Raw genomic sequence first — 128,452 nt, 5'->3', positions numbered from 1 at the left:
TACATATGATGTGCATATGTATTATAGACACAATCTTTAGAGCATTGTTTTTTAGAGTCAGAAGGCGCTATTATGTTGCTTTTTACATAATAGATTATCTTTGGCACTTCTGAGAAGAATTTTCTCCCTCATCTTGCTCCTGGAATCAATGGCTCTGACATAAAAACAAAAAGGGATGTTAATATTTAGCATGATGAGTATGCTCAACATTTTTGCAGTATTGCTCAACAGTATTATAAAATATGCTTTACTTTTCAGGTCTTCAAATGTAAGAAAGCTCTAAAAACAGAGAAGCAGTTTTATCTCCCCCCCGCCTGGGAACCACTAATTGTATTCACATTTTTCAAACTGTTTACATGAAAACGATTTGGTAATGATATGCAGATTTCCAGGATGTGCAAGAGCTGACACAAGTACTATCAGCAAAATCCTTCTCAGTGAACACATCCCGCGTGTGGAGCGCTTGTTATGAAACATGATTGGGGGTATGCCGCTTCGAAGGCAGGTTGTAAGGGAAGTGTGTAACATCCTATAAATTCGTTAGTAACTTCATCCCCCATATCGGTGGGTAGCAGAATATTAAAATGAGTGCTGAAAACATAAACTGAACAAGTTTGTGTAGAAACAGAGCTGAAGTCATCAAATGCACCACTAAAAATTCTTTAAAACATGAGATCTTATGAAATGGAAGACTAGGAACTTCCCACATAAAATACTAGTGGATAGTTAATGATGCTCCAGATTACTTCAGTGATTACACAGGGAAAAAACATGTAAATGCCAAATAATATTGTGGTTTTTATTCCTAACGCTAATAAATTGTATGAACATTCACGAGTACAAGAAACCGTACCAGTAGACCTGAACAAATAGTTCCAGGGCAACAAGATGGAACTGAGTTCATTTGGAGGTTAAGTAGAGGAAGTCATTACACGAACCTCCCTGAAAGGTTTTCACACCCACTGACTTTTAGCACATAGGTAAGTGTCAAGACCTACCGTCTTAGATTCAAATGTCCTGTGTAATAAGTTTCTTGATATTAATTTGCTTTTTTCCCCCTAGACATAGGACCCGATGATTGATTTTATTCACTTGAGCCCAGACCCGTGTGTGATGACAAGAGAAACCTCCCTGAGACACCTGGCGATCCGAAACTAATCCTAAAAGTAGAAATTCACTCTTAGCGTCAAAGTTGTCCTGATCTTTCATAGTTAGTCCACATGAGAAACTAATTAATATGTATCCAAGGAGACAGCATCCAACCTCATGTTTGTCAATAGAAAAGTGATGTTTCTTACTTTACTTATTTCTCCCTAACTAGATTCTAATTGAGCTCCCATAAACCCAGCCTTATCTTTGCCCTCATATACTGCCCTGGTATTCTCTGTTGTTTAGAAGCTTAAAATATATAAAATAAAATTAAAATAACCCCTTTTTCTGATAACCTCTTTTTCAGAAACTGACTTGACTACACTCTCACTGAACAATATATCTACTTGAGAATTGTCACAAAATAAAGAGACTAAACAGGAATGTTAATCCACTCTTTTCTACCAATGTAAAAGATGGGATTTAGAAATGCTCATAAAACCAAAAGTACCGAGGTGTTTCAATAAGGACTTTAATAACTTCTACCTAGGGACTGTTTCATCTGACCTGATTGGTCATTGAGCATCAAATGTAAAAAGAAAAGGATTTGTTCTTAAAGACCACGTACAACTAAACCACACAAAAATTATACACCTGCACCTGGTTCCTGCTACTGTATTCTTTTCTTTGCAAAGATTCAGCAGCAACACATTCCTTGAATGTTTCTAAATGCTGGGTCTTCTCTACATAGCACGTAACAAGGAAAGAGAAATCCCTACAATAACTGTGTCTTTCATCTGAGGTAACAGTCTAACATCTGTAGGGGAATGTTTCCTTTCCTAAATATCCTGGGCATAATACTGGTCAAAATGAGTACTTATAGTCCTGGCTGGTGTAGCTCAGTGGATTGAGCATGGGCTGCAAACCAGAGGGTCTGTGGTTCAATTCCCAGTCAGGGCACATGCCTGGGTTATGGGCCCAGTCCCCCAGTGGGGGCCATGTGAGAGGCAACCACACATTGATGTTTCTCTCCCTTTCTCCCTCCCTTCCTCTCCCTCTGTAAAAATAAATAAATAAATAAATTTTAAAAATGAATACTTATAAAATTAATAGCTTTCTACTTAGCCCCAGAAGAAGATGGAAGAATCTGACCTATATTTAGTGACTGTTTTTTTTTCTGAATATTTGCAATAGCAATGATGAAATTGTTTTTGAATACCGGTCAGTAATAGCAACTATATTCAATGTTGCACTAAAAATATGACTCTTGCAGAGTATATCACAACTTTGTTTCTTTATAAATCTTGAAGTTTTAAAAACCATGGAACACGTTAGCACCCAAAGATCCACAAGGGAAAGCTTCACTCTCCTTGTGAAAGGCTGAAGCAAATGATTTCAGAGTGCAGCATACTCATCCTATGGAGTTCTCTGCTCTGTTGGAGAGATCAAGAACCCAGTCAACCTTTTGAAATGAAGGAGGGATGCCAGGACCGCTTCTCTAAACTTAGTCTCCACCGAGAGTGACTTGGAGTTTCACCTTATCCATTAGGAGGAATTGTAACCTTCCAGCTGCATTCCTGTCCAGTGTATCCACGGTTTCTTAAGCCCCATAAAGAAGACAGTCGGCCTGTCACAGGGCATTGAGGCATTGAGGATAAGAACCCATCTATTTATATTGGAACCTACTTGCAGGGAATTAAATAAACAGAACAGAATAAACAGGATAGTGTTGATGTGGAAGTATGCTGATGAAATGCTATAAGCAATGTGGCCTTGCAAGGACACACAACAAATGTTCTCACTGGGATGCTAAGTAACTATTGCACCACAATAAGATCCTAATTTAAGACAGAGTGTTGATTAGAGTCAAAAAGGGAAAGAATTGGAAATGGAAAATATTATGTCTCAGTGTTTTCTTTGTAAAATTTCTGTATGCCTTTTTCTTTTCCACATTTTAATTTTCTTAAGCTAGGCCTTTCTTTTCCCTCTTGGTGCTAAATGATGACATTATAGTGATATTACAGTGCTAAGATTTGAAATTGCATGTGGTTCTAAGCGCCGGTAAAAAAAAAAATCTCAGGAACATAGGAAGGAAAAGACATTTCTGCCTACATCGACAATACAGCTAGTTTTGATGAAATGATGAATTGAGAACATCTACAAAAGTATTGACTAATACTCCTACAAAATATATGTGGAAAAAGGTAACCTGTTCTGCATCAAATTATTGAAACTGGCCTTCGAAGTGTTATATAGTCTTTGGAGCACTGGGATTTAGAGATTATTACTCTTCCCTTAGAAATATAACCTGTTAACCCTCCAAGTCTATGATTTTGATTGTTTGTCGATATGTCATTGCTGTTTTCCCCAGTAATAATATTTGAAGTGTCATCCTTGTTTCCTAAAATATAAATAGTTGAGATTTCTTTTTTAAGCTGGAGGAGCACTTTTAGAAGTTGCCATTCCTTCCTTTTATACATAAATGTCACAGAAATACCATGAAAATGTTGAATTCTTTATTCAAGCTAAGAGTTCAAGATTCTTTGTCTCATTTCAATTAAATCTAGGATTTCCTAAAGCATTCTGAAAGACAAAAATTCTGGGACTATATATGTATTTTTTAAATGCAGAGGGGAGATAATAATTTTTAGCTAATAATATATTCAGGAAAGATACATTCAGCATCTTTCTCAGTGCCTGCAGGTTGACTGAAACACAGAATATATCTTAAATTTCTGTCTCACTTTTACTTTGAATTCCCAACAACTATTTGCAAAAAAACATATTCAAATAGAGCATGCCAGCCCTCATGGGAATCTTCTGATTTACAGCTGGAACAAATTATAGAGCAATAGGATTAAGTAAGAATATCAGAATCACACATAAAAAGAGGGGAAGAGTAAGATTTTAAGTTGCTAAGGACTAATTTCTGGGTGTATAACCCAGCAGCTGCTTCTAAAGCAGCTTTCTTTAATTATATTAAAGAAATATAATTTATTCCCTATGAGATTTAATATAGCTACAAATGTCCCAATACTAACGTTAGGGGAAATTTTTCTAATATGTTACAGAAATAGAGTGAAGTGGAAGAGGAATCCTTCGCTAGATTACTCATAATGAGTCTTTTTCTAGATCACTCATAATAGCTATCATTTTACTTTGCTTTTCTTCTTTCAAAACGTATAAAGGTCAGATGTTTGGGTAAATGTGTATGGGTTCATGTTCAAGAGAAGAAAAATTAATAGAATTTCTTTCATATACATTTTCTCTTTCATTTAATTTCACATGTTCCTATCTTCACAACCATTATGAGCTCTGCTCCCCTTACAGAACACCTCAGTTTTAACTAAGCATACCATTTAAAGCATGTTGCCTTCATGTAGGTTTTGTCTTCCATGTAGCATTCTTGATCCTTTCATAAAACCACACTTTGAAAGAGAAAATATAGGCGTATCATGAGGCAAGGCAGGGGCAGAGTAGGAAAAGCAATTCAACACGTACTGAGAAGAAAACTGTATTAAAAAGTTAAAGTGGTGATTGTTATTTTAATTTCTTCTTTCTCAACAACTACAGCAAGGAAGGATATAATATGATTAGCTAAACCAATTCCATGTTTCAACTAATCAAGGAGAAGAATGAGAGGGATTTGATGTCCAGCCAACTGATAAGCAATTTAGGTTTTCAGATGTTACGTTGACTGTATTGAGCCAAATCATCCACTCAATAGGATGGAACACAAAATAAGAAAGGGCCCTGCCTGTGGCATGTGTCCAGGAACTGAAGCAACAGATACAAACAGAAAGAATCAGGATACAACTGCTTGCGGAGCTGTGATTGAAGCGAGGTCTTCAGAAACCTACATGGGGAAGGCATTATTTTAGGTTGCCGGTAAGAAGGCAAGGGTGATGAAAAGACTTCTGTTTTCTGCCACCCTGTCCAAATTAACCCTTTCTGTGGTAAATAGGTGAATAGAAAAATTCTTTATAAAACCACGGATTACTGCAAAAGTAGTAAGCTCTGCTCTCATTATTATTTAATGAAGTTGAATGGCTGAGCTGCCCATCCTCTGGTAGTTACCACCTGCTGAGTCAAGTGGAAACTCCTCAGTATAATATTCAAACTACCATTATCTGGCTTTAACCTGTGTTTCTAGTTTTATGCTTTACCAAGTCACATTTTATTTACTACACTCCAGGAAACTAGAATAGTATAGGCTTTTCTTTCCCTGTATATAATTTCACAGTTTCCTCTATCTGGGATCTTTTTTCTTCATTTATTTTTGTCTGTCATAATTATCAATCTCTCACTCTAAACTTAACTGAAATGCTATGTCATCTATCTTTCCATCCATTTGTGGTGGATTAAAGATGCCATAAACTTTTTGTCGTTTTAATACCAAGAGGTACGGTCTATTTACCCACCCCTAATTCTGGGTTGAGATTATGACTTTTTTCTGCAATAACATACAATAGATATAATATTGTGCCAGTTTGAGAGCTGGTCATTAAAAGAAATGGCAGCATCTGTGTCTTCCCTCCCAGTACACTTCCTCAGGGGAAGCCAGATGCCGTGTAAGAAATCCAACTACTGTGTGATGCTATGAGAAAGCCTGAGCTAGCTATGTGCAGAGGCCGCACTGAAAGACAGAGCAGGTGAGTGAAGACACTGTCTTGCACTGTTAGCCCAGCTGACTCTTTAGATGGCCACATTGCCAGTTACCACCTTCCGGTAGTCCCCGGGACAGTCCAAGCAAGAATGGCCCAGCTGAACCCAGCCAACCCACACTACAGTTAGAGATAATAACAAATGATTATGAAAAACCACCAAAAAATGGAATCATTCACAATGCAGCAGCAATTGATAATTGGAACACTATTCGAAAAGTATGTATTGCAAATCTATAAAAACAGCAAAAGATCAGGACTTGGGGAGGAGGGAGGAATCAGTAGTTGGATCACAGGGGATTTTTATGGCAGTGAAATTCTTCTGTTTGATACAATAATTGGTCTATTCGTTCCATAAATATTCATTAAGTTCCCATGATGTATCAGGCACAGTTATAGCCTTTAGGGACACATCGGTGAATGTACAGACAAAAATTCCTGCTCTTGTGGAACTTATATTCTTGTGAGGTCAGGTGGAGATAGACATTGAAACATAAACTTAATAAACATATAAATTATAGGTCAGAAGCCTAGGATTATGGAAAAATAACTAAAATAAGTGGCTACTGGGAAAATATGGGAAGGGGCAGAGTAATTTACATTAGTTGAATTAGTACAAATTTTACCATTTGTCTTTATATTATACAGTGCCAGTTTTAAGTACAAATATCAGAACACTTGCCTCAGATGTGGAATCACCAGAGGTGCACAATATATATTTCATAGCTATCTCCAGGAGGTTGCCTTGAGCTGGCAAAAAAATAAAAATTAAAATAAAAAAGTTTGCACTCTGGAAGGTTGGAAGGCACAGAGTCTGTGTAGAGAACACTCCCAGCCAAAGAGAGAGTCATGGGGTGAGTTCAGAGGTTCCTAGGGTCCCCCCTATACCATGGGGCAGGCATGTGCCCTCTCAGGCCTGACANCCAGTTTTAAGTACAAATATCAGAACACTTGCCTCAGATGTGGAATCACCAGAGGTGCACAATATATATTTCATAGCTATCTCCAGGAGGTTGCCTTGAGCTGGCAAAAAAATAAAAATTAAAATAAAAAAGTTTGCACTCTGGAAGGTTGGAAGGCACAGAGTCTGTGTAGAGAACGTTCCCAGCCAAAGAGAGAGTCATGGGGTGAGTTCAGAGGTTCCTAGGGTCCCCCCTATTCCATGGGGCAGGCATGTGCCCTCTCAGGCCTGACAGCTGCTGGGTACTCCCCCTTAGAAGTCCCTGAGCTGATACACTAAGCACAGCCTATGGGGAGTTTCCCTTCCCAAAGGCTGCCTCACCAGCCCAAATAGACAAGAGAGCCCGATGATATTTTACTGCTCACACCAGGTCGTGCTTAGTGTCTAGATTAGGGGTGAATGAGAGGCTTGTCCCCATGGAGATGAAGCCTCAAGCTGGCAGCCCACCAAATGCATTTAGGGGCAGGGAGAACAGCCAACATGCCAGGTCCAGGACGCTACAAGGCAAGCACACCAGGTCCTAACCCATCAAGTGTTCCCATCAAGGCCTCTGCTGTGAGCAGAAGGCATCACGGATCTCAGGCAAGGGCACTAACAGGTTCTCTGTGACCAGGATAACAGAGGTCCTGGAGTTGGCAGTTAAGAACTCCTTCCCAGAGAAATGGGCAGAAAGTGAGACTCAGCATGAATTAAGTCTCCAAACTCCAGTGTGCCCTCAATTGTCCCATCAGACTTTACTTACAAAACACATATTCAGTGATCTAAGTATTAACAATTTTGAGAAAACAACCATAGAGGTGACACCAAGTACAGGGCCCTTCAGTAATAGGGCCTTACATGCCTACACTGACCACAAACCCATTAAGCCTGTCCTGCTCCAGATAGAATACAATTGTACAATCATCTATAAATGGTTTCCAAATATTGGAAGAGGATCCGTTCTTGGAGAAATGGCTGATTCCAGATTTGGGCCAGGGAAAGTATAAAGTGAACATGGGTCACCTGGTGTCAGAAAGCAAGGAAGTGCTCCAAGACTGATGTGTCAAATGGACATAAGAGCCTGTGTAAAGGTGTTCCCATTGGCCACATATAAAATAATTTGGGCAACAAATTGAGTAACTATAATTGATTATTATACATTGATCAAATAAAAACCCATGAGAACAATATGGTGCTCAGGAAGAAAATGAGAGATAGAAGAGGAAAGAAGCAAAGAAGGAAGGAAGGGAGGAAGGGAGGAGGGAAGATTCGGCATAAAGCACACAGCCCAAGTGTCCATCCATTCAAAATGTCTCATGAATGATCCCAGAGGGGGGTTGTAGCTTCATATGGTCTTTTAAAATAAAAGATATGTAGTTTTAAAATCCAATTGAATAGCACTTTAATTACTAAAAAGTTTTAGATTTGGTGCAGTCTCATTTGTAAAACTGCCCAGCAAGTTTTTATTCACTTCCTATTTAAAACACGTTTCATTTTAAGAATAGCCTAAATGTATGCATTTTTAATTATGTATTGTTTAAAACATAATTAGATAGTATGAATTCTAATTAGGTACTGAGCTTTCATTTTCATTCTTTTATATGCTGTTAGGAATGTATGGCTGTTTATGATTTTACAAACCTGACTATTTCTTAATGATTTTCCACCCCTTTTGAGCTCAATCTGAAATAATAAGCTACATCATATATTGTGTACATCTAAATATGTACAATTTTGTAAGAGAAAAAGATTTTCTAAGGAACTGAATTTAGAAACAGTAAAATTGCACTTCTTTTTCTAAGTTTTTTTCCTGTGGATAAATGCTTGGATTCAAGTCCCATAGATCTAAATTATTATGAGTGTCTAAGAATTATATTTTTAAATAACCTAGTGGAATTTCTTTAGAAAATATTGTGAAACTAATTTTTATAGCCCTCTTGATACTTAATAATGCACATTTCTTGAAGAAAGATGATATATTTTAGTATCAACATGCTTTCTAAGTTGAATCATAGATTTGAATGCAAATAATCCAAGTCTCCTCATCTAGGGAGCAAAAAGTATAGTTTCTATTGGTAATTCAAGTTTAGCTGACGCTATCAATCAGCCTTTGAGAGAGGCAAATGAAGGGAGTGAAGGTAACTAACACGGACTATATGCCAGCTGCATTGCCAGGTCCTAGTATATACAGAGTCTCGTTTAATTCTCATGCCAGCTACAAGGCAGGTTTATTTTCTGCTTTTTAGAAAGTGCATGGACTACAGTTAAAATATTCATAAAACCTGTCTGATTCTAAAACATGTTATTTCTGAAATATCAACTATCATGATTAGAAATTAAAATTTGGAAAGCAAAATGAGAATATATCACATGTACAACTATCTGCATGTTTGGGTGCATATCATGTGAAGTAAATTTTATTGTTAGTAAGAAATAATAATGGGACAAATTAAAGCATCAAAACATATTTTTCAGCTTGCCTTAAATATTGAAGTGACCAGGCACTGTGAAAGTATAAAACCATGCTTTCATTCTCCCAAGCTATGAGAAACTTTAAGCACAAGTTTAAAACACAGTTTTGAGAGGAAAAGAAACTTTTTTTTTATCAAAAAATGCATCAAGGCTTCCCACTTTGCATGGTAGTACCAGCACTAGTTCAGGATAATCTTTTGGGGAGTGTGATGGGGATTATCATTGCCCATCACACTACATTACACTTCCATGAAGAGCACTGTCAATTTTTTAATAGTAGATATAATTTTTAAGCCAAAACCTGGGCCTAAGGACAATATCAAATTAGTTGTTTTCTACTAAAAGAACAAAGTTAAGTAGTCTGTACTTTAAATTTTGTAAAATTTGTATATTATTATCTTATGGACCTAGCATTAGGATTATTATTATTTTGAGAGAGAGATAGCAGATAGGGAGAGAGACATAAATTTGTTGGTCCACTTATTTGTGCATTCATTGGTTGATTCTTCTATGTGCCCTGACCAGGAATCAAACCTGAAACCTTCGTGTATTGGGGCAATGCTCTAACCAACTGAGCTACCCAGTCAAGGCAAATAAGTATAAACACACTGAGGTGTATATTTTTTTCTTCTCAAATAAAAAATTTATAATGAGAATTTGAATATATACAAAAGTAGAGAGGGTAGAACTCTTTGTAACCATCATCCAGTATTAACAGTTTTCAACACATGAAAGCTATTTTGTGGGAAGTTGTGAGATTTAGATGAGAATATAAAACACAATTTAAAAAAATAAAGTTGAAAAATATGTATGATAAGTTTCTCAATCAGTGATGGAGAAACTTAATTGTCATATGAAAAAATGTTAGGTTTATTCTGTTAGTAACAGTGAGAAAATTAAATATATTAATAAAAATCATGCAATTTTTTCTTTATGAAAAATGTTTGGTGGTTTTGATTAGAAACTTTGGTCGCTTTAATGATAAAAAACTGTTACAGTGGAGAAATCTACATATACCACCTTGGAACTCTTTTACATAATTTTATTCCTCCTTACAGCTTTCAAACCATCTAGCAGACACATGCAAAAAAATCTGTTTGAAAATGACAAGTGAAAGATGTTTTATAAACTCCAGATGGAATTTGGTCTTTACTCAGATCAAGTATGAAAAGACACCAGGCACTAGGGTGTATATATAGCAAATAAATTCTATTTGACTTTGTGAATCAAATTTCTTTTGCATTTTACTAACTAAAGTTTAGTGTGGAAGCTTAGCAGCTATGCTGCTGTGTGGAGAGGGAAGGAATAGTGGAAGGAATGGTGAAAGGTTACTATTATTTACTGAGAATTACAATGTACCAGGCACAAAGCCCGATATTTTATATCCAGTATCACATTAAACCCAACAGCCTTTTGACCTGAATATAACAAAGGTTAAGTGTCTTGCCCACGTTGTTGAATGACCAATGTCATTCAGTCACTGGATGACCAAGGTTCAAAATTCAAAGACTGACTAACTGAAAAAGTATTTGTTTTTTTATACAGGTGATATGCACTTTTTTCCTCAATCACTCACTCATTAATTCCCATTCTACCCTTAATTCTTTACTTCCAATTTACTTCATTCAACTCTTAACCAAAAGTTATCTCTCTTTTTCTATTTGTCCAGTTGTTTCTAATACCAATGTTCACTGCTTTTCTTCTCCATTTCTAAGTTATCTCACTTACTGATTTATAGTGATGTGTTATAAAATCAAGAGGTAATGCCTATTTAATGTTTATGTAATATCAACAAAATTTTAGGTGCCTTTCAGGTCATGATACCTTGTCCAGGGAACTATAATCTAAACGGAACAAAAAAGTGCGAAAATAGAGGGGAATGCTAACCCCAGTGTGTACAGAGTTGGTTGTGCCGAGTAGAAATATTCACTCTGAGCTCTTCAGTCACATTTAGGCTCTCCTTTGTCGTCTTTGGAGAATACAGAATAAATCATATTTGGATTTGAAGGAAAGTTAAATGTTAGCTATCTTAACTTAATAAATACTTTGGTATTCCCGTCGCTGAAAGCCGCAAAAAAAAAAAAAAAAAAAAAAAAAGGAAAGAATACTCACAGGTAAAGAATTTTTAAAGACTTTATAGGAAATCAATTCAAAAAGTGATTGGCTAAAATCTCTGCAGCATTGTGATTCCCCTTGAGTCATATATCAATACATACTTGAGAAAGAAAAGCAAATTGATTTCTTCCTGAGATTCTATTTCTCTTCATAGTAGTTTTCCTTGGTGGAGTTGACATTTTCAAAGGATTTCCATAATTAGATACTATTGCCAAAGAGTAGAATCCCAAAAAGGGAAAGATATCTGAAAAAAACAAATGGAATGGACAATATAATTTAAAAAACAAGAATAAAAAATATATAGAAAAGAAGGGTTAACATGTCATTCTTTTAATGAATGAAGAAAAACTGATAAAAAAACTTTAAAGGAAAAATATGTCTGGGAATCAGAATAAAAATGAAAGCATAACTAAGAATGACTAATGGGTTTACAAAGAATAATATCTAAAGATACTTTGCACACATTCCTGGGTGGCTCTGCAGCGGTTAAATCTGTGTATTTGCATCTCCTTAGCTATTCAAGCAGCCACCTTTATTTACTACAATGGCTTGAACCTCATGCTCAAGATAGAGCTGTCCCCATAGAGTACACTAAGCCAACTTCTCTATCTCAAAATCCTTTTATCCTTCTGGGAAAACATGTGCCCCCAGGCAAATACCTGGTGGATCTGAAATATTAAAGTCTGTATGAAGCAAAACAGATTAAATCACATTATGAGAAGCACTAAAGGAAATTATAAAACTTCTCATAATGGTTCTATGCAAGAATATAGAAATCCTCTTCAGAAAATGTGCTGACTCTGGCTATACTGTGTTTCTTCTCTGCATGTCTCTCAAGGAATACTGGAATAAGAGGCTATTCCCTATTGCTTAGAGCTCATTTCAAAATAACTTCACTGGGGTATATGTTACAAATCATAAAATTCACTCATTTTGACTTTACAATTCAGTGCTTCTTAATAACTTTACCAAGTGGTGCAACCATGATCATGAGTCAGTTTTAGAAATTTTCATCACCCCCAGTAAGATTTCTCATTCCCATGTAAATTCTTACCTTACCCCTGGGCCCAACCAATCACTAATATATTTTCTGCCTCTATAATTTTGCCTTTTCTGGACATGTCATATAAATGGAATCATATGAGGGAGGACCAAAAAAACTAGAATTTATTTATTGAAAACTGTGTATTTATTCTTCCATGTTTAAACTTTAGTCACCTTCAAAGTACTCTACATTTGATGCAACACACCTATCAAGACATTTTTTTCCACTGCTCAAAACAAATTTTGAACTTGCCAATTTTGATGCCTTAATAGTGCTTCTGCCTTTTTCTGTTTCACCTCTTCCACATCGGCAAGATGTTTCCATTTAAGGACTTTATTCATCCAGGGAAACAAAAGTATCTCAGGAAAAGATCAGGTGAATAGGGAGGGTGGGGCAAGGAGATAACGCTGTTTTGGGCCAAAAAGTACGGAACATTCAGCACAGTGTGGGCAGTTGCACTCCTAAATCACCCCTTGTGAAATGGGCAAACACATTGAAAGAGTCTTCAAAAAATTCACTGAAGCCAAACACAGCCTCCCATAACAACACCAGCTGGTGCACTGACACAAATGGGTTTTCAGAACACTCACCTCGCAGGGGAAGCCTGTACTCCAAGGCACCTGCCCTCCGGAGGATAACTCCAGTTTTGGGGGCGGATTTCCTCGTCACACAACATATAGTCCCTTGTAGTTGGATTCTTTCACTTTGCATAATGTTTTTGAGGTTCATTCATAAAGTAGCATATGTCAGCATTTTGTTCCCTTTTGTTGTTAAATAGTATTCCATTATACAAATCCACCACATTTTGTCCATCCATCTACAAGTTGATAGACATTAAGAGAGTTTCTAGTTTCTGGGTATAGGGATTATGCTATAAACGTTCACTTACAAGACTTTGTGTAGACATATGCTTTTGTTTTTCTTATGTAAATATGTAGAGTAGAATTTCTGGATTATAGTTTAACTTTTTAAGAAACTGCCAAACTATTTTCCAAAGTGTTTGTACTATTTTACATTCCCACCAGCAATGTATAAGGGTTCCTATTTTCCACATCCTCACTAACATTTGTTATTTATTATAGCCATTTTAGTGGGTGTGAAATGATATCTCTTTGTGGTTGGATTTGCATTTCCCTAATAACTAATGATGTTGAGCAACTCATAACATTTTGAAGTAGCAAGTTCCTTATTTTACAAATTTGAAGACTGACAGCTATACAAGTAACTAATCTAAGGTTAGTTACTCAGAAATGTTGTGGCAAAACCATAAAATACATCTTTGTCTTTTTATCTAGTGCTTATTTTTCTCTATGAAGCAAAAAATATAACCATATTATAAGGAAAACTTAGTCTCTTCCAATAGATTATAACTGCTTCTGAAGCAATAATCAAAGTTTGCATCTGTTACCACACTCAGTACATTTTTAGTGTAATCTTTGTGTTTATTTCCTCTTGCTGTGTACAAACTTTGGCATATGTTTGATGCTCCATAAATATCTAAGTGAATCATTGACTAAATGAATGAATGTTAATATATGTCAAAAGCACATGTATCTGAGGAAAAGCCAAAAATACTAGGAAGAAGTTACACAAAATAAGTATGCAAAAGTATGTTATATTCCTTCAAAGAATGGGTGAATTCCCTCTCACTCCCAAATTGAATGCGTGCTCACCCCTCCCACTTACACTTTCTGTGTGAAGTCTTCCACTGTGTCTTTACTGTATCATATCAGTAGCATTAAAACAATCTTTCCTGCCACCAGATTTTTTTCTGTAACTCCTGCTTCTTGGCAAAAGAATAAATGCATGAACTCATCCCCCACTTTAATACTGCTTTTGTCTAGCCAGTTTCCTTAAGTCCTAGTTGTTTAATGTGATGCATAAGTCTTTGTCACTTATTAAATGGACCTTAAAAATAAGTTAAGTAGATTAGAGAAAATGAGTGGGCTAGCACCACCAAGAAATTTCTTTTCTGAGTCAAGCTTTCAACCTAGCCAATAGTATTGCTTAAGCTTCCCTGAGATATAATCCTGGATTTGCGAGGCCTTTCTATCCCTGCTTTTAAAAAATTACTGTGTTTTGCCACGTATAATCCACAGTTTTTTTTTGCCTCAAAATTTTTTAGGTAAAAATAAGTATGTGCATTATACATAGATAGTACTAATTCCATATCTATATAAATGTTTTAATGCTTTTATTTATGCTTATGCATTAAAAGTGTCACTCTAGAAAGCAATAACAATATTCATATGCAAAATAATACCCTAGAATATGATCATTCATTGTGTTTCTAAATACAACTAAATTAAAAATTGGGTTAAAAATTAAAGCAAAAGATTTTTTTCTGAAAGTTTGGACCAAAAACATGGGTGTGCATTATACACAAGAGCACATTATACCTGGCAAAATACAGTAATTTTTTCTCTCTGGGCTGTTTTGATGGAAGACAAGAATACTATTGTCTGTCTGCAAAATCATCTCTATTTTTCTCTTCTCCTCTTAGAACAGAACCATCACTTTGATGAAAAAGAAGTAAGTCCTGATCTAGCATTGAATACTTGGGCAAACCCAGTTTTTTCTGAGGTTGTTAAGCTACAGTTTAATACTTCTCTGAGCTCGCATATGCAGACACACTGCAGATATTTTTGTTCTTGGGTAAGGTAATCCAGACTCTAGGATGACTCACTCACTGTGTTCACATGCATTTTCATAAATATTAACACAGATTAATGCATCAACTCTCACTTAGCATGAGTTTACAATTTGTTAAGAGCAACTACAAATTAGATCGCGACAGAAGATCTATGTAGAAGAACACTGTGGTCCTTCCAACTTCTGGAACATATAATGCTGCAGACAGGGCAAGGTAGGTTCCTACCCTGCAAGTAGGTTCCGATATAAATACCACATAAAGGAGCAGTATCATTCTACTTATTCTTAATTTTGACAGGTTTATTATGGATGCCTCAAGAACTACCTCTAAATCCTTCTTTTTACAACATGCTTAAAAAATCATTTTGAGCACTTACTACGTGCCATTTCAGTCTTCCCAGAGCCAACGGCTTTTTCATGCCTTAAGATGATCTGAAGATTTTGTGAAATATCTAATAACAGAAATTTGGTGAAAGTTTTTAACAATACTTCCTGTTATGCAAACCTTATAGAAATACAATTATATGTATATTTAAATATCATGTAACCTTAAGTTATAGTTTTATATTTTTGTAGACATTCCAGATGGTAGAATACCTAAATCTTTAAATAATTTTTAAACCATGGCAATGGCATAAACAGTATTTACTGGCATTCTAGAAACTCACACTTTTTATTAGCATATGGCTCCCCTGTCATATTTTAACAGTCCCTAATAATAACCAAAACAGCTTGCACATAAATAGCATTGGTGAGCTGAGCTAAACCATAATGTGGACAAAAATTATGGTGTGGTGACAGGAGCACAAAGTGTCAGGACCTATTGTTTCTAGCCTTGGCTTTAGCACTGTGCGACCTTCAATAAGTGTTCTCATTTTTGTGAGCCTCTATTTTCCTATCTCTTGGATGAGAAGTATCACCATTAGGATGTTGAAAGCAGAAACTAGGGAACATTTTATTTGGGAAATGATCTCAGAGAGCAGAAGTGAGGGACAAGAGGAGTGAAACAGGAAAGGAGAAGAAGCCAAAGAGTGATCTGTGCAGTGTCCAGTTAGCCACTCGTGTTCGGAGCCGTTGGAAGCTACATGAAATGAGCAGTCTTACAACAGTCCACCCAGGGACAAAACAGGGAAGAAATCACTGACTCATCAACTCCACACACTATTGCATGTATTCAGAGCAGGGTCCCACAGTGGTCCATGAAAAGATGTCAGACAACCCCTGGTCGGGAAATGAGAGGTATAAAGGGAAGTCTGAAAGTGCTCTCAGGTTTCACTGAATGGGAGAAGTTCAAAGCCTCCACAGAAGTGATCACCTTAGCAGTTAGTTACTGGAGTAAAAGAGAAGTCAAGTGCATTTGAAATGGTGCAGAACAGGTGCATGATACAGACAAGTGGTCAACATGCTCTCAAAATTCTCCCAGGTCTAATTTTATTTAATACTAATATTTATAACTGCGATACAGGTAGTTTCTACTAATGGATCACTCTTCTTGCACTGCTATCTAATTTTTATTGCACAATAATCCTGTAAGTAGATACTGCTTTCTCTATTTTTTAGATGAAAAAACTAAGTATAGAAATGTGGAGTAATTTTCCTAAAACAGGCTTCCTCAACCTTGATATTTTTGACACTTTGGACAAGATCATTCTTTTCTGGGACTGGAGGAGGCTGTCCTGTGCACTGTAGGGTATTTAGCAGCACCTAGGGGTAGTATTTAACTTCTATCCACTAGGTGAATGGCACCCCTACAATTATGAGAGTCAAGGATGTCTGCTAAATGTCTCCTGGCAGGCAAAGCCACCACCAATCAAAAACCACTGACTTCTAAAACCACAATTGCACTAAGCAACATAAGAGCAATTTGACTCTAGAAATGACTGACTCTAAAATTTATTTGAAACAAAGAAGCGTCCCTTTGAATCTCAGATTAAGCCAGCCATCCACTTTAAGGGAACTGAAGCTCTATAGAAATCAAAGAATTATGAATAAATCAATTCTTAAAGATTATGTTGCAAAGTAAAAGCAAAGGTAGAGACACAGAGTTAGTGATCAGAATCCTGAAATAAGACATAGACATCCCATAACACCCCTGATGATATAGAAATGAGTGGAGTCCAACACATTTTGTAGTTGTCAGACTAGATTAGAATTACTCCCTAGGAAGCCCTAGTAACCAATTCTTATCACCTTGATGATCAAAAGGAAGTAGAGGCTGAGACCAGAAACTTTGTTCCCCATTATATTTGTATATATGTACAAAATGACTTATTAATAAAGTGAATAATCAGTATTACTGTCTGCTTTCTTCTTCCTAGGCAAGGAAAAGAATGCCAGGACAGTCATGCCTCACTACTCATCTGCTTCAGAACTTGTCAAACCCTGTACTCATGTTTCGGCACTCAGCACTTGCTAGGAACCCGTCACACTTGCTAGAACTTGTATGAGTGGCAATGCTTCCCTGCGAGCAAAATAAAATGCTTCATTGCTTGTTGCTTTGGCACCCACCTCTCGTGATGAAACACAGGTCAAAGGGAGTCCCGTAAGTCTCACGGGTAGCTCGGGAACAGTGCAGAACTGTGACGTTTTTGTCATTTGTGTCTTGTACTTTCATGCATTTCAAGTGCTAAGCATGGGTCTCGAAAAGGTTAAGAGTGACACCACTAAGCCTAAAAGGCATTTAATGAGAACCACGATCAAAAAGAAAACAGAGATTATAGCTAACTCTGAGAGTGGTATAGGTATGACTAATGTCACTCTTATGTTCAAGATGCCAGGAACAATGATCTTGAAGATAGTGAGAAATAAGGAAGCAATCCAGAAAAGCCAAGTGTTGCTAAAGGCGTAAAGTCTGTGAGTAAGCAATGTTCACAGACGTTGGAAGAAGTTGAAAATTTGCTTTACATCTGGATCAATGGAAAGCAGCAGATGACAGCATTACTGAGGCAATAATTTGTGAGAAACCTAGGCAACTGCATGCTGATCAGTTCAAAGACAAGCCTGAAACAAGTGGTGAGGGCACTGAAGTGTTTGAAGCCAGTCATGGATGGTTCAATAAGTTTAGAAAGAGACCTGGCATTCATAGTGTGGTAAGGCATGGAGATACCTTGGAGAGGTAAGGCATGGAGAGGCGGCCAGTGCCAACAAAGGAGATGCCAAAAGCTATGTTACTGAAATTAGGGAACATGTAGAGACTGAGGGTTTTGTCCTCCAACAAGTGTTTAACTGCAACAAGGCTGGTTTGCTCTGGAAGAAAATGCCCAACAGAACCTACATCACTCAAGAGGAGAAGGCATTGCCAGGCACAAGCTGATGAAGGACAGGCTAGCTCTGTTGTTCTATGGGACTGCTAGTGGGGATTTAAAACTTAAGCCTCCACTAGTTCATCACAGTGAAAACTTGTGAGTTTTCAAGAGAGGGAATATGATAAAAAGCAAGTTAATTGTGATGTAGAAGGCCAGTACTAAAGCTTAGGTGACAAAGAAGTTCTTTATAGAGTAGATGAATGAAATTTTTGGCCTCAGTGTGAAAAACTATTTGCAGAAAAACAAATTGCCTCTGAGGGCTTTGTTGATTATGGACAATGTTCCTGCTCACCCTCCAGGCTTGGAGGACAACTTCCAGGAAGAGCTGAGTTCCATAAATTGAGCTTTAAGATTAAGGCCTGAGTGATAAATAAAGATGAGAACACACACACACACACACACATTTAAGATCATGTTAAAGACTTCCCCAAAAGCTAACGGCAAGAATAGTTATGGTATTTCGTGACACAAGTTTCACTCAAGAAAAACTGAGTGGGGTACAGATCTTCCTAAGAATGTCACTATTCTGAGCATGCAATTTTTAGTGAGAAAATGATATTTAATTTATTTATATATTTACTGGGTAGCTTAAAGTACAAGACAGAATGGAAGCAGCCCTAAGATGGAAGGCATAGACTGGGACAGAGTCTGTGAAGCTGTTGAGAGCACCAAACCTGGGTGAGTTGGCCTCAAAGCTTTCTCCCAGGTCCACTCTCCCCCACCTGCATGCTCAGTTATCTCATGGTTTCCAACAGTCCCAATCAATAACCTGTTGGTATCGGTCTTCTTGTTCCTACCCATGAATCTCTTCTCAAATGTGTCAGGCTCCTGCTCAATCTTAATCTTTACCTTACTGAACTAAGGGAAAGTGGGCTCTCCTCTAAGAACGCTGCTTCCCTGCAACCTTCTCAAAAGGGGGTTGGTTTTTCTCCCCCAGCATTCCTACTACTGAGTCTGCAGTGGGGCTGATGTTCTTCATGTTTCTCATTGCAGCTCTCATGCATTCTTCCTACCTCCTTCCTAAAATCTATAGCTTTAAGTCCGGGATTACCAAGTTCACCCTCTACTCCTCTATTGTTGCTGTCCTCTGTAGGCCATCCCCTTCACTTCTCAACACTTTAGCCTGGCTCACTGTCACTCCCTAATGCTACTTTTTGTTAATTTTTATTGATTTTGATATATAGCATCCAGCAGAAGTAACGCCTGCTTGAGTGTGGTTGGTAGGGTAATAATATGGGTGTAATAATTTATAGTTTTAATTTGGACATTTCACCTAAAATGTTATATGGAGTACTTGAATGTAATATTGTTATGTTACAGAATTATATGTTTATGATTTTATAATAAAAGATGTTGTAATAAAAAGGGGTGTTGTTTGTGCCAGACATTGTATATGTAAATAATTCTTCCAGAACTTTAACCTCTCAGTCAATTTAATTTCTTGTCAATAATTATAATCTTCCCACACTACCTCAGTGACTCTTTCCCATTGTCAGTCCATAGACACAGCAACCTCTCCATGATTTCAATTTTATGCATCTCACTCTCTGCCACAATCTCCTATCTTACCAGCTCACTTTCTAGTCTCCCAAATCCAATAATCCTTTGATCCCACTGGGACTTCCAAGCCATTAATCCCACCAAGCTTCCACTCTCCCTTATCCTTATTTATGTTCTTCCTCTTCTCCTCACCGAGCTTAAATTACATAGTTAATCCTGATAATTACTCTTTGCTTATATCCTTGACTTCCTTGCCCTTCTCTCACTGTTTTAAATTTGCTTGGTGAAATTTATATCCCTGGCTATATTCATTCTCTACCTATTCTAAATCTGAACCCATGAAGCTGAACATGGCTAGAGAAAAATGCAATTCTGCACATGGCTGCTTTCATGCTAAAGTTCAAGATCATGAACCTCAAATGGGACCTTGATATTGCAATGCACATATACCATAGGTCCTGATCTCCTTTTCTCATCCCACACATTCAATGTCAGAAAATCCTTTGGTTTCTGCCTTCAAAATATATTCAGAATTAAGTCATTTCTCACCAACTCTACTATCATCTTAACCAAGCTTCTATTCCCCTTCACTTCCTAACAGGTCCTTATTGTATTCTTTCCTCTCTGACTTCTATTTTCCAACAATTAAAGTGACCTTTAAATCATAAGTGACCTTTAAATCTGAGAAATCAGATCTTTCTCATCTCCTTCAAGTCTTTGCTTTAACCTTACTTTTCAATGAGCAGTATCCAGACCACTTTATTTAATATTATAACCCCCAACAAATCACCCCTTTCCCTTAACCCTTTCTTCTTTTCCTTAACATTTTCTAATATGCTATATAATTTATTTAATTGTTATGTTTATTATTTATTGTCTCTCTGCCCCCATTGGCACAGAAGGTTCACAGGAGCAGTAAATTCTATTTTGTTTATTGATATATTCCAAGTGCCTAGCACAGTGCCTTATACATAGTAAGTACTTGATAAATACTTTTGAATTAATTAGTACATTAATTCTATTATTCTTATATTAATGAATAATAATAAGCACTTGAGCAACTGCTTCAGAACAGTGGTTAATTAAATATTAATTGGCATTGCCTTTGGAGAGCTTACAAACTTTTTAAGTTTAATAAAAACCCTGAAAGTTAGGTCTTACTATCAACAATTTGCAGATAAAGAAACAAAAAATCTGAGAGGGTATCACTAAAGGATCACCAAGGCGAGATCTCTCTATCTCCAAAAACCCATTCTCTTTCTGTTACAATATGCTGTTTCTGCTTTCAGGTTTTTTATACCCTTTTGAGAAATGCAGGTATGATGTAACTGAAGCCATAATGATGTATTCATTTTCATCTGTTTGATTTCTTTTCCACCACAAAACTGCAACCTAATCTGCTAAATATGTCTCCGTATGTCAAAAGAAAGAGATATTAGTCCATAGTTTTTATAGCACTCAAGTCAGAGGGAAATATTTAAAGAGCTCAATATTCAGTTAGAAAGAATGACATCCAGCATAAACTCTTAAACATCAGTGAAGTTGAAAAGTAGCACATATTTATTGGGAGAAAAGCTAATAGGTTCTATGTGAGGAAAAAGAAATTAGAGCCAAATATTGAAGTTAGAAAATGCAAGGTTGGGAATGGAAATTAATAAACAGAGCTCAATTTGAGATGGGTTTTAACGTGTCTGAAAACCTTGGCTTGTAATAGGATAATTTAACCAAATCACATATTTTTTATTAATTGATACATTCAGCCTTCCTTCTACCATTATATGCTTTCTGTTTTTATATTTTCTTGATGCTTTCTTCTCTCCTTAATTTTTGATAAGTAGCCCATTTTAGTTCTTTGTCTACTGTTTTGAAAAGTATTATTCTACTGACGGTTGCTCTTAAATATGTATATTCTATATTTCTCTTCTAATCTCAAGCATAAAAAGTAAGCTCCATAAGCAAGGTCTTTTGTACTCTATCATTAAGGCTAACACAGCAGTAGGATTATTAAAATATATTTGTTCTATGAGTGAACAAGTTAATAGTAGGTATTAACTACACGATCACAATTCTGCTCTGGAACCGAAAATGGACTCTGGAGGGTGAAATAGAAAATAGAAAATGAATGCAGAGAACAGTGGGAAAGAATACAACAGAAGAGATTGCTTCTATCCCAACCTGATACTTTGTGATTTTGAAAAATGTATCCAACCTCTTTCTACCTCTATTTCTTTCACTTGAAAAATAAGGGAAATGGATTAGAATAGTGATTCATTACTTTTTTCCTAGCATTATGAAAGTTTTATTTGGAAATAAACTTTCAACTATAAAAACAAATGTCAAAATATTTCTCAAAACATCATCCACAGAAACTCTTTTAATCTTTAAAATTTTTTCCACAAACATTTCCTGTATAATCCAACATACAACAAAGAAATGGTATATCTTTTTCCAATTTAATACAATGAAAAACTATATATATATATTATATATATTACAAATTTTAACTCATAAACACTAGGCAGGCTAACAGTTTAAGTCTATAAGTGAGAAATTCCCTAATAATAAGTAATCAGAATTTTTTAGCATCAGTAACTTCCATAGCAAAGTATTATTATGATCAATAAAGCTTGCTATCATCAGGCTTCCGGTAAAACTTATGCCATTACTATTACTTAATTTTCAGCACTGCTTCCCCCCTTGGTTCTTCACAACTACTAACATATAAAACTGTTGCAAAGTAGGGGCAAGGATTCACAAAAACAAACAAACAGAATCCCCAGCTTATAAGCATGGATTTCTATAACGGAAATTTTTTCCAAGCAATGGACTTTCAAAGCATCAAATCACCAGAACTGAATTTGCTAAGATATTTTTGCATAAGTCAAGAAAGAGAGGCATTTATTTACTCCAACAGAGGAGCTGAAATTCAAGCTTATTGTTTAGTTGAGAGGTAGGTGGGGAAATTCAACAGTGTGAAAAATGACTACTAAAAATAGGTTCACTAAATTTATTTTTTAAATCATAAAACATGTCTTGCAAAAGAGCATTACATTCTTCACACTGCTCTGAATAGATGCCAAGAACATGTGGACTACTGTTACTTCTTCTCCCTGTCCCAACCCTCTAAAATGTTACAGTGACCACAAAGTGTTCACAATAATTACATAGGGAGGATTTTCATTTTTAACCACCAACAGTGAACAGAAAGTAAAATTCACTCACTCTGCTGTTGTTTCAAAATTTCAGTGTTAGCTTTTGCACACTGTCTTCCCCACCCTGTTTGGAAGGAACTAAAACATTTCATCTGGGAAACAGCAAAGATTTCATTTCGCCTCAAATGCAGAACACCTATGAAGCAGAAGAATGCTGGCTTTTTAAATAGAAGCAGGTAACATTTTTGCCTTTTTAAGAGTCAGAGGTCTTTTTGAGAAAACTCTAAAGGCTACACAGATCTACTCCACAAAAGCATTATCTATTATGCACATATTATAAAAATAAGATGACATGTTTTATAAGATCACAAAAACTTTCGATGTGTATATTGTTAATGATATGAAAACATCGATAAAATATTATATAATTTTAAAGGTAATTAGATAATTCACACACACGCACACATAAAATCTTTTCCATACTTGTAATAAAGAAAGCCCCAAACCCCCAACATGGAAAAAAAACATTCATCCAAAGATAGAAACAAAAAATTAATAGTTCTCATGAAATTTTTGGAAACATTAAAGTCCAGTATCTTCTTTTAAGTCCTCACAACATATTTACTTTAGGTAGGGATGAAGTTGTTTAAGCTTAGCTTTTCTTGACAAACCAACTCTGATCGGTCGACTGCACGTCTTTAGAGGTAGTACTCTTGAAATACCATGTGAAAAATTACTACCTAAAAATATAAGACAATAAAAGCTCTTAAGAGATAAAAATTACTCATAGTTTCTAAGTTTAAATTTTTTTGATAACTTTTAATCATACTAGCAACATTTTCTGAGTCACTGAGCTAAGTGCTTTAAATGAGTTAGTTTCCTTAATCCTATCTGCATTTTTAAAATGTAGAAACCTCAGCACAAAAGTAACTTGGCCAAAATAAAATACAAACTAAATAAAATCATCATTCCGGTCCATCTCGCTTAACAACAAAAAACCTATATAGATTTTATTTTATTTTTTAAAAATATTTTATTTATTTATCTTTAGAGGGGAAGGGAAGGAGAGAGGAAGAGAAACATCAATGTATGGTTCCTTCTCTTGCATCACCTGCTGGGAACTGGCCCCTGCCGGGAACTGGCCCCTGCCGGGAACTGGCCTGCAACCCAGGCATGTGCCCTGACTGTGAATCGAACCGCGATCACCTGGTTTGCAGGCCCACGCTCAATCCACTGAGCTACACAAGCCAGGTAGATTTTAATTATTTAATTGATTTTAGAGACAGGGAGGGAGGAGAGAGAGATTTGTTGTTCCATTTATTGATGTATTCATTGATTGATTCTTGTATGTGCCCTGACTGGGGATTGAACCTGCAACACTGGTGTATTAGGATGATGTTCTAATAAACTGAGCTACCCTACTGGGACATATATAGATTTTTAAGTTAACTTAATATAGTGGCTTAAAATACCATGTCATTTGTTTATTAGAAGCTAAACAACTAAGCTATACTGTTAATGGTAATGTTTGGCTTCTAATAGAGATTATTATCAATATAGAGCACAAATGTCATTTTCAAAACATTTCATGAAGATTTATTTGTTACTAAATCAGTTAACCAGACAAATAGGATCAACTACTGCTGATAATAAAACAAAACAATACCTCTAATTTTCAGAGTGCTTTATTTTAAAAATAAACAGTAGGGTACAGATTTAAAGCTAAAAATGTATCAAGCTTTCATTTAGTTTTAATGAATTATTAGTATGACCTTAATATAAATAGCACGTTATACTAAAAATACTATAATCAACATAACTTTAAATCTGACAAAAGGTAAACAACATAATCTAGCAAGATTAACTAGATAGAATGTGTATCTATGTAAACAATAATAAAAGGAAATGCAAAAAAATAACTCTGTATATAGGGAGGAAACAGCATAATATAAATATAAATCAGCTTATGATACTTTAGTCATTAAAATTGTAGTTACTTATAAAAATTAAGAAAATTTATCACCATTTGTATATTATTTAAGCAAAAAGGGATTATCCAAATAAACCAAACTTGTTGTGTCATGTCTGATACACTGGATTTGGTTATAAATTATTATCAGCAATTTATGCTAAATGTATCTCTTCATTATGAGATTTTTTTTTCAGAATTAAACCATGATTTGCTTTTTTGATTACTTTTTCAAAGTATAGCTTTCCTCTTTCATATTCCAATATGACAGTTACTTCTGGTAATTTTATAATGGGTGGTAAACCACTAAACCAGTTTCTATCAATAGTAGGGCCTGTACAAAGCATATGCCCTTAACGAGCCATTGAGTTGTGGTTCTGAGAATGGGCTTCTCCTTTTTGTCACCCTGGATTCCCTACCTTTTTATTTAAAAAATTATGACCCCTTTTATTATTGCTATACACTGGATTAATGTATTGCTTTGTATTATTTAACAACTCTAAATATTCAAACATACTACCAGAAAATTTTCATTTTAAAAATCAATGATTAAAAATGTTATGAAATTTATTAGTTGTCTTTTAGAAATAACACTAACTCGATTGTTTTGTAAATCCTGGCAACTCAAAGCATAGTCCTCAGACCAGCACCTCCTACATTTGCTAGGTGCTTGTTAGGGTTGCAGAATCACAGGGCCTACCCCACAGCCAAATCAGAAAGAATCCTTTAACAAGATGCTCAGGTCATTCGTATATACTTTAAAGTTAGAGGAGAACTGATGCTAAATTATATTAAAGCACTTAGCACACTGGTTGGCTAGCTTATAACACCTGCTCAAAATAATTCCAAAACACTTGCCTTCTCCACAGAGAAAGGAGAGAGACACAAAGAGTGACAGGATGTTATTGGAGATGTAAATGGTTAGAAATTTTCATTGGAGGCATCGTAAGGACAAGTGGGTAAGTATCAAAAGCATGTCAGCACAATCAGGAGTTTCCCAATGCCTTTAAATTCACAGTGCATGCACATGTCTTGCCCCTGCTTGCCAGTGTCTCTCCGATCTTCCTTCACACTATGGGTTTTTAACAAGCCTCAGGAAGATTATCCTACTTCTATGCACTTTGAAAGTAAATCCAAGAAACCATCCTAACATAACATTAAATAGTTCTGGCTGACCTCACACACATTATTTTTCATATTTTATAATAACAAGGCACTTTTCCTTGTGAAGAGGCAATACAATATGGGTTCAAATATTCCCAACAAATGTAACATTTCTTTTCCAATTTGAGCACATAATTTAATCTCCCTCATACATTCATTCATTTTCACAATTATAATCATGATGACAAACATGGGTGTATGTTTCTTTCTATCTCAATATCAACCCAAGTTCTCCCTTTCTTTCTGAGCTAGAAGGAACAACTCCTATCTTTTCCAGTCTAATTCTGCCACACTTTTTTTCCTTCTTTTCTCCGAAGGAAGTCCACAAGGAATGTTTCCGCAGTCTGTGGCCCACTTCTTTTAGTCTCATAAAGTATTGCTCCATCAATTATTCCTTTTATTCAGGACAGAATAAACTACCTGAAGGCTTTTGATCTTCTAGGAGTTGGATTAATTTTTAAGATTATTTTATTATAAGCTGAGAAAAAAGAGGAAAAGATGCATTTCTGAAGTGAATGGCTAAAGGTACCAGGGACAGCATTCTACTGATGAGAAGCCAGGAAAATGTTTTAAGAAATGATGAATGCATGAAGATGTAACGGTAAATATAGTTCACCTACATTATTACTGTTTTTAGATCTGGCCTTGTGTGTAACATCAGCAGTTTCTAAGTGAAGATTTAGTCATTTAGAAAACCATTCCCTAATGTCAATCCTACCTCTGTCTCATCCCATTGGTACTGTTATAAGTTAGAGTAGATGTTAGACTTGCTGTGTTTTAGTCTGATATTGTAGACCTCTTAGGCAAATAATAAAGCTGTTTAACTTTTATTATTTTTATTTATATAATAGTAATCAAAATTTTAAACTCCATAGTCATGAATCTTGTTAATATATCTAAGTGATGCTAAAGTTTTTAATTACTAAATAAAATGTTCATATAAAGGTCCTCACAGCAGTTAAAGGATCGTCTCTATAAAGAGCCTCATAATAGTTAAAGACAGAGAATACTGATGATAATTATATAACTTGGAGTAACATGTCATCAATAGAAATCCAACTTAAATAAACACCTTTTTTGGTTTTGCTAATGAATGTTACATATATTAGATGTGTATACTAGACTTGTACAACACCTACCTTATTCCTACTGCAATGCATTCCTGCAAATACTTAAACACTTTTAAAGAGCCCATTTCCAATAATATTTAAATCTAATATTCTGAAATAGCATTTCAATTTTTAGCTGGTTTTTAACTATTAAAATTTCCTTCAATAAATTATTAATGTTTATAAAAGTACAAATCTTTGTATTTAACAATGTAAGTATATTTTCCTCATGCTAAGAATACAAGAATAAAATAATCATCTTGAAAGGTATTTTAGAAAATAACCAAAAATCTTACCTCCTTTCCTGAAATAATTAATTTTTTCTTCCTTAAATTCATCAGAGAATGTAGCAAGTCTTTTAGTTGAAGGTTCTTTATAATCTGAAAATAAAGATCAATATGTTATAGCAAAAAGTAACTTTTATATAAAATGTTCATAAGTAATTTCGAACATTTAGAAGAATATTCAAAAATATTCTTCTCATTGGCTCCTAATATTTAGGTAAATGAAGCAGGATGCTTCAAAGCTCCTTTTAGAATTTTTATCACTTGTTTTCTTCAACTTCATTATATTATTTAATGTTTGAACGGTTGTTTATAGAAAATATTGTACATTAGTAGACATTGTCTATATATACCTTATCTCCTTTTTGCCAAAATTATATATTTGGCCTACACAGAAAAGAAAAGCAGTAATTTTTTTTCTATCATAAGAGAAAACATTTTAAAACTAATTTCATACCTTTCTCAGAAGTAGAATAGAGTGATTCTTCCTCTGATGTTCTTACACAGCGATATTTATCAGGAACTTCCTGTTTTCTGTTTCTGGGTACTGTTTCCCATTTAAATAAACATTGGTGTCTTTTACGCATATCAGGACCTGCTGTAGTATCACAGATCAAAGAAGATGCACATATTTTGTTGACTGTACTCATTTCCAAATCCTTTTTTATTTCTGTTTTTACCTCTTTGAAGATGTTAATATCAGTATTTTCTCTAAAATAATTTTCTTGTGCATTATTTGTTTTTGCAGTGCTTAGAATTTCATTTTCTTTACTGATCTCATGGAACATTCGAAGTTCTTCAAGTACTAAATCAAATTGACTCTTCATCTCAAAGTCTTTGCCTATTGTCATAGTTTCTGTTGTTGATAAACACTTGTCAGCTAAGTCCTGAAAACATTCATTGTTCCTTACACTCAGATCAGTTTCAAATTGATGTTTAACACATCCTGTCTCAGAGACATTCCTTGGATGAGAATGATTTGAATTAGCTAACTCCCTCTCTTGCAAAACATTCTTATATTCATTTCTGTCAGCTAGATCATTTTGATTAACATATTTAGTTTCTTCCACATTTACTTTCTTATTTATTGCAGAAACTGGTTGCACAGAAAACATGTTATCCATCGAATAACAAATATTTTTCTCTTTTTTTTCAATCTTAATATCTTTATGAACTTGACAACTGTGCATTAAACTTTGTGTAGTGACTTTTTCTTCCTCCTTCAAAATTAAGTCACGTTCTTTTGCCTCAATTTCACTTCTTAGCAAGCTCCAAAATTTTCGCACGTAAGTTATAATTGTGGGATTGGTTTGTTCAGAATGTTTTGTGTAGTAGCTTGTCAGTATGGCTTGTGGCCTAACATTGAAGAAATCTTCAAATATGCACTTAAAATTAAAACTACTGATCTTATTATGCTCTTGTTTTCTTTTAGTATCTAAATCTTGGTTGCACATATTTAGCTCATAAATTTTTTCATTAATATATTCATGATTGTTCTGTGTGAAGTGAGGAAGAGATTTAACATATGTTTTCACAGTATTAGTACTACAGTGAGCCCAAGTTTTCACATTCATAATTTGTTCAGGACAAGTCTTACTCTTGTAACTAGTTTCTTTCATCAAATAAATTGCATCCATGTCATCAAAGTTCATTAAAACTAAAGTTTTGGCTACCACACTAAAGAAATTAATGGGGGGTTTCTTGAGCACTTTGAAAAGTTGTTCAGTTTTAAAAAGCTTTATTTGCTCTAACATAGGTTTCATATTACTTCCTAATGACTTTAAAAAAGTTAAAGTCCTTCCCAGGTATACAATATGATTTTCCACTGTAATATTTTTTGGATAATTCAAACACATTATCCAATTGAATATGCATCTCTCTTCTAATTTAGAATCATTTTCACTTCCAGTTAAAGAGTCAAAGTTATCGAGCAGAGAAGCTATGTTGGTTTTCAATATGATACATAGAGGTTTTGAAACACTGGTTTGTAAATATATGCATAAAATATTCTTTCTATTGACATTTATATTACTCATTATTAGATTTTGAACACCATCAGTTTGCTTTAGGCACTTCAAAATTTTATGCCAAGCTAAAATGCTATTATCTTCATTTTCTGAAGTACTCTTATGGAAATAAAAACTTTCTGTAATGAAATTCTCAAAAGCATTGCTTAAATAACAGTCTCTTTGTGTAGTATAATATTGCCACTGTAGTACATTATTGTTCTCTCCTTTACCATTTAACCAAAAAAGTTTTATTAAAGCTTTTTGACTACCCAGTGTTCCTATCATGAGACGCTTTGGTTGTTCTTCATGTGTAGTCACAGCTTTTGCATTATAATAACCTTTTTTGCTTAACACACCTATTTCTAATAATTGTAGCAAATTCAATTTGTCTCCAGTTCTTTTAATGTTTCCACATTTAGTTTTGTAATTACGCATAATCCGACTATTTTTCCTATTGTTTCTCAAAATGTGTCTGATACGGTAGTCCCAGCTTTTCGATTTTTCTAATCTGGTAGGCATGTAACAGTCTGGACATGTTTCTGCTTCCTCCCAATTTGCAGTTTGTAATTTTACAGTAAAATTTTTATCAGGGCCCCTTACATCAGACTTGATACTACTGTACTTATAGTAGAATACACTGGTTGAGTTTTTTGCCCTCACACAAATATTTTGGTTGCTGACTGACTTGTGGTTACTTTCATAACCCTCAGAAATAATATTTTCTGCATCCACAATTTTTTTATCACCCAGTACATTGTCCTTCTTAACATTCACTCTATTTGGGGAGCAGTAAATGTTTGTGAAATCCCCAACATATGTCTCATATTTGTCATTCATATTCTTTGCTAATTTCTTGAAATAGACAGGGGACATTTTGCTCTTTAAATCACTTGGAAACTCAAGGATGCGTATTGTGCTGCTATCTCTAAAATAGCTGCGTTTGGCAATTTTCATGCTGGGCTGGTTGTGAGATTTTGATATTTTTAGCCTAGAGGCCGAAACGTTATTTTCTTTTTTATTTGATGGCGTAACACCGTCGGCTTTGTATCTGTGCTTAATTTCATGAAACGTTGGTCTCCTTTCCTGATAGAAGGGAACGTCCAACAATACACTTCCTGTCTGTTTTCTGTAACTATCGTCTTTCTGACTATCGTCTGCGCCTTGAACCACATATTGTTTTCCGCCCTCGTTTTTAACTTCTTGCCCGTCGTCCGTCGAGCCGGCGGGCGGAGGCCGACCAACCGCAGTTTGGGGTCTGTCACTGCGGGGCAAAGCCTGCGGGTCACACGGCCCCGGTTCACACGACCTCCCGGAAGCCCTCAGGCCGGAACCCCGTTTTTGTGAGGCGGGAGTCTGCAAACCACTTCTCGTCTGGTCTTTGCTCTCCTGACACCCCAGAGGGCTTATCTGCTTCTCACTGGCGGATTCCTCCACACACACGTCCGTGGAGTCATCGAAACGCACGGCAGCTGCCACAAGCAGCGCCTGGCGGGGCCTGGGCGGCAGGTCCCACTCTTTTTCCACCTCAGACAAGCGCGGCACCAGAGGCAGTCGCCACCCCGCCTCAGCGACGCGGCCAGGCTCCTCGAGGCGGAGCCGCTTCGTACACGGGGGCTGGGAGTCGGGATCTGCAGGAGGCGGGGAAGGGGAGGCCGGGTCCCTGAGCTCCGCAACCCCGGGCGTGAGGCGCGTGAGCGACATGACAGAGAACTGAGGGTATCTGTCCCTGGTTTTCGCCAAGTTCTAGAAGCCTTTTGGCGGGAGCAAAGAAACCCCTCCTCACCCCAGGGCTACCCCGCCCACGCCCCTGACACGCCCCTCGAGGCCGGGTCTCAGCCTCAACTATATAGTCAACCTGGACGACCACGCCCCCTTACGGCCCGCTTTAGCCCCGCCTCCGCCCAGGCCACGCCCCTCCTTCGCCCCCGCCCACCCCATCCCGGTGAGCGCGGAGCCCCGGCAGCCGGCCGTTACCATGTTTATTTTTAGCGCTTTCTGCTCATGCCAGGACTGAGGCTGGTCTAAATATTTTCTTTCCCTCTGTCAGAATTAAGAAGAAAAGTCAGAATCTCTATTATTTTTCTGTTTGTGAAGGAAAACGGCTTTATTTTTTCAATTCTGAAATTGGTTATATCGCTTCATAAATTATGCAAATGTGTCACCGCTGTGCTGTACACCTGAAGCAAATATAAAACACAAGAATGTCAACTGTAATTGAAGAAACTTCTAAATTAGATTAAATTAAGAAAAAAAGTGAAAACAATCTGAATTCTGTATTTTCCTCAGCAGCGGCTTCCCCACAGGCACTACCGGCGCCCTGTCCAGTAACATCTTGCAGTTGCATGAGCACCAGACCAAGTCTCTGTGTGTCTGGAAAAACCTTTAAAAATGCTGTTAATCGTCTCGGTGGCCCTTAAAATCAGATTTCCACTTTATCAATAAAGTGTGTTTCGGGGGAAGAAGGCACTGCTCCTTAACATTCTTTCCTGAAACAATATTTCAGGAGAGAGTGTGTGACAATTATTATCCAGAAGATCATTAATCTTCCATTTAAGACCGTAGGAAAACGGTTTTCCTATCAGCTGTGGGGCTTCTTTCTCTGGTATCGTGGATAAAATTACTAAAAGATAAAATGACGTGTTTCAACTATTCCATTTCTCGTAAACGTAAATAATAACATAGTTCTGACCCACACGTAATGAATTTTGTGAATGTTATTTTTCTTTTCCTTGAACAATTTCCTAAAATAACTTATTAATAATTTCAGTTCATTCTGATTTCTGTCCGTTCCATAGTCATAAAGTGACTATCCAAATATTTAGCATTATAATATACATGGTTGATTAAGAAACATGTCGTTAGTACTCAGTAATCAAAAACCTCAGTCCCCTGGAAGGTTGTTTCGAAGTTGGTTCGTTTCATGCCCCTGGTGAAAATGAGCAAGAACTACAACAACGCGCAGCAGGAACCCTAACGTCAGGACTCGGGGGGCACGTGGGGCAAGCTGCAGCGGGCATGCTGCTTCGGCGACACGAGGTTGACCAGCCCTCCTGTCTTACAAATACCCTACGACACAATGAGATTCCAACTCCGGGCATTCGCCATGACTTCAGCTTTAAATGCCCCCGGAGAAACGTGCGCTGGCTTTTGCAGGACACAGGACATACGCAGGGGGGGTGGTTCAGAAGATCCGTTGGCCCGTTCTCAAAGGGCTGCTGCCGCAGACCCTGGACCCCACGGCTGTTTCATCTCAGATTCTCCCCAGTCCTACATTCCACCCCAGGGCAGTCACCAGCCCGGACGGACTGACTTGCCGCAGCCAAGGGACGTGGCACGGTGCCCTTGCTCGGCCTCAGCAACCAGCTTTCGGTCTGCCCCGTGAACCCTGTGGCTTTGGGAGTCTAGGTGGATTTGTAACTTAGTGTCTGAGTGTTTGGCTACAGAGTTCTTCAGGGTTCACCTCCAGACTGGTTTTTTCGGCTTCTGGGTCTATTTCCACCACACACCGTGCTTTTCCCGCAGCACTGAAATTCTCCCCATTCCTTAAATACAGAAAGTGCTTTCAGAATGTCGGTCTCCGGAACATGCGGGCTCATCCGACTAAAGTTGAGAAACAGGACCTAGGCAGCCGCAGGAGAGAGCGCCTTTGAGAAGAAAATAACAGTTGACCTTAGAGGCAGAAATATCTAGCTCCGCTTTCTCGGAGACTAAGGAAGTCGGGAGATGGCTCCGGCCTTGGGCTGAGAGGCAGATGTGAAGATGAACTAACCGAAGGCGTCATGGGCCCAAGGGGTCCAGCTACGAGGCGAGATAGCCTGTTAGGGTGTGAAACCAGTGGGGGCTGGAAGAAATTAAGTGATATTTTTTCAAACTAAATCTAAACAGAGATGATATTATAGTAAGTAACTTACAATACCTATCCCGAATGTAATATATGCCCCTGAATTTCTCTAATGGTAAAGAACTCGTAACTGAATTCAGCGTGTTCTCGACATCAGTGTGGATCTTATGATCCATCAATGGGAGAATTGATTATTACAAAAAATGTAACCAATGCCATGACCCCCTTGGGCAGTTTTTTGAAGGAGTCTTGCAGAAAGAGAGCCAAGAACATAGAAAGTGGGAAAGGAAGGCAGTAGTGGGGCCTAAGGAGAGGCCATTAGTTGCTTGTCCCTTGAAATGCTTTGTCCCACAATTCTACTAAAGAACAACTTTTCTCCTGACTTTTAAAAGTTTCTCACAGATAACTATGCCTCGTGAGAAAAAATGTAGGATGAACACACGTGTATCGTTTTGTAATGTAATCCGACACATCGTCATTACACACATGTCATTATTTGTTGTTTTACCTAGTACTTGATCACGAATAGAAAGGAAGGGAAGTTACAAAATGTCACATACTTTGCAGCTTTGCCTGGGGCCAGTCAAGCTAATCACCGACTTAACTATAGTTTCACATCAGCTTCCAAAACTTCAACCCAGATCTCTGGAGACCACTCTGAATATAGAGGTGACCTTCTCAAAAGTTATCTCGTACAGAACTTGAACAATAACCCGAATAAGAAAAGATACAGAATAGGGGCTGCTTGATTACAGTTACCATGCCATCTATAGCAAAGTATTGAAATAAGGCAGGGGGCGGGGCTTGGAATATAACGTGTAGTTAAGCAGGAACAGAACCACAGGAAGCATGGTTGAGCCAAAGATCCTGTTTTCTTACGTGAAAAACTAAAAGAGAACAAGGAGGAGGAGAGGCAGAAGCACTGTGACCATGCATTTCAGAGCTGTATGAGTTAGAATATTTAAAAGATGTGTCTTCTTCAATATAAAAATAACAAATCAAAATATTAGAAATAGAGTTTTTGTTTAATATGCTCTGTGACCATCCAACTTTTGTAATATATAAAAAAACAACAACACTATAGCTCTGGCTGGTGTAGCTCAGTGGATTGAGTACAGGCTGTGAACCAAAGGGTTGCCAGTTCAATTCCCAGTCAGGGCACATGCCTGGGCTGCTGGCCAGGCCCCTGGGGTGTGCAAGAGACAATCACACACTGATGTTTCTTTCCCTCTTTCTCCCCTTTCCCCACTCTCTAAAAGTAAATAAATAAAATCTTTTTAAAAATTAAAAACACTGTAAAGGGGCACAAAGGTTTTGTTTTTTTTTTCCTTATAAAATCTGATAAGGTGGAAAAAACACACAAAACAACTTATTTCAGTTCAAACAATATTTGGTACAGGTTATATTGTGATCAACATTGTACTGGGTGCCATGCTCTTTTGATGCACAGGCTTTGTGGTCTGCAGCACTTAAATAGATACGTGCCTCTCTGTTGAACAGGAATGGAAAGGAATAACACAATATGAATGATATATTTTTAAAAATTTATTGAATTTATTTGGCTGTCCTTGGTTAATAAAATTACATAGGTTCAGGTGTACAATTCTATAATACATCATCTGTATACAAGTATTGTGTTGTGTGTTCACCACCCCAAGTCAAATGTCATCCCATCACCGTTTATCCCCACCTTACCCTCTTCCACCTCCTCCAAACCCCCTTTCCAGGATTTGGAAAATCGATATTCTGTTGATAAAGGTGGGGTAGTGGAAAAGTTGGACTTGAGAATATATTATAAAAATAAAGGTGAGAAGATTGTATGTATATACATTGCATTCAAGAAATTGCTAGACTTTTTACAGCACTAAACCGTGAGCTGAAAAAATAAAAATGAAGCTCAATAGCGGGTAAGGACTATAAATAGATTTTATCTTAGCATGTGTATTAAAATGAATTGGTATGTTTGTGAAGGGAGGAAATATCAGAACTGCATACTCCCAGCAACTTTTTGTTGCTGTTATTATTGTCCTAAATACACATGGTTTGAGCAAAATGATATAATTTATATTCTGTGCTACTTATATTACTACCACAGGATACCCATCAATTCTGTGTGGGCATAGAAACCCACACAGAATTGAAGTTTGAATTGTCAGTGAAATCAAACTTCATCTCTTCTTATTAGCATGGTCAGCTTGGTTTAAAAAAAATGATTTCAATGTGTGATTGCTTTCATAGAGTCTGGTTTGGAGAGTATTGCAAGCTGGCAGAATTTTTTTGTGGGGGTTGTGTATCATCATCAAAATGCTTTTAAGTGGTAACACCTTGAAGATATTTTGTTTATTGCTTAGTGTAGGAAGTTTTTATTTTCTGATCTCAGAATTTCACAAAAATTAACTTGAGTTAGTGGGTTTCACTGCTACCTGGATATAGACAATCCCTCTCAAAGTACGAAAATGTTTGACTTTGCCTTAGAAAATATCAAGTGAACAGCTAGAGAAAAAGTAAAAATGAAGTCTAGTACAACCTTCCTTTGTCAGTAGCCAAAAAAAAGACAACTAAATAAAGAAATAAATAATATAAACATGTTTCTTGGCTTGCAAATGATTACTCTGGTTGCCAAAAGAAGGTTCAGTTCCAGTGTATAATGCCAATTGTAAAAACTTTTGCCATCAAATAAACCTAGAAATTCTTCCATCCGGTCTAATTTCCTCTTTCCTTCATAAATCCAGTCATATGGTCTTCATAAAAATTAACCCAAACACTAAGTCTCTTCTCGTTTTATAATATATTCCTCCATATCTGTTACAAAGTTGTATTGAATAATAAAAATATAATCACTGGCTGGAAAATGTTAAAGTTATCTTTAAAATCAGTATAAGAACATTGTTTGCCACTGTTGGGGGTTTTGTAAATGGAGAATTATTCATCACACCCACTATACCAATTTTGAAATGGTATCATTATTAAGTTATGAAAATAATCTTCCCAATTATCAGAAATCCCAACTGAATTTTAACTTTCCTAGATTGTAAAAGCATTAAAAAAATAATCCACTGGGAATAAAAACTAAAGAGAAAGGGGGAATTATCAGCCAAATAAATGCTGAGCTCTATTTTGAATCAGGAAGTTGGCATTTTGAATGATTCAAAATAGAAGTGTAAGACAGATTCTGTAGCTTTACAATATAGTTGGATATTAAAAATCTAGAAGGAGGACTGTCATGGTAATATTTCATTTATTATTCTATTCATCTTAAGCATCTTAAATCTACTGGTAATTGAAAAGAAGGAAAGACCATTCAGAAAAGTAGGAAAGGTTACAGCTATCCAAATTCAATAATGCACTGTGATCTGACTTTTGGTAAAAATCTACCAATCCACTGTAAAATTCCTCATTTGGGGGTACACATTTGGGTGGGATTCTAGGAACATTGCAGACTAGAGATCTCAGGGCCACTTTGGTCTGGAGATGCTTGTAGTGAGACAGGAGGTCTCTGAGAAGGTCTTGTCCTGCTCAGACTTGGTTAAAGAATTCTCTTCTGCTCTAACCTGAGGCCTACAATCCGGTCAGAAATTGCTGCCACAGCCTATGACTTGCCCCAACTCTAGACCCCTCCAACTTAAGAGCTTCACCATAGCCCTCGAAGAGTACAATTTTGCCCTCTCTGGAAGAAAAAGGTTTTGTCATTCAATCAGAAGAGATTTGTGTCTGGCGTCTTTCCACTCACATATACCATTTAAATAAAATGCACCACCCAAAACAACAGTATGATCCTTCCTACAAGAAGGACCAAAAAAAAAAAATTCAGAGGAGGAACTAAAAATTACACTCACCTGAGAGCACCAAGGACATTGTGTTTCATCTACCTTAACGTTTCTGGATAAGGCTTTCCTAATTAGTTTTAAAGTGACCCTACAAGTTATCTTATCAACTGCTGGAGAGGTACAGCCTCGTAAGATGAACACAGCATTTTCTAAAGATATAAATAGAATCACAATATTCTTTCCTCTAGACCAAAGTGACAAATATTTACATAGTACATGTTTTAAATAATATAATTAATAGCCATTCTCTTAGATTAATAGATGTATTAGTTCTTAAAAAAAACAGCTTCAATTTCTTTAAAAGTCTTTAGGAAGGTCTGTTTTTACAAATACATGTTGAATCCATAAAAACCAAGGAGTACATTTTAGCTCTTTCAAAACTGACCTTCATCTAGTGGATTCAAAACACTTTCAAAATGGCCAGGATCTCAAGTTTCAATTACTTATTTTCCAAGTAGTACAATGATGTATGAAGATGTTAATGTTTCCAGATAGCAGGATTTTAATAGAATGTGGACTTTATAGATTTAATCCTGGGGCTGCATCTATTTGTGAATGACCCTGAGGATATGATGACAGTAATGTGTCATTTTGCTAAAGCACAAATGTGCATCTTATAATTCTGTGAAGCTGGTGCTTGTACTTGATAACTAAATTAGTAAAAGTCTAGTCAACTGATCACCTTACTGTGTGCATTGATATTAATTTATTATCTTACTTAAAACACTATACGTAAGTAATTATGACCATACCAACAAAGCAATTTAATTCTATAGTGATGTTCATGCATATTGGAGAATCAGGAAAGTCTTAGGACACATCTCTCATGAATATTAAGAGTATACATTACGCTTAAAAATACAATTAATATGCTATCTATTCTTCTTTTTTTTATCCAGTCCACAATCAGAATCAATAAAGTCTATGGTCAATGAATGTTTTTAAAAACATTATATGTGCTGTGAACCTAAAATTGCTTTAAAAAGTAAAAGCTCATTTTAAAAAACACATTGACAGTTTAACAGTGTTATTAGTACTCACTTTCATTAGAACATCTACACACTCGCCTAGGAAATCTTAAACAGAATTTGTATTACTTCTGGCACTGGCACCGCGATCAGTGTAGCTAATCTGATTTTCATGAGCAACAATATCGAAAGTCTCTAAGGAAATTATTTTAAATGAATTCAAAACCAAAACCATGAATTTAATTTAGTTTTCAATTGGAAGAAACTGGTTTAATATCATCATACATGCAAATTGGCACTATTAACTTACTATCCAGAATTTTTGGATGCCTAATATTTTGAATTGTTGAACTACAAAACCCCCCTTTTAGGTAGAGTTTCAATCTCCCTCAGTTTGTCATGAAAAGAACTTCAATTGCCCAAGGCCACATCTAAGAAGTAGGAAAGTTGGTTCTTGAACACATTTCTCTTAATTCAAAGTCCAGCCATTTTCACGTAAAAAAAAAAAAGGAGGGGTGTATTTGTAAAAAAGAAAACTATCTATTATCTCACTACCAGAATATTCTTTATTAAAAACCTAAGTGCCAAATGCTGTATTTAAGTGCAATTATCCTCCATATTAATTTTCCTGGGCTGCTGTAACAAGATACCACAGAATGGGAGGCTGAAGACAACAGAAGATTCTTTTCCTACAGCCTGGAGGCCAGAAGTCTGAAATCAAGGTGTCACTGGGGTTGGTTCCTTTAGGAGGCTCTGAGGAACAATCTGCTCCGTGTGCTGCAGGTGGCTGCTGGAAATTTCTGACATTCTTTGGCTTGTGCAATAACTCCAGTTTTTGCCCGCATAGTCACCTGGTGTCCTCCTGTGTGTGTCTCTCTCCGTCTCTGTGTCCTTCCTCTTTCTAAGAGGAAGGGACACCAGTTGTTTTGGATAAAGGACCCATTGTAATCCATTATGGATTCTTCTTAACCTGCAAAGAACCTTTTTCCAAATAAGGTCACAGTCTCAGGTTCTAGATGAACATGAATTTTTGAGGCAATGCTATTTAACCCAGCACATCTTCTTACCTAAATAGTGATTTAAAAACAAAACAAAACAGTTAAACATTTTTTTTGTATCTTGAGTTAACTTACTCTTCTTTGACTTATAGATTTTTTAAATGTAATATTTTATGAGTCGTTTAAAAGGATTTTGAATTTCAAGTCATTACTGTTCTCTTAATCACTGACCAGTCCAAACAATTTCAAAATTATGACTTGTTTTCCTATGGATTCGAATCTTATCATGTGAGATATGATATTTAATTTTTCTGGTGCTTGATTTCCTCAATAGAAAAATTAGGCTACTAGTATTTAAATTACCTACCTCACAGGCTTATTATGGATACTAGTTGGAGAATATTATGAGTGTATTGAGTATTATAAAAATGTTGAAGAGTTTTATACCTTAAGAAAATAAAAGATGGTATTTTAAATTATAACCACTTTAGTTGTTCTAAAGAAGAGCTGCAAAGTTCTGGGTACATGACATCAACTCATTAACATTTGCACAACTAAAGCTGTAGATTGAGCTTAGTAGTCATTATCTCCTTTCATAGTCTAGGTTCATTCTTCCACAAATACTCAGTCATAACTTTGTGCCTCGAATAGGATTTAGAATTTATCAAACTGTTTTGTAATTATGTATTTGCTCATACATCTCCTGGAAATGAATGAAAGCCTTTTATAGGCAAAGCTATGTCTTATTAACCTTTGAACCTTCATTCTCTAGTATGAGATAGTCAATAAATATTTGCTGGATAAGGACAGTAGTAATGGCCTGCTATGTTCAGTTCATTTTTTTATGGTATATTACGGGAAACTTTATTATTAATTAGGTTTTTTTAAGCTCACAATAGACTGCTTCTTCCAGATTAATACAGAAACAGGGGAGCAATGATTGATATACTGTCCATCAAATTACTCATGAAAATACAAAAAAAAAGACAAAGCAATGTCACTAACATTGTAAACTAATGCTAAGGAAAGTTAATAGATAAATTTGAGGGTAATTTCAATTTGAACTATAAAATGGGTTATAATAGTACCTTTTTCACACTGATCAACCCAGTCCATTAGAAATGGGACTTAATTCCTCTCTTGTCTGGTGCTCTCCTCCTAATTGCATGGGAATTACTCCTTCATGGTCTTGCTTCTTATTACTTATTTTTTAAAAAACCACGTAGAAGGAGTACAAAATTATACAATGAAACACTTTATATGTCAGAAAACCCACTGTAATCCATGATTTATAATGTAATCCAACACTTATATTACATAGGTATATTAGGTGAATAAAAAACACAGTAATTTCTGGAAGGAAAATCATAATATTAATTGGAATGAGGTGAGGAAGAAAAATCGAGGCCAACTGAAGTAGTCATCTGGAGATATTATTAATACATACACTGCCTCAGTTTCTTCCTCATAAGTGAAGTGGGTTTTACTAGTACCTATTTTACACATAAATAGGATTGTATACTTTTTGGTACAAAGTAGTTGCTCAATAGGTATTAAATAAATGAATAATGAATGAGATCAAAGGAATTGAACCTGTATCCATTACTAAACACCACCATTAATTACTTGAGCAGCTTTTTCCTTCTTTTTAAAAAATTAGCCCTGGCTGGTATGGCTCAGTAGATTGAGTGCTGGCCTGAAACCCAAGGGCTGCCAGTTCGATTCCCAGTCAGGGCACGTGCCTGGGTTGTGGGCCAGGTTTCCAGCAGATGGTGCCCGAGAGGCAACCACACATTGATGTTTCTCTCCCTCTCTTCTATCTCTAAAGATAAATAAATAAAATCCTTTTTTAAAAAAATCAAATACAATCCACCCTCCTAGAGACATATAATAGGGGTATTAAACCTAAATTCTAAAATAAAAAATAAAAATAAATCACAGCTCATTAATGGTCACTCTTTTTATCTTCTTCAACCTCCTTAGGACAGTAAAAAGAACTTTACAAGTGGAATATGGAAAGAACACTAAAAAATGAAGAAGTCCACTATCTCTTTTTTCCTCAGGCACTAGGTAAAAATATAAACTCAATTCTGAAAATCTTTTGGTGCAGTTTGTTTTTGCTGGTTGTCACAGAGGGAATGTAGAATTCACTCTTTTAATTTACTCTTAAATTTTATGCTACGATTCTCTGTTGAGTTTGAGAGTGTATTAAAAATTCAAATGAACAATATTAAGGAAAATAGGTATTGAAGGAAGAAACAAGTCAGTAAGACCTACTTTGGGAAAGAAGGGTTTTTGAAGTTTCTTGGAGATCATGTGGTCTCTAACATACATAAACTCCAGAATTTGAATCCATGATCCTATTTGCAATGGCTAATGGCAACACAACTAAATAAGACTGCAGCCTAGCATACAGGACTACTTAAAAAGTCATTGAAGAAAGGAAATAGGCTCATACATAGTCCAATTCTGCTATCATTACTTCTGTTGTGCTGCCACTAAAAATAGTGGCAAACATTTCCAACTTCAGGGCACTGCTATGAATCTACAGTTCAAGCCCAAACACAGAAGAGAGAATGGAATAGGACATTTTCTGTTCTTAAGGCTGCAGACCATGCATTTGCTATGACTGTTTCTGAGACTCCAAGAAACTTGGACAATAAATAATTCATTCAGCAGGGACTTAAGAAACTTTTGTGGTGGATTACTGAAACTTTAAGGGAAATTGGTGGCACCGTTAAAGTGATCTTTCAAACTTAATTTAGATTCAGTCATGGATTAGAGAGATAAATCAGGAGTTGAAATGATCAACCCAGTCCATTAGAAATGGGACTTAATCCCTCTCTTGTCTGGTGCTCTCCTCCTAATTGCATGGGAATTACTCCTTCATGGTCTTGCATCTTATTACTTATTTTTTTAAAAAATACGTAGAAGGAGTGCAAAATTATACAATGAAACACTTTATGAAACACTTTATATGTCAGAAAACCCACTGTAAGATTTTATTCCAGGTGATAACTTCCTGTTTGACTTTAGGAGGTTATTTTGTTGATCTATCCATATATGTTTTAAAATAGGATTAAAATTAGGATAAACATAATTATCTTACATAATGCATCTCCTCTGTGGGTATTAGCTTTTTAAAATAAGGGTTCTTTACCCATACAAGAAAATTACTATCATTATTCTTTATGAATTTAAATGAGTATAAATCAGTTTTTCCAATTCCTGTCTCTTTCATTTTAATGATGACTTTCCAACACTTAATTTTTCTTCCAATTTCATAAATGCTCTCATGTCTTAAGTTCCACCCTTCTTGGCTCACATATTTTACACACAGCATGTCTAACATGAGCTCATAAGACAGCAAGCTTAGACCTGTTATAACCACTGGCATTTTGCACTCTTACTGGGATTCTCAGTTTTCAATTTGGCCAGGCCACAATTAAAGTGGACGGCAGTATTAAAGGAAGTCAGATACACCTAAAAAGTCATTCTTGGTTGTTGTTGTTTTGTTTTGCTTTTTTTGAATCTGGGAAGGAATGGTATGGAAGTAAAGTGGTTTCAGGTAAGAACACAGTTTGCAACCAAGGAAAGTAAATGGCTCCTTCAGTTGTTTCTGGGCAAGTGAGAATTCTACCAGGTACCCCAGAGAAACCACCCCCCTTCTCCCATAGACCTTCCTTCTCTCCCTTTCCCTTGCCCAGGCTTATCCCCTCCCCTCATAAAATCCCCAGAGTGGAAAGCTGAGGATGCAGAGATCTGCAGTGTTGGGGGCCAGGCTTTAAGTAATGGGACAACTGCTGGAGGCATTCCTCAGTGACTTGGTGCATTATTCCAGTCTCTCTACTCCAAGGCACAGCACGTTTCTGCTCTACTGTGATCACCCGTGACATCTGTAAATGCCGGAAGGGGGAAAGAAACACAGGGCTCCCTTATTTTTTAGTATCCCTACCACATTCCTCTCTTCAAGTTCACTCTACCATCCAAAAGGGGCAATGGCTTTCTGTAATTTAAAGGATAACGTTCCTTCCCTATTTTCAGAATTGGCTTCCCTACTGTGACTTCCCCTGCATACAAAACTCGACTGAAGGGCATCTCAAAAAATTTTTTAAACGAAAACAACATACTAGTGTTTAAAAAAGATAATGTTATACAATAGCTGGAGATTAAAACTTAAGATTAAGATATCACATGACCCCAAACAACTCTTCAGTGCAAACAGAACAAACAAAACCTCCCCAAATGCCTCCCCAATTTAGACAAAGGTGCTTTACCAAAGTGAACGCACCTAAATCAGATCTCCCTTACACCAGAATACAGTTTAAAAGCATCGGTGTTCATTTCTTCCTAAACACAAGTTCAAATTTATCTAAAACCGAACATTGCCACGAGAGACCTCTAGGGCGCAATAAACAGGTACAGCCCTCGGAGCAGAGAAATGGCATCGTGACCCCTACAGTCAGTCGACGCAGATTGCAGTGCGGAGACTCCTCAAAGAAACCGGAGAGCCCAGCGTAAAATGCTTTAGTAGGAGAAATCGACAAAAGACGGGAAATTACTCTGAAACCCTTGGAGGTCTCCACCGCCAACAAAAGCAATTCATCAGGGCTGACTTTTGACTCGAGTTCATGCAGAGAAACAGAATGAACTGTCCAGGCGAGCCCCGCTGCGCAGTGCGCATTGCGGCCAGGGAGCGCAGGGCTGGCGCTGCCACACTCGAAACGTGCTCGGCTGCCGCAGAGCTCCGGGCCGCGCGCCCTGTTACCCGTGACTCCGCGCGACTCCGCGCTCCGGGTTTCCGCGGTCACCAGCACCGAGCGGGAGAGCCCGACCAGGAGGGGAACCTGGGCGAGCTGTGTCTTGGAGTCCCTAGAGCGTTCTCCCCCTCTGCGCAACCTTCCCGGGCAGTCTGGCCCGAGGAAGTGCGTGCCTGGGCTCTGTGCCGGCCAGGCTGGCATTATGCGAGAGGCCACCGCTTCACCGAGGGAGGCACTCACCTAGCTGGAGCTTTTGACTGCCACAGACTCACGAAGCAGTGATTCTCCTGGTCTTCACTTAAGTAGCCATAAGTTCTTCCAAGCAGGACACTCCAGCTTGCAGCCCTCTCCTGGTAGTGATGGTTTGTCAGTCTGGAGCAGCGATTCTCAACCAATGTGCCTCAAGAATTTTTGAAACGCGCAATACATGACTATTTAGTCAGGGGTTCTGACCTCCTATTTTTTTTTTAGTTTGTCAAATTTAAAACAAAAACAACACAGCCAACACAATAACCTAGTGTAAATGAATCAAAATTATACCTGTTTTTTCTCAGATTGGTAAAATATATATATTTTTAGTACGCTGCAGAATTTTAGTAATTAGTTTATTCGTGTCATCAAGTGAAAAAGGTTGAAAACCGCTGGGCTAGAGACCATTTGCCATCGTAGTTGCTCTTGGTGTCCTCAGAGCGGAAAGGTTAATTTAGCAATTTTCCTGGAGGTGATGAGGTAGGTGTGTGAAAGCTCTTGGCGAACTGGAAAGCTCTGTTTAAGGAGAATGGAGATCTTTGATCTTCACTGTGTCTCTAGAACTTCCCTCCCTTTGAAATAGAAGTCCCGCCTGAATGTAAATCTCAGGAGGGCTTTTGTTCACTGCATTACCTCCAAAACAGAGAAGAGTAGGTAGGTGGTCCGTGAATAACATTTGAATGAATGAAAGTACAAACACATACACTTCAGGAAAATGGTCAGATCAGAAATGTATGCAAATTCATCTTGCTTTTCCGGGTAGGGAATTGACCAAACATTTACTGGGCACTACTCTTTGCCAAGTCTTCTAGGCTTTGGCAGGCCCGTGGGGAACAGAGGAGGGCTGGCAACTAGCATTGTTCAAGGACAAAAAAAGTTGGGGGCAACTTATAAGATCACTTAGTTCAAGCCCTCCACCCTGGATTCCAAGGATGATTCATTCATCCCCTCTCCTTTTCGCTTTCCGACCACCTGCACCCCCATTCAGTCTCACTAAAAGCGTATTCAATAAGTGTTTATTAAGTGCACACAGGGAGCGCTTTTAAACATTTGTTGATGGTTGGCATGATTTGCTCCAGGGCAAGTCTAGGACCCTCCAAAGCACATTTCTCCATAGCCGTTCCAGGCCTGGACCATCCTGGGCACTGGGGGACTACTTCAGGGCCTGGCTCCCAGTACTCCCAGCATCAGACCCTGGGATACAATGGCCCATTTCAAATGTCCACCGTCAGGGCTCCTTCACAGGAGCCCAGGTGATGGACTCAGCTTGCTGGGAACGTTTCCTTCAGAGAAAGGGATTTCTGCAGTTTTCTCCTCCACCTGCAGCCTGACAAAAGCTGGGCTGGGGGCCCTCTAGGGCTGAGAGTGGCGGGAAAAGCAGGATCCCTGTGCCGCATCTCTGGCCTCTGCCTTCACCACCAGCCTGAGCACCCGCAGGCATGGTGAGTCCACGTCGCCTGCCCTCGAGCTCTCCAGGTGCTGCGGCTCTGGTAGCCAGGGTATCTTCTCCCATTCAATTTCCTTTTGAGTTTCTGCTAAAATCTGGAGACGTGGAATTCACCGGTGGAAACTCCGAGCCCCTCCAACTGAGCATGCGCCAATGCCAGGCTGCTTTTGGTCACTCGCTCTCGAGTTAGTGGGAGGGGCGGGGGAGGTAAAGCGGGAGGGGTGCCTGGCGAGGTGGCGGCTGGCGCGCCTGCGCACCCAGCTCCAGCGACCCCAGGTTTTCTATGGGATTCCCAGTCTGCAGCAGAGACTTACCGGAGCGTGTTGCGGCTGCCGCTGGGTTTGGAAGGCGCGATCCAAGAGGGATTTAAGCAACCTAGAGCGCCAGAGGATAAAAAAGAGCGTGAGAAAACCACGCACAGAGACAGCTTAACTGTTTGCCCGATTTAAATATATATAAAGAACTGTTGAGTGTTGTCATTTTCGTTAGGTGGCCGTGCACAGCGCTATAACTGTAAGTAGAAAAACAATATTCGTTGCAGTCTGCATGTGTAGTGAAGCCAATTGTCTGAAAGATGCCTTGGTTAATGTCACATACTTTGCTTTGCATATAGATGCGTCTACATGCTTGGTGACAGTTGCTTGGTTAATACTGGCCGTCTGAATGTGCTGTTAGTCCATGGGGGACTTTTGGGAATAATGGGGTGGGGGAAGGGGGAGTGTTTACATACGGTATGTTTAGGGTGGGGGGGAGGTTATCTTTGGCTAGATTTAAGAAAGGTGAAACAGAGGTGATTTTGTAGTTCAAGCCTATAAATAGGAGGATTTCCTTACAGATATTTAAAACTAATCGACTGATGGTGAAGTTTTCCGGATGCTGATAAAACTACTGAGCGGTTGCAGTCAAGTCGCAACCTGTCATTCGTAGGGTTGGTGCAGCGTTTTTCTCACCGTGGAATAGCCGTGAAGGTGTTTGCTAAGTAAACCTGAGTGGACGAGATGGTGTGGAGCGCAGGGTTGATTTCCGAGCGGGATGTTAGTGTTTAGAACCACGCAGCTCGAGGCAAAATAAGCACATTTCTCTCAGTATTTAAAGACGAGTGGATGATGTTTCCTTTTTGATTTTTCGTCACGATGGTGAGTGGGCAGAAAAGGGACAGATGTTCCACCGCACAGTCAGCCGTCTATTTTGAACAGAGTCTGAGACACAGAGCGGCTGAATGGGGAGTCAGATCCAAACTAGTAACCTGCCTTTGCACCCCGTGTTCGCATTCCGGAATACGGGGTTGGGAAATGTGCACCCAGACGGGTTACATTTAGGAGTGTTTCTTTAAAGGAGGAAAGGTCGGTGTGTGTGTGTGTGTGTGTGTGTGTGTGTGCGCGCGCGCTTGCGTGTGTTTTTGAGATAGATTGCTCCTTCCCAGAAGCGGGAGAAGGGTCTTTGCAAGGTCAGCCCCCCTGTGGAAATGTGAGGTGCTGGTGAATGGGGAGGGGGGAGGCCGCCAGAGGAACCGGCGATGCTCCCTGCAAGTGCTCATCGCAGCATTGCCCATATCAGCGCCCAGGGAGATGCAAGAGTGGGAATCCATTTTTCCAGAGTTGCCCTCCTGTCCATATTTTGGAGACTAACATGAAATGGAAATGCAGTGGGTGTAGAATGCAAGTACATACTATCTGTGTTTCACATCCCACTTTAAGACAAAGAGGAGCAAGGGAGATGTATATCTGCTTATTAGAGCATCACTATTATTATTATTATTATTATTTTAATTACAAATTTTCAGGTTAAGTCAAATTAAAAAGGAAACTCTTATGAAAACACATTTTATCTCCACTACCATCAAAAGTGCCTACATGTGTGAGTGGTGGTGGTGTGTGGGGAGGGGGAGGGATTCTACATTACTGAACATGTTACCCATGAGTGCACACACATTGAGCTTGGGTGTTTAACAACCCCAGAAAATGCTGCACTGAAGCAGGTGGGCAGAATGGAACGAGGCAGGCAGACAAGGAAAGAAAGAGCATGGCCAGCGTGTGCTGGATTGCCACAAAAAAGGGCAGATCCAATTTCTGGGATAAAATAAAATAAAATTTTCCCGAAATAGGGCAGCTCATTATAGGGCTCTTTGCCCTTTTGCCAGTCCAACTATTTAGAACTTACTCAAAGGAATTTATAATTTATTTAAATGGATGAAATTTTAAATAGAAAATTTGAGAATATCTTCTCCTTGGAAAATCAAAGTATAAATTATACTGCCTTTCTGTTCTTCCCTTCCTTAGTCAGGGCAGAAGGATCAATCATTTGTCACAGTTGGTCCATATTCCTTGTCACCACTGAGAGTTGAATCAGCTCCACGAGTAGTGCAGGTGTGCACTGCACTGATCATGGGTGGGGGAAGAAGAAGGGGGAGAGTGTCTGGAATTAAAGTTCACAGACATTTGGTCTCAGATCCCCTGGTTCACAGGCTGACAGTTATAGAGGGTCACATCTGGCCTAGACCTTCAAAAGCATCCAGTCCAAATGAGGAACTGAGGCCCAGAGCCATGAGCAAGGGAAAAGTCCATTAACTTCTGGTTCATGAAATAAACAATTAGAAAGTAATGTTGAATGGAAATGGACCCTTCTCTCAGCACTTTTAGCATCCTCTGTGACATTGCTGGATTCTTGAAATACATCATTCTTTGCTCCCAAAACATCTTTTGAGAGGGTCCCAAGAGTTCCCTTTCACACCATAGCACCTCTCTGCCTCTCCTTACTTGTAGGGCCTCTTTATTTCTTTTCCATTGCCACTCACCTCTAATAGGCCCACCTCTTACATGTTTAATCTGGCCTTCCTGGCCTCTTCTGTACCTTAGTTAATTTCTTCAGCTTTTCGGAGTGTTTTGAAAGAGCAGGCAAACCAGTCTGATCGTCAGCTCCTGTCTGAGGACTGCCCAGCCCCATCTCTATCCCCTCTCTGCTGTGTTCCCAGAAGGGTTCAGGGAACCCCGCCTTCAGAGACACTGCAGGCCCCATGCCCATTCTTCTACCTTCTTGCCTCCTCCTGAACTGCTGCAGCTACAGGCACTGGGACATTGTGGAGTGAGGAAGCTGCAGTGTGAACACACCGTGGGCTCTGCCAGCTCTCCTCTGCCTCCTAGAAGGCAGAATCCAGATCCAAGATGCCTGTCTCTGGCCTTCCTGGAAATCTTCCAGATGAAGCCACCTTCAGAGAAGGGGAGGGGGAGGGGGAGAAGAAGATTGAGAGAAGGATGCTTGACTGGCTCAACCTGACCAGACCCTGTGGAGGCCAGCAGTTCAGCTTTTAAAACCCTTTAGGGCCTGCAAAGGGCTTGTGGGGCTCTTCTCATACAGCCCTATTCTCTGTCTTGCTGGAGAGGGATTGCAACGCAGACAACAATACCTGCCTGAGTTACCCTTCTCTTTGCTCCTTTTTTTCTCCCTTTCCTTCACTTGTTTTCTCTATTGTTCCCCTTTCTTCCATGAAAATTTCCTGAGTGTCTATGTCATAAAGCTCCAGACATTTTTAAAGTAACCCAGGTCTTCCTGTTCCTTCTCCAAAAATGTAATCTCTCAGATACTGAGAAAGATAATCCAAACCAACCACAAATGTCCCCTTGAGGGAAATGCCAGGAATTCTTACCTCAGAAGCCGAGGCATTAGAGGAACTAGAGGAAGACAGAGTCTGCGTGTCTGTCTCATTTGAGACAGTGGCTAAATACCCTTGGAAGATGTTGAGGAAGCAAGGTGATGAGTTTCTCAACAGGTTCACCATTTAACAAGTTAATTTAACCCCTCCCCTCATGGCAAAACTTGACTCAATTGGAAAGAGCTCTCTCTTGCGTAGTCTGTTCCTAACAACTGCTCTTGCATCACATGTCACCTGGTCTTGCTGTTCCATTCGGAAAAGAAGCATTCCAGGATTATTCTGAACACCAGGTTGCCTCTACAGACAGCAGAGACTCGTAGCTGTTACGTGCCCTGCTTTGATTTGCTAGGCTATGGATCTCATTCTGCAACAGGCTAACTTGATTAGAAATGCTGTCCTGGGGAAGCTATAGGCTTTCTGTTTGGGTTGCAAACGGCTATGGATTCCAAACATTGCTGAGAAGCTCTGAGGAGAGTTCAACGGAATGACAGTATAACATTAAGATCAAATACATGGTTTCTTAATTCACAAGGGCAATATATTTTAATGTCACTCTAAAGGCCTTTTTTTGTGTGTTGAGGGAGTTCTATATTCCTAAGACTAGTGATTATTTAGGAAGATAGGAAGGTTCTTTTTTAGAAGGAATCATGTTCAGTTAATCTAAGATTGAAATTAACAATGTCCATTTTAGTTGTATGTAGTAGATATAAATATATTACATTTGCTAAAGTATCAAATGATATAAAGATAAATTAATAAATGATTGATATTTCTATTATGCCAGTGATTAATACACATAACTAATAGAGTATATGAGCCAGAAGAGATCCATGTAAATTACTGAGACTGTCCTTCCAGTATATAAAAAAAAGTACATTAAGGAGCATTTTTATCTTAAAGATATATGTACCATATGAGAACACAGTCCACAAGAGCTGAGATTTCAATGACCTTTTTCATATTTCCCCAATATCTGTATAATCTCTTTTATAGTAAATACACTATAATATTTGTCAACTAAATATTTGTTCTAACAAGAATCAGTTGTACGTAACTTGTTAATTATATCAAGAAATTAAAAAGCACTTGAGCAATTAACGTTGCTGTAAATATCTTTGTTACTAAAAGGAAAAGCTAGACTAAAGATTATTTTATAATTTATTTTCAGTAAAGAGATAAAGCACTATGTTAATACCTTTAAGAGTACTTTTTTACCCCACTTACATGAACATCCTCCTTGTAATCTCTTACTAAGTAAAACGACAGATTATTTTTACCTCTTCTCTAGAGTCAACACTAATAATTCAAAGAGGCGATGTCAACCTAGACTATGGTCGCTATGTGTACCACTCTTTTAGATGATGGGTCTCTTGAGCCATGGAATTATTTTAACATGTTCACAATTGAAGGGATTAACCATAAAACCACATTTCTCGTTTATGGTTGGTTTCTAAAGATAACTTATGTTCCCTTAAGTGAATCAAAATAGTTTGAGTTGCTCACAGCTTGATTCACTGAGAACTTCACAAATGGGGTGCCTTAGGGAACTACTTAATGAATGAAACAGAAATGCAATCGCAAATTACTGAAGAATCCTCAAAGAGGTTTGACACTTTAATAACAAGGTGCCTGTGAATACATGAAAGAGATGTTCTATACCCTGATCAGCTACCTTAAAGCATGGAAGGCAGGTGATTTGTTATGACTCTTCGGCTTGCTCTGGGTTTCGCGACTGCCTTACTTCACTGCAGTTCCAACACAGACGACCTGCTGTGTAGCCACCAATTTTTTATTTCTTAGAAGACAATGTGCTGTATTTCTAACCATTTGTTGCATTATTTCCAGGTGAACAATCTATTTTCTTTTGTTCTAAATTACACTTAGGGCTTAGAGTGCTCTCATACACCAGTGCCTTCAAGCTCAATATATCTAACAATAATTGCTGGACTTTTTATAGAAAGTAGATCTCTCTTAATTAACAAAGACTTCATTTTTATGAAGTATTGCTCATAAAAGGCAATGTACTCACCAATCAGTTAAATTTGTGTACAATTATTATAGATCTATAGAACAAATCCTATTTTTTTATTCTTGCTCCTATAGGGACTTCCTGAAAATAGAAATTTGTCACTTTAAGGGTACTTTTTTCTCCTTTCTTTGAATTGTATTTATTATCTCTTAAGCTCTGAAAGTCTATGGACTTTTGAGGAGCTTAATGTAAACACATTTTTTTGCAAGTCATTAGCATGTTAAATGTGCTTTGGAGGCTAGATGAATTTTTTTTTCTAATTCAAACAACTAGACCTTAATATTTCTGCTGTTTCGTATTTCAGAATGTTTATAGCAATTGAAGTTTTCTCAAAATAGTAGACTCTGATTCTACAGGAATTTCTGGTGTTTTATATTTTGCACTGGTTTTATTAATTTATGATTAGTGTGCTAACTGCTGACTTCTTGAAATATAATCTTAAATTACCAGTGACATGTCCCATTGGAGGTCCGTTAAGCATTATCAATAAAGTTGACATGCTTATTAACATAATAGTTTCTTTTTAACATATCAAATAATGCTGCAGAAGTCTGACTCAATTAGCAACTTCAGTTTGTTGGAATTCTTTGACATTTGATTCTACGGGTTAATGGAAGACTATCAATTTTGTTTATTGCAGAAGTTCAAGTGTTTTTAAAATGTATACATAAGGTGCTTAGTGCTTGCTTTCTTGGCCATATGGGAAATTTTATGAAAACTGAAAAATGACTGCAAAATAAGGTTAATTTTTTAATAAAATTGTTAGTTTTCTTTTAAATGTTTCTAAAGGTATTCTTTTCTCATAGTGACATGAAAACCATCAGTTTAATCTTTCCTCATTTTTAGTTTGTGAATGGGGAAAAATTTCTCAGCCCTTACCAGTGTTTCAGCTGGCTCAAAAGAAATGAGAATAAATGTAAACTAGAGTTTTCAAGCTAGATATACTTAGATAAAAATCTCCAGTCCCAGTTTATTAGTTCTGTGACCTTGAATAAGTTGTTCACCCTCTCAGCCTCGGTTTCCATTAAAAATAGTAGTTCACAGGATTCTTGAACAGAAAATAGAAGCTATATATGTAAAGAATATAATGCCTCATGATTAAAACTGTAAAATAAATTATAGTTACTATCATTCCTTTCATGAGAAATCAGTGGTTCATAAACCACTTTTAGTCTCTGAACAGTAGTAATCCCATTCCTGATGGAACCTCCGGATAACGAATTGAGCTATTAAGAGCAATGAACAGTTAACAGTGATTAACCTACAAAGCAAATGACTTTTGCATAAATGCACCAAGCATTGTGTAGTCACTGTGGAATCAACACTAAATAAGATACAGTCCCCAATGAGGAAGACAGAGAAACACATTTCAGTGAGTCAAGGGAAGTAAAAAATTGATACAGATACACAAAGGAGAGAATTTCTAGGAGAAATACCTCCACTGAGTGCTCAAACTTCCCATTTTTCTCATTCTTTATTTAAATGAACTCCCTTTCCATCCCACCTTTTCTTCCCATCATTATTCTGCCATATACATTGTGCAAAACAGAATGTGGAACTAAGAGGACATTTTTATGTTTGTTTCCTTATTACATACATTTTTATTTTAAGATCATCTATCAATTATTTTTGAAAATTGTGTGGCCCTTGTGTCCCACCCACACCTCCAGTAGATTACTGAACTTTAATAAAAAGCATTTTAAGATCACAGCCTTTTGGTGTCAATATTATGCCACGATACTTCTGTCCTTTAATAACTCCCCCAAAAGGGATTGCTATCTGGTAGTCTCCCCCACCGCCTAGTGTTATTCCAACTAATTTTATGACTAATTTTTCAATGTGTATCTGTGGGAGGACTCTTCTGTGATCTACTCTTTCATTCTTCTTCCTGGGGCTTTCACAATAAGGAAAATAACCCTCTTTCCTACTGTACTGGAAACCTGTTCCCAGCCCCTCTACACTCACATACACTCACAGTCCAAATACACACACTTGCAGTCCAAATGGCCTTATTGTCTTTAGCTTCTCCTAAGAGCCTTTTAGCATCTCCCTTCTCCTCCTATTTCCTGCCTCATTTACTAGGGAATTTCAAGTGTGTTGCTCATCTGTGGTCAACAAGGAACATCCTCTCTCCCTTTGAAGGCTATAAAAGTTGCACCTAAATTCTGAAGTTCTTTTGTACAGTAGAAGTCTTGGGTGATTCACAGAACTGGGTAGGACTTTTGGTGGCTCTTAATTTGGGGAGCTTATTTTCTCACCTGTGAAATGGGGATAACATATTCACCTTATGGAATGTTGAAGACGTTATATAAAAATACCACCTAAAAGAGCATAATGGGTAGTAGATTGTTCTTCCTCCCACCCCAGATCCCCACCATCCCTCCTGCCCGTCTTCTTCAGTCTGCACTTCATCATTTCCCCTAGCCTCATGTTCTAAGTACTCTGCTCTTTCCAAGTATATTTGCCCTAATCTTCTGGTAGTTAAGTACTGGCTAATACACACACCTCCCAGATAGCCGGGTGAGTGTGGTGTTAGAAGAGGTATACTAACTGAATCAATGCCCTGGCTCGGACCAGTGTCACTGCATCTGTGTGGGAGCGCTCGTCCATTTATTTAAGACACGTCTCCTACTAAAGTTCTCAAAGCTTCTAAAGCCTAACATCCAGTTCATGAGCAGTTCTTCCCTACTCCACTGATTCACAAATAATCTCTGGGGACCTCTTCCAGCCTGTATTTGTCTTCTGACCTTTATCTTCTCTCTGCTTTACCTTTTCCTCTGAGGTGCCTGTGACACCTTCCAATGACACTCTTACTTCACTTCTTTGTGGACCTAGCACGATCATTTACATGCCTTTTGTCCATGATACAAATGTCAATGAAATAACACCAAATAACTGGCACAAAGGGAGCACTTGTGGTGCACACAATCCAAATGGAAGGACAGGCCCAGGTCAGGGTTTCATTTGTTGAGTGTTTGTAGGAGTGTGCGCAGGGGCAGGGCAGAGAACGGATCTCAAAGCTGGGGTGAGGGACAGATGCACATACACACTGATACACACACCACATGTATGTGCATACATGATATGTACACAATGCGTTCAGTGGGCTGGCATAGATTGTTTTACATTTTTAAGCAAAATCTCCGAGAGCAAAGAGCTTCCTAATGAATCAGTGCTTATGAGGCAGCATTAAAAAGAAGACCTGTTGAAATTTCCTCGTTCTAGATGAAGCGGCTGAGTTGAAAGAGAGGCTAGTTTCAATTTGGTGCTAAGGACATTTTAGATTTTTTTTTAAAAGAAATATTTCCAAGGTATTCATAGTTATTTCCCCTCAAAGAGTTTTGTAGAAACATTTTTGAGGGAACTAGAACTTCCTCAATCCCATTCTTAGATATTCCCTGCACACTTCTATATTAGTTATAAATCTCAGTGGTCCAGTTGTAAAGACCCCAGTATCTATATATTGAGCTTTGCTTAGCCTTATTTCTCCAATGTCTGTTCAGGGAACTTATGTTAAAAAACAGTTGTTACCATCTCATAGCTACTTTAGAAAGACAAAACCTGAACTACACCCATATAATGGGAAGTGTGTAAAACTAGGAGTCATTCTGTGTGTTTTAGGCATCACACCTGTAGTCATCACAAGTGTGAAGTCCCAGAAGAATTACTTACATTTTCTGAATTTTGATTTCCTTGTGTGAAAATAAAGATGAGACTACCAATCTTCTCTAGTTAGCAGTTATGAAATTGAGATGACATTGAATATATTCTATGGGTTATATAGTGCTATGTGATGGTAAGAAATGTATTATTATCATACAACTTTAGAATTTTAGTTTATTTTTGATAAAAGATATAATTTAAAAATCAAAGTACCTGTCTTGTGCAAATTATTGTCAAGGTTATATCTGCTTTTCCACTGCTTGGTTCAAAATTGAGCTGAAGAAGAGGAGGTTGAATTGTAGATAAGTGGAAATTTATGTTTAAATTAGACTGAGCTTTAAATTTTTTAAAAAGATTTTATTAATTTTTAAACAGAGGGGTAAGGAGGGAGAAAGAGAGAGAAACATCAATGTATGGTTTCTTCTCACATACCCCAACTGGGGACCTGGTCCACAATCCAGGCATGTGCCCTGACTGGGAATCCAACTGGCAACCCTTTGGTTTGCAGGCCTGAGCTCAATCCACTGAGCTACACCACCCAGAGCCTGGACTGAACTTTTTAATACCTAGAAACAACCACTTTTCTGATACCTGAAAGTAACCTGAAAAAACATAAATAAGCCCAATAAATCATCCTAGGATGGAAAAGGAAAACACAGTAGAGCATGTTCGAGGCAGTGATAAAAAGAATAAAGGTAAATAGTCAACCCATTCAATGAACTGGTTATAGAAAGAGCTGTACAAAGTGCCATATGATTTGTCCACAAAACAAGAGGTCTAGGCAAAGGAGAAACTGGAAAAGGATGATATTCTTCCAGAGAGGTGCTCTGTAGGCGGCCGTGTACACAGAAATTTTGGCTGTTAGCCAATATCCAATTCATCTGAATATGGGAAGTTATTTCTAGGCTGATTCATGAGAGCAAGGGAATGAAAACAGAGATCATTTATTTTTTATAATAATCACTAGCAGTGTTGTAGAAAACTTGGAATATGCAGAACACTGTGGTGGACATTTACACACAGTGCTTCATTGAGTCCACATTACAGTTCTACAAGGTAAGTGCCTGCAAGTTATGCTTCATTTTGTGACTAAGTAACTGTGTCTCAGAAAGTAGTTTATACAGGGTCACGCTGCTACTAAGTGAAACAATGTTATTTAAACCCAGGATTCTCTCTGCCAGTCTACACAGGCTTAATAAACAAAACTAAACAAAACAAAACTTTTTAAATACTATGGAAACCATACACATTTGAAGAGAATAATGTCATGAATTTTCATTTACCCATCATCCAGCTTTAAATATTATTAAGGTCACTTTTATTCCCCCTCCAGTAGGTTAGCTTGAACAAATTAAGACATTATATTCTTTCATTTATGAATAAGTATGTATCTACAAGGACTCTTTAAAATATGTCCACAATACTGTTACACACACACACACACAAAACAAATATCTCCACATATGTAGTCAGTGTTCAAATCTTGTAAGAATTGTAGTAGTTTACCTGAATCAGGATCCAAATAAGGTCCTATACATTCTGGTTGCCTAACAGACAGTAGTCTGCTTTACATAAGACACCTATACAAGCCCTGCTTCTCTCATGGCTTCAGAGATGAACGTAGCTACTTCGACAGTTACTTAACTTTTGTAAAATGGAGATTATATCCCTGAGATTGCTTGCAAGGATTAATAGCATAATGTCTATGAAAGTGCTTAGCACAGTCTCTGGCATGTATAAGGCTTTCAGCAAACGTTAATTTCCCTTCCTAAAAAAATTTTAAAAGAAAAACAATGGAATAATAGGCCAAGGAGCTTGAGGAAACTTCTTGGAGTGCTTTTGGCTGCTGATCCCTTGAGATATCTCCCATTTTGTTTCTGGATGGAAATTTGACCACAGTTGTGCAAAGTGGCCAACAGCTTAAAGCTCTGAATCCTCCCCACTGCACGTTTATGGCTCGTATGGTTTCCCACATGAAAAGGAAGCAAATTTGTGACTTTAAAATGATCTCAAAATCAGAAAAATGACAATGTTGTAAAAATGTTAAATTTCATGCCAATTAAAAATAATACCAAAATGTATGATATGTTAGTAGAGGTTGATATAATGTTGCAGAGTTCATAATTTAAAAACTATTAAATAGAGGCAATTAATTGGATTCAAATTTAAATTTGTTTTTTTGTTCGGATGAACTTGGGCAAGTCATTTCACTCCTTGTTTCTCAGTTTCTCAGGGTATAAAAGAGAAGTTCTGCATAAAATAATCAAAAGATTAGACATCAGCAACATGGGAAAATGATAATAAAAGTGGACTATAAATCAGAACCAAACCAATTCTGACTACACCACTTAATGGCAGTGTGGCCTTAGGCAAATAATTTAATCTTTCTGAGCTTCAGTGTTCTCATTTGTTGAGTGTGAATTTAACCTGTCTCACTAAATTGTTGTAAAAACTGTGGATACTACATATGAAAAGCCTAACAGAACCTTAGAATTTAACTGACCCTCAATTTTTAACAATTAAGTAGTATTTGCTGTTCTTAACAAGCTTTTCATTTAAATTGAGAAATTCAATGAATTCATAACCAAGAAGTATACAGTTGAGTACAGCTGGCATGTTAGCTCCTGTTTGGGGTACATAGAAAACCATTTGTGAAGGTAATGTATACTTTTTCTAGAACATAAATGTTTGAATTCAGAACATTGTGTTTATAAAGGCTCATAGCACAGTGACAGTAACAATGTTCTGGTACTTTGTGTGGCTGCGTATTTAGTAAATATAAAGTGAGCGGCTTCTTCTATGTTTCGTGAGAATAATTAAAATGCCAACCAGAGTACTCAGATTTTTGTGATAGGTCTAGAAGTTTATGCATCTGTGAATGAAAACTCGTGGGGCATTGTTATAACAGAAGAAAGGCTACAAATTCATACAGCATTCCAGTCAGCTTCTCTAGATTATAGCTACTGGTTCCTACGGTGGATAACCAGAAATCATGGCACATGTCTGAATTTGGAGCCAGTTTGGACCACCAATTGCTGACTGGGTGATTGGGTTTATCTCATTAAAACAGTGCAAATATTCCAGTTTTGTGGTTGTCTGGGAGTAGAGATGAGTAGAATATTTCTTTTTTTATTAGGTGAAGGAGACAGAGATTACTTTTTCCTTTCAGAAGACTTTGTATCTAGTTTTACAAACTCATTTGACAAAACCCTAAGAACTAGAACTAAAGAAGGCTGCTATTGGCGTTCTAAGAAATTCACTGAACAATACTCACTCCTTCAAGTCTCTACTCACACAAAAGCTCTTAAACAGCTTGGTGAAGAGCTGGGAATTTGCTCTTCTTAAGTGCTTAGAATACTTCCTTCTGAGTAAAAAGAATAACACCTGCTCATTGTAGAAAATTTGGAAAGAAAAACATAGAAAAAAGAATAAACTCACCTATGATCTGTTATTTATTGGCTAAATTTTCTTCCTTTGCAAATATTGTTTCTAATAGAGATGACTCATTTCTTTAAAACGTATATCCTACTTTCTTTGCTCCTTAGTATGACCCTTGCAACTAAAAGTCCTCACAGATGTCATTTTAAGATATTATATCCCATTACATATATGGACAAGATTTACCTCACTGTTCTCTTATTATGTATTTTAACTTTTTAAATGCCGCTGAAGGGAACATCTTTGTGCACATTACTCACTACCACTTTAAGAGTAGCCTGGACAATGTCCTTGGCATAAATTTCTAGGCATCATGAGTAGAATGAGTAGTTCCTTTGAGCCTAAGCCGGCTGCCTAGTGACAGAGGGTAGGATTCTAGAAACCAGTAGGCCAGAGGAGTCATAACATACAGTACTTGGTCTGAACCAAGTACTAATTTGTCTAAACTACTTAGTAATTTTCAGGGCCGACTTTATGAGCAGATGGCTGCATTCCTTCTGGAAGCTCTAAAAACTCTCTTCTGATCAAAACCTATCTGCATTTGCCTGAAATCCCATCACTTCTGTCACTTTGTTTTGGAACAGGAAGTCGGGAAGACAGCCAGATCTAGGCTGAGATCCCAGAACTCTGGTTTATACCGTTTTAATGGCATGTTTTGCTTTTATTATCATTACTCCTACTACTCCTACTACCACTATCATCATCATCCTCTTCATATCATTTCCAGTAGTGGCTTCCTAATCGGCCTGTGAATTCCTAGAAAGCAGACCCGGGGCATTATTCATCTTTGGATCTGTCGTAGATCTAAAAGGAGTGGGCCAGGTGATAAGTGACTGTTAAAATCATGGTATCTTGACCAAGCAGAATGCTTGTCTAATATCTCTGTCTTTTAAAACATGGCATCCAGCACACTGGCCAATACAAATGCATCCATGGTCCTGTGTGATACAAGGTGCGTAAATTCAACATTTCTGGTCCAAAGAATAGAAACTCTTGGATCCTGACTTGCTTTCATTTTCAGGTTAGTTTTTAAAAGATTTCTGTACCATGTGCAGGCAGTGTCCGTGTGCCAGTGAAGACACAGCACTTATCAGTTATTATTACAAGAACCACGGTTATTAAATTGCACAGTCGTATATGAGCACAGCCTAATAAAAAGAGTCAAATTCTAAAATAATGTCAAGTCGTCACTTCTTAAATCAATTGCAGCATGAAAAGGGCTTGGCTGGCAGGCATGGAACCAGAAGGAGAATTATAGCTGCAGTGTCACAGCCCTGAATTCAAACCCCAACATTACCACTCGCTCGTTGTGTGGCTAAAATTTCTTTGCCTAAACATGGAAACTGTTAGGTCTACCTTGCATGGTCCTTGCAAAGATTAACTAAGATTAGCAATCAGGCATACTTAGGACAGAGCTAGGGATAGAGTGAATATACAATACCATATAGTTATCAGTATTATTGATTACAGGGATATGAGACTAACTAAGGCCTCTAGGTCCTTTCATGGCTTAAATATAAAGAAAGAGCCCTGGCTGGCATGGCTTAGTGGGTTGAGTGTGGGCCTACCAACAAGAAGGTTGTGGGCCAGGTCCCCAGTGGGACCATGTTTCTCTGGCACATCGGTGTTTCCCTCTCTTTTGTTCTCCCTCTCTTCCCTCGCTCTAAAAAAATAAATTTTTAAAAATCTTATATATAAACCAAGCTCTTAGACTGAACTTCTATTTAATTGATCAGTGTGTTCCCAGAGCCAAGTCCAGTGTATAGCATACCACAGAGGTTCTATAAATATGCATTGAATGAACGAAAGAAAACCAAAGAGATGGAATAGGAAGATGGGAATTACTGGCCACATGAGGAGATATTTCAGGGGCAAAAGGCCCTTACATCTGCCTGGGTTTCCTCATGTAAGTAATTTCTACTCTTGACAGATATTTACACCTTATGATGTTCAGGTATTCCAAAACTGTCCACAGTTAACTAATCAAAAAAGAAAAAGAGGAAGAGGCTTTTTGGGGTGTGTAATGTTTGTAAGTGCTCATGGCGTCTCCCCGTGCTAAGGACACTACAGGTGCTTTGTTTTGCATACCTATATGTCACTCATTTTTATAATTCTTTTGATGAAGAAATTGACACCACTAACAGGGACCGAGTAATCTCCCTAAAGTCGTAAAATTTGTAAGTAATAGCTCTAAGATCAAATGTGGATCTGTGCTCTTTCTACTTACTTCCTCTTTTTGTTTTTATATTCTTTATGTTGCTTTCATATGTGGCATTATCTATCTCATCAATTCATTCATTCTTTTAACAAGCAGCTATTAAACATCTACCATTTGTCTAGTACTAGATATATAGGGTGAACTAAAACAGCCATAATCCCTGCCTTCATAGAAATCATAGTCTAGTTAGAGAAATAGATATTAAACAAATGATCATGATATAGCATAAAATTATAAACAGGATTAAGTACCATAGAAGAAACTTATACTATGCTACAAGAAAATGTTAATAGAGAGATCTATTTTGAGCTGTTTGACATAATAGGTAAATCATTAGAAGAGTGACTTTTGAGCATATTTGAATGGTAAAAAGTCAGCCTTGAAAAATCTTGGGAGAAAAGAATTCTAAGGAGAAAGGAAAACTAATGCAAACCAGCTAACATGAAAATAAACTTGATCCATTAAAAGAGAAAGCCACAAAGGGGGTATGGCTGTGGCATAGCAAGCAAGATATACTGACAGAAAGTAAAGTTGGAGAAGTACTCTCAAAGCGTGCTCTTTGAACAATCAGTTATATGATCTCCTTATTGACAGTTAAGTAGGGGCCAGAATATTTGAATACAGCTATCAAATGAATAAAAACTTTAGAAACTAGCTAGCAAATGAATTCCTTCTTGTTCTGATGGTCCTTCCTCTTTTAATCTGAATTGGAACCGAAATGTTTTTATTTTGCATTGGCCTGATGTATGCAGTAGGAAAAGCAAGGTATGTAGGTAAGTCTGGTTGCTCACAGAAAACATCCTGTGGAGAGGTTTTTAGATTTAAATCTGAAAGAGACCCCCAGTCACACATAGTAAGTGGAGCAGCCCAGGATACTTGTGCCAAAGTGATCAGTTAGCACTAAGAAAAAGAGGAAAAATGAGGAAGAGGAGGAGAGCTCCCATTTTATACAATGCAATATTCAAGACTCAATATTCTTCTACATTATCTTTTGTCTTCACAATTTACTTTAAGATGAGGAAATGGAAGCTAAGACAGGTTTTAATAGCTTGATTGAGGTCATGCAGAGAGTGAGAATTAACTCTGGAATTTGAATCTAACTTCTCTAACATTTTCCATTAGGTTATCCTTCCCACCCTCAAGTTTTCCAGCGTAGTCCATTATTCCTCAATCCCCCAGCATGCCATGCTCTTTTGCACCTCATTGTGTCTATAATTTCTGCTCACCTTGTCTTTGGTCATCTATGGCAGAAGGTAGCTTCTCCTATGCAGCTTTCCTTAATTCCTACAAATGTTTCCTCTACCTTCCCATACAGCTGTACAGATCTGTGTTGCAAAGTTTTATTCATTCGTCCAGCCATTTATTCATCTATTCAACTATTAATTATTGGACATAAAACCGTGAACAGGACAGCCATAGTACCCATTGTCATGGAACTTATGGCTAGAGAGGATTAATTTGCCAAGATGTCAGTGTCTTTAAGAAATGTCTTTATCAACTCTCCTTTATCTTACTTGTTCATTAGTTTGTCCATTCAATAAGTGCCTACTGTGCTAACAGAGACCTGATACAAAACTGAGACTCTTTCAAAACTGAAAATTTAGTGTTAATGTGAGTCTAGAAGTATGAGGTACGAATAGCAACAGATAAAACTGAAAACCGGAAAATGCACAGGCAAGGTCATGTGGCTCCTATGAAAGAACTTAGACCTTTTATTCAGGCCACGGGAAGACTAATCAGGTAGTTGTAGTTCTTGGGGAAATAAAAAGGCTGAAAGAATGCCTGAGGTAAGGTAGAATCAATGGGATAGATGGCAGAAGACGAATGCTATGGTTAGACATGACAAAATTTCTCACTAATTGGAATCAGAGAACAAGAAAAGGAGAAGTATACACTAACTCCTAAATTTCTGACTTAGGCTTGTAAATTCATCCCTCTTCCCTGAATTACTGGACCCGAATTACTTAGGTGAAGATAAGCCCACTATATTCTCTATTGCCCTATGCTTTTCTAGAAAGTGAAGGAGTCCATTTCTCCTGCCCCCTTCCTGGTGTTTGTATTGATGGCCTGTGGAGGAAAACTGCCTTGGAAGAGAACTTTGGACTTGAAATCAGGAGACGAGGCTCTGGACCTAGACCTAGAGATGCACACTACATGCCTTGTGTCTTCTATAGGTCTTCATTTCTCATCCAGAAAAGGAAAGCATTGACCTAAACTAATATCTATTTATTTACTTTTAATTGATTTGTAAGGAAGAAGAGATGAAAACAACTGACTTCATTTTTGCAGTAGTTATAATTACAATGAATATTCGATGTTGTATGTCTCTTTTTTCCACTTAAAATGTTATAAGTAATTTGCCATTTTTCCACATAGTACTCACAATTTTATATTCCATTGAGTTAATGTGTCATACTTTACTATGCAATTCTGTAATGGGGAATGGTTATTTAAAGTTCTGGAATGGTGGGTTTTTGTTTTTTTTTTAGTTCTGGAATGTTGAGCATTATTAAATGAAGCTACATTAAACAGATCTTTTTGTATAACTTTTTTCTCTGAGATCATTTCTTTAATATAGCTTCCCCCAGTATCAAAAGTGTTGATATTTAATGGTTCTTGATTTCTGTGTTTTCTAGTTTTACACCAACATACAATTTTAGTGATTTATTATTTGTAGGACTGAACTTGGCCATTGTTATTTCATCTTTTGTTCATATTTTTGTGCAGCTTTCTATAATATCCTCTTCCCATTTACTTTCAAGCATCTTCAATACTTAAAAGATATTTATACTGCATAGCTCCTCATTTACTTATTTGCTTTTTTCTGGCATTTTTAGACTCCCTAAATTTTGAATTTTTATGTAGTTATATCAGTCAATCTTATCTTTTATAGTTTCTGCCACTGCTTTTAATGTTTAGAAAGTCTAACAACCTTATTAAGTAGGTTAAACATGTTTTTCTAGGTTTGTTTATTATTTGTGTTTACTCTGGGATGAATTATCTATTTATACCCTCATCATTCATCTCTTGATTCTAATGGTTTCCTTAATAACTGTATTTTTTTATGTTTTAAGCTATGCGTATACATACACAATAGCTATTTACATTTGACTACCATACTTTCAGTTTATAATTGTTTTTTACTTAATTTTTATATTAAAGTGTTCCAATAGGTCTTTTAAAGGATGGTATGTAACATAATTCTTGCTTACTTTATTCATCAAATTGATTTCAAGTGATGATGATGACATTACTTGCAAAGTTATATTTCCTTTCTCCCTTGTTCTGAAAAATTTCCTTGATCATATGTTAAGTAATTATGTATAGCTGGATCTATTCCTAGACTCCTTGTTCCTTTATGCTGATCTATAAGTCTATTTTTGTGCCAGTAAATCTTTCACTTATTTAAGGAGAGCTCAAGTTTCCTCTCCTGTGTCTTTGCTCCTCTTGGCTTAAAATTCTCAGTTCCTTCAACTGCTGCCTTTGTGGAAGGAACTGCTGCTTTTGTTGAGTGTGGCACCCAAGCTCCTCCCCTCACTGCGAGAGATCAGAAGGTCGCATTGGTGAGGTAACTGACCAAGCTGTGGCGTGCCCTTCAGTTGCCTTCCTTGGGTAGAGAAATGCGTAGATCAGGGCAGCACCCAGTGAGAAGGAGAATGATGAACCCGTACATTAACATAGCAGTTTTTGTCCCAGAAAATACTTTCTTGTTTCCTCTCTCCTTTAATAAGGCAGAATAGCTAGGAGGAAGTAAGAGAACTTCCAGGGTTCAAATCTTAACTCTACTATTTTCTTGCCCTGTGACCTTGAGCAAGTGTCTTAAATTCTCTAAACTTTATTTTCCTTGACTGTAAAATGAAGAAATACTGGTATTTACTTCATAGAGTCATTATAAAGATGGATTATATTAATAATTATATTAATAATTCATAAACATATAGTATGTGATGAGCTATAATTATTACTGCTAAAATAGCACTTATATGCATTTATTATTTCATTTAACATTTTGAGGTGGTTATTAACATGTACAATTTAAAGCTGAATAAATGGGGTAGGAGAGGTTGAGTGACTTTCCCAAAGTCACAATATCCTAGAAGTGTGAGAGTTGGGATGTCACCTCATCTCACTCCCAGGCCCATGCTCCTTCCTGTACATAACATTTCTGCACAGCGTGATATACGGTTCATATACCTGGGCCTTCGGGTTCTGCAATGGTTACATAAGGTGCAGCTGTAAAATCTTAGGTGAAGATAAGTAGAAGGCTCAAATATATGGTTGTCTCGAGGTTTCCTTTTGGTTTCACTACGGAAATGTGTTATATTAATGGGAAGGAGAGAGATGGTTTTATTTTAATCTGCAAATTAGCTGACGAGGGAACATATCCATTCAAACTAAGTATTACTCAACATACTGCTCCATGTGACAGCGACACAGGCCCAGAAGCATTTGTTATCCCCACAGGGTGGCAGAGGAAGCAACACTTCCTCTTGTTCAGCACGTTACCTCGTGCTCTCAGAAGGCCCGTGGGTGTGAGGGAGGTGGGTGGAGGATGCCACCTTAGCAGCCGGTGCGCACCACTGCCAAATCAAACAGAACCGGAAGGTCTAATTTTAGCCCTGTCAGCCTTGGCATTGTCCCCTACAGCCAAGATATTTTTCATACACCACAATGAAGTGCTTTGTTCCAGCCTTGTTGGATACTTCACAAAGGCCCAGAAAGGACAGGGTGAGCATAACTCACAGCTAGAAACACATCAAAGACAGGAACCTCCCTGGAGAGGGTCAGCACTCCTCTGCAGCCTTTGGTAAATGTGTCCTTTCTGCCCACTCACGTCCCTCCCAAAGATCCAAGAAGGGACATGTGGTTGACTGTTCTTCCTCCAGCTTCTTCTTTGTGAAGCTCCTGTTAGCTGCTCATCAACAGGTGTCCTTGCTCCTTCCTGCCCGGTGTTTGCAATTTACTTCCTCTCTGCATCCCTGCCCAACAAAACCCACTTCTTTTCATATCCGAGTCTTGTTTTCTTGCCTAAAATGTCCTGAAAAGTGCACTCAGTTAGGAGCTACAAACAATTTTACAATTTACAGACTGCCTCCATGCTTTGTTCCCTGCAACGACCTATTGAATTAGGTAAGGTGGCAAGTTTCGTAAAACTTTTGAAGATGAGAAGCCTGAAGCTCAAAGAGGAGGTTGACTTTTTCTAAGGTCACAAAGGAAAATGCTGCTGGTTAGGACTGAAACCCAGCTTGATATTTTAAGGAAAGGTGTCCCAAGAACCTATCAAAGCAAAGAAAATCCACACTGGCCATTTAAGAGGGCCCTGGGAAAGTATTCTGAGCTTATCAGCTGGCTTCATGGCCCACAATTCTAGGTTGAAGACCCAGAATGGAGGCCCTTACCTTCAAGGTAATCAGCATTTCCTTATTTTCTGAAAAGACGGCAGGGAAGGTTGGTCTGCAGACACATCCAGAGATACTACTGTTGACAAAGAAGAAACTGTATTTTCCATCTACCCTTCTAAGTTTTGGGTTCAGCCCCACCCAATCCCATAATAATAAAAGACAGATTAACAGGAGGAAAACAAGCAGAAATTTAATAATATGTATATTTCCTGGGTACATGAGAGATACCCAGGAAAACTGAGTAACTCTTCAAAATGGCCCAAGTCACTACCTTAAATACCATCTCCAGTAAAGACAAAAGAAGGCGCGGATTGGGAAGAAAGCCCGTTATGGGAGGCTATCAGGCAAAGCACAGCAGTCAAGGTCAAGATTGTTATGCAGATTTAAGTCAGCTGCCTTCTTCATTAGTAAGAGTTTCTAGAGATTTAGTTATCTCCCTCTTCCTGGTACAAAGAGGGAGACAGCCTTACAAACAGAGTTTTCTTTATAAATGTGTCTTTCAGAAGGCTAACTTCAACTCAGTTTTCAGGGGTTCTTCTATGCCTGCTGTTTCTTAAAAATAATCAGCCTAAAATAATCCTCATGACAAAGAGGCATATTTTGGAGGAGGAAATTATGATGACAGGGATCACATCATAATTAACTGATTGAACAACACTTCCTGTGCACCTCCTCAGGGGTAGGCTCAGAACTGGGTGCTCAGGCAAACCTGACAATCACTCTGACCTTGAGAAAGCCCAGGTCTGGTGAGGTATCACATTTGTCATAGGGTGACCACCATGGCGCAGGGTGTGGTAAAAGCAATGTGTAGAAGAGTCAGGGTGCAAAAAAGGAAGTCACTAAAGATGAGTTGCCTCATTTATGTCTGGAATATGGATTGGAGTTTATAGGAAGGCCAGAGGAGAGCTAATGGGACAGCTGGTGCACAACCAAAAAGCTCTGAGATGATACAGCAAGTTGGAGCAGGGGGAGGGATGAGACTAAAAAAAAGCTCCCGGGTGCGGGGGCACAGAGCAGGCCCAGTTGAACTTCCGGAATGCAATGCTGAGGCCTGGATTCAGGAGGACAATGGAAGGCCAATAAAGGGGTTAAGCAGAGCAGTGACATGATTAGATTTTCTGCTTTAGAAAGGTCATTTTGGCTGCACTGTGGCAGGTGGGTGTTAGTAAGGCAAGACTGTCAATGGGGAAATAAGTTAGGAGATGGTGATGGCCTGGTCTAAGGTGGTGGCAACAGAGAGTGGGTGGAATTTGAGAGTTAAGAAGTACAATCTACAGACGACTTAGCTTGATGATTGATTAGATACAGGGATGTAAAGGGGAGGACAGAGTCTTGGATAACCTCAGGCTCTGGATGAGTCCCTAGGCAGGTGGTGGCGCGTTTTACCCAGGGAATAGCATGGGAAGATTACCTGTTGGGTCTGATAAGGTTATAGGATACAGAGGTGGGCATTGCTGGCAGGCAGATAAAGAGATTATCTAGTATTCAGGAAAGGCCCTCACTAAAGATGGATTTGAGAACCCTATTTACCTTTGTATTGTAATACATGATAATATTGAGTAAAAATTTGTTGAATCATGCTTTTTTTTTCAAATAGAACATTTTACTTTTATAAAGCCACCTTTACAGGAGAATTTCAAAGTTCTCTGTACTTAAGACCCGCCCACATGAATTTAAGTGTTTGTTTTAGATTACTGTACAGATAGTGATTTAAGAATCAGAAGACTTAAGTGACTCTAGATAGTTGGACAGGTCATTCACCCCCCAGGGTATCTAGGTCCTCACTCTGAAAGCACCGAGAAGACATGCACCGCTGATGCTCGAGGCTGCTCCTCACCCTGTGACTGGGGATGTGTAGGTGACGTGGGCGCTCCTGGTCTGCACTTCTCTCTCGCTGCTCCCTGCTGCTCTGAGATAAGGGCCATGGTCCTTCCCCACTGTGACTTGGCAGCACAACCTAGAACGCAATCTGTTGGACAGAAGGCTCTGATTATTCATGAAAGCATTTCCTCTGTTACCTCACAGAACTGAGTGAGGTCCTGACACTGCCAGAGACGGCCCATTCCTTTCATAGGAACTGATTCCCAGAATCACATTGGAGAGTCGCAGACGAGACGAACAGGGAAGTAAAAATAAAATGCAGAAAAGTGGGTGGATGCTTGAAACACTCCCAGAGGAAAGGTTACCAGCTATTAATCAGCTCACACTTCTGTTCAGTGGGTGAGCGAGAAATTAGATGGAAACTTCACTCAACAGTTGATGCTTAGTCAGGGCTGTGGGGTCCTCAGATGACTTTCCTGTGCCAAGTCAGAGATGAAGCACTTTCACTTGAAGGAAGTGGGATAAACAAGACCAAGAAGTAAATTCTCTGTGTCTCAGAGTTTGCATATTTCTTTTGACACATACCAGGTCTGGTATAGGTACCGAGGTTAGAATGATTCCTAGACGTCTAGATCTGAATCTTGAAATGTCCACCTGTCTTCTGGAGTGGCCCAGTTTGCTGGGTCCTGTGATCAGGATAATAATAGCTATTGTTTGTTGAACATCTGCTACATGGAAGGCACACCATAGGAAGGATTTAATGTGTTATCTAATTAATTCTTATAACAATCTGATAAGCAAGTACCGTCATGTCTACTTGACAGGTGAGAAAACTGAGGCTCCAATGGGCTAAATAACATCAAAAGTCATACACCTTGATTGCAGCAGCCGTACTACCGGACTCCAGATCTGACTCCAGCATGCTCTTGTTTTCATTAAACCAAATTTAAGTGAAAAATAAAAGACACTATGTTCTGATTGACAGAGAGGGGAACCCACAACATGGGGTGAAAGGGAAATTGAGTTTGAACAAAAACTTCCAAAGTTAGAGCCTAGCACCTGGGTGCCAGGTGTGGCATTTGTCCGAGCTGTGGTTCCCAGGCACTTGGGAACTGTTCTTTGTGCCTGAGAAAGGAGGAAGAAGGTGCCCTAGAGTCTAATTCCTCACAGGGCTGATCAGGCCCCTTAATGCATTGGAGGCAGAGTTCTTGAGGACTTGACCACCTAGTTACCAGGCCACTTTAGTTTGGAACCTCCTAGTCAGATTCAAGGGCTAAGGTCCACTGGCAGCTCCCATCCTGGGGTCAGAGCTATACCATGCAGCAGATCCCCAGGGCCCCTTCAGGCTCTCAGCCCCTGAGCTATAGAGAGATAGCCTAGGGAAGGAGACCACTCTTTGCACCCTGGTCACAAGGACATGGATTGGCTCCTCCCAGTCCTACAGGGCCTGGGACTTCCAGCCCATCCAAATACCCAAGGATCACAGGCCTCTGATTATTATTGCTGAGGCTCAGGAGCCAGGGTACTGTTGGGTTCTGTTACTCCCCCCTGTGTCCCCTGGCATCAGTCCCCTAACCTCCCTGGGGCTCCTCTAGAAAACAAGGGAGTTGGATCAGATTATTCATCCCTGGGGCTAACTTCTGCTTTCACTTTCCTGTGCTGATTACACTTTCAGGAATGAAACTCTTGTCACTTGCTCTAACACAGCCACTGCTACTGCCATCAAGGTGTTTCTCCTTGTTTATTACAGGTTAAATAAATGATTCCTCATCTTGAGTTCCGAGAGTTCGGCCCGTGCCTCCTGCCTTTTTCATGCTCGTGGGCCAGGACTTTGGCCATAATCTCATGAGGTTCAGGGTTTGAGGCAAAGTCTCCAGAGAACACCAGGAGAAAGGATTTCTCCTCTTATCTGAAGCTGCTCTGGTCCCCAGAGACAGCACAAAAGGCCAGCCTGTGATCAAGGTGTTCCCACCCTCCCACACACTCCTGTGTCCTGGGAAATGCTGCTAGGGGCTTGTGAGCACTTGGCTTTGGGAGGATGGAGAGAGGAGCAGAAAGAACCAGGGTGTCACATATTTGCCTTTGAAAAGAATACCTCCCCCATGCACTGTGCTGGGCAACTCTGAGTCTTCGTTTTCAGGGTTGTTCTAACAGTCTCTGGAAACTCGCAACCTAATGTCATTTGTTTACAGAATCCAAGAGGGGTGGTAATGGGGATTGTTTGAACATCTTGGCACAGAAATAAACATGCCTCCTGGCTCATGGGCTTTGAGTGTTTGGCCTGGAGACAGCTCTCCTAGGGGGGTGGGAGAGTGGGAACACCCAGCCAGTTTAGGAGATGGGAGTTCTCATCCCGACTCTGCCATCCATCCGTTGCCTGTGGGATCTTGGACAGCCTCAGACTCCCCACCCTAAAACAAAAGGGCATAAAACAGAGGAGCCCGGAGGCAAATCTTTTCAGGCTTTGGTCATCCTTAGTTAGATGATTTCTAAATGCTTACCACTGGAGTCTCTAATACAGGGTCTTGAAACCATATGAGAGGTGCCGCGTGGAGGCAGTGAGGAATCCAAGAGAACTTGGGTCATGTCTGCTGCTTTGGGTGTTTTCTCCTTAGACCATCTACTTTGATTTGTATTCATGTTAAATTAGTGCTTCCCCAATTGACTGAGAATCACACTCACCTGGGGTGTTTATTAAAAGTACAGAATTCCCTCACAGAATGACTCTCATGAAGGTATATTTTCAACAAGACAACCGGGGGTGATTCTTGTATATGAGCAAGTCTAGGAAACACTGTTTAGGAGTTTTTCACATGGGGACCAGTTGCCTGATTGAAGGTGAAGTTGAAGGTGAAGGTGAAGTTGCCAGATTTGGGGAAAATTTGTCCCTCTGGTACTCATGATCTTTAGCTCTGTGCCCTCAGCATTCATCTCACCATGCTGCCTATTCCAGGAGGTCTGAACATCTCCTGCATTCAGCTTGGAGCCCTTCAAGGTTAGAACTGTGTCTTCTCTGCGTATCCCACCATGCCCAACACAGGGCCTTTCTCGTAGAGAATGCCTATAAATGTATGCCAAACCTGACTTACCCAGAGTTAACGAGGCCATGGGTCATTATTGATAAAAAAAAATCATGCTGTCAAGGGAAAGACAGCATCGGGACCAAGCCTTGCATAAGGAGTAAAGTTTAGACAGGTGGTAAGGAAAAGAAAGGGCAAACTGGGTAGGAGTCTAAGCCTGAGCAAGGCTAGTCTCTTCCAGTTATTTCCCTGTTCAGGTGAGGAGCCCAGGGCCTAGAGAGCACCTGACCTGTTAAAGGCTAGACCTGTTAAAGGTGGTCTGACACTAGAGCTGGCTCAACTTCCGGTTGAGACTCCTTCTGCACCTTGCACTGTCATGTATTCCACAGGCCTCCAACCTGAGCCCTGAAGCCCTTTCTTCCTCTGCTCTGAGCCCTATTTCCAGGGCCGTTTCCCTGTTGATAGGCTCATCCTGCTGTGTGTGCACCTGTAACTGGACCACTCCACCTGAGCTCCCCAGTTTTACATGAATCTCTCCAGGCTGATAGCCAGATCACCTGGGAGAAGCTGGACCTGGCGTTCTGTGTGCCACCGCATCGCATGCAGCAGGCCCTGCTGTGCCCTGGGAAGCTGGACTTAGATATCAGTGTGGGTCAGAGATGACTCAGGGACGACACACACTCACATACACAAATGTATTCTGTTTGAGTCCTTTTTAAGAGCAAAAGGTTTTATGGAGGAAAGATGCTCTTGGGTGCATCTCAGCTCCCCTGGTGGGCCTTTCCCCTCTTTTAGAAAGTCTTCCAGCTTTCTCCTACAGGCACTCTTCTGTGCTCTGCCTCTTCTGTTTTGGAATCCTGTTGTCAAGACGGGAGGAAGTGGACGAAGCCAGTTAGGAGGTGGTTGCAAAATCCGGATGAGAGATGATAGACAGTCTGTATTAGAAACCAGTGGGGCTCCAGGGAAGTCTTGTTCATTCTATACTAAGCGTTTGACCAGCTGGTTGAGCTAGGATGAATTACTTAATCTCTCTGTCCTTCGAACTTCTCATCAGTAGAGAAGGGATGGTGATTATCTCTTTCACACTGCATTGTTACATGGGCAAATGCTGCACAAAGGCCTTTTGTAAACTACGGTATATAAAAATTTACTCTTTACTGCATTTAAGGAGGTCTGGGCTTTCACTTGAGGGCCAATCACTGGTGGGGTTCTCCTGCCCACCAGGACCCCTCCACCAGTCCTATTTTTTGCATAATACTGAGTGTCTCTCTATTGTAACTCAAACAGTGAGAAATTACTTGGTTTGCAGATGGGCTGATTTTTACCTTGTAGCTAGAACTCAAGCTTAAAGATAATGCACTCAAAAAAAAAAAAAAAAAAAAAACTCAACCAAAATCAACCACACAAACAAACAAACAAAAATGTCCCCTACTTTCTAAGGTTACAAACACTCAAACACTGACAGGTTCTCATGCAAAAAATCCACATGTACTAACTCTTTGAGACAGGCAATTTGAATTCTGTGGCTCAAATTGTCTTATTCGCAAAACATGTTGCAAATCAGTGAATTCAGCGGGGCGGGGGGTGGGGAGAGTGGTTTAGAAAGGCCTTAAAGATCGTCTGGTCCAACTCATTCACTTAACAAAGAGGGAAACTGAACAAGAGGGAAGGAAAGAATCTTACCCAAGATCACAGTATCAACTAGAGACAGAGCTGGGTTAAATCTCCCTCACACTATGTCATGAAATATTTTCACTGGGAATGTGGTGAGCTTTACTTTCACGTTATTCTTTCTGTATTCTCAAATCCAAGTGAAAGAATGCTGTTTAGCCCCAGAATAAATAGAGTACAGGTAGGGAGCATTAGCCCATGGATGCTGTTTCATTCATTTATCAAGCAGTACTAAGCAGTACCTGTATGCCAAAAACTGAGGGTACTGAGATAAAAGGCAGGGGCCCTGCCTTCAAGGTGTTCAAAATCTTATGAAGACAGACAAGGAAACAACCTCCAGGAGGACAGAATGAAACATCCTACCATGTGCTGCTTGTATTTTATATTTATACTTAGGGTTTCATTGATTCTCCTCATATATAGATTATTACGAGACTGGAAAAACCATACCAAATACCATAACTTGATAAAGATCAAGGACAAGGTCCTTGAGCACCTTCATAATGGCTCAGTCCCCCTCATTCATGCATTCCTCAAAAATATCAGTGGAGCACATAGAATAAGGTACCAAGGATGAAAATATAAATAGACAGTCCTCTCTCTCAAGAAACTAACAATGTAGTAGAGAAAGAAAGAATGATCATGGAAGTTCTTGCTAGGTAAGGGGGATGCCTAGGATGAAAGATACCTGTGTTGGCCTTGGAAAGTCTGTGGAGGTTTCAAAGAGGAGGTGGCATGTGAGCTGAAGCCACTTAAAGAAGAAACACTTTGCTGAGCAGGCAGAGGGCATGTCATTCTAAGAAAAGAGAACGGCATGTGCAAGGCATGGACCTGTGGAAGCACGTAAGCCCAGGGACCTGTAATAGCTGGCTGGCATAGGAAGCAAAAAGACAGGTACGTAGGCAGGACCTGCAGTGGTAGAGAGATGGGGTTGGATTGTGGAGACAATGAAGAACTGTTGGGGGTTTTAGGGAGATGATTAGATGGTGACGTTTGTATTTCAGAAATTCATTCAAGGAGAAGAAGGTGGGTTGGAGTCAGAGAGCCTCGTGAGGAGGCTGATCATTAATCCAGGCAAGTCCTGATGAGGGTGTTGTCAGTGGCACTTCGAGTCAGTTCAGAACTTGATTTTCTGCATGATTCACTGTTGCTACACATACCTGAGTGACGGTGCTGAGCATGAGGTATAATAAAGAAGCATGAAGTTATGCATTTGAATCTTCAGAACTGTGATTCACGGTCCTGACAGTGTTCCCTGTGTGTGCAAGAGACCAGCTTCTCCCCAGGCAGCTGGAACAGTTTAAAGAATCATAAATGATCCATGGAGAATTCAAGTTTTCTTGCCTAAGGGAGAAGCTGACCCTTTGACCTTCTAGAGGCATTTGGAGGAGGTGGTTTTAAATAACCCTGAATCCATTTTCCCATTATTAACACCAAGTCACTTCGGAGCTTGTGGTTTTGGTAAATCTAACTGCATTTTCCAAATAAGGGCCTGGCAAAGTGACTGATCTTTTGTCATTTTTTTTCATTGCCAAGAGACACTAATTCAGCCTCCCACACCTGCCTGTGGTCGCTCCTGTTCCTTCTCCTAACACACCTTCCCTTTCCGTCTGTGATTGAGCATGGGTGTCTTGTAGATCTAGGCTTAAATTTTGGTTCTGCCATGCGTTATTTGTATGATCTTGAGAGAGCTGTGCTAATCCCTATTCCTGAATTGTCATAGGGTCTTAAGCAAGTTCATGAAGTGCCCAACACTTTGCCTACCCCACAGCCTACACTCAGTATTCAGTAGCTGTTATTCTAGTTCAGTAATGAAAATTTGTAATTCTCTACTGAAGAGAACACAGTGAAGTACTGAGAGTTTTGGTAATACTTGTGTATCTTTTGACTATCAGGATAATCATTAATTACAGTTTTCTTACTCAGATTAATTAAGCATGACATCTGAGTACCTACTTGATTTCTGTATCCAGCTGTAGAATCCTATAGTAACTTATAATTAAGAGACAGTTGCTAATAAGAGACTTGGAACTTGAAATTAAGAACAAAAATTAGTAGAGAAGCTCCATGAGAAAAGGGCATAGCTGCTGATCCTCAGGTTGTTTCTCAAACAGAAGAGCCTGGAACACAAATGGCCACCTTCCTGGGATCTTTTCCTAGGGCTGTGTGTTTGGGATAGTGCCGAGGGTGAGGCCTTCCCTTGAAGTAGTGGCTTGGTTACATTTCAATGGAATAATTGTTTAATGTTAGGGCAGGTTATTGACAATGGGTGTGGAATCTGTTTGAGAACAAGGTAAAAAAAAAAAAGTATGGGATGAGATTACCTTTTCTGGGCTATTGCAAGTATAGACTTGCCTAGAGCCTTGGAGAGAATTTGTCTCAAGCACATTGAATGAAGCACTAGGTCCACTTGTTTAGGTTCTTTAAAACCTAGTTCAGTTTTCTCTAACTGGATTTTAAAGGTCTTGTAGTATTTTCCTTATTCTGGTGGTCCCTTAGATTTTCAAGTTTACTTTGACTTTTTATTTATTTATTATTTTTTAATATTTTATTTATTTATTTTTAGAGATGAGAAGGGAGGGAGAAAGTGATAGAAAGAAACATCAATGTGTAGTCGCCTCTCATGTGGCCCCCACTGGGGACCTGGCCCCCAACCCAGGCATGTGCCCTGACTGGGAATCAAACCTGCGACCCTTTGGTTCACAGCCCATGCTCAATCCACTGAGCTATGCCAGCCAGGGCTTACTTTGGCTTTTTGAATCAACCTGTGAGTAATTTGTTTTGTTTTCATTCTCTTTTTAAATTATGAAATGATGCTAAAGTGAAATTTAAAAAATTTATCTTTAATTGTCTTGTGTTAATACAACTATTTTAATTTTGGAGTTTTTTAAATCTTTGTTTACCTACCTATTTCTTAGCCATCACAGTGAATCTGAAAGAGTTTTGTTATTATATGTGCTTTATTAAGGAAGAAACTGAAGATAAGGCAGTTAATATTGCCATAAGTAACAGACTTGGTCAATGGCCAAATCAGGAGTAAAAATCAGGCATGACTTCAAACCTATACTTTGTTCATCCACACTGTACTGTGATAATGGTCACACAACCTGGGACCTAATTGATATAGGTAATGTTATTTTATGCACTATTGTTTTTACTTACTAGCAGTAATACTAAAAGAATGGAATTATATCAACTGAAATTCACCAACTAATTTTGTAAAAAGCCACCAAGAGTTGGTCATCATCGCTGAAAACAATGTAGGGAGTGTCTGAAGATGAAGAGAAATAAAGACTTGATTTGACTAATAAAAACGAGGTGTTTCCATTTGAAAAAAAGAAAAAGAAAATGAAGACTCCCCACCATTGCTAATCAAATATCCTGAGCCACTTTTTAATCATTTGGCTCTAAAGCCTTTTCATTGTTCTTGTCAGTAATCTCAATATCCCCACAAACTAAATGTAGAATTAGGTACCTGGGCAGCAAATGCTAATACACTTAATTTGTAGAAGGAAAATATAAACAGTCTCCATGTACTTTACATTAGTAGCATAAAAAGGAACAGTTGCCTTCCCGTGTGGTCATCAGTGCCAAGTGAAAGATGGCACATGATGGAGGGGGATGAGCTCTACCGCCCTTTGGACTGTGGGAAGAGTGTTTTGTGCTTATCTCTGTTCTGGAATACCAAAGAGAGGGAAGTGGACATGAAGAGACTTTGATCAGACACCCAGAAGGGTGTTCCCATCAAAGAACTGCTCGGAACTGCAGCTTGGCTCCTAACCAAGTCTAAATAACCCCAGCCATGGTGCTGATTGTGTTCATTTGCTTTTCTCCAGGCAGAATGGGGAAACAGAACAGCAAACTGGCCCCTGAAGTGATGGAGGACCTGGTGAAGAGCACGGAGTTTAACGAGCATGAGCTCAAGCAGTGGTACAAAGGGTTCCTCAAGGACTGTCCAAGCGGGAGGCTGAACCTCGAGGAATTCCAGCAGCTCTACGTGAAGGTGAGTTGTTCACCTCTTTTTCCTTTCAGTCCAGAAAACATTGTTCTCATGAAATGTAGCTCCGTGTGGAATTATAACTGAAACTAGCCGGTTTGTTTCACCCCAAAAGCAAAATAGAAACTTACTCCTACATATAGAGAACAGATGGACAGTTGTCAGAAGGGAGGGGGTTGGGGGGCTGGGTGAAAAAGGTGAAAGGATTAAACAAGCAAACAAACAAACAATACAGTCATAGACACAGACAACAGTATGATGTTACCAGAAGGAAAGGGGGTTGGGGCACGTAGAAGAGGGTCAAAGGGGGGAAAATGGTGATGGAAACAGACTTGACTTGGGGTGGTGAATACACACAGAACAATAAAGAGATGATGTGTTGTAGAATTGCACACCTGAAACCTATATAATTTTATTAAGCAATGTCACCCCAATAAATTTAATAAAAATAATAAGTGAAAAAAGAAAAATTGACAATTTAAAAATGCAAAGGGGTGTGCTTTGTTCCAGAGATAAGCAGTTCCTGAACAAGAAGAGTAATTGTTCCATCAAAACACTGACTAGAGTTTAGAGGATGACAGGCTGGCAAAAGAACAGTAAAATTTCAGATAACCGTGTTTGCTGCTGATTATTGACAAGCTGCTAATTGCACTATTGTTTGACTTGAAAAAGTATCTGTACCTATCTCAGTTCAAAAGAAAATATGTGGATTTTTTGACCAAGAAAAGTCTTTCTATTTTAAGATAAGAAAAAAATAAATTCCCACATTTAAAAGAGTTTAGGGAAGGTATGGTGTACATCCAGGCATTCGTGTCTACACATGGACTCTAACTCGGCATTTTGTACTATTTAGGAGCTAATCTTTCCATGGACATTAGATGAAATGGTTCCATGAAAGGTATAATTTCTACTGCAATGGTATTGTTTGTCTGAGTTTACCAGGCATGATTCAAGACATTCCATTTTATGCCTCCTTATATAATGTTAGGCTTGTGGAAGAAATGTGTGGTTTTTCTTTTGACTTTTTCTGGCTGAAATACCAAGTAGAAAATATTGATTTTATCACTTAAGTGTAGCAACTCTCCATTTGAGCAATCTGAAACATTCATGTGCATATATGTGTGTGGGATGATTGCATAAAACATTGTCATTGTCCCCTGAAGTTGAAAGTTTCACGTAGCCTGTGCTCCAGAATTCCATCCTTGCACGTGTACAAGAAAGGACACGTGTAATAACACTCATAGCCGCACTGTTCACAATAGCAAATCTGGGAAACAACCCAAATGCCCATCAAATGGAGAGTGGAAAATGAACTGTGGTGTATTCACACAAGCAGTCAAAAGAGTTGAATTGTAGCAACACTAAAATATTAAGTGCAAAAAATAAGTCTCAAAATATTCTAAATTAAACACAGATAACCTAAAAATACTGTATAAGACTGCAAATAAATGCCATCAAATCATATAAAAAGGAAAGGAAGGGGGGGCAGGGCAGGGAATATAAAACAGAAAACTGTACTTGAATAAGAATTAAATAAAAAAACAAATAAAAATTTAAAAGAAGGAAAGGAAGAGCGTGATGAACATAGGGTTCAGACTGAGAGTTATATCCAGTGGGGAAAAGGCAAGGGATGAGGATACAGCCATGTGGTTAGATATAAGTTGTGTCAATCATAACCATGGTTTAGGGTGGTGAGCCTGCAGGTGTTTATACCATTATTAAAAGCTCATTAACCCTGCACGAGTATCATCACTCCAAAGCTAAGCACCTGAGGGCATTAGATTTATAAAAATCTATGTCTGTAAGTGTGTGTAAAAAGGTACATGTGTACCAGCATGTATGTATGTAATAAGATTACTGTGACATTTCTAAGGAGATCTAAATAATTCATGATTATCATGTGAAGATCTTTTATATAGAAATGCTGAGAAATGCATTTATTATTCAATTGAAATAAATTGCTTTTGCAGAGAAGTGTGATGGTATGCATGTTCCTAGATTATTATACATGCATTTTCAAAGTCTCATCTTCTACTGTTTTATTACCCAAGAGTTAGCCTGAGCCTCAGAACTGTCTTCACTCTCGGCCCCAAGGAAAGTACAGACAAATGAGATTTGTCAAAGCCACTTTCATAACACTAAAGGTCATACAAGCTGTCACTCTGTGTTTAAGAGAGCTCTGTGTACCATGTTCATCACTATTTGTTTAAAATGAGAGGAGTTTTGCCTTTGAAGGCACGGTTGAAATGCAGGAAATGAGGTATTTCATTTATATACTGGAAATACTCAGCACTGAAAAAGCATGAGCCTCAAGAAGGGGGGAGAGGAGGATGTAAACATTGAACACAGATCAGAGTTTTGAGGTACAACTGACGTGTACGTGCTGACGTTATCTCCCACCCACCCTCCCCAACCCCACCCCAGAGTGGATTGTTTCATTCCAGGGAGGGAATACATCCCTTTCTGGGTGGGGTTTAGACTCTTGGCAACCTCTTAACAGCCATATGCAAACTCAGCCTGTGCCCTTGTGTCGAACAGTGAGAAAGTAGGAAAAGTATCCCTCTCCTTGCAGAGTTGTCCAAGGACATAAGACAAAGAAGAGTCACATAGGGAATGTGCCACATGCACAGAAAAAAGGAAGACAAGTCTGATAGGCTAGAAAGGAAAAGCGTGGAAAGATGTGAATTATATAATGAGGACCAGGAGAAGGACTGACGAGAAAAGAAACTTCCTTTAATGCTGCTGAAAAGTGCAAATGTTCAGCAAGATGCAATCCTTCTCCTGGGGAATAGGCACTTTTTAGTGGTTCCTTCTAGCTCAGTGTGGACGTGGAAACACCCTGGAATACAGCTGAGTGAACAAAACTGCTGGTGGCCTCTGCCCTCCTCCTGTCTGTGTGGTCAGCCTGGCGCATCTACTGTCGCTGACCTGACCTGTTTCAGGCTCCAGGAGAGTCACTTCACTGCTGTAGAACAAATTCTGGTGAGGTTGGGGAGGAGTGGGATGATGGGAGAGGCCCTTCTGCAAGGCCAGGAGACACAAACCCTCAACTTTAGAAGCCTTTGTAACCAAAATGTGAAGGGACCCTTTCACTGAGTCTGTGTTTTAAAATGTTTAAAACTGAGGTTCAGAAAAATGAGGCAATTTGCCCAGTGTCCCAAAAAGACTGAAGATAGGAGAATGGATAATAAGCACTGGTATGTAGACTTATACCAAAGCACAAAGCCTTACCTGTTGCCTGGACCCTGTGGCAGGTCCTCCTCGAGCCCTCCCTCCCGTCCACCATACTGCTGCTGGAGGGAGCTTTGAATGACACAGATCTGGGCATGGTCTGATCCAGGTTTCATTTTTTAGTGGTATTGACCACATTTACTTCATTTCCATTAACATAAGGCCCAGCGGCTTGCACAGAGCCTGCTGCAGAGTAAGCACCAGTGTTTGTCGAGTGAATTATATTAAAGACTGGCTGTGTGTCTCCTTCCCAGGAAGCCTTGTGGTGGAGACATAGAGAAGTAACCTAAGGACAGTCCTGCCAGCCCTGAGGCTTTCACAGGCTACTCAGAAGGACACAGTTAACCATGATACGAGACAGAATGACACCCTTGCTTATGGTGGGGCAAGAGTGGAAAAGAGAGGTTACTTTAAAAATGGTATAATAAAGTAAAAAGTTAATTAAAGCAGAGATGGAGGACTTCTGGCTTTTAAGAAGATAAAACATCTGTAAGGAGATATTTTTACCTTTTTGAAGTGTGGTACCTATGATGGACTGAAATGTGCCCTCCCCCACAAGTTCATCTATGGAAATCATAGACTGTATTTGGAGGCAGGGTCATTAAAGAGGTAATTTTAAGTGAAAATGAGGTCATTAGAGTGGGCCCTAATCCATTAGGACTGGTGTCATAAGAACAGGAAGTATGAGGACACAGGGAGAAGGCAGCCATCTACGAGCCAAGGAGAAAGGCCTCAGAAGAAACCAACTTTACCAACACCTGGATCTTGGGCTTCTACCCTCCTGAAGGGTGAGGAAATACACTTTTATTGTTTAAGTCACCTGATCTGTGGCACTCTGGTATGGCGGCCCCAGCAAACTAATACAGTACTCAACTCTTCTCTGTTACAACCTTCTCCCATGCAAACCCAGAGCCCCCTGTATCTGAGGTGCAGACACCACGGCACATGCAGGAGCATCTGTGTCTGGTCACGGACATTGTAGATGTTTCCTCATCCCACGATAGCACTGTTGTGAGAGGTCAGCAAAGGAGCTTTTGTACTTTGTCACAAAGACCCAGGTATTATTTTCCCCAACGAGCATTTTCTGTTTCCACAAATCATAGTGATTGCCAGGTCAAGATCACAATTAAGATGGAGGATTGGTGGTGTTAACTATACTTTCAGAGACGCAGCCACAGTTTCAAAAAGAACACCCACCCTGGGGAAGAGCAACCAATTGGGTGAAGGCATAATTGTCGCTCTCCAAGGGCCTCTTCCTTAGAAGGCTGATGCCAGTCTATTTTGTTTAGTCACTGGGACATCAAAGCTGAAAAAACTGGGTAACAAAGCTGCCAGAGTCCTGAGAAGCCCCAAATAAATTCTGGTATTTCTTTGGAGTTTGACTCCCAGAACTGTGGGCATCAGGGCCCCTTGGGTGGGTTCAGGTTGAGCTGAAAAAGCAGTCGGGGTAGTTAAAAATGATCGAGGAATTTGGAATCTGACAGAACTGAGATTCAGTCCTAGCTGTGCTGCCTTTGCCAGATCACTGCCTCTCTGAATCTCTGGGTCCTATCTCTAATATGGAAATAATAAGCCTAGACCGGTCACCTCAATGGTAGAGTCTCCAAGGAAAGTGAAAATGATTTTGCAACCTGTAAGAAGATGTTTTTCCATCGTGAATGATGATCTACTCATTTATCCCCAGAGAGGCAAGATGAAAAATAGGTTTTATTTTGTATGCCAAAGCTGATGGTCTACAGAGGAGGGTGTAAGGCTCTGTTCATGTCTACCGTGTGTTCCAACATGGGGCAGCTATCATGGCAGGAGCCACCATGAAGCTATGCTAGCCTCATTCCCATCACAGATCCTTCGGCACTGAGCTCTGTGTCCTCCCCAGCACAAAGATGTCCCCCAGTCCTCTGCTGCCATGCAGGATGAAGTGTGACATTCAGGGCCTTTATTCAGTCCCACCAGCCACTCAGTGTCCTGTACTTCACACACGTTCACCGGCTCAATCACTACGGCTAATCATTTTGTCAATGAAGACGGAAAAATTCTCAAAGGTAACTAAAAACCCAGAGGTTCTTTTTCTCGTAAGCTTCTGCTTTTCCACCAAGCAAACCCCACTGCACCAAAATTTCTTGAGTGTTAGGTATTAGACAACCTGGAGGTATGCCTGAGGCAGGTGGGATGGCGGGTCTAGGGAACAATTTGAACTCTTTGGATTTTGGTAAAATGTATTTGCGTGTAATAAAATAGTTCCTGCCAGGTCATTCTATGTCCATCCAAGTGACCATTTCCTGAAGAGCTTCTGTAGTTTGGTCATTATGTGCTTATCCACAGAAAAGTGGCTTTATTTACTAATTCATTTAAGACTCATTTCCTCTGTGCTTCCTGGAAGACAGATGCTGTCCTGGGCAACGGCATCAGTAAGCTCAGAGCTTGGTGGAGCTAGAATATCATCTTAGTTTTGTATAATGCTTTTCACTTCACAAAGCCTAGAAGAGCCTTCCTTGCTCTCCCCATTCTCAAATCCAGAAGATCTCTTCCTCCTTTGTGTTCTTAGGACTTTAACCCCCCACCCCCTTTCACAAGGACTTTATGGTTTTACTACACAACTCTGAAAGCTTTCCTCACATTCTCACTAGTTGGAGCCCCTCTCCATTCCCCTACGCCTACACTTCCGTCAGTGTTTTGTCTGAATACACATAAATATTGTGGTTTAATCAGAGGGCTGATGTATACCCGTCTCTACCATATACTAGCCCTGAGAACTTGGGAAAGTCTTATACGTAAAGGTTTGTTTCATAAATCAACAAAGTACTCCAGACCTCAATTTCCTCATCTATCAAACGAGGAGAATACTCTGAATCATGCCTAGTTCATGTGAAAGCCAACTGAAGTGCTTTGTAAACGGTGAATCGTCTTACCCAGGTAATACTGATCAGTGGCCAGATTAAGGCACCTGGGCATGGGAAGTCTTCCAGATGCCAATAGCCTGCTCTCTTGGGCTGTGGCCCTGTTATGGAGAGGGAATCCCCGCTTCTCTCCTTCTTGCATCCTTGCAGCTAGACTACTAATAAAATTTGCACAAGGCAAAATAACAGGCACGAATTCCAAAATATGATATGTATGTGGGAGAATTAAAAGAATAATTCTCTGAGAGAGAAGTGAAGCAGGCCATTTATATATCCGTTATATAAAGAAACAATAAATTAGTTGCGACTTGGACAAAAGAGAACAGGTGGTGGGGTATGTAGTTAGTAAGGAATTTGAGTAGAATGTAGGTTCAGGGCCATTATTAGTAAAATTGACAAGGGCTTGCTTGTATAAACTTCTCAGCCCTGGTTTCTCTATCTCTGGCCATAAGGTTGTCTGAGCCCTAGTCCGACTGCTCTGCGCCTTAGCCCTTTTGTAGCAGGAAGGGCACCTCTCACATGGAGATTTATTTCCTGCATTTGTGCATTTATAGAGACAGAGCAGTGCCAGGCAGCTCCTCCTGCCCCTGCTGCTTCTCAAGTGATTTCAATTCAAAATAATCTATCTGCCATTGTGGAATATTTTGTGGTGGCCTGCCCTGGGATCCAATAGCATCAAGAGCTGGCTCCCCATCAGATATTTTATCAAAAGAAAATGTGACAGAGATAGCCATTACAACCTTGCAACACCAGATTCAAATCAAATTTGAAAATAAAAGTCTCAGTTCAAAAGTGGTTTTTGGATTGGTGGTTTACAAGGATTCAGATTCTGCTCATTCATAAGAGGTAATTAGGAGTAGACTTTATTAAAAATTGCTTGGCAGAATTATATACAGAATTGTGTGAATTCTTTTGGGAAATAGACACTATATAAGGTACTAAATGTCATCCAGATTGGGCTGGTGAGGATGCTAAAACTTTTGGTGAAAACCTAGGAATTCGTTTCTCTTTGGGATGTTTCCCAACATGATTGAGGCTGCATTTCAACTTGAATTAATATAGAAAACAAGGGCTTGGGTCTGACATCTCAGGAAAGAGACGACAATAAAATTGTTCAGGGAAAACAATAAAATTCCAGTTCTGTGGGGCTCCAAAAGCACTTTACTATGGGGAGATTGTCTCAGGGAATAGCTAGCTACCAGTGAGCCTTGCATTAGTGAGAAACTTTATCCCAGAGGGGTTTAAGTGATAACCTTCTCCTGTCTCCAAGGGTGTGAAATTCTTTTGGATGACTCCCACACCTTGGGATTTTGCTTTCCTGTGATACCACAGGTGTCAGTTAGAGAGATATCAGTGGTTTTTGCAGCCATGGTATCCAAAAGAATGCCCTTAGATGATATCTTGACTTGTCTATTCTCAGGATAAAGTTGCAAAGAGCCCTTCAGAAGTCTTTCAGTCAACCCCCTTATTCCCCCCTCACCTCACCCTGAATTTACAAAGGAAGAGACAGAGGCCCTTGGGAAAGGGAGGGGCAGTCCAAGATGGAACAATTTCTTAATTGCTTCACTTAACATCCAAAAGGATGGTTCTCAACTCCATCCTGATTATGGAGTTTTTAAGCAAGAAAGACTAACTCCCCTCTTAGCTATTATCTACAGTTAATTATTAAAGGACAATCCTTTTTAAATTGGAAATAGAGCCAAAGAAGAAGAAATAGCCCATGTTTAGTACAAGATTGGACTTAAAGATACAAAATCATATCTGAATCTCTCATTGTAAAGCTGTTTTACATTATTGGATTTTTACAACCCTTTGAAATGGGTGATAAGGACATGGAGCTGGTACCATTGACCCAATTTGGCAGGAATCATTTCCTTTCTCCCATCCTTTGGCTTCTCAAGCACCTACCAGAAGAAAGCTTTCCATTGTATTAATTATTGTTCTCATGTCTCCACATGAAATATTCTTGGATCTTTGTTTCTCTCTGAGGGTTGTTACAGAGCTTATGCTCCAGTTTCTCTTCAGATTGCATAAATCTTTCACCTTTTACAGAGCTTAGCACCCCATTCTTGTGATTGCCCTGAAGTTGTGAATCATCCTTGTGTTATGTCAACTTCTCCCCTCCCAGATGAAATGCAGTCCTATCATAACTGGGGAGAAACAGGAGAGATAACTGTAAAATAGTCTAAATGCATCTACAAAATGTCCAAGGGCTTCATGTGTTCCGTCATGTGTTCCGTCAATCCCTTTGTAGACAGCAATACAGAGAAGCTACTAGCCATCATTCACTGTCAACAAACACCAGGAGGTATATATAACAAGTCTGCAGCTAGGAACTATGGGGAATGTGGAATCTGAGTCAGACCGCCTCCTTTGTGTAAAGCACTTGCAACTCAATATAAGAATCTACGTAGATAGCTGAGAGCTGATAGAGCAAGTAGTATTTTTCCCAAGACCAGTAAAGATATTCTGGTTTAGTGAATTTCTATGTAAATAGCGTCACTGAAAATTTCAAGATACCTTGAAGTATAGGTAGGAATTGCAGCTGCGAGGGTGACATTCCTAAGAGAAGGGACAAGCTAAGCAAGGACACAAGAACAGGGAGACAGAGGGGTGGTGTGGGGGACAGCAAGCAGCTATGTTGGTTGACCGAAGAGGTAATGGGGAAAGGGAGGTTGGAGATGTGAGGGGCCCAATCACAGAGTCATCCAGTGCTGAGGAAACCCGAAGTCCTAATGCGTACATGAGGCAAACAGATGGTTTCATGCCTAGAGGAGTGAGATGACCACAGAAATTCTGATGACCTGGTGTTGTATTCTTCTTAAAATAGCATGACAGTACCGGGAATGAGAGGGTTTTTTTAGTTCCCTTGTAGATGTTCACAGTGATTCAGTGAATGAAGCTGTAAGAGAGCACAGTGTGTCCTCGAGCAAATGACTTCGAGCTAGAGTAGACTGAGTTATTCGTTAAACTTTTATTGTCTGTGCCTTGTGTGCTACACCAAACTGAACTCTGCAGGGACTACAGGTGGGACACCCACGGAAGTCCTGTGCCATCTGGGGGGATAAAACCTTCCAAACAGATGAGTACAGGCAGAGCACAAGAGCTATGAGATTATGGGTTAGCAAGAGTTTTGGGAGTCCTGGAAGGGAAAGGGGAGCAGGGCACCATTTTTTGAGCTTCACCTCCTACTTTTTTTCTGGAGATATAGAAATGAATAAAATATGGCACCATGTTCCACAGACAGAAAGAGGTTCCATGTGGCTAAGCAGAGGAGAGAGGAATGAAAGATAGGTTAGGGTTGGAACAGGTAGGCTTGGACTTAGTTTATTCCTCTGTGAAATGAGGGATAGAACTATTGACCCCTTGGATTTCATTCCAATGCCAAGATTCTAGAAAGCAAATGGACCTGTCACTATATATCTGCTAGCATGTCCCTGTACCACAGATTACTTGGCATTGTGACACTTTTCCTGTCCAGCTACCTACAGGGTCAGAGACAGTGTCTTACACATCTCTGTATCCTCAATTCCTAATAACAAAACAAGTTGTTTGATAGAATACGTTGATAAAAGACTCTAACTTATACCTTAACTGAAATTCAATTTGAAAAATAAATGAAAGGAATGGAACATATTATAGTGTGTTATCCAGCATAATAAACCTACAGAGAATCATAATGAACAGTTTTGACATTGGTTATTTAAATAAGTAGGATGCAACATAACAGGATAACATAGTATCCCCATTCTCAAAAATAAGTAGCTAGCTAATTTTCTTATGTATATGTGGTTTACTTGCAAAGAGAGTAGTCAATGAACTTCCTTAAATACTACTTTTTCAAAGAGGAAATGAAAGGACAAGATGTAAAACTTGAGATGTCTAGTATAAGAAATCTATCTGGATGACTTGAAAATTAGGCTGTGTGTGTTAGAATCTGTAATGAGATTGTCAGAGGAAAATGTGAAAACTGAAAGGAATTTCTTTTAGAAGAAATGCGAGGGAGACCACAAAAGACAGGGATGGTCTGTTTTCTAAGTAAATCTCACTGCATGTCAAGATAGGACTTATTTTTATCCATGTCCTTTTAAAAAATGTGACATGTCTACCAGGAGCATGAGAAATAATGAGATCGTGTGAGAGCTAATATGTTGTGGCTTCACAGCTCAGCCCCAGTCAACTCTCTTGCGGACTCTGAATCTTGTGCCTGAAGACATCTTTCAAGATGACATAGCTGGGTTGCTGGCGTAACTCCCTGGATGAGGATCTAGGTGGCTTGGGGAGAGATTACATAAGACAAGACCAACTGCAAAGAGTCAAGGGATGTCCTGGAGTCGGGAGGTGAAACGAGCTGTATGAAATATGGCTCAGCTTTCAGGATGTGGATATGAGGAGGACATTTGAGTGAGGGTAGCATTAGACACCTGGATCAGCCACCTGAGTAGAAAAATCTTAGTGGTCAGACTGAAGGAGAAAGCTCTGGGTAACTAAGGATTCCAGTTGGTACAGAATTAATAAAAGAGTATATATCCAGTAAGGAACCATTTCCCAAAGAATCAGTCTATCTCCTTTTAAGATTTCAAATATATAGAAGGTGCTCTTTTATTTTGTGTTAGGGACTTATGTTATGTGTTTATTGTTTAAATGAACGAATGACTCCTTTGAAGGACCAAAACTCTATTGAAGTAGTAACTGTCAATAGAAGAGACATGAATATCTTTCAGGGTGTTCACACACACACACACACACACACACACACACACACAGTTTAGTTTGGATAAAAGTCCAACTGAGTGTGGCAGAAACTCCCATGGTTTCAGCGTGACTGAAGAATATTTTTCTTTCATGTAAAGTCCAAGCTGACCTGGCAGCTCTGCTCCATAAGCTCGAGGGACTTAGTCTCCTTCTCTCCTGGTGGCCCTCCTTAAGGTGTTGCCCTGATTCACCAGGCTCCCCATAGTGTCACTTTGCAGCTAGTGAGAAGGAGAAGACAGAAGGGATGGGAAAATATGCCTTTTCCCTTTAAGGGTAAGACCTAGAAATTGCATACATTGCCTTAGCCCATTTCCAGAGTTTAGTCACATGACAACACCTGGCTGCAAGGGACACTAGGAAAGTAGCCTTAATTTTGGGTGGCTATATGCCCAACTAAAAAGTCCAATACTGTGGAAGGAGAGAATTCTAGGTAATGAGGGGCTGTTAGCAGTCTGCCCAGAGGAAATGTTTTAGGGGCTCCTTCCTGTCATCACCTTCTCAAGGTCAGGTACAAGATGTATAGCTATTTGAGCTTCCCCATGGACAGGATTTGAGGCCATGACAGGGAGAAATGGACTCACTCTGTGTGTTATTCTGCTTTACCAGGGTGAATACTGCCCAGTGGGTAGTACCTGTTCTACTGCTTGGGCAGAGCCAAGCAGCATCTCCAGAGCTTTGCTCTGACTCACACTGGAGCCTGATGGAAACTTCATTCAAATAGAGTAAAACTGACCATAGAGATCCCAGTGATTGGTCGCTTTATTTGCTGCAGTCAGTGGGGTTTATTTTTTAAACACAAGAAGCTGTTGTCCATCGTTTTCGAGCATAAGACCCCTCCGTCACCTCCGCTTTCCTCTTGTGCCTACTCCTCAACTATTTATCCCCCTTAGGGCACCTCTGCTGGGTGTGCCGCTGGGCTGGTGGGCAGCCCATGATCAGTGTTTGTGTTTCTCTCCTTGTGTCAGTCTGGCAGTAGAGACATTCCTTTGCCCATAGGACTTGAAGAATATACAAAGATGAAGATGGTAGTGGCATCAGGCAAACGCAGCATCACAGGACGGATGAATACGGAACGATGTGTGAGCGATGCTGAGGCACTGCAATCACACTTATAATAAGAGCATGCAGACTACTTTTTGTATTCCATCCATCCATCCATCCATGTATATATACACGTATTTACTCATTAAACACTAGAGCATCTGCTGTCTGAGGACACTGAAATGAACCAGCAGCCACGGCTCCTTTCCTCAGGGAGGGCAGCCAGTGGGGGAGAGCGTCAAGTAATCTGGAGATGATGATACAATGAAGTAAATGTTGTGCTGGAGGTCATTTCAAATGACTAGTATTGGGAAGTGGCTCTAGGGGGGCTTTCCAGAAGAAATAAAAATTGAGCTACGTCTCAAGGGAACATAGGTGGCAATGAAAAGGAGTTCATAACAGCAGCAAGCATTTGCAATCTTTTTTTAAATTTTGCCAAGATTTATTTTTTCCTAGTCCTAGTCCACAAAATCCTCTTGCAGGGCAAGATCCTAGATATTTCTCAGCTACACTAAAAATATACCCATAATCTAATGGAAACAAACACGTTGGTGAAAGGTTCCCCTTCCTGCCCATTAGTCAGCCCTTTATCAAAACAACCCTGTCGGGGACCGAGACCATGACCATGGATCACAACGTGTCAGTGATATGGCACTGGAAGCATCCGGATGACAGAGCCTTGGCTCTCTGTCTCCTCTGTGTGTTTCCAAGGAATCTTCCTCTGAACTCGAGCCAGGCAGGGGCTACAGCTCAAGGCCTTGAACTGTGCTCGCTTTGATCCAATAGTGCCAGTGTTGGCTTCTTTTCCTGGGGAACATAAAAATCTTTGTTCCATAAAACAAGCAGTTGTGACTTTTTTTTTGGGTGTTGATGGCAGTTTCAGAAAGACAAAGGGAAGGGAAGGGAAGGGAAGGGAAGGGAAGGGAAGGGAAGGGAAGGGAAGGGAAGGGAAGGGAGCTAATATTCACTGAGTTCCTACTATGTGCAATCAGAGACACAGATGTGATAGAATTCTTGGAAACAATATTGAGTAGTAATAACAAGAATAAGAATAATAGTAAACACTTATGCCACACTATGTGCCAAGCAATATTCTATGCATTAATTCTCTTAATTAATACAACTGCCTTTTGCACAAGGTACCATTACTATCTCCATTGTGCAGAGGAGGCAACTGAGCACCAACAGAGAAAAGCAATGTGTCTAAGGTCACACAACTGATGAATGGCAGAGTGGTATATAGGATTTAACTCTTGAACTTCCAGTTCTGACCTCACTGTGCGACCTTGGACAATTGATACAAACTCTCTGAGCTGCTGTTTCCTCATCCAAATGATAGAGATAGCAATGCCTCACACACAGCTCTGTTGTGAGGTGTCCAATTGTCCTGAGCGATCAAGCCTGTAGAGAGGTCAAATGCAGGGTGGTGGTGCCATGTATCACAATTACAGTTGTCCACTCATGCACAGCTGCTTTAGGGCAGGCTTCATCCAGGAAGTAGGCCTTGAACTGAGCCAAAAGGTGCACTTGAACTGAGCCAAAAGGCCAGGAGAGGTTTGCATGGTTATTCTGATGAGGACAGTGACTGGGGTGGCTCCGAAATGAAGCAACACTGTCTCCTACAAGCCCGCTTCCATTTTCTTGCATCTCGTTGTCTTCTTCAAAGCTCCCTACCCCATGCCTACCTACTCTACTCTTGTCCTGCCTCTCACCCAAACCTGCCCTCTTGAATGTTTCTAATCAGTTTATTTATATCAACACATCAGTGATAGATTAGACTTAATGTGTATGTCATGCTCAGGGATTTATAGTTTATCAGGAAAGCCAAAGTAATAAAGATGAGATTTCAGGCCTATGGAGAGAACCTTCTTTATGTGCTGAAATTCATAGCACATCACCCAAGTGGAAAAGGCATGGCTTTGTCAGTCATTAGGGGTGAGAATTTGATAAGCTGTGTCCTTCACTCCATGTGTGTGGGGGTTATATATGTATATTAGGGATGGAGAAGGGATAGGTGTTTTGAACGTGTTTAAAAAGTTTTTGCCTTCCTTGACTTTGGCTGCTTTGGCTAAAGGATTTCTGCTAAGTGGTCCTTTGCTGGGGCCGAATCTCTCAAACCCAAGGAGGGAAGAAGAGAGTGGTCCCAGAAGGTGCTTGACACTCATGTGATCCCTGTGGCTTGTGTAGGGGGCTGACCAGCAAGGAGCTCCCAACCCAAAGTGTTCTGTAGTATAAAGGCCCCCTTCCCCCTTTACAAACATCCTATCAGTTCTTTGTCAGAGAACGTGGTACAATGGTGGAACTTCCTGAGCATGGGAAAATCCAAGGAGACATTCGGTTCCACCAAGCCCCAGTGAATGGATCACCCCAAATATGCCACCAAAGAGATTAATCTACAGGTACTGCAAGAAGAGTCCAGGGAAGCTGGATGAATCGAAAACAGTGGTTAAAGAATGCTTCCCAACCTCAGGGTTTGCACTTCCAATGTCTACATGCCTGATGGGCCCCCCTCTCCCTCTTCTGATTCAGTGTAAAGGAAGTGAGACCAACATCTACGTTTTCAAAAGCTCCACAATGACTCTAAAACACATTCCCAGGTTACTGCTGAGCTTTACTACGACACTGATGGGAACAGACCACCCTGGGCGATGGCAACTGTTTTGTCTCCAAGAAGGTGTATTCACTCCACAGAGTTCCTAAAGCTCTCCTCAAAGCCAGACCCAGGTTTAGCCCTCAGTGCCAGGGACACAGGTGAATACGATGCCCAGCCCTGACTTGGAACACTCACGTTCCCCACTCCCCATTCCTTGCCTTTCCTCCCCAGGCCACTCCCTTCTTTATCCTCACCCCAAATCCCCCACCTTCACTGTTCCCCTCTTCTCTCTTCTCTCACTTTTGGAAGCTCGGACTGCACTATAGCATCCTTCTCCCATGATCCATGGCCCACGAATGATCAGAAAGTCCACTTTAGGTGGAAAAGAGAGAGCAAGGCTGTCCGTGTAACATCATCGGCTGCAGGATGTGACCTCTTGAATCTTCAGCAGGGGGTTCTTTAGTGAACATACAGAAAATATTAACTGAAAATAGAAAGTTGGAATTGTAGAAAACAAAGAATTCAGTTGAAAAGTACAGTAAAATTATAGAAAATATGTGATGAATTATATGTTTTCTACATTCCTGAGATCATTATGGCCAAATTCAGATCATGGCCATAAGGTGGTAAACAGAAGCAGCCTGGGCATCGAGAGAGCTCTGGGCTCTGCAACATTAGCTGACAGGGTTCTAGTCTCAGGCCCCGCTGAGCCTGAGAGACCTCAGACCTAGTACTTCTCCGGGCCTGCTCTCTTGTCATGAAAGGCATCAGGACTGGATAACTTCTAGGAACTCTTCTTTTCAGGACAGTCAGCTCAATATCTCCTTCATGTGGAACACTCTTCACTCATCATACTGCCCAGATGTCTTCCCTACGCAGAGGGCAGGGCCTCATGCAGGAAGACGCTTGGCTTCCCCTGAGCTGGACAGAGCTACTGGCCCAGGGCTCATTCATTCATGTTCTCACTGTCCATCCTGTTGCCCAAAAGCAAAGCGTACATCTCTCCCCTACTTGTAATTTATTCATTTATCTTGAAGAAGCATAAATAGTGCCTGGCATCTGATAGCTCTTTGTAGGGCAATTGAGAACTAGAAATCAATCGATCCTGCCTCCAAACAGCTCCCTGTCCAGGGGTCAAGAGGTAAACAGTTAACTCTTTATGGCAAAATGAACTTAGTTCCCCTCAAAAGAGGTCATGAAAGGTTAGGAACGTTGGGTGGGAGCTGGGACACACATGGGAAGATCTGCCTAAGAGATGTAGAGAACAGCTGGGCTTTGAACTGGGGTAGATATCCCTAGGCTGCATTGGGGAGGGCATTGCACCAGGAGGTCCTTCTATATGGGCAACCCCCTCCTCCCGGGGCATAGCTGAGGACATTAGACCTGATGGCTTCCCTCACCACCTTTACCTTTGTAGCAGCATAGGAGGGAGCACTGAAACTACACTTCCTGCTGTCAGACTTCCCTACGGGGGTGGGGGGGTGGGGGGAGGGGGATGTTGGCTTAACAATGCTCAGCAAATTACATATTCACCATGAGGCCTGTTGGCAGATCTTCCCAGCCCTGGGTAGCAGAGGGTGCTTCTGACAGTCTGACAGCATAATTACCCCTCACTTTGACTTTTGCCAGTTGTCATATTCCCAAGAGCTTTGCTTAACAGCCAGCAGGGAAGCCAGCCTGATGGGCTCCACAGGACACTCTTTCTTTGTCACCTTGTCTCCCTTTTTCTCCAGGTCATGCCAGTTTGTCCCTGCCTCACCTATTCAGCTTTGGCCAATACTGAAGGGGGCACTTATGCCTCAGGATCAGGTCCAGAACATTTTACTATCCTAGCAGGACCCAGGAGGAAGAGGCTTTCTGGGTGCTCACTTTGCATTAGGTCTCCTCATCAAGGTAGTTCGAATATTTGCATTTGGCAGCTTAAAACATGAGAGCAGTATGACCCCACACAAAAATGCAAATCTGTTTGATGGTAAAACAGGAACCAGGGATTTGGGGATCAGATAGAATCAGGTTCCAGTGCTGAGGGTACCTCCATTTCCATATCTGTAAAATGAGAATAATCTTACAGAGGAGCTAGGGATAAATGAAAATACCATGCATAATGCCGGCACCTGGGAAATTGCCAAAACATCCCAGTGTCCCTTTTTCTTTCCAGAGGCAAGGAAGGTCTTATCTATTTTGTTTATGGCCTGTTTATAGATCATTGAATCATATTGACTTCATCTTCCTAAGTACAGCTGCCACAATAGCCACAGATCCACTTGGACCCATGCTACATTATTAAATGACCAAAGCCAGCTGCAAAACATTTTATAGCATAATCCTGTTTTTGCAAAACATACACACATCTCTCCCTCGCACCCCCGCAGTCTTCATAGTGTTTACCTTCACAAAGGTTTGGTGAGAGGAGGACATGTACTCCTTACTCTATATACTTCCTTATTGCCTGAAATTTTTATAGCACACATGTATAACTTTTCACTTTAAATTAATCTTTAACAACAACAAAAGTGCTCCTACTCATTGTCTGCAGGAAAAAGTTCAAATTTCATATACAGGTTTTATTTCCTGAGGCTGGACCTGTCTTAGTTACTTGACCACAAGAAGCAAAAAAAAAAAAATCTAACAAACAGTACCTTAAATAGACAAGAGTTTATTTTTCTCATATGAAAAGAAGTTTGGAGACAGAGACTTGTTTAGTATTAAATCATGACTTCTGAACATTTCTTGGCCTTTCCCTCATGGATACAAGCTGATTGCTGCTGTTCCGGGTATCACATCATTATTCAAGTCTTCCAGAGAAAAGGAAAGGGCCCCAACTGCATCTGTCTTCTTTTATGTGGAGATGAAAAGATTAAATGACTTCCAAGAAGTGGCCCCTACCTGCTCACCTTCAACAGACTTACTTTTCCCTCTCTTTGGCTTAAACTATATCACATGTCTAAAGTGTTTATATATGTATATTTATATACTTATATATTTAATTATACATGTAATTTAAAAGCAAGGAACAGGATTGTCATTATTAATTTCAGTCTCATCATCTTCTGTTACCTAGAGCTGGAAACACTGATAACTTGAGCAAAAAACCAAGTTAACAAAAAATTAGGTGAGAAGGGATAGTAGATAGTTGACTTAGATTGTCTGCCAAAGGGTCTGATAACCCTGCTTTCTCACTGTACTAATCTACTCACTAACTAACCTAGGCAGGGTACAGTCACCAAACGTTCGCCATTGTTGCACCTCCAGCTGTGGACTCAAGCTGTGCCCTTGGCCTGTGACATACTCCCTTGGGACATCATGATGAGAGGAACAAGGTGCCACATACGGTGAGCATCACAGAAGGGAGGCCAGTAAGCCACATACTGCTTCCTGATTCTGGGTGTCCCTGCAGCCAGCTCTGTGGCTCCTGTAGAGCTCTCGTGTTTAATTGATGAACTGCAATGTATTTATCATGAAGTGCTGTGAAATGGCAGAGAGGAGCCTTGCCCCCGTCCACCCTGCTGGCTCCACGAACTCTCTCTGCAGCATTGTGCAAGTCCCACAAAGATGGGGAAGGACAGAGTGGATTTGTCCAGCTACCCCATCGCTGACTGGTGGTGAAGTGGGAGGTGGCATAAGCTGGTGGAGCTGAGTAAATTTGCTTTCTAGGCAGGCTGGCTTGGCCAGGGTGAGTTCCATGGAGATGCTGGATTACATGTGTGTGTCTCAGCTTCCCTGCTGGACTATAGCTCTTGGAGGTCAGGAAAAGCTCTTCGGCATCCTTGGAAAAGTGAACTATTTAGTCAGATTGATTTGAGGAGTCCCTCCTGTCTTGTGTTATCTGGGCCTGGGTCCATCGTGGCCAGTGGCATGGCTTAAGCGCTTTGACATCATTCCTGAAGAATAGTATAAGAAGCAAGACCCTCAGAGCTCAGGAGTAGGGGGTCCTCTGATGGACAGGCTGCAGGGGTGTGGACTCTTCACTCATTCTCTTACTTCACTCACTGCACATTAGGGTATTCTGAGGAAGTCAGGCACGGTGAATAACACAAGGAACTGCTTCCTTTGCACTTGGCTGCCCTTGGGGCTTTTCCCTCCATTGAGAAAGGCTGGATTTCAGGAACATGGAGAAATAGCCATCATCCTGACCGTTCTTCAGCTTTCGCTTGTTCCCCAGTCTGTTTATCATCTCCCCTTGAACTTACTCTCACAGTTATTAGAGGGGCTTCCAGGGTCATCCAGGCCAGCCCCCGTTCATCACACCAAAGTAGAAATGGGCTCCGAAGAGGAGAAGGACCTCGATAAGGAGATCTTGAATCCAGTACTCTGCCCAGTGTAGCTTGCAGCCTCTCATTTTAGTTATCAAGCCAATTTCCTGGCTTCTAGAATCCATGCAGTTAATTTAGAAAGATGGGAAATAGCATAAGTACTCAAGGTACGCAGACCCTGCCGTGGTGTGGAGCTGCCAAGCACTGAGTGGTGACTGGACCACACAAAGGCAGAGCTGTGCTAAGGAGGCAGCCGACACAACCAAGGGATGCTGTTTCCATGGCCACTGCCATTCATCCTGGGCTTGCCAGGTTGGACATTCTGGAGTTGAACAGGGCTGGATTGCTGCCCCTGTCATGGGGCATCATTTTCAGTTTTGAAATGCCTTTATCTACATACACGCTTGTAGGCACACACACATCTCTGCAACATTTCCCTCTACCTTTTTGTCCATGGAAGAAGAGGCACATTTCAGGCATGGCAGCACCATTTCAGCCCCAGATAGCATCAGTAACCTGAGGAAGGGGTGTGGAGGAGGGGCAGACGAGGGGGGTGTCAGAGGGATCAGCCCTTGTCATGGTACCTAAAGACCAGAGGAGGAGTTTGGTGGTCATTTTTGTGGTCTGTGTTCAAAGATGTAGTCACTTGGTGAATCAGCTACTATGACAAATCCTTCTGCTGCTATAACAAATTACTACAGAATGACTTAAAACAACACAAATATATAATCTTATCGTTCTGGAGGTGAGAAATTTGACTTGGGTTTGACTGGGCTTACAGTCCTTGGTGTCAGCAGGGTTGTGTTCCTTCTGGGGACTCCAGGGGAGAATCCATCCCCTTTTCCACCTCCCAGAGGCTCATGGTCCTTCCTCCATCTTCAAATCCACCACTGTAGCATCTACAAATCTCTGTCTGCATTGGGTCCACCTGCATGAAGTAATTTTTTCATCTCAATCTTCTTGACTTAATTAATTTCATTTTACAAATTTCAGGAATTCAAAGGTAAAACACCCTTGAGCAGGCATTTTTCTGCCTATTACATTCAGGTTCTGTGAATGTGGGTCCTCCATAGCTCATTATTGTGAGAATGATCATGTTTGCCGCCTATCAAATAGCCAATGTGATAAGCGCTGATAAATTTTCATGTGTATTAGCTCATGTACTCCTCCATGAAGGTCTACACAGATGGTATAATTACCCTAATTTACACATGAGGAAATAGACATAGAAGTTCAGTGAAATGGCCCGGTATGTTTAGGTGGTAGGCAAGGGAGAAGAGCAAGGAATGGCCCCAGGTGGATGGGACTCCTTTCCATTATGTCGCCCCAGACTCTCCCATCTACTGCTTGCGGTCACTCTCCTGTGACTAGATGAGCTGGGGTGGGGTGGCTGGGGGAGGTTTGTGCAGACAGCCCGATGGTCAGAGATGAAGGAAGAGAACTAACAGTGCTCTGCGCCCTTGCTCTCCAGGTGTCTGTCCCACTGACTCCACGAGACCCTGGGGCGTTGCCATCTCCCCACTTTACAGAGTTAACCCCCGATGCCCAAAGAGGTTAATGGCACAGCTAATTAGTAGTAGAACTGGAATGGGATTCAGGCCTCTCTGAATCCAGGATCAGGGTTCTTTCTTCTTCCTTTATTATATCCAACTAGTTACCCACATGGTGGTGAGCTGGGCATAGGCAGAGGGTAACCAAGGTGCATCTCCTCGGAATGCCAATTTTATCTAAAGATTGAAGAAGGGTGGTTGAGTACAACTAACTATAACTATTATAAAGGCATTTCAGTTTTTTCAGCTTTATTGAGGTATAAATGATATACAAAAAAACTGCAAACATGTACTGTATATAATGCCTACAGTTTGATGAGTTTGGGCATGCACATACACCCACGATACCATCACCACAGTCAAGGAAATAACATATCCATCACCTTCCAAACTTTCCTCCCTCAGCTATTGTGTGTGTGTGTGTGTGTGTGTGTGTGTGGTTAAGAACATTCAGTGTAAGATCTACCCACCTTAAATATTTAAGTGTACAATATCATATTGTTAATTGTAGGCACCATATTGTAAGCACATTTCTAGAACATTCTTCTTCTATAGCTATAACTTTGTACTCATTGAAAACTCCCCATTGCTGCCCCCCTGCCCGCCACCCCCTGACAACCACCATTCTGTTTTCTGCTTCTGTAAGTTTGGCTGTTCTAGATACATCACAGAAGTGGACTCATTCAGTATTTGTTCTTCTGTGACTAACTTATTTCACTTAAGTCTTTCAGGTCCATCTGTGTTATTGCATAGGGTAGGGTAGCCATTTTTCAAGGCTGAATAATATTCCATTGTATAAATATCCTTCATCTTCTTCATCCATTCATCTGTCAATGGACACTTGGGTTACATGTTTCAGTTTTGAAAAAGAGACATTCTAGGAATTGTAATGCAAATTTTATGTAATTGTTAAATAAAATGTGAAATGTCCAACTTAGCAGCCTCCAGGCATTCTCTTCTCTTAAGGCTACGTTGGTGGAAAAGTTTGGGCATTAGACTTCAGTGTGCTCAATCAGGTAGCTTTTCAGGTAGAAAAGGTCCTTTCTGGACAGGGAAGTAGATTAACCAGGTTACAGTATTAGAACATCATGCCCTGACTCATATCCAGTGCTCCTTTTACTGCCTCCCCCCCAAAAAATGAGGGTCATTCATTCATTCACTGACTGAAGATTTATCAGGCACCTACTATGACCAGGAACTGTATTACAAACTAAATTCAAAGATGAGTTAGTGTCACTCTTAAAAAAAACTAGATGCAGCCCCTGCTCTGAAGACTTCCCAGGGATGTCACAGGGCTATGCTAAGTGGTTACCACAGTGTGGTTAGTGCCACTTTGGAGTCCTGTTTATGGTGTTAGAATTCAGGCGTGGAGGAAGGGTACCCAACCTAGCTCTGAGTTAAAGCTTCCGTTATGAGCTGAGTCCTCTTAAGAAGACGTGTAGGAAAATGCCAGGAGATGGGAAAGTATCAGAGTGGAAGCTGTCCAAGTATCTGTGCCAGAAGAAATGTTACCCTTTTCCTCCCTGGGGAAAGCATGGAGGTAAAAAACTGCCTGTCACACATTGGTAAGCACGAAAGTTCCTTTGGCTAGAGCGTGAAGTGTTAATCAAACAGGGAGGGCACTGCTGTATGAAGGAAACAAACCTGGAGAGGTCAACAGGGCCCCTCTGTAAGTAGTTCATTCTGGTTACACTGTGGACAATAGGTTGACAAAATGAGAGGGTCAAGCTGGAGGCAGCAAGGCCTTAGGTACCCACCAGGTGATCCAGGTGGGAGATGAGTATGGCCCTGCCTACTCCCCCCGGGGAAGATCAGCTGAGATCCCAGTGGATTGTTCCTCAATGATGGTTTTCAGGATGGAGGACTGTCACCCGGCCTAGGATCCCTCACCCATGGGTCAAGTTCCTAATTAAAACCAAGGGGTCACCAGAGAATGCAGTCATCTCTGCTCCCCTGGAAAAGTGGGTGGGTAAGTGAGCAATATGCTAGTCATGTTATCATCTTCTGAGGAAAAAAACCCTCACACACGCCATTGTCTTTGGTTCAGTGACATTACAAATAGATTCCAAGCCTCAGAAATCAAAGAAGGTGTATAGTAAAGTAAAACAAAAACAAAAGTGAAGATCACGTAATCTTCACTTGCTTGTATATAAAAAAGCACAGGGAGTAAGCCCTGATAAATTCAGGGGGAAAAAACAGTGAACTTCTTAATTTAAATTCACTAGGGAAGGCTTATTTGAATTTTACATTGTTTCTAAGGAATGCAGTTATAATTCCCTCACATCTAAGCATAATAAAACCATAAGAGAATATTTGTGTAATCAAATGTTAATAAGTAGAATAAGGTAAGCCAACATGAAAATTACAGTAGGTTTGTGTTATGTAATTGTGAGTCATGAGCAGTCTTGGCATTTTTATATACAAGTACAAACCTGACAATGGATGAAGGTCTATCCATCATCTCAGGGAATCTCATTGAACAGCCAGTGGCAATAAAAATCAACAGTTTCTGGGGAAACTACTGATTTTTATGTTGGATTCTTCTGGATAGCTGGGGAGACCCGGACAAGTCACAATGGGAGAAGGTGATCTGAATAAAAGTTTACCTGTCTTTATTCATTCTCCCCAAGGCCTTGGGGTCCCGCTCTTGCCTTCCTTTCCCCCATTCATCACAGAAGTCATCTTCAGAGGCACCCCAGGGCAGTCAACCTCTCTCAATTCTCTTCATCTGGCACCATTCTTACCTCTAAGCATAGAAAAGTCTCCAGTGAATCCTAGGAATCCACATTCAAAGTATATTAAAACAATCATGCACCACAATCAAGCAAGTTTCCCCCATCTTCCTCCCCAACCCCTGGAAGTTTAAGAGTAATATAGCATTAGGAAAATACAAATACTTTGTAATATAATTACATCACCATTTGTAAAAACGTAATTTGGATAGATGCATTTAAAAATGATTGAACCCTCTAAAAGAGAAAAAATTTAATATCTACTAATGGAGCAAAAATTTTAATGTGAGGAAAGTATCATAAATCCACCTTGGTATCACTGTCCTTAATAGTAAACATCTGTAAAAATGAAGACTAAAGAACCCCCCCCTTAATCTTGGACCCCTGTTATTTAATTTTTCTGTAGAACTTCTCCTCCATCCAGAAAGGTAGGAAATGAGCCCTAGTAGCAGAGATATGAGGTCTGCCAGGAAAATGTCCAGCCATTGTTAAAATAGTGAGAATAGTTTGTGAGACATCGATGTAACCTGGCAGCCAAGGAGAGTGGACTGGAATGTGTGTGTGTGTGTGTGTGTGTGTGTGTGTGTGTGTGAACAATGAGGACTTCACCATACTTGTCAGTGGGGGAGGTCAATGCTGTTGAGTGAGCATGTGTACTGTGTGGCTGTCACATTCAAAATGACTGAGTGAGCAGAGCAACGAATCTGCATCAGATTTTGCTTTAAGCTTGAACATTCCTCTGTGGCAACTATTCGGATGATTCAGAAGGCCACAGCCATGGGCAACTGGTGATTGGCAGCTTCATCACAACAACTCACCTGCTCCTGTGTTGAGTCTTGTGCAGAGTTTTTTGGTGAAACATCAAGTCACCCAGGTGACTCAGCTCCCCTTTAGCCCAGATTTGGCACCCTGCAACTTCTGGCTTTTCCCAAAACTAAAATCACCTTTGAAAGGGAAGAGATTTCAAATCATCAGTGAGATTCAGGAAAATATGACGGAGCAGCTGATGGTGATTGGGAGAACTGTGTGAGGTCCCAAGGTGCCAACTGTGAAGGGAACCGAGGTGTCATTGCTGTATGTACAATGTTTCTTGTATCTTGTATCTTCTTCAATAAATGTCTCTATTTTTCATGTTACATGGCTGGATGTCTTCTGGACAGACTTCATATATTTATCCTTATTGAGGGACCATATACTGTCCAAGATGCCATAAGAATCAACAGAAAAAAATTAGGCTAATAATGATTAATTTTAAATGACTATGTATAACTTAAATATATAAGTCAATACTTAATTAAAATAGAAAAGATAACACTTATAACAGCAATTTTTTAAAAAAACACGATGGGCCCTGGCTGGTGTGGGTCAGTGGATTGAGTCCTGGCCTGCAAACCAAAGGGTCATTGGTTGGATTCCCAGTCAGGTCACACACCTGGTTACAGGTCAGGTACCCAGCAGGGGGTATGTGAGAGGCAACACATTGATGTTTCTCTCCCTCTTTCTCTCCCTCTTTTCCTCTTTCCTTACAAATAAGTAAAATCTTTTTTAAAAACGTGGGACTTACATGAAGAAAATTTCCTTGAGGGACAGAAAAAATTTAAGTAAATGTAGAGAAATACTATTTTGCTGGATAACAAAATGACATCTTTTAAAGATGCCAGTTATTCTGTAATTACTTTTTGGTGTCATTAGATGTCAATTCTAGCTTACTCTGACATCTACTTGGAAGAGTAAATATCTGAGAGCAGCTGACTTTTAAGCAAGTGGGATACTTGTTCTGTCGGATATTGAAGCATGCTTTATAACTTCAGTAATTAAAACAGCACAGCACCGATGTCATAACAACAACAACCATGGCAACAAGACTGGCACAGTTAGGTCAGAGACAACGTCTACACTGGGTGTGTAAGGTGCAGTGTCTGATCAGATACCATCCTAGACTGAGGACTGGTGGGGCATCTGGTCGGGGTTTTGTGGGGTGAGGCTGAAAAATAAATTCAGATCCTCTCCCGCAACAGACATTAACTCAATCTCAAATAAATTAAAGAGTTGATTGTTTAACTAAAATAATGTAGAAACTCTAAGGAAAGAGGGGATTATTAGTTGATTGTCTGCTTGAGGTGACTGGTGGCTGGATGCAGGACTGGTTCTTGAATTAGCATCTTTTAATCAACGCCATCTGCAGATGTCTGGCTCCAGCTACCAGCAGCTCTCTGAAGGTCGAATGAGGGGGGCTTAGCACTTCTGATTCCCAGTGGTGGGCACTGGCCACAATTTCAGACGCCAGGAAAAATCTGTCACTGGCTAAAAGCTTCACCATGATTCTCAGAAGAGGCACTGGGAAGATTCATTCATTTATTCACACACTGAGGAGTTATGGCCACTTCGCCTGGGGTCTGACCACGGCCTGGGTCTGCTGATCCAACTTGCCTGCCACAGAGACTCAAGCTGTGGTCAGCCCCAAAGTTTTTTAACTGTTGCACTAAAAGGCTGTTTTGTCCAGGGCCTACTCCTCCTGGGCTATCCCGGGAGCTCCACCCTCATTTCAACAACACTGTATCCAAACAGCATCCCAGCTAGAGTGCAAACCCTGGCCCCTGTGACTCTCCTCTTGGCCCCTTCTGGGACACCACTGCTTGGGTGGCTGCCTCAGGGTGGCTCAGGAGCTGAGACAAGGATACCGCAAACACTCAGGTATCTTTACATGCAGACAAGCCTATAACTGCTTCTAGGACTTAGTTCATTACTCATTCTTCCAATGAGGCACCTGTCTGTACCCTGCTCTGTGCTTTCAGGGATCAAAGACAGACAAGAGGTGGCCTTGTCCCTTTGGTCATGTACCCGAGTCTAATAGGACAGACACATAAGGACCCCAAGAGAAGTCTATATAAAGGGATAGAAAAGCCCAAATCCAGGACAGAGGTTCTAGCCTGAGTGTGCAAAGGCATGACAGTGTGAGCTGTTGAGGGCCTCAGCGGCATCTTCTCTATTCATCTCAATCTAGTACCATGTCTGACACATATTGGCTACCAAGGTTGGTTAAATGAACCTAGCTTTAGAGGCACATGGAGAATTTGAATAAAAACCAACAACTCACTGTGCCTGGAGTCTCGTGTAGGGGAGGGGGGTGTGGTGAGTGATCAGTGCCTCCTTTTGAAGGCCCAGAGTCTACCCTGTTTCCTCTGGGCCAGAAGGGACAGGAAAGTTGTTGAAGAGCAAAGCGATGTTCCGAAATTGGTGTTTAAGAAAAATCGCCCTCAGTGCCCTGGATGGTGATGAAAGGCAGCGGTTGCGGGAAGTCATTTGTTCCAGAGAGAGAAGAGACTGTGGGGATGGCAGGAATCTGAGTGTTAGGATGTGGGTTCCAGTTTGTGGCAATATGTCCCTTCAGATGGTGTTAAAAGAAAAAATCCAAGTCCACAGCTCCTCGGGCAGGCTGCCCACCGCTGGGGCACCAGGGGATTTTGCTCTCTACATCAACTGTCCTTGAACTCGGAAAGGTTAGCCAGAGAAGGTGCTGAAAGCCAGCAGGCTGCACCTCAACCTGAGCAGGAGCTCTGCCTCTTGCCTGCTCTGTGGTCCCACCAGTGTCTCTGAGGAGCCTGGGCTCTCTCTGCCACCTGCTCTCGGCTGCCGGAGGGCACAGCCCTTCTCTGCCGAGGTCGCCACTTTCCCCCCTGCCCCACCTAGTTTCATCCTGCCTCTCCCACAGTCACAGAGCCTTGACTCTCCTCTTAACTTTCAAACTGCTGGCTCCCCCTGGACAAAGAGCATGTCTGCCTTCCACACAGGAAGAGCCAGGTGAGGCTTCTGGGCCCCAGTCCATGCCCTGTCTCTGTATGTCTTGGGGACTCACCTCATCTGGACCCCTCCTGGGCTCCTAGCCTGTGGCTCATGGGCTGTCTCCCTTCCATCTCCACCATCCCCCAGGCTGGGTTTTCAGGCTGATATTAGGTCCCTCGCTGCTCAGGGTGCTTTAGGGAAAGGCTTGAGCATTAGCTAATCCAAGAACATTAGCTACCTGGCCTTGGGCAGGTCAGCGAACTCTCCGCTCCTTCCCGGTTACGTGGGCAGCAACACCCACTTCTGGGTTGGTGAGGAGACGTGAGGAAAAGCTCACATAAAACACCTCCCCTCGGAGGTGCACCCAGAAACGACTCTTGGGCTGCCCCTACGAGGAGCTAGGCTGTGACAGTTTCTCTAAAGAAGGACGTATTTACTCCTGGGACAGGACTTTCCTAAATCCATTCTGTGTGTGAGCCCCTGAGTGCATTGGACTGGACTTGCCTGGCCGTGGGTGACAGCCACCACTAGGAATGGTACCAGAGTCCCGACTGGGTCGCTCCAAAGGCACGAAGCCTCCAACCAGAGCTCTGTGAGAAAGGGAGATCACTGCTCACCCTGCAGAAGCCCGGTCAGCTGGGCGGACAGGAGTGAGCTGATGGGTACTCCTCGTGCTCCGACAAGGCGACTCAGCGTTACAGAGATGTCCGCTCGCTCTCCGTGAGCTCAAGGCTTAGCGAGCTTTGTCAAAATCTCCTGCAATTTTGCTTCATCTGGTTGTTTTGTGATTGGATCTGATTAGTTTGAAGATTCTCTGGGAGGGTATATTTTCAATAATAATCAAAAGAAGAAGAGTGAAAGGGATGCTTGCCACATATTCAAATATATTCTAAGCCTGCAATAAGTGAGGCACTCTGCTATTGATGGAGGAATGGACTGGCTGACAGGAACAGAAAAAGAACAAATTTAAACATGGGCCCCCAGTACATAGCGTAAATGTGGCATTTCGAGTCACTAAGGAAAACAGTGGAGTCTTCCTGAAATCAGCACAGTTTTCTAGCCATTAAATTTATAAAATACATGTGAAGAGTCAAAGGTGTTTCTCTGTATGTGTATGTGTGTGTAAGAGAGAGAGACAGGGAGACAGAGAAAGACAGGAAAGTAGAGGGAAATATTTTGAATCTCAGTGCAGTAGGCCCTTTCAAATTATGACACCAAAATCAGAAGCCATTTGGGAAAGTACTGATGGACTTTACTAAAAATTTAAACCTCTGTACAGGAAAAAAAAAACAAACTGTAATCAAGCTTTCTTATGATCTCCCATACCCCCCAAAATACAAAAGATATTTGACCTCACTAGAAACCAGAGGCATGCAGACATGCTCAGATAATAATACGGTTCCATTTTTCTCCTCTGNGCCTGCAGTAAGTGAGGCACTCTGCTATTGATGGAGGAATGGACTGGCTGACAGGAACAGAAAAAGAACAAATTTAAACATGGGCCCCCAGTACATAGCGTAAATGTGGCATTTCGAGTCACTAAGGAAAACAGTGGAGTCTTCCTGAAATCAGCACAGTTTTCTAGCCATTAAATTTATAAAATACATGTGAAGAGTCAAAGGTGTTTCTCTGTATGTGTATGTGTGTGTAAGAGAGAGAGACAGGGAGACAGAGAAAGACAGGAAAGTAGAGGGAAATATTTTGAATCTCAGTGCGGTAGGCCCTTTCAAATTATGACACCAAAATCAGAAGCCATTTGGAAAAGTACTGATGGACTTTACTAAAAATTTAAACCTCTGTACAGGAAAAATCAACGCCATCTGCAAGCTTTCTTATGATCTCCCATACCCCCCAAAATACAAAAGATATTTGACCTCACTAGAAACCAGAGGCATGCAGACATGCTTAGATAATAATACGGTTCCATTTTTCTCCTCTGAGAGGAGAGGTTAGGCAAAGGTCTAACCTTGCCAGGGGGTGGGACAAATGAGCACTCATGGTTGGAGCACTGGAGTGTCTGTCATCTGGCAGTCTCTGCATCAAACTGAAACGCAGCAGTCTATTTTAGGGTATAACCAGAACTAATTCATGAATACAAAATTTCACAGGGTATTGACAACAATGAAGTTCTAATTATTTAAACCTTTATTGTTAGAGTTGAGTAGAGAGTTAAGTGCGAAGAGTTAAGATTTGGCTAAATAAATTTGGAAACATATCACCCATAAAGAAAAGAGGGTCATACATTTAAAGCCAGTGGCATGAAAAGATTTCCATGACCTATCACTAAACGATTACTTCTAGTCAGAAATTGCAAACATACATGCTTAAATATGTGTGTGTGTGTACAGAACTGTACAGAGGCACATGCATAATCAATGATGAGATTGAAGAAAAGGCTTTTTGGGGGTATGAATCACTGCTGTACCCCCCGGTGCCTGAAACACAGTCAGTGTTCGGTAAATTCTTGTTGAATCAATGGAAGAACAATATTGCTGTTAATAATGGCTCTCTCAAAGTAGTAGGTTTGGGGATAATTATTCCTTAATTGCTATGTTTAGATTTTTGTCTTTATAAATGGGTTTTATCCTTCTAATCAGGAAAAAAAGCATTGCTATTTTCATTAAATGAAAATTAAAAAGTACTTTTAAAAAATACCAACATTGAATTCCCTTCAGTTTTCCATCAAAGAGATCAATCTTTGGAGGATGATTAGGAAAGATGTGTAGAAACCAGCATGTCAAAAATCTCTCTTGATTAATATAAAGTGAGAAAAGTACTGTATATGACGGATCTGGCGCAGGACTGCCTCCATCCCTGAAGTTGGTCAAGAGCTATTGGTTGAGTTACTCCCTGCGCTCCACACACTAGGGCTCCATAAATGAGTCAGGCGTGACTGTTTTCTTGAGGATCTCATAGCAGAGTTGCAGACAGGTGTATAAACATATCCATCCTGTGATGAGAGATAAGTGTTCCAAACACACTGATACAGGCAGGGCTCTACCATCACTCATAGGAGAAGCTCACGTGTGGGAGAGTGGGCTGTGGCATTGAAAGGAAAGAGCAGTCTGGGAAGACAGCTGAGAGGAGGAGTCCCTTGAGCTGAGTGGCAAAGGTCTAATGGGAAGCACAGGGGGAGAGAAAAGAGATATTCCTGCCCTGGCTGGTGTGGCTCAGTGGACTGAGTGCCAGGCTGTGAACCAAAGGTTCACCCGTTCAATTCCCAATAAGGGCACATGCCTGGATTGCAGGCCAGGTTCTCAGTAGGGGGAGTGCAAGAGGCAACAACATATTGATGTATCTCTCCCTCTCTTCCCCTCTCTCTAAAATTAAATAAATAAAATCTTTTAAAAAAGAGAGAGATTCCTGGCAAAGAGAAAAGTGTGAGCAAAGCATGGAAGAGTATTTAGGAAGTATTTGTAGAGGATCAGTGCAGGCACGGAGTGTGTGAGGGGTAGGCTGGGAGATGAAGCTGGAGAGAGTTGCAGGACCCAGGTCCAGAAGGGCCTCCTGTGACTGGGCGAGGCAGGGTGGCTTTAACTCAAGGTCTGTGGGAGGCCTGGTGGGGAGGACCCCAAAGAGCTTTCAGTGGAGAAGTGAAGGATTCGAACATTCAATCTGCATGTGTGCTGACATCAGAGTAGAGACAGGTTGCAGTGCCTCCTACACAGGCTTGCTACCTACGCATCTGTGCCCAGAAGGGCCCTGTACTTGGTTTAACACTCTCATGTTGCCATCTTCAAATTCTTGATAATTTTTTCTCATGGAAGCCACATTTTCATTTTGCTTTGGGCTTGGCAAATTGTGTAAAGAATCAGCAAGGCTATAGACTGACTTTGTATTACAGAGGACCAGAGAGACAGCAGTCAGAACTTCCTTCTCTCCATCTCTCCCTTTCCCAGCCTTTGCATTTGGGGACTTCTCAACACATTTCCAGGGAAGGAGCAAAGGGGCAGTGGGTGGCATTGCCCAGGCCAGGGTAGATGGGGAGATGCCTACAATGCGTGCATGAGAAAAATGAGCCCAAGGCCAAGACCCACCGGTGCCTTCTTCGCTTGGCCCTATACTTTCATTTCTACTCTGCATGGAATTTGGGATCAGCAAGCAAGAATGGGGTTTTCTCAGGGAGGTGCTGGAAGAAGAGGAAGACAGGTGTTTTTGTGTGTCTGTTTCTATTTTGATGGGAGCACAAGGACTGCAGAAGAGAAGATGGTTTACCTCTGTGCTTTGAGTCACAGAACTTCACCCCCGCCCCCTTTCTGTGCTTCAGTCTGTTCTCCTGCAGTCCTGCTGCAAGGCAAAGCCAGCGCTGTCTCACATCTCTCTCTCTCTTTTTCTCTCTCGCTCACACACACACACACACACACACACACACACACACACTGCTGAACACATGAGGGTTTGTTTTTGTCACCATGAGGGTTTCCTTCCACACATCCCTGTGTGCACCAGCTGCTTAGCAACTCGCTGTGGGGCAGAGCTGGGGAGTCAATGTCGCTGCGGCTGCTGCAACCACAGGTGCCCCACGGGGTGAGAAGGGTCCACTGCAGGGACTTGAGCTGAAGAGCCTGGGTGTGTGACCTCCAGAAGAGCACTCCAGAGATGAGGGTCAGGCCTCTGGAGACACACAAGGAATCCCAAAGGCCTGCTGGGAAGGATGCTCCAGAAAATAGAATCACGACAGGAAGCCACAGGTGGTGGGAAGCTGCAGGGCTGGCTGATAACAGGTGGCAGGCGAAATGTGAAACTGCGTCAACCTGCTGATTGGATGGGCCTTGGCAGGATCCCGGTTCAGGTCATCATTATGGCTGCCTCGAAAGCTCTGCTCTGGTGTATGTCCTGTCTCTGGAGCTTCAGGTGGAAAGTCCCCTCCTCGGGGAACCTCTGCCGTCACAGTGAGACCAGACAGATCAGCAGCAGGGCTCCGCGGGTAGGTTTCCTGGGTTCACATCGTGGCTCTGCCGCTTACTGGGTGACCTTTCCTCTCTGAGCCTCATTTCCTCACCTGTCAGACCCACTGTAGAAGACTGCTGTACGAATTAAGTGAAAACTCGTAAAAGGACTTAAAACAATGTCTGGCACATGGGTGTGAATCAGTGTGTGATCAATTACACGTCAACAGGACAGAGGCGCCTTGTTGGCCCAGGTTGTAATGTAGACTCCAAAACAGACGTCCACAGGCCAGAGGGCGAGAGGAGAGAAAAGCTACATTTTTGTTTTGTTTTGCTTTGCTTGGTCTTAGTGTCTCCTAGCAGTGTACAAAAAGCTTACACAATCAATTGCATTAACCACTCATAGGGCAGGTTTTTTCACACCCAGTGAAAACTGAGGCACGGAAGCAAAGTGCCCTGCTCAAGGCCACGTGGCCGCTTCAGAAGTGGAGTCAGGCTTTGACGTGGTCCCTGCAGCTTCAGAGCCCTCATTCATTCCCCTAAGCCAAGCCGCCTCCTTTATTGCTTCTCGGAGAAGGATTTCTGATTTCTCTCAGAGGGGTCAGGATTTGCTAGAGAGAACTCCTCCTTGGAGTAACATTTCAGAAACACTATGTAAAGCTGGTGTATTATGGCCTTCCCTGGTAGGTGGCACCTGGGAAGAGGGAACACAGGCCAGGGTTTGGGAGAAATGGAGGGTGCCACCAAGGAGTGAGGACACCAGATTCAGGATTCAAGTTTGGATCCACACAACTCCCCTAAGCTCCACGCACAAGCAGGAGGCCCAGACTGCCTGGCCGCTCACACTGGTTTAGGAGCCTGCTGTGTCCAAAGGTGGGGAATAAAACTGGTGTCCAGGCCTCAGAAGTTGTAGCCTTTCTCAGAGGCTCACAACTTTCCTGGTTAACACACAAACCCCTGCTTCCTTGACCGAGGATACAGCTGTCACATGTACCTATTCCTGAAGTGTATTTATAGCACTAGCCTATACTTCTAGAATTTGGGTAATTAAAACACATTATTTTGCACTGGATGTGCTGTCCAGCGATACAATGTTCTGCATAGTGGTCATGAACCACAAGCACTCAGAATGGGCTGGTGGGAACTGAGGTGGGTCATAAGCATGACATCCATATTGATTTCAAAGACTTAGTCTAAGAAATTGTAAAATATTTCATTAGTAATTTTAATATTGATTACCTGTTAAAATAATCTAATTTGACATGTTTTGAATATAGTGGGTTAAATATTATACATCATGCAGAGAAGAAAGGGTGTGCTTTGTGGTCAGAGTGTCTGGAATTGAATTTTACCTCCATAGTTTCTAAGTGTGGGAACACGGAAAAAGGGTTTTTCATCTTTTTGAAAGCCTTATTTTGTTTATATCAAAATCTGCAGTGGGAGAATTGACTGATGGGCTGGCATCTTTGGGATTTAGTGAGAGGACAGAGAAAGCAAGTCAGAAAGCCTGGGAGGGGGCCCCAGTTCTTCCTGTCCAGAGGAGCTGCGTCACTGGGGTCAGTGAGGTTTCTTTCCCGAGATGAACAGAGCTGTGAGGGTTACGATGATGCATGTAATGACTCCCACACGGTGCTTGGCTCATAATGGGTGCTCAGCAAGGGAAAGTTGCTCTTTTATTATCATTATTTGTGTTTGCGCAAGGCTGTATTCTATCTGTGCCAGGAATATAAAAACTGAGGAACACTAAAAAAATACATAGAAACGTGATTTTCATTTCTTTTTTTGGAAAAAGACACATGGGGCAATCAACCAATAATCGCCTCCTATATGCACCCACTGTGTGCCAGGTACTGAGGTGCTGAGTAGGATGCAGAAAAGCAAGCTGTGGGCCTGGGTTCCAGTCTGGTCGGCGGGTGGAAGAGAAGCACACCCAAAGTCAATTAGCAATGCAAGGCTGCCAGGGGTGGGTGTGTCTCACCTTGAAGGATGCGTGGGATACACCCTGGTGTTTCGAAATCTTCCTTTAAACACCTTCAAGCCCACATAGAACCCAGGTCAACCAGAGTCCAAATTTGCTCAAGACCAGCTGAGGCAAGATACTTTGGGGAAAAAAAGCTGAGGGGTTAGGGACCTCCCTCACCCCACCAGGGCAGTAAAGGAAGTTTATCCACCTCACTCTCCCCACCCCCACCCTGCCCCTCTGCAGCCCTTTAGTGGAAGAATAGAAAGACCAGACCAGGCCTCTAGACCAGATCCCTGCAGAAAACGCCCAGCTGTCTATTTGCTACATCTTGCTGGGCTCCAGAGGTCTGATTCCAGAAGGGAGCCCTGTTTGCTGCAACCTAGGGTCCAGGACCTTCTGGGGGAAGGTGGAGGCTTATTTGGGAAGGACCATGAGATGCCCTAAGAGTCAGAACACAGGCGCCCAGAGAGCAGGAGAATCAATTCCACCCCCCAAAAAGGGCAGCCAAGCCTGGAACCAGACCCAGACTCTTTCTTTTATTGTTGTTCAGCTACAGCTGCCCCCATTTTCCCCTATTGCTCTTACCTGCCCTACATAACCCTTACCTCCTACACTCCATCCTCTCCCACCACCGTTGCCTTTGTCCATGGATCCTTTACACATGTTCTTTGACTTGACCCTTCCCCTTCTTTCCCCCATACGTCCCTCTCCCTCCCCTCTGGTCACTTAGTTTGTTCTTTATTTCCAAGTCTCTGGTTCACTTTTGTTCACATGTTTGTTTTGTTGATTAGGTTCCACTTATAGGTGAGATCATATGGTATTTGTAATTTACCACCTGGCTTATCTCACTTAGCATAATGCTCTCCAGTTCCACCCATGCTGTTGTGAAAAGTAGGAGCTCCTTCTTTCTTTCCACTGCATAATATTCCATTGTGTAAATGTACCACAGTTTTTGATCTACTCATTCACTGACAGGCACTTAGGCTGTTTTCAGCACCTGGCTATTGTAAATAACACTGCTATAGAAACATTGGGGTGCACAGGTTCTTTTGAATTGTGATGGAACCTTCCACATATTTCCCTGAGGGGGAGCCCTCCACTTGGGTCTCTCCTCCCAAACCCAGACTCCTTGATTTTTCTCTCCCTGAGGAGTAACCCCAGCAAGGACCAATTTAGAGACTAGACCTCAGGGTGCAGGTCACAAGGGAAGTCTGCAGGGAATTTGCCAGCAAGGGTCACAGTCGGAATCCTTTCACTTGAAGGACACCACAGGCAGGAGCCACAGCGGGCAGGCAGCTTAGCCTCTGGTGCCAGACCTGAAGCCACTCTGTTTCCGAATCACTTCCCGCAGGGTATGACCCCACAGCACACAAGGATCAGAAGAAAATTTCCCACGTTGGGAGAGGAATTGGCCATCTGGGCCTGTACCCTCTCTGTGGAACAAGCCGTAGGGATCTCTCAGTGCTTATGCTTCTAAATCTGTGTGACTGTCAGCATCACAGTTGACAAGAGAATCTGAGTGATTTAGACTTTTACGGCGCTTCCTGTGTGAGGGGCATGGTGTGAGCACATTGCCAATGTTTCACCACAAAATCCGTAACAACCCTCGGACCTGGGTATCGCTGCTAGCTCCACCCACAGAATTTGTCCAATACCACACACCTAGTCAGAAGCGGAATTCAAACTCGTTTGGCTCTACAGGCTGTGCTCTCAGCCAACGAGCCACACACCTCTGATCTAACAAATACGGAACAGAGACACCAAGAGGGGCAGCATCCCAGTCCTGCCGCTGACCCTCACTGACACTAACAGTGGGTTGCCTACATCAGTTCTAGTCCGACAGCGTTCAGCAGCTCTGAAGCTCCCTCTGGGCCAAGGTGCTCAGAGATCCCTGTGGGCTTCAGCCAGAGCCCAGGGTCCTTGACTAACTGCTCAACATCTTTCAGGGTGGTGGGCATTTTAAAGTACTGCTCTGCCTGTGGGACAACAGCGGGCATTCTTCCTGAGCTGAGAGTGTCCACCTGGAGCTCGTCGCACGGTAGGGGTAGCACTGTGTCCTGCTCTCACTGCTGGGACCCAGGGCTCAGCTTCCATGCAAGCACATCTCCTGGGAGCTGGCATGGGGCAGGTCTTATTAAAAGGCAGATTCTCATTCAGCAGGTTTGCCATGGAGCCGCAGGGTCTCCGAACCACTTTCCCAGGATTCAGAAGTTGCCAGTCCAGGGACCACACTTCAGAAAGCAGCAATGTAGTTCCCGGCATCTGGGATTGGAAGGAGGAGGGCCAGGCAGAGAGGTCCGCAGCCCTGCGCTGGAGGGGTGGGTTTGAGCAGGAGTCTGAAGGAGGTGGGGGGTAAGGGGGCACTGTGTCTTTGTGGGGTTTGGGGAAGCAGCCTACGTGAGGGGGTGTGGGTGACAGAAACCACAGGTCAGTTGGAGGGATGCCCGGAGGGTCTGCTGAGCCTGCCTGGTTGACGCTGCCTGGTGGACTGGGAGTGAGGTACTAGAGGCTGGACCAGGGCTGAGCTGGGGCTGGGGAGACTTGGCTGGGGGTTGGTGCTTTCCATGAGGGGCCAGTCCTGACTCCCGGCAAGGAGGCTGTCCTCTCCCATTTCCATAGCTATCTCTGCAGGGAAAGCAGAAAGTTGCCTTGCAGGGCTGGCTCTGGGTTTGGGGGGCAGGCAGGCAGGCAGGCTCCCTCCACCAGGCTCATGAATAAAGATGTTGAGCCTCCCCTGGGAGAGCCCTTCAGGTCTTCCCAGAGTAGAGGGAGAGGAGGGACCCCAGCTGGGCAGGACACCTAAACACAGCAGGCCAAGAAGCCCCCGGTGGTGGCGTGGGAAGGGCAACCCGGGTCGGGGGGAGGCGGTCTCCAGGGGAGACATGAGGCACCAGCGTCGTTTCTCCTCTCAGCTCCTCACTTTCTCTGCCTGTCAATCAGGAGACTGGACAAAATGGCTCAGGGTTCCTCATTCTGGGCCTGCGTTGCTGCGATTCCGCCCTAAAGAAGGCCAGGTGCTTTATGACCGCGGAAGCACTCTCCAAAGGCAAGGCCTGTTACGAACTTTTTCAAGAAGAATATTGTGAGCTGTATGGATGTGAAATGTTCTCAGTATTGTATTTAAAAGGGTAGAAAACACAAGTGGAATTACTTCTAATAACGTTTTATTTCATTTCCTCTGCCTGGTTCTTGTTCGGCAGACAGCCCTCTGTATATACCTCTGGTGGCAGCTGTGAGACTCCGTGGGACGGAGCAGTGAGGGTAGAAGTTACAGTGATGGTGATAAGTTGGGGGAAAACATTTGAAAGTTGGTAGGAAGGCTCTTCCTTTCCAGGAAATGGAGGCAGCGGCCTTGAATGCGTTTGTTTCTCACAGAAGCATTCACCTTGGGCGGATAGAACTCCCTGTCTCAGGCTGTCACCGTGGTCACTGTCACCAGGAACGTTGCACAGGGTCTCTCTCCAGGGTTGGCAGACCCGGTGGCCTCTGGCACTGCGGCAGGATTCTAACTGAGATGCAGCCAGGCGGCACGTTCTTTCGTTGTCACCGTGACTCTGTGAGGTGAGCTGGGCCTGGGGTGCCATGGGGATCGATCCTGAGTAGGCCACCTAGTTCTAGGAGGAGCTGGGGAGGAGAAACAAATGACCGCTTTCAGAGGCGGTTGCAAAATCTGCTGTTCTCTGCGCTTTAGTTGAAGTAAATTAAGAGAATAACAGATGGGGAGTTCTTTTCCAGTTTTCTCCAAAGGGACCAGCCTTCTACCAGGCATCAAAGATGCTCAACCCTTCCCTTGCTTCAAAAATGAGTTCCTTTTCAAGTTGATAAGACAATCTTCTTTCTAATCTAGCAGATTAGCTTTTCTTGGCAATTCATGACAATTTTCAGAGTGTAATTTATTATCATGGACCTCCTATTTTGTAAGAAGCGCTAACAGTGGACTAATCTGTCTTGGTGGCTCACAATTAATCACAGCAAGAGAAGCACCATGGGAGCCCCCTGTCCCAAACCAAGATGCCACTGATCCAATCTGTGATGTGACTCGGGTATTGGACAGACGTGAAGAGAGAGTTCCTCTGATTATAGAGTCAGAGTAACCAATGAGTCTCCTTCTGGGCCTGCGTCATCGCCCACAGAAACAGAGACAGAGGCAGAGACATTATACGAGATGGAGATAGAGCCACGCAGAGAGATGTGGTCGACCTTCCCAGACGCCCTGTCAATAGGATGTCTGAGCCTTTGGTTAACAATGGGTCCAAAATCAGGAAAGTAACACGCATTTGCCACATGCCTTTTTTATTTCTTTATTTTTGAAATTCCACTTCCAGAATCAGAACAATAAGGGAAACATTATAACCAAAAGGAATTTTGAGGCTTGCCTGATTTATGCCCGCATTTTACATCCCAGGAAATGGATGCCCTATGAGGAGGCACCATGGCTTCAGTCTGATCCCGCGCAGACACCCTGTCACAAACCCAGCATGCTGTCCTCTGCAACAAGTGGCTTCCTTTATGCATCCTAGGCATTTACAAAGCACCTACAGTTTACCGTATCCTATTCCAAGAGCAGTGAGGATATGATAAAGAACAAAGCATAATATTTCCTCTAAAGCAGAGGTGCTTTTGACTTTTCTCATGGCAAAAACTCTGAAGCAAGGGGTCCCATCCCACCTCCGCCTCTCATTAGTCTGGGGGGCTCCTGCTTTCTTTCAAGGACACCACACTCCTGCAGCCCCTGGGGAAAAGCACCAAGTATTAGACTTGACAATAAGTGAGGAGTCTGGATTTCTACTGCTGATATGTAGGGTTTTATAAAAATGTAACAGACTGTCCCTGGGTGTTCATGACCTTCTGGGGGCAGTGAAGCAAGGGTCAAAGTGCAATAGGGATCTGGTCTAAGACATAAAAAAAAAATGCTTCTCCTGTCCGAAAAGGCAAAAGCCCCTTTCTAGACATTTATTCGGGACTGATTTTCTTCTCAAAGAGATGTAGTTACACAAGAACCATGAATTAATAGTGCTTGCCTTGTGATACAGACTGGGGTTTGGGGGAAGTCGTGACTGTAGAAAATGGGTACTGTCCCCTGGAGGACAAGTGAAGGGGCAGCTCTGAGGAGTGAGCTCGTGATCTCGGTGACCTCTGGGGGGGCATGGTAGGATGGGCGTGTCTTAGGCTCCTCCCAGAGAGCCCATGCGTGGAAGCTCCTGTGTTCAGCAGCATCCACCTGTGACCGGGTGCATCTACTGGAGCACAGGGACCAGGTGTGACAGTCACTGTCACTCCCCGTTGCCTCCCCTCACCCTCCCTGCTGCCCACACAAAGCTCGGCACAAAAAGCCTGGTAGCAACTAGGCTTCTGTGAAGATCTTTGAATGAACACTTTGGCAAGAAACAGTTTTTGGACTCCCCATTTCTAGTTAAGGGGAGATGCCTGTCTCCTCTTTCCAGCCACGTGACCAAGCTCGTGCACTGCCCTGGGGGTGATTCGTGCCTTTGTGAATCACCAGCTAAGGTAGCAATGGGAATGACAAGTCTTGAGGCCAAATGGTGAGCCTTCTTTAGCACAGTGAGTTATGACAGCCATCAGAACACTTTTCAACCCTTTCCGTGGTCATTGTGTAAAGGTGACGCTGTCTCTTTGGGCTTGAGCAGGACCCTCAATGCTGAGTTACGTGAATAGACAGATACTTCTTTACTGAGCACCTGTGCGGCCTGGCCCTGTACTGGGGACCAGGGAATACAGTTGGGGGGACATGCAGAACCTGGCCACTCTCTGCCTCCATTTAGCGTACAGTCCCCTGGGGGAGAGCAGTGTTGGTCAAACAGCCCCATGAACATTTCCTTGCAATTATGATCCGTGTTGCCCAGGGCGGGACTCAGTGATGCGCCTGTATGGGACCTGGGCTCAGAGAAGGACTTCCTGAGAAAACAAAGACAGAATCGAGGTCTGAGGAATGAACAGGAGTTAACTGGTTTGGGGCAGAAAAGGAACATTCCAGACAAAGGGAGCAACATGACTGTGGCTGAGAGCAAGAGATGAAGAAAGTCTGAGGAGCAGGGGAGGGGACCAGAAACCGGTCTCAGAGGTGGGACGGGCCTGGGAGGGCTCGAGGGCCATGGATCCTCTTGTTCCTTCCCCTGAGAACAATCCTATAGGAAGTGGACATGAGCGAACTTGGGTGTGAAAAGGTCCCCCTGGAGCTGTGGGGGATTGGATTGGAGAGGCTGGAGAGTGAGTGGAGGGGGTGGAGTTAGGAGGCAAAGACTGTAACGTCAGTGGGGCTGGAGAAGCAGCCCAGCCAATGTGGGTCCTGCTCCCAGTGAGGCCTCCTGGGGCGAAAAGCCTGAAACCAAACCAAATACCAAGTTAATCCTCAAGGGCTCCAGCTTGGCCAGCAGCCTGGGACTTGTGCAGAGACCCTACCTCTGACCCCGCTCTCTCAGGAGGCCATCTGTAAGCCTCAGGGTATGGGATGCAGCAGGGCAGACGTGAAGGGTCAGGGGAAGAGGAGGGGCACCTGCAGCATCCAGAAGCACAAGTCCACGGGGCCTGAGAGATCCTCCACATCTGTCATCGCCAGTGAACTTCACAAGTCTGTGTAATAGATATTCATTATTGTTGCCCCATTTTGTGGATAAGGAAACTAAGGCTCAGGTTAACTGACTTAGCCAACATTACACAGTGAAATGGAACCGGGTTCCCATCCTACCTCTGCCCCTTGTCAGCCTTGGTGGGTGGGTCCTGATTTCTTTTAAGGACAGACCCCACTCCTGTAGCCCTAGTGTGCAGGGGTAGGGGTTGGGGTACCAAGAATCAGCGTTGTGCTGGGCCACAGCTGAGGTCCAGGAGGCTGACCAAAATCCTCGGCCTTGGTCTTGGTTGGTACATCTTCCCTCCACAGCTGCGGTGACCACACGGCTGGAAACCACAGCCTTCATTCACCTGCCCTGGGCACAGCCTGCTGCTGGGGTGGCAGGGGCAAGCCTGGACTAGTGTGAGAGGCCATATGCATGCCCCCTTTTTTCCCTACAGGGTATATCCTGCTCCCCATATGCCTGCTATAAGGCTCAGCCCTGCCAACAAAGATACAGACTGGGAGTGAGTTCAGCAGGAGTCTGTGTGGGGAAGAGGAAGCAAACCAATGGGCAGAGAGAAGCAGAAATTTGTGGACCCCCATCCCATGGCTGAGTTTCATTGCAGCTCAGTGTTGAAGCCCGGGCAGGTCTGCCAGGAGTGGGAGAGGCAGCATTCTGCACACTGAGCTGGGTTGGACTCCAGCCCACCCCACGCCCTTAGTGGTACCACCTTATACCAGTTACTTAACCCAGAAAAATTGATTTCAATGCCTAAACTTCTTGAAGAACTAGCTGAGGAAGCCTGTGATCCTGCCAAGGGCCTTGCCCCCTGATAGGCAGCAGGGCCTGAGGACGTGGGTGCCGAGCCAGGTCACCCACATAAGGCTAGAAGCCTCTAATCCCAGCAGAGGTGAGGGCGGATGAGCTCAGAGGCACAATAGCCATGTTTCAGGGCTGCAGTAAAGAAGATCCTGCCCTTAGGGAGGGGATTGTATTCGTGGGTTCGTAAGCCAAAGAGCATAGGCTTCCGACGTTGGAGAACAAAGGAAACAGAGTTGGCCTGAGCCAGGATGGCAGCCCTCTCCAAGGCTGGGCAGTGGAGTGGTCCAGGAATCCTCTTCTGTTCTTTGATCCCATTGTGAACTCTATGTCAGGCCGATGAATAAGCAGAAATCTAGTGTGAGGTGTGAGGGCTGCCCCACCAGCCAGGAGCTGGGCAGTGGACAGAGCCCTGGAGAAACCGTCCCCATCACGGGCCTTGCTGCCACCCACTCTGACACAGCACAGCAGGCGTCACAGTGGGCCACACCTGGGCTTGTGCAAACTTCCCTGCCTCTGAGGGTCAGGCCAGGGCACCTCTAGGGGACCTGCATCCCCATCAGAGTGAGGCCAGCTCTGGGGGAGGGAGCGTCTAGATGTTGGGCTCTGAAGTGAGAATCATTTCTGGAGAAATGAGGTGTCCAGGCAGCAAGATGGCACAGAGGAAAGACTGGGAGGGAATGAAGTCCAGTGTTTGAGGCCATTTCTTAATGCTGCCGCCACACAGCCTCTGGGCCACCCTGGTGGGGGGTGGGGGAGGGGTCCAACATGCAGAGGCAGTGACACCATGCATATTCAGCACAAGGAGTCTGCGACTCAGTCATCATCCTTAATATTCACAACTGGATTGATTATTGCAAAGAAATACAGGTCGGGGCCTGCTGTCTTTGCAGAAGTGTCTTCTGAGGGAGCTGGCTAATTCCTGCAAAATCTCCTACCGTAGCCTGGGAGAGACAAAGACTGCAAGGATTGCCTGGCGTTTTCTTCTACACGGTGGTTCATTCCCAGTGAGGATGTGGTCCAGACTTGTGTGAGCCCGGAAAGTTCCAGACTCGGAAACCATTCCTAAGCTATGATGAAGAACAGCTCGCATAATAGGGTGGTGGGAGGAAACTGTATACTGATTTTTTAAAAGTTTTTTGCTTGTATCATCTCCATTACTCTTGTTTTGTAGCTCTATAATATACTTGCAGTTTATCATAGTGTATTTTATACTTATTTATGTAGCTATTAATATACGCTTGTCCCACTAATCTTAAAGCACTGAGTCTTTTTCTATTTTATTCAGCACCTAACACGGTGCTTAACACATAGTTGCTGATCAACAGATGTTTGTTGAGTTAATGTGTCTTTAAAAAAAACTATCCCTCAGGTGCATTTTGGTAATTTCTTTGTAGTACACATACAATGCCAGAAGGGGGCGATAAATATCCACAGCTGAGGATTTTTAGAGTTAGAGAGAAGGGAAGCTAAAAATTACATAATGCAACAATTTTTTTTTTTTTTGCTGAATCAAATTTAGACTTAGATTTATTTCCTCAACTTGTACTCAATTAAAAAAACAACAGGATGTGGCAGAAATGATCCGGCCTATTTGCATTCAGCTTCTGTCTGTGCCACAGACAGATGGGAACCTCTACAAAAAAAATGCCTCGACCTCTGAAGCTTGTTTCCTCCCCCACAACAGGTAGTGCACAGCAGTAGGTTAGGCTATAAGGACTAAATGAAGCAACACATGTTGGAAGTTTTAAACCAAGCCCCCTCCAGGGCTGTATGATCATCATGAAAGCTTGCCAACAAATGATGAGGCAGATGAACATCTCCCTAACTTTTCCCCTTCTCCTGTTCTGTATGTTCTTCCTCTCAGCAAGGCATTGCCACGGACTGACACAGCAGGAAGAGAATTAGGAGTTTGCTGGGCTTTTCTGAGACCTCGTTCTCTGGCCCATGTGGTGGAGCTGAGGATACCCATGTGGCAGGAGGACTGTGAGAGCAAATGACAGAGCATAAGCCATACTAGTCAGTACAGAACCCAGGAGCCACTTGTGGCTGTGGACACTGATGTGTGAATTAAATAACATCAAAGCATTCGGTTCTTCTGTCACACATGTAACATTTCAAGGGTTACTTACAACCCCGATTGCCCACCGTACTCTATGTGGTTTTTTCTATTTTTTATTCCCCACACCAAACACAATGGTTAACACATGGCTAGTGGCTATCATGTTGAACAATGTGGTTTATAGAATATTCCATCATCACAAGAAGTTCTGTTGGACAGAGCCAGCTAGAATCTAATAGATGTTCATAAGTGGTAGGCGTTTTCAGCAGCAGCATTTGTTACCTTCAAGTTGGCCCTGCAGATGGTCCGCCCATGTGGTCATTCGACCAGATCGTATGCAGCACCTACCGTCTGCAGAACCCCTGCTACAGGCTGGGGATACACAGGTGAGACAATGGACTGTGCACTCTGGGGATTTTAGTTCAGTAATAGATGTTAAATAAACAATCCCCTACATAAGTGGGAATGACAAATGGTCTAAACCTCTGTCCTAAAAACTTACTTCTCTGTTACTAAGTAAAAGTTAAGAATCAAACCATCCCTTTGGGTTGTCTTGAGGATTCCAGGAAATGCTGAATGCGTAATTGGTTGCAACTACATAGTACAGTTGTTAGGAAGAACAGCTCAAAAAGAAATTAGTTCTCTTATTTATTCAGTAATAATTACTGAGCACCTGCTCTATAGCAGTTAGGTGCTGAACAAAATAGCACAGTGGCCCAGGCTCTCCTCCCTCCTGGAGCTGACACTTCTGATGGAGAAAGAAAGACAAGGAATAAATAATTAAAATATGCTGTATGGTGGTCAGCTTTTTGGAGAAAAAGCAGTTAAGTGGTATAGGGAATTCTGCAAATGCAAGGGTTGACATTTTAATGATGAATATTTTAATATTTGTCAAGACCTTTCAGGTGTAGTGAAAACCCTCCTCTTGCCTCGTGGGAGCATGTGCCGTCAGTTAATGCAACATTCCCATTTCACTGAGGAAAGTGAGCTGCTCAGAGAAATGACATGAAGACAAAGCAAAGATGTGCAAGACCACAGACCCGGCTCACCAGGAGTTTGTGGAGCTTTTCCTTGAGGGGCCCTAAGGCAAAAAAGCTGGGGTGAGGGTGGGGTGCAGAGAGGAGCAAATTGTCACAGAGCCCAGGAGGACTAGAGATAAGGATAGGACTTACCATAGTCTAAAGAACAGGGTTTGGAGAGATTCATCCAATTAAGTGAAGCACGAACCAAGCAGAGAGGAAGATTCAGCCCAGTCTGAGAGTTTCATGGTGGTGGAGCATTTGAGATGGACGTACAGGAAAGGTGGGATTTCTTGACTGACCAAGATGACATTGTTTAGTGACACCTAGGGACAGAGTTTGGATCCAAGAGCATAGAGCAGAGGAATAAGAGAGGCGTGAGACGTCAGGTGTCTGCAACCCAGAAAAGGGCCTCAACGGAACCTGACCATTTTGACACCTTCATCTTGGACTTCCAGTCTGGAGAACTATGAGAAATAATTCCTGTTGTTTCTAAGCCACCCAGTCTGTGAGTTTGCTTTAGCAGCTTGAACTATAATACTAAGACATTAGTGAAATATATATAATTACATATAAGTAATTTTTCAACCTCCAAGTTCTGTTATCATATTAAAAGATTTGTAGATTATTAATGCCACCAAAAATTATCTTCACACTAACATGTAATACATGTAATACAGGTGTGGAAGCAAAGTACATTGACTTTAAAAAAATAAAAGCACATTTTATGCAACAATATGCAAAAAAAACCTTTTACTTCTTAGGAATACTGTTTCCCTCTAACAGAAGTGCGTATGATGAGTTCAAGGCCCTGATTTCTTCCTGAAGAGGCTGAAGGGAGTATGGCTTCATTTTTCCATGGTGATCCTACCAGAGCTAAACTGTCTCATCAGAAGAAGACGCATCCCCTGATTGGAAAAGCTCAGCGCACTCAGAACGTGATAAGATGAAGTTTCGAAAGGAAACAGCCCCTTCAGGTGTTTGAGGGCTCCTGCACACCCAGGTTTTCAGATACAAACACACTGGCTATAAAAGTCGGTTATAGACCTTCTGCAAGGAGTATGTAACTTTTATAGCTCAAACTTGACCCTTGATTTTTTTCTCAAGGCTATCTAGACTATATTAATTTTTAATATACTGACCGAAGGTGCCCAGCTACTTTTAGATAAAGCTGCCCGATATCCCTTAGCTTAAAAATATGCTGTGAGAGATAAGATAGGCAAAGCATTACACGGCCAGAAAACCTCTCGGATGGAGAAAAATAATCGCCAGTGGTCTCATGTCAGTGCCTACGGGAAAGGCTGGCAGGACAACAGCCCTGAGGAGACTCGGATCAGCCAAGAGGCCCAGTCCACTCTGCTCTTAGGTTATTTCCCAGGTACCAGCTCAGCCCAAGATCCCTGGCTGGATGGACACTTCAGCAAACAGCACTGCCTAGAACAAGACGAAGAGCACTCATGCACAAGCCACAGAGGATACTGTGGTACAATAAGTACCTATCTGGTCTTGGTCCCAATTCCTGACACAAAAGCTTCTCAGACTCTAGGAATCTCTGGAGTGATAACAGTGTCTTGTGTGTGTTAATGAGGTGACTGGTGGCTGGGGCCCCTAGGTAACTGCAGGATGGGGGCTGGTCAGGGAAAGACCAAAGCCGGATTAGAGGATGGGAACTTTCAACCCCACCCCAGACCTCCAGAGAGGGAAGAGGGGCTGGAGATAGAAGGCAATGCCCAATAGCCGGTGATTTAATAAACCATGCCTACGTAATGAAATTCCATGAAACCCCATAAATGATAGGGTTCAGGACCTTCTGGGGTGGTGAACACATCGAGGTACTGGGAGGGTAGTGTGCCCGGAGAAGTCGCAGAAGCCCCACACACCGTCCCCCATTCCCGCCCTGTGCCTCTCCTATGTTGGGCTGTTCCTGACTTGTTTCCTTTACGCCTTTACAACACACTGGTAATAGTAAATGAAGTGCCTTTCTGAATTCTGTGAGTCACTGTGGCATGTTTTCAAAGGAGGGGGTTAGGGGACCCCCAACTTTACAGCAAGTCTATCAGAGGTACAGGTGGCGACCTGGGACTTGTGACTGACATCTCAAGTGGGGGCAGTCTTGTGGGACTGTGCCCTTGACCTGTGGGGTCTGTGCTACCTGTCGACAGTTAGTGTCAGAACTAAATTAAATTATTGGGCGCCAAGTTGGTGCCCAGAGAGTTGGAGAATTGGTGGTTAGGCAGGGGGAAAACTCCACAAGGCTGGTGTCAGAAGTGTGAGTAAAACATAGATCAGTGCACATGAGGATCAAATTTACCTATTTAGAAATTTTCAAGTTCAAATTGCTTGGTTTAAAACTCAGCACCTGGCAACACATGGTCAGGTGCCTAAGCTCCTTAGGGGGAGCCTGCAGAGCAGATGAAAGAAGAAAGGCATTTTTTCCCTCCATAATGCCCCTCCTTGAAGCTACTCTAGGGCTCTAGGAAGTCTTTGTCCACTCCTGGGTTCTAGCTCTGACCTGATAGCACAACTGTTGTAAATTAGTTTCACGTTGGGTTTCCCCATTAAGTGCGAGGTCTCCATCTCTGTATCCCCAGCACTGAAGGCAGGGCCTGCATAGATAAAGGTCACAATGGGTTTTGATGAATAATGCACAGTGAAGGATCCAGAAATATGATATGTTTAGAGGATGAGGGAACGAAGGAGGAAGTTGCCCTTCACAATCATAGGAAGAGAAGTTGCTTGATGAAAAACAAATGGTTGTCAATTTTTTGTTTTCTTTTTTTTTTTTAAGATTTTATTTATTTATTTATTTTTAGAGGGGAAGGAGAGAGGGAGAGAAACATCAATGTATGGTTGCCTTTTGTGCATCCCCTGCTGGTAGTTAGCCTGCAAGGAACCGGTTTGCAACCCAGGCATGTGCCCTGACTGGGAATCGAACCGCGATCGTCTGGTTCGCAGGCCCGCGCTCAATCCACTGAGCTACGCCAGCCAGGGCTTGTCAATTTTTTGTTTTCTGAGGTTAATAAAATGATTGCCATTGTTTTCCACCTCTGAGTCTTAGGGTGGTTCATCGCAAAGCAGTAGTAACCAGAACAGGGCTTGGCGACTGGAAGTGGCTGCTACTGAAATTCAAGCCTGAGTTGGCTCCTCCTCCCTGCGATGCTGGTCCCTTCCCTGGGCCTCATATATGGGGTCCTGACATGGAAAAGCATATTTTGTCTCTGGAGGGAAATCTTCTACCTGCCAGCACGCTTCTAGGTGCAGGAGGAGGCAGCAGGTCCCAGGTCAGCATATACAGCAAGGAAGAAAAACTCAGGGTCCCCACAGGTGCAGCCTGTCCCACTAACAAGTGGCAAAACTTACAAAGAAATAACAATGCCAGTAACATCCTCAAGAATACGCTTTGAATTTTGTATATGCTGGATTTATTCATCCAGAAACACATATATACCTTTTCTGCTTTAAAACAACATATGGTTACTTGGGCGAGAGTAGTGGTGTCTTGAGGTGTACTGTTTTCTTTTCCAAACTCCCACCTGGAGAATGTCCTTTAGCCGTGCTGGGGCAGACAGAGTCCCTGCCATTTGTGACTGCCTTAGACTAGTCTGGGGCCAAGGCCTCCGCCTCATGCTGCACAGCCTGGCTTCTCGCGGTCTGTGCTGCCTTCTCCTCCTCTGTCCGTCTGTCTTCCCCAGCACCTTTGCCAACTCGTGGCTCTGAGAAGAAACCTCTTTCTATCTCTCAAAAGCAAGCCCCATCGTGTTCTATTTGTAATGACTTTTAAATGCCTGTTCTACAGAAGAAAAGCCAGAGAGGACAGCAGGCTGGGGGCAGGGAGCTGGCAGCAGGAGAAAGGAGGTCCGGGCAATCTCACTCCAGCCACATAGGGCAGTGGGCCCAGATTTGCACATAGAAATGTGGAAGTTCATGTAGCACTGCCCCACTTAGGGAGAGAAATCTGCTACGTGCCCAGTCCTTGTTCTTGTTAGGGTGACCAGAGAGGCCTCAGATGAGGGATGCTAGCTACCTGCACCCCGGCCCCATCCTTGCCTGCAGGAAACACCAAGGATGCTTGTGAGGGAGGTCAGTGGAGAGATGGACTGATACCCTGTGCCTGCCCTTGGCCTTGAGCACTAGGCCAAATGGCTGTTCAGATAGGAGAGCCTGTCACGGCCCCTCCGGCAGTGGCATGTGACCATCCACAGTGCTGTGGCCTTTTGTTCTGTCCGAGCTCAGACCTCAGCCTGGACCGGGGCCTGTACTTCTTTCCCTGCTGACACCCAAACGTTGTGTGTCTGCTCTGCTTTGTAGTTCTTCCCTTACGGAGACGCCTCCAAGTTTGCCCAACATGCCTTCCGAACCTTCGACAAGAATGGGGACGGCACCATTGACTTCCGAGAGTTCATCTGTGCCCTGTCCATCACCTCCAGGGGCAGCTTTGAGCAGAAACTGAACTGGGCCTTCAACATGTATGACCTGGACGGCGACGGCAAGATCACCCGCGTGGAGATGCTGGAGATCATTGAGGTGAGTGGTAGGCGCTCTGGGCTGCAGGAGAGACCTGGGCTGCAGGGCACAGAAGGCTTCTTGGCATGGGCTACGGCAGCTTGTTTTCTTCTCTCAGGAGCGTGGCTAGTGACATGTGAACCCTTGACTTCTCCTAACCCTGTCCCCCATCCAGCACAGTTCTGGGAAGTCACAGGTCTCAGCTCCTAGGCACTGTCAGCTGAGAACCAGCATGTTAACCAGCCACTCACATGCTGCGAGATCTTCCACAAACATAAGTTCACTGAGGGTGAAGGTTGTCTCAGGACTCAGTTTCTTTGTTAGCATCTGAGCTCTGCTCTGCTGGAAATCGCCTGCCTCCCCCAACTAGCCTCCCCTGTGGGCATACGATGCTGTTGTGGCCCCTCCAACTTGCATTTTTTAAAATAAAACTCTACTGAGTCAAAATTTACAGATGATAAATCTGCCTGTTTTAACTGTACAATTTTTAGTAAACTTAGCAAAGTGTGCAGCCATTGCTATAATCCAGTTTTAGAACATTTTCATTCCCCCAGTAAGTTCTCTGTGCCCACCTGCCCATTCCCTCCCCTGGACTCAGTGAACCATTGGTCTACCTTGTCCCTATGGTCTTGTCTTCCTGGACATGTCATGTAAGTGAAGTCAAACAATACAAGTATATGGCCTCTTGTGTCTGGCTCCCTTTTTTAAATCTATGTTGTAGGATTTATTACATTCCTTGGTATTGCTAAAATAGTATTCAGTTGTATTAATATGTCATATTCATTAATCTGTTCACCAGTTGTTTTCACTTTTTTGCTGTCAATAATGTTGCTATGAATGTGTACCTGCAGGTCTTTGTATAGATGAGCATTTATTTTTAAGGTGTTTTCCTAAAGGGGAAAAATTGTTTCTACCTAGGAAGTCTCCACATTGAGAACTAGCTTTGTATGATTAGTGGAACAATTGGAATCTTCTTGCTGTACTATTTAATTTATGAACATAATACGTATTCCACAACTCTCCTTACACAAACTTCATTCAGTGCTAAATTGTAGTGGTCTATCTTGCTTGATTGTCCAAACAGATTGTAAGTTCCTGATCAGGCAAGACCACTTCATCTCTTCCTAAATCCCTCAGGGCTAGGGCTAGGGCTAGGGCTTTAAATGCCCACACTCGGGGCATTTAAAACAGAAATCATCGTTTTCCTACCCGAGGAACAAGAATCGTGTTTCCTAACCCATGATTCTTGACCTCCCCATGGGTCTACTCTTTCTACCCAGTTCCTCCAGCCCAAAACCTGACAATCATCCAAAATTCTACCCTGCCCAGTTGGTCGTGAAAGTCAGGCACACGTGATTACATCATTCTCTTCTTTAAAACCATTTCGGGAGCCTTTTGGTGTGGACTGGAGTTCCGTGTCACATCACAGGAGAACTCTGTGCTCTGCTTCTTGTTTCCTCTAGGCTATCTACAAAATGGTGGGCACCGTGATCATGATGAAGATGAATGAGGATGGCCTCACGCCCGAGCAGCGAGTCGACAAGATTTTCAGCAAGATGGATAAGAACAAAGACGACCAGATTACACTGGATGAATTCAAAGAAGCTGCCAAGAGCGACCCTTCCATTGTATTACTTCTGCAGTGCGACATTCAGAAATGAGCGGAGGTCAAGGCTATGGACCACACCGAAGTCTCAATGTTCCATTCAGTCTGCAGCTATTCACACACACACACACACACACACACACACACACACACACACAGATATTGCTCGGACTACCTATACATGGACTTGCTTCTTGTGTTTGAAACACTTGTGTGCATGAGAATGTCATTTGCTAATGAATTTTCAAAAGCGTATATTATAAAACCAACCAACAACCTGCCACAATGTGATATGTGTAATATTATTTCCTAACTAACCCTCCTTCTCCAAAGCCTGGCCAGAAATGTGCTGCAAAGAGTTATATGATTTCTTGTTCCTGTTTTGCTAATGCTTGTGTCTCCTTGCTCACACGATGTAAGTGGCACTTGAGGCCCCCTCCCCCCTGCCACAGTAATGTAATTTAATTAATTATGTGTATCACCATTCTCCTGTAAAATAGTCCTGGACAGACACGCAGAGGGGTCCAGGGCTCCTCCGTGTGGTCCACACTCAAGAGCTTGTATTACCAGTGAATAGAAATGTATGACATTTGCATGCCTTTTAGGTTTGCCTTAACTCTCACCTCACTTGCACCCTCCCAATATGGAAAGAGCTGTTTGGAATTCATGCAATGTAAAACTTAAAAGTCCTGCTAGACGATTCATTAAGTATACCTATCTATATATGCATACACACAAAGATATTATTTATTGAAAGTGAAAAAAAGATGAAAGTGTATTGATTTCTGCTTGAATTTTCAAAGGCTTCCGAAGAGGTGGCAAAAGATATCCCAAATAAATTTATAACATTTGACTTTTTCCCTCAATTCTTGTTTCTTAATTTTAAACTTGAAACAGATGTTCATAATTATCAAGGGTCAACTAACAGTAACTTACCGATTCTACCCTTAAACAGACAACTCAAATTCAAAGCATTAATGACAACTGAAGGGGAAAAAAGCAACCTTTCAAAGTCACCCTGGCCCTCGGAAGAGGGACAATTCATATGGTATGTTGACAAAAAACACAACGTTTCTCATTCTCAAACGATGAAAATGAATTGTGTCCCAGTGTGAGTGTGGTGCTAACGACGCATGACCTCCCACAACCACACAGAGGATGCGCCCAGCAGGCTGGGGAGCGGCCTCCAGAGGAAACCTGCGGGAAGGAGGGCGTCCAGCCTCCCAAATGAGAAGCACGCTACCTGTTCCTTTTTGTGAGGAAGCCGCACTCTGACCTTTTTAACCCTGAGGAAGGAAGGAGGGAAAGATTCCATGCAGAACTCTAAGGCAGGTTTGCATTTTCAGAGCACGCCTAGATCGGTTCTGTTTCTTCCCACGATGCCGGCCAACACACCTCTTAGTGGTGAAGGAAACGTGTGTCCGTAAACGTGTGTCCATACCAGCTACATGTGGCTGGTGTGACTGAGGGGCTGTTTCCCATTTCACTGGAATCCGACACACGTAGCTGGGAGAGTGTCAGACAGTGCAGTGCTGTATGATTCATTTTTTTATCCAGCGATTTTTTCAAAACACTCTCGCCTTGTCTGCCAGAGGCTCATTAATACCAGAGGTCGAGGTCTACAAACTCCATTTGTCCACTCTACAGAAACTGAGCAAGGGGCCTCCGAGACAGGACCCCACCAGCGCCGATGGCACCAAGCTGCTGCCCCAGAGAG

General features: G+C 41.4%; 2 protein-coding genes across 2 annotated transcripts; one reads left to right on the top strand and one right to left on the bottom strand.

Moving 5' to 3' along the window:
• Positions 1-23,555: 23,555 nt before the first annotated feature.
• Positions 23,556-31,170, bottom strand: RAD51AP2 (RAD51 associated protein 2). The gene is made up of 3 exons (XM_037035489.1): positions 27,918-31,170; positions 27,473-27,556; positions 23,556-23,674 (listed from the first exon to the last, which is right to left on the bottom strand). The coding sequence occupies exons 1-3, from the start codon at positions 31,168-31,170 to the stop codon at positions 23,556-23,558; spliced, it is 3,456 nt and encodes a 1,151-aa protein (XP_036891384.1).
• Positions 31,171-45,779: 14,609 nt separating this feature from the next.
• Positions 45,780-127,592, top strand: VSNL1 (visinin like 1). The gene is made up of 4 exons (XM_037035471.1): positions 45,780-46,072; positions 76,307-76,473; positions 124,935-125,150; positions 126,593-127,592. Exons 2-4 carry the CDS (start codon positions 76,312-76,314, stop codon positions 126,788-126,790), a joined length of 576 nt encoding a protein of 191 aa, XP_036891366.1. The 5' UTR covers positions 45,780-46,072; positions 76,307-76,311; the 3' UTR covers positions 126,791-127,592.
• Positions 127,593-128,452: the final 860 nt, after the last annotated feature.

This window comes from Sturnira hondurensis, unplaced genomic scaffold (assembly GCF_014824575.4).
Source record: "Sturnira hondurensis isolate 20B ecotype Veracruz unplaced genomic scaffold, ASM1482457v3 Scaffold0022319, whole genome shotgun sequence".
Taxonomy (NCBI): Eukaryota; Metazoa; Chordata; class Mammalia; order Chiroptera; family Phyllostomidae; genus Sturnira; species Sturnira hondurensis.
Note: the sequence above shows the minus strand (reverse complement) of the source record. Positions and strands in the feature narration are given on the sequence as shown.

What these genes read in the sequence shown, in the direction of transcription:
- RAD51AP2 (XM_037035489.1), bottom strand. Translation starts at nt 31,170, where the DNA reads ATGTCGCTCACGCGCCTCACGCCCGGGGTTGCGGAGCTCAGGGACCCG. An exon ending in CTATTCTACTTCTGAGAAAG is followed by an intron (nt 27,557 to 27,917) that starts GTATGAAATTAG and finishes CTTTATTTTCAG; the next exon opens with ATTATAAAGAACCTTCAACT. An exon ending in TAATTATTTCAGGAAAGGAG is followed by an intron (nt 23,675 to 27,472) that starts GTAAGATTTTTG and finishes TTATATTTTTAG; the next exon opens with GTAGTAATTTTTCACATGGT.
- VSNL1 (XM_037035471.1), top strand. Translation starts at nt 76,312, where the DNA reads ATGGGGAAACAGAACAGCAAACTGGCCCCTGAAGTGATGGAGGACCTG. An exon ending in TCCAGCAGCTCTACGTGAAG is followed by an intron (nt 76,474 to 124,934) that starts GTGAGTTGTTCA and finishes TCTGCTTTGTAG; the next exon opens with TTCTTCCCTTACGGAGACGC. An exon ending in AGATGCTGGAGATCATTGAG is followed by an intron (nt 125,151 to 126,592) that starts GTGAGTGGTAGG and finishes TGTTTCCTCTAG; the next exon opens with GCTATCTACAAAATGGTGGG.